General features: G+C 33.6%; 11 protein-coding genes, 4 long non-coding RNA genes, 1 other non-coding gene and 1 pseudogene across 21 annotated transcripts; 8 read left to right on the top strand and 9 right to left on the bottom strand.

The window, feature by feature from the left end:
- Nucleotides 1–15,320: 15,320 nt before the first annotated feature.
- Nucleotides 15,321–15,427, top strand: LOC112421471 (small nucleolar RNA R71). The gene has a single exon (XR_003011797.1). It is a non-coding gene; the product is annotated as a small nucleolar RNA R71 (small nucleolar RNA).
- A 7,325-nt stretch (nucleotides 15,428–22,752) lies between these two features.
- LOC11426411 (uncharacterized) lies at nucleotides 22,753–26,409 on the bottom strand. Its single transcript, XM_003606373.4, has 3 exons — nucleotides 26,270–26,409; nucleotides 26,080–26,170; nucleotides 22,753–23,197 (listed from the first exon to the last, which is right to left on the bottom strand). The coding sequence occupies exons 1-3, from the start codon at nucleotides 26,340–26,342 to the stop codon at nucleotides 22,924–22,926; spliced, it is 438 nt and encodes a 145-aa protein (XP_003606421.1). The 5' UTR covers nucleotides 26,343–26,409; the 3' UTR covers nucleotides 22,753–22,923.
- An 8,740-nt stretch (nucleotides 26,410–35,149) lies between these two features.
- LOC11408002 (zinc finger protein BALDIBIS) lies at nucleotides 35,150–37,880 on the top strand. The gene is made up of 3 exons (XM_003606371.4): nucleotides 35,150–35,691; nucleotides 35,860–36,259; nucleotides 36,764–37,880. Exons 1-3 carry the CDS (start codon nucleotides 35,550–35,552, stop codon nucleotides 37,707–37,709), a joined length of 1,488 nt encoding a protein of 495 aa, XP_003606419.2. The 5' UTR covers nucleotides 35,150–35,549; the 3' UTR covers nucleotides 37,710–37,880.
- Nucleotides 37,881–39,522: 1,642 nt separating this feature from the next.
- On the top strand, nucleotides 39,523–41,674 carry LOC120580037 (uncharacterized). The gene is made up of 2 exons (XR_005645663.1): nucleotides 39,523–40,461; nucleotides 40,713–41,674. It is a non-coding gene; the product is annotated as an uncharacterized lncRNA (long non-coding RNA).
- A 3,900-nt stretch (nucleotides 41,675–45,574) lies between these two features.
- On the top strand, nucleotides 45,575–46,828 carry LOC11408001 (fasciclin-like arabinogalactan protein 12). The gene has a single exon (XM_003606369.4). It carries the CDS (start codon nucleotides 45,658–45,660, stop codon nucleotides 46,534–46,536), a length of 879 nt encoding a protein of 292 aa, XP_003606417.1. The 5' UTR covers nucleotides 45,575–45,657; the 3' UTR covers nucleotides 46,537–46,828.
- A 7,285-nt stretch (nucleotides 46,829–54,113) lies between these two features.
- On the top strand, nucleotides 54,114–54,972 carry LOC112421187 (uncharacterized). The gene is made up of 2 exons (XR_003011331.2): nucleotides 54,114–54,229; nucleotides 54,329–54,972. It is a non-coding gene; the product is annotated as an uncharacterized lncRNA (long non-coding RNA).
- Nucleotides 54,973–61,552: 6,580 nt separating this feature from the next.
- On the bottom strand, nucleotides 61,553–62,706 carry LOC11406450 (fasciclin-like arabinogalactan protein 12). Its single transcript, XM_003606364.4, has one exon. The coding sequence runs from the start codon at nucleotides 62,661–62,663 to the stop codon at nucleotides 61,788–61,790; it is 876 nt and encodes a 291-aa protein (XP_003606412.1). The 5' UTR covers nucleotides 62,664–62,706; the 3' UTR covers nucleotides 61,553–61,787.
- Nucleotides 62,707–64,841: 2,135 nt separating this feature from the next.
- Nucleotides 64,842–65,975, bottom strand: LOC11408730 (fasciclin-like arabinogalactan protein 11). Its single transcript, XM_003606363.4, has one exon. The coding sequence runs from the start codon at nucleotides 65,863–65,865 to the stop codon at nucleotides 65,023–65,025; it is 843 nt and encodes a 280-aa protein (XP_003606411.3). The 5' UTR covers nucleotides 65,866–65,975; the 3' UTR covers nucleotides 64,842–65,022.
- A 5,658-nt stretch (nucleotides 65,976–71,633) lies between these two features.
- Nucleotides 71,634–72,594, top strand: LOC25492450 (uncharacterized). The gene is made up of 3 exons (XR_003011399.2): nucleotides 71,634–71,794; nucleotides 71,889–71,979; nucleotides 72,422–72,594. It is a non-coding gene; the product is annotated as an uncharacterized lncRNA (long non-coding RNA).
- Nucleotides 72,595–74,189: 1,595 nt separating this feature from the next.
- On the bottom strand, nucleotides 74,190–80,751 carry LOC11410043 (uncharacterized; annotated as a pseudogene).
- A 431-nt stretch (nucleotides 80,752–81,182) lies between these two features.
- On the bottom strand, nucleotides 81,183–82,229 carry LOC11416662 (probable glutathione S-transferase). Its single transcript, XM_003606359.4, has 2 exons — nucleotides 81,889–82,229; nucleotides 81,183–81,694 (listed from the first exon to the last, which is right to left on the bottom strand). The coding sequence occupies exons 1-2, from the start codon at nucleotides 82,198–82,200 to the stop codon at nucleotides 81,350–81,352; spliced, it is 657 nt and encodes a 218-aa protein (XP_003606407.1). The 5' UTR covers nucleotides 82,201–82,229; the 3' UTR covers nucleotides 81,183–81,349.
- A 3,768-nt stretch (nucleotides 82,230–85,997) lies between these two features.
- Nucleotides 85,998–87,285, bottom strand: LOC11415664 (fasciclin-like arabinogalactan protein 12). The gene has a single exon (XM_003606358.3). It carries the CDS (start codon nucleotides 87,180–87,182, stop codon nucleotides 86,370–86,372), a length of 813 nt encoding a protein of 270 aa, XP_003606406.2. The 5' UTR covers nucleotides 87,183–87,285; the 3' UTR covers nucleotides 85,998–86,369.
- A 2,099-nt stretch (nucleotides 87,286–89,384) lies between these two features.
- Nucleotides 89,385–92,603, bottom strand: LOC11416661 (DNA polymerase epsilon subunit 4). 2 transcript variants are annotated; one of them, XR_005645793.1, is made up of 5 exons: nucleotides 92,074–92,603; nucleotides 91,911–91,995; nucleotides 90,392–90,466; nucleotides 89,849–89,890; nucleotides 89,385–89,728 (listed from the first exon to the last, which is right to left on the bottom strand). XR_005645793.1 is itself a non-coding variant. In XM_003606357.4 (4 exons), exons 1-4 carry the CDS (start codon nucleotides 92,410–92,412, stop codon nucleotides 89,655–89,657), a joined length of 540 nt encoding a protein of 179 aa, XP_003606405.1. In that variant the 5' UTR covers nucleotides 92,413–92,595; the 3' UTR covers nucleotides 89,394–89,654. The 2 variants fall into 2 exon arrangements, 1 of the variants encoding a protein (XP_003606405.1); XM_003606357.4 differs by lacking the exon at nucleotides 90,392–90,466 and having other exon boundaries at nucleotides 89,394–89,728; nucleotides 92,074–92,595.
- Nucleotides 92,604–104,793: 12,190 nt separating this feature from the next.
- LOC11409535 (beta-galactosidase 8) lies at nucleotides 104,794–110,058 on the top strand. Its single transcript, XM_003606355.4, has 18 exons — nucleotides 104,794–105,147; nucleotides 105,452–105,547; nucleotides 105,805–105,917; nucleotides 106,008–106,167; nucleotides 106,291–106,434; nucleotides 106,667–106,755; nucleotides 106,874–106,979; nucleotides 107,235–107,322; nucleotides 107,439–107,557; nucleotides 107,669–107,827; nucleotides 107,907–108,109; nucleotides 108,195–108,289; nucleotides 108,397–108,506; nucleotides 108,607–108,720; nucleotides 108,811–108,912; nucleotides 108,994–109,205; nucleotides 109,319–109,655; nucleotides 109,772–110,058. Exons 1-18 carry the CDS (start codon nucleotides 104,983–104,985, stop codon nucleotides 109,877–109,879), a joined length of 2,520 nt encoding a protein of 839 aa, XP_003606403.1. The 5' UTR covers nucleotides 104,794–104,982; the 3' UTR covers nucleotides 109,880–110,058.
- Nucleotides 110,059–110,525: 467 nt separating this feature from the next.
- Nucleotides 110,526–112,548, bottom strand: LOC11413598 (uncharacterized). Its single transcript, XM_003606354.4, has 2 exons — nucleotides 111,902–112,548; nucleotides 110,526–111,440 (listed from the first exon to the last, which is right to left on the bottom strand). Exons 1-2 carry the CDS (start codon nucleotides 112,356–112,358, stop codon nucleotides 110,710–110,712), a joined length of 1,188 nt encoding a protein of 395 aa, XP_003606402.1. The 5' UTR covers nucleotides 112,359–112,548; the 3' UTR covers nucleotides 110,526–110,709.
- A 15,090-nt stretch (nucleotides 112,549–127,638) lies between these two features.
- On the bottom strand, nucleotides 127,639–129,635 carry LOC11410042 (uncharacterized). Its single transcript, XM_003606353.4, has 2 exons — nucleotides 129,135–129,635; nucleotides 127,639–128,515 (listed from the first exon to the last, which is right to left on the bottom strand). The coding sequence occupies exons 1-2, from the start codon at nucleotides 129,562–129,564 to the stop codon at nucleotides 127,785–127,787; spliced, it is 1,161 nt and encodes a 386-aa protein (XP_003606401.1). The 5' UTR covers nucleotides 129,565–129,635; the 3' UTR covers nucleotides 127,639–127,784.
- Nucleotides 129,636–133,857: 4,222 nt separating this feature from the next.
- On the top strand, nucleotides 133,858–137,353 carry LOC11412070 (uncharacterized). 5 transcript variants are annotated; one of them, XR_003011200.2, is made up of 7 exons: nucleotides 133,858–134,269; nucleotides 134,397–134,459; nucleotides 135,347–135,405; nucleotides 135,739–136,081; nucleotides 136,353–136,489; nucleotides 136,631–136,680; nucleotides 137,095–137,353. It is a non-coding gene; the product is annotated as an uncharacterized lncRNA (long non-coding RNA). The 5 variants fall into 5 exon arrangements; XR_005645624.1 differs by having other exon boundaries at nucleotides 133,859–134,234; nucleotides 137,095–137,351; XR_005645626.1 differs by lacking the exon at nucleotides 135,347–135,405 and having other exon boundaries at nucleotides 133,859–134,269; nucleotides 137,095–137,352.
- The last annotated feature ends 6,826 nt before the right edge of the window (nucleotides 137,354–144,179 follow it).

Genomic DNA, 144,179 nt, shown 5'->3' with positions numbered 1-144,179 from the left:
AATAGCATAAAATCGTATAGTACTTATGCCTACAAATACAACTATATTCAAATCTACGAACTCATGTTCTCAGATCAACAACGTTGACAACGCAAAAGTCATTGATTAAATATGCACTTGCTCAAAGCTAATATTTCAACTTGAATCAAATAAACACCACATTAAGACGTGTAATCAAAAACACATTGCACAAAGACGAGAAATCAAAACAAATAAAGTGGTGCAAAGATGATGAAATCACAAAAACAAAATAAGATTGAATATGTGAAATTCACTTATTTAACTAAGAAAAACAATTCGGATTGGCGATTTTGGATCAAAATTGATCATAAATCTCCCCTCTTTGATAGAACAAGAAGAACAATGGTGACACCTAGTGTTTGGGAAGAGAGAGAGTGTGTTATTGAGTAACGTGTACGTTTTTTCACATATTTTTTTTTTTTATGATGATCAAAGTTTGTTATTTTTTATTAAAATTTATTTTATATAATATATATTAGCCTTTCGTAATATATAGAGGAAAAAATTAAAAAGAGAAAAAACAACAATGAATGAATAGAAAACTTAGTTGTATAAGTAACGCGTAGAAGAGGTAACATTATATAATTTTTTTGATAGAACAATATATTTATTTATAAATTGAAATCTAAAATATAATGACTTTTATGCAATGTATTTTATAAAACTAATGTTGGGAATTCAAGTAATAGATGCTTGAATATTTAAATTTAATTAATTTTATCAAAGTTTAGATAATGTTTTTTTTATAGATCAAGAGATAGGGGAAGCGTCAAGTTGAGTCTGAATGACATATTCTTCCATCTTATGTCGGTTACTGATGGATTAGTTTAGGCAAGTGCGTCAAATCGTATAAGTAATGAAACAGTAAGTTATCGTCACAACAGGGATTGTCGTTAAACTCAGTAATTACTGGAATTTATTTAAAAAGCAAATAAAGTAGATGATTGAAAGGTGGTTGCAGAATTTTAACTGGCCTATCCAATGTGAGATTAGGTTTGTTGATTCAGAAGTGTAACATCGATTAAGGAATCCTTAAATCCCCTCTTCTGTCTTTATTGGAATTAACTCTGCTAAATTATTAGTTTATGACTTGTTTCTTTGGATTTAAGAAATTAGAACATAATCCCCTGATGAATCAGTGGAAGTTTATTTATTATCTCTGCAATTTAACCAGTTACAATTGCAGTGTTCCCTTAAGATGAGTTATACCCCTAAATTCATACTTTCATTTGATTACAAGAATTGAATTTAGAAACTAAACAATTCACTACTGTCTTCTTTGAATGGAATTCGGGTTGTTAATCCTACTAAACTCCATCTATAGATAAAGTATAGAAACAAACATATCCAAATTAAATTATACTTTAGATCATCAACTAAATAAAAAACTTTATTAATTGAAAACAACAAATAAGAAGGTGTTCATCGTGAAACCCTAATCAAATAGGCTTAGTTGTTCATGGAAACTGACATCATTGCAAAATAATATAAAAACATACCCTAACGATAACAAAAGGAGGATGTAGATCATATGCCTTGGAGCTATGATGCTTGACCCTTGCCTTGTACAGCTAGTATTCTGAATGAATAAATGTGTGTGCAAGGGTCTCTATTTTGGGTACATCATTACTTAGGGGTTAAGAGAAGAAAAACTAGAGTTTTCCACTGAAAACAACTTAAAAATAAAGCAACCAGCACTCCCAAGGCATGCTCATGTGCGGCGAGAATGAAGTGAGGCGCAAGGGCATATGGGACATAAAGGAATGGTATCACATGTGCCCGCGCAGGAGCGCATGACCCATGCACAGAGGCACATGAGCCAACCCCGCGTGTGCCAATTTTCAGTTTTCGTTCCTTTTTCGAGCGTTCTTCCGTCTTGCAATGACTTGGAACTTGAAATTAATTTTGTACACTTTTATTGTCCTCAAAAACCCTCTAAGAACCATTGATCTTCAATATTCATATCCTTAATCCTTCACTTGATTTCTCACTAAAAAGACTCAAAATACCTATGTAGTTGCATGATTTTGGGTAAAAGTAAATTACAATGACTCGAACGAAAACATTACAATTTGTTCCTCAAACCATTGACAACTCCTATAAATAACTTCTAATTTGCCTTCAAATGCAAAGAAAATAACTAAAAACATAGCATAAAATATCATATGATGTTCTATCATCAGCTACTTATAATACACTATTAAAAAAATAAAAATATATATGCAAGGAGGGGGGGCCAAACTAAAACCATCGAAAAGCAAGGAAAAATGAAATAAGAAAAGTAAAGAAAAATGGTCCTAGAAGAAAAGGTGTTGCTTAAGCATCATTGAGTTCGCCCTTGGATCGAATGTTGTAGGAATTGAGTTTGTTTAGTTGTTTCTTCCGATTCTTCATTAGATAACGCTTAAAAGGGACGTCGACATCTTTATCTTGAATAAGATATTTTCTAACAAGAAAAAATTCCTTCTGAAGTTGCGAACAATAATAAGTTATGCTTGTTTCTTTTGCGGCTAACACATGTTGAGATTGAATTGGAGGTACATATACATTTGAATCAATTTGTGCAACTCCCTTTGTATGTTTAGGTAAATCAGGGAATATAGGAGGCATTGGATCCAAAGATAAAACTTGTTGGTGATTTTCAAAATAATGGAATCACTTTAGAACCAAAAGTTGTAACTCTTCATCAAGAGTTGCAACTCTTCCTGAAAATCATTCATTTACATTGGAACCTTTGGCAAATGGGTGCTTAATGAACCTTAGCATTGATTCAAGTGTATATGATCGCAACCTTCGGCAAAGGGGTGCTTAATGAACCATATTATTCATTCAAGTCAAAGGGGTGTATTTTCTCTCATGTGAAGGGTCATATAATATACTATAAATGCTTGACATTTGGGCATTAATTTGACACACACAGAAAGAGGAATTTTGACTAGAATCGACATTTGTCAATAGGCTAAAACATTACTAGATGTTTGGGATATGGATCATCTGCAACACTTTTCTCTCCTGCACTTCCTAGTGCCCTTTTATGTTCTTATCTCTCACATGATTTCCTCTCTCTCTCTCATCATTACTTCTTCCTTTTTTATTTATGGTTTTTCTCTCCTCACACACAAAATCACAACAGCAGCACTATTGTCGCCGGAGGGGATATATATCCTTCTCTTTATTAAAGTTGATTCAACTTTAAAAAAAAAAACACACACACACACACACGCACAAACATCTGCATATAGATTGCTTTCAGCGAAGAGAAGTACAAATTCTCAAAAGAGAAAACAAAACAAAAAATAAAAATAAATAAATACAAACACTACGTATAATGTAAGAAACAAACCAATAATAAAAAGAAATCACCCATACAACCTACAAATTATAACAACCAAGAATATAAATGGCGTACTCTTTTTTTAGGGAATAAATGGGTGTTACACTAGGGATTACAATATTTATCTACTTACTATATTATAAAATTAAATGTCTATGATTTTACCATTTTGTCCCTAAGAAGGGCATTTTTGTAATTTTCTATTGATGGGGTGTGGTTAGTGCCACCTCATCATTTTTAGGGTGGATTTCCCATTTTGCCCCTCACCTTTTTTTTAATTATTTTATAATTTTTATATTTTTAATAACTTTTAACTATTTTTCAATTTTTTCACCCAAATTAAGTTGCTTCTACATTGTCGTTGTGGGAGATTAATGTATCATTTGACCCGGCTTTTTTTCCAACTTCTCTTCATTTTTTAGGAGAAGTTAGGTCAAACACACTATCAATTATTTTAATTTCAATATTATTTAATCATCACAACCTCACAAATATTTTTATTCACGCTGTCATTTAATGATACCAAATACTTCTATTTCCTTTCTTAAACCTTGCGAATGTATACACACACACATTGACGTTTAGAGTAATATTTTATGTCCGTCTGTTTGTGTTTTTGTTACGCTGATGCATATAATTTTTTTTAGTGTTCCTTGGTCGAGTGCTACCTCACCGATTTTTTTTAACTATTTTTCAATTTTTATATTTTTAAAAACTTTTAACTATTTTCCAATTTTTTTATTTTTAACTATTTTTCAATTTTTCTCCCAATTCAGTTGCTTCTACACTACCGTTGTGGGAGATTAAGATACCATTGACCCGACTTTTTTTTTACTTCTCTACGTTTTTAAGGAGAAGTTAGGTCAAACATAATATTAATTAAGTACTTAGGCCCCGTTTGGTTTGAGCTTATTTTGAGCTTATGAAAAATAGCTTATGTAAATAGATAAGCTTTTATTTTAATCTATAAGTTCTGACTAACGAAAATTGCATTTTCATAACCCATTTTTTCATAAACTACCTTAAAAACTTATAAATAATACATAAAAATGTATTTATTTGCATAAGTTGTTTTATATAAGCTCTAAAATAAGCTAATCCAAACGAGCTTACTAGAAAGGAACTTTTTTAATGCATAAAATTGAATGGAATGAGCTTTAGCCAAAAGTTGTTGAATGCCACTTTAAAAAACTACTTCTCAACAATATATTTCACAAGCACCTCTTTTCAACTCACGCTGGAAACCTTTTCTTTTATTTTTTAATATTATATTTCAATATGTTTTCTTTTCATATAACTTTATTTTATTTTTTTTTGAACCGTTCCATTTAATTTTATTATCTTTTTTTTAAAAGAATTTTATTATCTTTTTATCACTTATATATTTAATTTCAATATTGCTTAATCATCACAACCTCACAAATATTTTTATTCACGCTGTCATTTAGTGATACCAAATATTTTTATTTCATTTCTTCAACCTCGTGAATATACACACACGCACATTAACGTTTAAAGTAATATTTTATGTTCGTTTGTCTGATTTTGTTATGCTAATGCATATTTTTTTTTAGAGTATTGCTTGGTTGAGTGCTACCTCTCCGATTTTTTTTTAACTATTTTCCAATTTTCATATTTTTTAAAAATTTTGACTATTTTCCAATTTTTTTATTTTTAACTATTTTCTAATTTTTTTTTTCTCCCAAATTCAGTTGCTTCTACACTGCCGTTCTAGGAGATTAAGATACCGTTTAACCCGTTTTTTTTTTTCTCTTTCAATTTCTCAACATTTTTAAGGAGAAGTTGGGCCAAGTACAATATCAATTAAGTACTTACTAAAAAAAGGTATTTTTTTTAATGCATAAAATTGAATGGAATGAGCTTTGGCCAAAAGTTGTTGAATGCTACTTCAAAAAACTATTTATCGACAATTTATTTCACAAGCATCTCTCTTCAAATAACGAGTGATGGAAGAAGGTGGTAAGCTCATATTTGATCTCGAAAAGTCACAGAAGAACTTGCAAATTCGAGTTGTTCCAAAGTAGATATTTGTTGTTGAACTATTTGAACTTCTACTATTTTGACGTACCGCTTTGGACTGTAGTCACAAACTATCTTGACTTTGGGATGTCATTTGTTCTTTTCATTTTGTCTAATGTAAATATTGGCAAAAACCCCTTTTTGGTTAGTCAATGAAACTTGCAATCCCTTTTTTTTTTGAACCTAACTATTATGTAACGTTAATCTGCACATTGGTTCCAATTAGTATCATGTTAATTGTAATGTTGTTGTCCTAATCTCTTGAACAAAATAAAACATGCTCTTTTCCTACAGTAAATCTTTATAATGCTTTGGTAATTGTTTTAGAAATGTACATATATATAACTTCTAATTGACACTGCAATTTGTTTTGTACCTAGCACTTCTCAAATGAGATATCAATGACATTTCTAAAAGGAATACGGGAAACAATCACACTCATCAACAAACAAGCTCAAAAAAGGTATAAGTTTCACTTGATAACGACAAAGAGAGCAAGTTACAAAAAATACTTAGGCGGCCAATGGTTCAAATTTTGTCGTGAACATATGTTAGAGGTAGGTGATAAGTTAATTTTTGATCTAGAGAAGCCACCTAAAAATATGCACGTTCAAGTCGTTTCCAAATAAAGATTTAATGTTCATGATTCGCACTTTCAACAGATCACCTTAACTCTAATCCTAGACTAGATTATCTTCACTCTCCGATGTTACTTCTTTGTTTGATTTCATTTGATGTGAATATGGGTATCAATCATTTTTTAGTAACTCTATAACACCAACACTCTTTTTTATAATTTTGGATAATATGTAAATTCACACATCATTGGTTCCTTTATTGGTTCCAATTGTTTTCATCCTAAATATTATGTCAATTTCTAATCTCATAAACTGATTATATGCTCTCTTAATCAGCACATACATATTTTATGATGAATCACAATGTTCTGTCGTTTTAACATCTCTTCTTTCAGAGAATTTTTTTTATCGAATACGTTATTGAATCCGTGGGAAGCACGGGTTTGTAACTAGTTTCCAACTTAAAACAATGGCCTGGGTTGGATGTTACCCCATATTTTAAACAAGTTTGTTCGATTTGAGCTAAAAAGCCTTGAAATAATTAAGACTCAAATTTATGGACTAAATCGTACGTTTTTCGATTTTGGCCGACCAATACGTATGGACTATCCCATTTTGTTAGCTTTATGTTTGTAAAACAGACAACCATATATGTGTGTGAGATAATTAAAAAAATGGTTGGAATTTGTTTTTGAAACATGTAATGATAAAAAGGCCTTCGAATCGTTGTAATTTATCATCACAATGAATATTTAAAGAGTAAATAGTCAAAAACCCCCCCGAATTTGCAGGTTTCGTCAATTACCCCCCTGCAGTTCACAAAACGTCAAATACCCCCCCGAAATTGCATAATAATGGTCAATTTCGTCCAGCCGTCCATTTCTGCCGTTTGAATGGTGACGTGGCCGTTAACTGACCAAATGGCACATCCACGTGAGACACTTGATTAAGACACGTCATAGGGGGGTTTTTGCCTAGTTTTGATTTTTTTTTTCTTCAGTTTTTTTATCTGCAACGGTAACTTCTTTGTTATATACATAACCATAATTTCATCTTCATCCTCATTCTTCCTCATTCTTCTCCATCTCAATTCAGTTTCTTCCTTCTAAATCGTTTGAAAATGATGGGTGGTGGATTTGGATGTACAAATCAAAGGAAAATGAAAGAAACAAAAAGTTCTCATTCCATGGGTGAAAGCATGAACCTTATTACCCTAAAATGTCACTGTGAACGAGCATCTGTGGTTAGGGTTGCTGGAACTGAATATAATTTTGGTAGAGAATTTTTCTCATGCCCATTTCCAAAGGTAATTGAACCCTAATTTTAGTTTTTCCATTTTTTCCCAAATTCGTTCCATTTCTGTAATTTTAGGGATTTACCCCATTATTATACCCAAATTTGAGGTTTATTAAGTTGTTGGTTAATTTTGATATGTTGGGTAACTTTGATTTTGATTTTTAGGATCATAAGTACAATTGTAATTTTTTTGTATGGGTTGATGAGGCTGAGGCTTTGGGGCTGCTTAATGGGACATTTGAACAAGATGTCTGGAAGGTTGGACTGTTGAGGAAGAAGGATAATTTGAAGAAAAGAAATGCATGTAATGATTGTCAAAATGGTGGTGATGATATTTGGAAGGCACCTTTGATGGAGAAAATGCAAATTTTAAGTCAAGATAGAAACAATGAAGAGGTGTGGAAGACAAAGTTGCTGGATAGAATTGATGCATTGATGAATGAAGTCAAGTTATTGAAGTACATGATAGTATTGTTGTGTATCTTGGTAGTTTTGAATAAAATTCTTTGTTCACAATAGTTATATGAAATATGTATTGTTGTTCTAAGTATTTTCTTATAATGTGTACTGAAAACAAATGTAAGAGGCAATTGCATCTGAGTCAGTTTGGGTCAGTTTAGTCCCTAGGGGCATTTTGGTCTTTTCATGTCAAAATTTCGGCAGGGAGGTATTTTAAAATACCTCATGTCAGTAATTGGTTCGTTTTAGTCCTTTTGTTGATTTTATTTTTGGTTTCACTTTACGTTTTTTTCAAATTGCCAATTTTAGTCCAATTTTATTTTTATTACATTCTGGTCCCTCAAAAAGTTTCCAGAATTGCACTTTAGTCCAAAAATTCTTAAAATTACTTTTTAGTCCTTTTTTTTTATATTGCAGTTTAGTCCTCAATTTCACTTTTTTGCAGAAAGGTCCAAGTCCAGATAGCAGCGCCTCATTGGTCCAAAATTACACATGGCAGCCTATAAAAGGCGCATTCAATGCACAAGTAAAAAAAAAAGGTCAGAATCATCAATCACGCGCCACCACCCAAAAACACCTGAGAATTCTCTCTCTTGGCAGTTACAGATCAAAACAGAAAAATCACAAGAACAATCACAGAAACCCTAATTCTCCAGAATCACCAAATCAACACAAATTCAACAATTTTTCTGCGATTCTCAGAGATTCGTGGTGAATCTTCATCATTGAATCGGATTCCCTCGCAATTCAAAGTGCGAATTCGTCACTAGAAGTGACAAACTCCAGCACTGATCACGAAGGAACCAGTGAAGAGCAGAGAGAAAGAAGCGGATTCGGACCGGTAAGGAAGAAGAAGAGAAGAACCGATTTATTTTCGGATCCAAGCCAGAAAATCAAAACCGCACCAATATTCAAGTGTTTCCGAAGATCTTCGCTCAAAATCTCCCATTGAAACCGTAGGTAAACACATAAAACTCCACTTTCTTTCTCAAAAATATCAACAAACACGAATCAGTTATAGATCTGCAAAGTTCCAGAGATTTCATTCAACAAAACACTAAAAAGAATCAAGAAAAATCCTTTTCAAAACCGTGAACAAAAGTGTAGATCTACAACGATTCAAACCTTGCATGAAAAAACCGGTACCGGATTCGTGTTTAGAATGAAAAAGGATATCTAAAAATGTAAGAATTTTCGAAAACGGAGAAGTTTGCTCAACTCCGGCGGCGGCGCCGCCACCCTTGGGTGGCCGGCCACCGCGCCGGAGGAACAAACCTCATCGGAGAAGATGAAGATCTTCCTCCATTTCCAGAAACCGGCGCGGATGAGGGAAGAGAGAAGTGAGAGCTTCTCTCACTAGAGTGTGAGAAGAGAGAGAAGGAGAGGAAGAAAAATGAAAAAAATCGGAGTTCCCCCCTTTTTAAAGCCAGTGAACCGGACCGGTTCAAGACCGGTCCAACCCCCTTTGTTCCTGGCCGTTGGATCCAGGGTTTCCTTCCCTGGATCAATCCAACGCCTCCTGTGTAATCTGGTTTTTTGTATGTTTGGGCTTTGGGTTTGGGCTTAATTTTCTGCACGTTTCTTGCTTTTTCTTGCTACCTACACCCTATTTTTCTGCTAATTGAACCCCTGTTTGCTCATTTTTTTTTTTTCTCTAAAAATTCCAAAAAATGTTATATGTTTCTTAATACATTTTAACACTTTTGTGATATTTTCCAGTGGTTTAAAAAATGATAAAAATGTGTGTGTTTTTCTTTCTTGATTAATTTTGTGTGTGATCTAAGTTTGTGTATTTTTGTGGTATATTTTCTCATAAAATGTTGGCATGTAATGTGGATGATTGGTGTGTAATTTCATGATGAATATGTTGCTGATCATGTATATATCTTGCTGATTGTGGATGTAGATTTTCATGTCTTTCTTGCTTTGCAAGCAATGTGTGTTTTTTTATCAAGAAATAAAGTGCAAAATATCTTTGAAAATGTGTCATGATTCTTGTCTTGAATATGTCCAATTTGTTCCCACATTATAGCTCAAAATCAAACCCCTTTAACATTGCTATAATGAGGGGATTATAGGTCATGTGCATTGTCTAAGTGTCATAACCAATTTTGGGTGTATTTTGCCACTTTATTTCATTTCATTACCTTTTTCCTCTCTTGCTATTCTATTCAATTTTGTTTACCTTTCTACTATTTTTATGCTTTATGGTACTAACCATTTCATCTCACATTTCATTCATCCCATAGTTTTGGCATCACTTTTTTTCTATTCATTTCTATATCAATTGGGTTTGTAATAATTTTAGATAGATTAGTTCCTTTTAAAATTCTTCGCAAAGACCATAGCATGTATCTAGGACAATGTAAAGGACTATGGACATTATAAGGGATGTACACCGACACAAGCACCGACACGCACACACGTTGCATGATTACCGTTTAGATGTATGCTTAGATGTATGCTTAGGTTTTACAACGCTTAGACAAAAAAATCATTTTTTTCAAAAATATGAATAACCTCACTTGAAAACTTTTTCTAAAATAGGAGTCAAAACTCCTCATTTTCCTTTTGTTTTCTTAAAAAAAAAAAATCCCAATGAATTTTAATCATACTTAGACTTTATTTTGCAAAATAACTACTTCCACCTCACATTTTCCAAATCTCATGCCCTTGAGGCCTCTCATCTCCATTCTTCAAAATTCCTTTTTCAAACTTAAAATCAACCAACAAAAACAAAAACAATTTTCGAGAACGAACTACGATTGGTTTTGATCCCTTAAAAGGGTACGTAGGCAATGAGTCAAAACTCCTCCAAGCCAAGTAAAATAAAATCTCAATCATCTTCTCTCCCCTATTCTTCACTCAAATAAAACTTCCTTTTTTAAGTAGGCAATAAAACATAAAGCGTAGAAATAGACTTAGGAGAACGGTTCTTATGGAATACCATAATCGTTCCGGGTGCCTAACACCTTCCCGTAGCGAAAGCGACCCCCGAACTTAGAATCTAAGGGTTTTTTCTCAATTTTGCCCTTCCCAAGAAAAAATAGAGAATATCAAAGATTGAAAGGTTCAAGCCTAATTAATGACTTGACACCCGAAAATCGCGATAACAATAGGCATTATGAGGAAACATGGTCTAATCCTAGCACTAAACTAACCAAGAAAGATTAATTCATATAAGAGAGATGGGAGTATTTGAGAATCTTTGTTCTTTGCCATATGCACATTTTAAGTTCTTTATTTAAAGAACAACATTTTCACGTAGGAGGTCGGAGGGCCTACCCCCTTCCCCAATCTAGATTCAATGGTATCCCTTAAAACATCGTCTTCACGTAGGAAGTCGGAGGGCCTACCTCCTTCCCCAATCTAGTTTCAACGATGCTTTTTAAAGTTTTTTTCTCAAGATAACAATCACCTTCACGTAGGAAGTCGGAGGGCCTACCTCCTTCCCCAATCTAGATTCAGTGATGAGATCTTGGAATTTATTTGGCTTTTTGGCTTTTTATGATCTCCCTTATACTCACTTATACTACTGGCGCTTTGAGAGTCTTTAAAGGTTAATGCACCACTAAGATTAGAACGCGTTTCCTTAAAATACCTATTCATACATTTACTCAAGGGAAGCAACTTTGTGTTTTTCTCATTGGAGAATCTTATTCACTTTAAAACAAGACGTGGTTATATCAAGAAGGCTTAAAACACAAGAGTTTGCTTTTATGTACAAGAATCAACAAAATAAGAGGAGACAATGAAAATTTTTGTGTCATGATGTTTTCAATAAAAATTAGCTACTTAACCATGCCTTTTACAATAAAACAAAACAAAAGAATAAAGTTCAAGGGAGTTTGGAAACACTACGACTAAAGACACTTTATTAGGCTCCCCCCACACTTAGGAGAAGCATTGTCCTCAATGATTCAAGATAAAAGAAAAATAAAAGAAAAGGAGAGGTAGAAGAGTGAGATAGAGATTGAAGAGATAAGGTGAAAAAGAGGAAGAGGAAAGCTCACATTTTTATTGAGGTCCATAGGGAGGGCCCTGAAGGTGTAAGTGTTGCATCATGTTCCGAAGCATTTGGTTATTTTCTTCGGATATGCGGTTGCCCTGAAGGACATCATTTCTTAGCCCAGATAATTCAACACCTTGCCTTTGTTGCTCGGTGCTTATCCTTTGTACCTCGGTTTGCATCCATGCCCATCTTTCATTGTTGTCGTTATGGTCATGGGGCTCTTCTTCATGGTGCATGTGGGCACCTTCTTCGTCACCTTGATTATGCTCTTCATGTACCTGTAATCCATCACCAACATACAACAAATTTTCCTCCACCTCGGGGTTAGTCCGAGATGGGTTAGGAAGTAGAAATAAAAGTGGTATGCGAAGTTGAAGTGCATAAGTCATGGGTGGGTGAATCTTAATGAAGTTCATAGCAACAAGGGTTTCAATATTAAGTCTATTGTTGCCCTCAATCGGATTTATCCCATCTTCCTCACCTACTCCAAACTTTCTAGCGATGAAGGTGATGATACCACCGACTACTATCTCAGCTCTATTGTCAGGTCTAGCTCCTATGGAGGAAAGGTAGTCAAGTAGGTAGAAACAAGTATTAACGGGATTGTTACTAAGCATTGCCAAAGCATAAAAAGTTCATCCGTCCTAGTTGTTCCTACTTCTTTTCTACCCCAAATGGTACAAGCCATGACTCTCTGGAGGTATCTAAGCACGGGGTTGTGAATGTTACTAGCCTTGTTGTTGCGATGATTGTATTGCCTTAACCCGGTAATGCGTTTCCAAAAGAGAGCGGGGTCATAGTGTTCTGACTTTAAATTTGGATTCCAAGAGTCATGGATGAACCCCGCATTTGCAAAGTCCATCTCTAAGCAGAAATTTTCAAGAGACATCTCGTAATCCATATTCAAAAGTCGGAAAGAGACTCTATGATCGGGGTTGTCAAAATTCACCTTATCCTTCGTAAATTCAATAGAACTTAAGAATTCATAAGTGAAATTTTCGAAGCCCTTCATAGGTCTAAGCATATCAACCCATCCTAAATTTCCTAGTAAGCTGAACACATTATCCCTTAGTCCTAGCACACTCAAAGTATAAGGATCTGGATATCGACAAGGATGCAAAGTTTTAGAGATAAGAATTTTATACCTGTCCCTTTGCTTGGTGTCCTTGAAGATTATGCCATGATTCTTGGCTTGAGTCTTCTTCTTTTGTTGTGGTCCACCGGAAGAGCTTGCTCCACCTTTCCTGGATGCCATTTATCCGGAACCTTGGTTGACCGTTTGTGTTTTGGGTGAGGGTTGGGTGTTGGGAAATGTTTTGAGTAGAAAAGGTTGGTTGGGTGATGGGGTTGGGTTTGAGTAAGTGGTAGGAGTTGGATTGGTTGAATTGATGAAGAATTTGTGGGTTTTTAGGTAGGTGAATGGGGGCTACGAATTTGATGATATTTGGGAGGGATGGAGGGAAGTTGTTCTTGATTGATGGGTTATGATTGAAATGTGTTTGTGATTGATTGGGTGAAGAAATTATGTGAAATGGTTAGGTTTTGGGGGAGATATGGAAGCTTTGAAATTCTATGGTTATGGAGGTTTTTGAGAGAAGTGGAAATGGAGAGAGAGTTTGTGGTGGAGAATGAGGGAAGAAGAAGATGAAAAGGTGGGTTTATCCTTACCTGTGGTCGGGCACGGCCGTGCCAACCTTAGCACGGGCCGTGCCAACTTTCTGGATGTAAACTGGCATTTGGATGGTGAAGGTCTGGCACGGCCGTGCCAGAGTGAGCACGGGCCGTGCCAAGGTTCTGGACAATGGCCTCAAATTTTTTTTCGTTTTGCTTGAATCACCTTCGGACAATTACCTACAGAATAACTTAAAAACAAAAACGAAAGCAGTTAAATACGTGGGTTGCCTCCCACGAAGCGCTTCTTTATAGTCATTAGCTTGACGTTATAAGAAAGTGTCCTTAGAATGGATCAAAGAGGTCATGTTGTGTAGATGGCGCTAATAAGCGTTCTTTCACATTATGACCTTTAATCATATTACAAGAATAAAGGGCGGGACCTTTCATATAATTCTCCAACTCAAATCCTATCAACTCATTACTCACTTGGAAAACAATCCTACCGTTTTGAACATCTACTATAGCACCCGCAGTGGCGAGAAAGGGTCGTCCTAAGATTATGGGGCACGCATTGTCCTCATCTATGTCAAGCACCATGAAATCAGTTGGGATGTCTATCCCTTCTATCTTAACGGGGATGTCCTCGACATATCCGACAGGTTGGATATCAGAACGATCGGCTAACTTCAATGTTGTTTCGGTAGGCTTTAGCTTGCCCAACCTCAGCCTTGTAAAGAGGGGTAAGGGCAACAGACTAACACTAGCTCCTAAGTCACACAAGGCTCGGTTGAAGGTTTCATTCCCTATCATACAAGGGATGACAAAACTTCCTAGATCTCTAAGCTTTGTAGGTGGCTTCTTGATGATTGCACTATTGTCCTTTGTCAAAGCTATTGTTTCATTATGATCCATAGCCTTTTTCTTTGAAAAAATTTCTTTTAAAAACTTGGCGTATAGAGGCATACGAGACAAAGCTTCAGCATAGGGGATTTTAACGCAAATCTTTCGAATTATGTTAAAGAGTTTAGTGAATTGAGCCTCCAAGTTGAGCTTAGTAAGCCTTAAAGGTGTTAGGGCTTTGTTTTTATCAAGCAGTTTCTCATTTTTTATCACACCATTCTTACCTAGACACCTGACACTCTCCTTCTTGACATTTTTGGCCTTAGTAACAGTCTCTTCTATCTTACTACCCCCTAGAAAAATAGCGTTGACATGGGCTTTGGGGTTTGTTTCAGGCTGACCAGGAAAGACTCCTGGTGTTTGAGAAGAGGTGGCCACTTGTTGGGCCACTTGGGAGATTTGGGTCTCAAGCATTTTGGTGTGCGTGGCGATGGAATCAACTTTGGTATTGAGTTTGGAGAGAGAGTCGTTCAGAAATCCTGTTTGGTTTTTCAATTCTTGAAGATTTTTATTTTGATTTGCAATGCAATTTTCCAGTAAAATCTCCAAACTTGATTTCTGAGCCACTCTCTGGTTGTTTGTATAGCCAGGTGGTGCTGCTTGTCCATAGGAACCATGAGGATTTTTGTAAAAATTTTGATTTGGCCTCATTCCTTGGTTGTATTGAGCGTAATTCAGTTGCTCAATGTTGGCAGCACTACCTAACTGACAATCAACACCTATATGACCAGTTATACCACAGATTTCACAAGGAGGGGATGCAGAAGAAGGTGGGACAGCATTAACATTAAGTTTTTCAATTTTTTGTGTTAATGCCTCAACCTTAGCAGCAAGGTGGTTATATTCAGAGACTTCGTGTATACCTGCCTCTTTCTTAGAGGGAGTAGGAGTGGTGACGGCTCTTTCGTTGGTCCATTGATAGTGATTTTGAGCCATGTCCTCAATCAAAGCATAAGCCTCCGTGTAGTTTTTGTTCATTAGAGCTCCACCTGCAGCTACATCAACAGACATTTTAGTGGTATATGACAAGCCATTATAAAACGTGTGGACTATAAGCCACTTCTCTAGGCCATGGTGGGGACAAAGTCTAAGCATTTCCTTGAAACGCTCCCACGCCTCATAGAGAGACTCCCCATCTTTTTGATTGAAACGCGTAATTTGGTCTCTAAGCTTAGCTGTTTTAGATGGGGGGGAAAATCGGGCGAGGAATGCTCGCCTCATATCGTCCCATGAAGTAATGGAACCGACTTCTAGGGAATGGAACCAAGCGCCAGCTCTATCCCTTAAGGAAAAGGGAAAGAGATGAAGTCTTACGGCTTCTTGGTTCTCTTTTATGGTGCCACTGAGTCTAAGGAAGGAAGAAATATGGAGATTTGGATCCTCAGTGGGTGATCCAGAAAACTGGTTTTGCTGCACTAAATTGAGTAGTGCAGGCTTGATTTCGAAGTTATTACCCGCAACCGTTGGGTACACGATAATAGCTTGTGGCTCTTCCGTTGAAGGAGTAGCATACTCTTTGAGAGTACGTTCAGCCATAGCGGTATTATTTTGTGCCTCTCTCTTTTTCTTATGCAAAAATCTTTCGATCTCAGGAATAAATTCTCCGAGACTTTTACTTCTTCGCATAAGAAACCGAGAACCCAAGAAGTTAGTGGTAAAACAAAAGAAAGAAGTAGAAGAAAAGAGGAAGAGAAGAGAGTTCTAATCACAAGGAAAGAGTTAATCAAATTAGTTTACTCCCCGGCAGCGGCGCCAAAAACATGATGAGATAAAACCGCAAGTGCACGGTCTTACCGAAGTAGTATAAAAGAGTATCGTTCCGACAGGGAGTAGTTCAATTTAATTAACCTTTAGAGATGATTAGAAGAGAAAAGAGAATTGTAAGTTGGGGGTTTTTAAACGGTTAAAAAGCAATATAATAAAAGAGCCTTAGGATCGTTGGTTTCATCTAAATAACAAGTCCTTCTCAAACCAAAACCATAAGCTTATAATGTTATGTTAGACCTAATTTCTCAAGACAGTTTCTCTTAAGTTCCTCTAGCAACCAAGCCTATTTCGCTGACTTGATTACTATTGGATTTTGGTTCCTCTAACAACCAAGCCTATTTCGCTGACTTGATTGTTATTAGTTCCCTTGAAGATCGAAACTATATGTCTCAAAGATTGCAAAGCCTATTTCGCTGACTTTGCAATCCTTGTCTAAATTCACTTGTTCGAATATCAAAGCTCCACTTTCGTTTTATGAATTGATATTTGGAATAATGGACGAACAATTATCAAACCCTCCACTTTCGTTTCCACAGTTTGATAATGGTTAATCCATGTTAAGACGGTGAATTCAGATAAGAAACTAGGGTTACATAAGATTAAGGCTTAGGGCTTGGTTTGATTAGGATTATGTCATTTAGACTTATCCAACAATCCCAAGACAAGAAGAAGTCTACTCACTCATGTTCATCGTAGACATGGGGGAGAAGAGAGAAAGCATGAAAGTAAAAGACAGGAAAATAAAGGAAAGAACTTTATTGAAAAGCAATTGTCACTTATTGTATTCCAAGTAAAGATGAATATTTAGTGATGGCTAGCTACTCTATTTATAGTACACAATTGACTTAAAATCTAAACAAGTATATTCCTAGAATATTCCTCGGTAGATTGTGCGCCAAAATAGAATAGCTTGGAGTCAAAGCAAAAGCAGCAAAAGGCATCTGGAGGGTGGCACGGCCGTGCCAAGGCTAGCACGGGCCGTGCCAAGCTTCTGACTTGTGGGAGATATATTTTGTTTCCCAATCTTCATATTTTTGTGTCCAATCTGCTCCAAATCCCTTTCTTTTGCTCCAAGACTCTCTCCATCCAATATTCTTCCCTGAAATATAATAAATTGCATTTTAAAGTAAACTATCCTAAAAAGGAAATAATACTAATATAAAATTATATAAAATCTAATTAAAATTAAACTAAAAAGCATATTAAAATAACATATAAATGACTCATCAGAACCTCTGAAACTGGGGTGGAGAATTAGGAATAGGTATGGTATCTATCTTTAATGTTGATTCCGGGTTGCTCCTCTCTAACTCTTTGGCATAGTCCCAAACTAGACGATATTGTTCTTTTTCAGAACCTTCAACAACTTCTCTAGCTTCCCTTAATGACCTTGTTATTTTTGAGTCAGAAAGAATCACATTAAAAGCCAGCTTGAAGTAATCATATACCTCTTTATGTGAAATAGTTGGCTGAACTCTAACTTTACCCACTAGCATCTTAACCACCCATTTTCTATTTGTTGCCGATATGTAAGAATCCCTACTACAAGTATGGCGTTCATGGTATGTCTTAATTTGAAAGCTTTTTCTTCGATCATTCCTGTAGCAGTATATTTCCCACTGACATCCTTTAACATCCTGCTTGCACTTAGCCCTCGCTCTGTATGACTCATCTTTTACCCAACGTATATCTTTTCCTTTCCAGATTGTGTAGTCCCTAACAGCTTCTTTAAAAATAGCCAATGATGCAAATTCCATACCCACTTCCAAAACAACTTCACCAAATGATGCACCTTCATTGAACTGAGGGAAAATGGTCTTTTTAGTACCGTCACTATCAGAATCCGTACTTATTGGAGACTTCAGCACTTCAGAATGATATGAATCGTCACCTTCACTTTCACCTTCCCTTCTACCTTGCACAATACCACTTCCACCACCATTCTCATCAGCATCTTCATAATAACTCTCTCTATGACCTGGTGCATCTCTACACTCAACATAGCAATCCTCGTAACCACTATCTGAATCAATATCACTTGGTGGTAACACAGACCTCTTCCTTCGAACCCCTTTCACCTTTTTTTTCCCCTTCCGTTTAACCTCCTTTCTCATCTTTGAAAGCTCCTCATTCAAAGTTTGCTCTTGTTGGATTAATTCATCAGCGCATGGAAAATCATCTGGATTTTGATTTTGTTCTGGACCTTCTTGCCTTGCTTGAGACTCTTGACCAGATACATCTTTTGGCTCTAAATCAACTCTTATTTGAGTACGTGTTTGAACTTCCTTAACAAGACCTTCGACAAATTCCATGTCAACATTCTTCACCGGCTCTTTGGATACTTTACATGCACTTGTCTGAGTTTCAGCCAACATCATCGCTTCTTCAATCTCTTTCCTTTCAGCGTCAGTGATATGCTCCACCTCTACACCCTCCATAACATAATGTGTAACGTATACGTCAACACAATTTCCATTTCGCTTTGCAGCGTCAACCATGTTGATAACGTCACTATCAACGAACAATGGCCTCAACCCCAAATCATAATCTTCACCAAATTCTTTCCTCATCCACTGCATACCCTCAACATTTCCATAATTAGCACACTCCACAACCATTTTTTTAAGATCAGGTATGCAAACAAGGTCTGGGTCTACATCCCACACACGTCTTCCTTTCCCTGTATATTCACGGTTACCTCTTCCATTTCTTACAAACCTCCCTCCATGATACATGATAAGTGATATGTCCCCATTCATCCTATACATCCAGAAAAATAACATTCAATCACAATAATAACAGCTTAACCCTAAAAAAACAAACATCTAATAAACATGCAAAATCAAAGAAATTAATAACATTCAAATGCTATAATTTACATATAAACAATAATAGGATGATTAAAATGGTAAAAGAGATCATTTTCATATCAACCTTATTTGTAAAAAAAATCTAATCTTTAACATGCAAACTCATTCAAACGGTAAGATTCATATATAAAACAGTAAGATTTTCACCATTTTGGTAGGTTTTTTTAAAGCAAAAACAGAGCAACAAAGTTTAGAATTATGAGAAGTGTACCTTTCGTACGTGTTGCCTTACGGTGATAGAATGACAACGGTGACACGAGCAAGAATAAACGCGAGCAAAAGCAGTTTTACACGACGGCGACGAGCATAAAGGCGACGATTACGGTGGTGTCGGTGACTTTTGGTGTACACGGTTGAAAGGGAGAGAAAGGGACAAGGTAATTTTGGAACTTGAAGGGTTTTGTTCTTTTGGAAATGAAAGGGTGAAAGTAGGGATGTAATTGGGGGGAAAATAATAAAAAAGTATTAAAAGTAACTTTTCACATTAAGTCATTTACCCCCCTGCCAGAGAATAGTGCCACGTCAACATCAAATAGCCACATCATCACCTTTCACAGAACAACTTAACAGAAGGATGAAATTGACTGACGTTATGTAATTTCGGGGGGTAATTGACGTTTTGTGAACTGCGGAGGGGTAATTGACGAAACCTGCAATTTCGGGGGGTTTTTGACGAAACCTACAAGTTTGTTCTATTTGAGATAAAAAGCCTTGAAATAATTAAGACTCAAATTTAAGGACTAAATCGTACGTTTTTCGATTTTGGCGGACCAATACGTATGGACTATCCCATTTTGTTAGCTTTATGTTTGTAAAACACACAACCATATATGTGTGTGAGATAATTAAAAAAATGGTTGGAATTTGTTTTTGAAACATGTAATGATAAAAAGGCCTTCGAATCGTTGTAATTTATCATCACAATGAATATTTAAAATACTATTCCTTTCTTTTGCTTTTGCCATAGAAATGCAAGACTATGGATGAGATATTCTCTTTTGTATCAAAATTCTATTTCTAAGAATCAGAAAGTGTCTCACCAACATGGCTCCATATTAAGCCATTAAGCATGAATATCGTTCTTTACATCCCAAAAGATTTTAGGTTATTCTCATCACTACTACAAATTAGGGTCTTTAATAATGTTCGTTTTGGCTTTTAATATCATTTGAGAAAAGGCTATAAAAGCCCTTCGTATTTTAATACACGTATTTAATTTATTCGGAGCTATTAGACAGGGATCCATTTTTTGGCTATTTCAATAGCGGCATCCAAAATGTCTATACGAACTCAATTCAACCTAACAGAACCTATTAATTTTTGTATTGAATTACAAATTGAGAGGAAGCGTGGATATCATATAAAAACACTAAACAACATTTAAGATGGAAGTTATACTATAGATGCAGTATCTATGCCGGTTAGAAATGCAAATCATAGTATTCATTCTTATGTGAATGGTAATGAGAAACAAGAGATACATTCCCATATTCAATATTAGATATTTTATTGAATCAAAAAATAAAATAAAATAAAAACAAAAAATAGGAGCACGTTTATTATACCGAAAGTAAGGAGCAATAATCTATCGTGGGTAAAGATACTATCGTCGATATGATAACTTTGATACGCAAATGCTGACATGAATCGAAAAAGAACGGTTCAAATACCACTTACTACTCCCTCCGTCCCAAATTGTATGACGTTTTGGCTATTTCACACGTATTAAGAAATGTAATTAATATTGTGTGGGGAAGAGAAATTATGAGTTGTTTTACAAAATTATCCTTAATAAATGGTATGGAAAAGATAAATGAAATAATTGAAAGAAGAGATAGTAATTAATAGTTAAGGATATAATAGGAAAAATAACATTAATATTTCATTGGTATTGTAAAGCGACATATAATTTGGGACAACATTTTTTTCCAAAGCGACATACAATTTGGGACGGAGGGAGTAATTAATATCACCGAAAACATTGTGAAAATACTTTTACGAGAGGGTTTTGTTGAAAACGTTAGAAAACATCGAGAAAACAACAAATACTTTTTAGTTTTAACTCTACGGTATAAAAGAAATAGGAAAGAATCGTATAAAACTTTTTTAAATTTAAAAAGGATCAAGACACCTGGTCTACGAATCTATTCTAACTATCAACAAATTCCGAGAGTTTTAGGAGGAATGGGGATTGTAATTCTTTCTACTTCTAGGGGTATAATGACAGATCGAGAGGCTCGATTAGAAAGAATCGGCGGCGAAGTTTTATGTTATATATGATAATGGTAAATTTGCCCGCTATTATTGGTATGCCACATTTAATAGCGCTTTTAAAAACGCTAATGAAAGTCTATGTCTTTAATACTAACATTTTTTTGAAAACGCTATCGTAGACTATTTTAAAAAAATATAAATAAATAAATTTTAGAGATTAAAGAAGGGATTTTTTATAAAAAGTAATTGTATTGATCATAAAAAGACACAACAAGGAATTCAGCATATTTATTACAAAAGAACCAATGAATAAAATACAACTCAAATTCCATTTACAAGTAGACCCAACTAATGATTTTTTTTTTTCACATTTAGTCTATTGATCTATCATTCCAAGGTAGACCCAACTAATGAATTTTCTTTTTCACTACATAAACTAATGAAATAAAGATGCAAGCAAATAGGTAATATCAAATACTTCAGAAAACCACACAAACAATAATATTTAACGTTAATAAAAAAAAAAAAAAACCCACAATAACTATTATTCAAATCTGAAAAAACAGGGATCTAAGAAATATGGGTTCAACATGGGATTCGATGGAGACAAGGATGTTGTTAAGGTTCAGGTGAGTTCGATAGGGAGAAGAAGAAGGATGAGTCGAGGAGGAAGAATGGTGAAAAGGGTTTCTGCGTGAACATGAGTGAAGAAGATTGATTCTCAAAAGCTTACTGTTGTAAATAAATTAAGGCTAAAATATGGTTTTAGTCCCTGCAAATATGTCTCGTTTTGGTTTTAGTCTCTGTAAAAAAAAAAATTTGTTTTTGGTCCTTGCAAAATTTTTTGTTTTTTAAAATAGTCTCTGACCCCATTTTTGTGATGATTTGCATACGTGGCACATGATGACTGAACCCATTTTGTAGTTTTTGGTCTCTACAAAATATTTTTTTTTTAAAAAGGTCCCTGCAAAATTTTTTGTTTTTGAAAATAGTCCCTGGAGGGACAGGGACTATTTTCAAAAACAAAAAATTTTGCATGGACCAAAAACAAAATTTTTTTTTTACAAGGACTAAAACCAAAACGAGGCATATTTGCAGGGACTAAAACCATATTTTAGCCATAAATTAATATGCCCGTGTTTTCTTTTTATTTTCCAAAAGTCCTTACAAAGTGTTTTAACATAAACGCTAACAAAGGGAGTAGCTAGCATAGCGTTTTACAAAAAGTGCTAATAAAGGGAGCCAGTTTCATAGTGTTTTCTCAAAAAGCGCTACTAAAGGTCTCTGTGTAAACTTTTTAATAGCGTTTTTCAATAAGCGCTAATAAAAGTCACAATTGTAGTAATGCATGCTTCAAAAGTTTTATATAGCTTTATATTTCCAACAATATTACTGAAGTTGATTTGAAAGGGAGTGTGAAATTGAAAAATATTGATAATTTTTTGGTTAGATTGTTCTGAGGAAGAAGAGTAGAAGACTCGCGTGCTTCTCTCTTTTTATGATTTACTTTTTCTTTTAAATTCAAGAAATACTTGCGCGGATTTTCAAAAAAATTTAATTCAAAAAATACACAGTTGACGTTTTTTAAGTTATGTAGCATGACACATAGGATTAACCAGATCAAAATTGGTGTTTTGCAAAAGGGTCTAAACATAAAGGGGGGCATTTGCTATATTTTTTAATAGGAGGTCAAAATCTCTACATTTTAAAAGTTAGGGGGTGAAAATTGTGTTTAAGCTTTTTAATTATCTCGACATATTAGTAATGTTGTAATACATTTTTTGTTTATGTGTATTTAGTATAGTGTAATTTTGTTTTTTAATGGCAAACAACATCTGGAAGGTGGAACCACATATCAACATCGTCTTCTTCTTCTTCTTCTTCTTCATCATCATCATCATAATCGTCTTCTTCTACTTGGTCTTTGGTTGCAGGTGTAGGGACTTGGATACGATCAAATAGTAATTTCTTTGGAATTTTCACCTCTCTTGCATTGCCTTGTTCTTCAAGAACCAACTTTTGATCCATTTTCTTTAAGGCTTTGAGAAATACAAATTTTTCATCCCTTTCTCCACATTTTCCTTTGCATCTCCTGTAAATCAAAATCAAACAAAAAGTAGTAAAATAACATTACAATCACACAATAAAACTTATTTATCAAGAAAAATAAAGACATAAAATCATATAATAAACTAAGTATCATATATATCAAAATTATTTCAATTTAGATAAGCATCATAATTGAATGCTTAGATTTGTTAGATAATGCAATATAATTAATAAGCATGCAATTACAATCTGTTGATGTTTCACCAACATTTTAAATTATGTGAATTAATAAATATTCAAGTATAAATATAACACAAATACTCTTACCGAGTATTATTATATTGGGGTAAGAAGGTATCTATGATTAAATGAACTTAATCTTGTGATATGATGTGTCTATTTGTAATTTCTATTGTTGGACCTATTTGGATATTATGTAACCTTTAAGAAATTGAAAACCCATAGGAAGAACTACTAACCACAAACTTATATATAAAAGTATTGTAATTCAAATTGATTCGAACAATTCTTTTGATGTGGGAATTTTTTATAACATTTTTACATGTTTTGATCATTGTTTGATAAAATATTTCTCTACACTTATATATGTTACTAGAAATTCATCATTCGTTATATAAATTGTAAGTCCTTAACTTTTATGAATTGTTTTCCCTATCGAATACAAATTTATGCAATGTTGAATATAAGTTCTATTTTCATAGACAAGTGTTTTGACCATGTTTAAAGTGTTAGTATTAAAATTCATATTCATTTGTAATTAATTATTGTCATCCAAATATGAGACTTTTAGATTAACTATTTAATTAATAAACGTTTATGTCTTGAAAATTATAAATTATAATAAATTATGATTAATTTATAGTATATTATTATCAAAAATTGATTAATTGATGAATATGTGTTGGATTTTGTTTCTAAAAAAATTGTGACAGATTTGACCATTCTAGTAAGCCCAATATGAGGTCACTATCCTCTAATTTAATTGTTGTCCATTAAACGATTATCCTTACTTAAAACCCTAGACACTAACGGGGGTAGTTTGTCTCTCAAACCTCCTCTCTCAAATTTTAAATGGTATCTTTAATGCATTAGATAGGCCAAATATCTTATGTAATTTCTTAAGTTAGATATTTATAATAGTTTCATCCTTTAAGTATTTTTGTTATAAATTGGTCATTTAAGTTAGAAAATATTTTGATCTTACTTTTATCAAACTCAATCAAAAAGCGTTTGTGTGGAAACTTAATTTTAAGTCAGTATGTCCAAATTTATTCCTCTCAAAACTAAGGTTGATAGGTGTATCATTCAGTCTTGATTTAAAAGCGAAATTGTTCGATTACTTGATATAATATTGTTGATGAAATATTTATCTTTAAAATTAGTCTTGAATTCAAAACCAAGAAGAAAAAAATTTGCGTAAGTAATCAAGGTTGATGTCACAAGCCCTTTTGAATTTACCACCTCAACACTGACCATAAGAACTTTTTATCAACTTGGTTGAAACAATTAGTAACGCTGTAAATATTATATTCCTTAAAGGAAAAAAATTTAACAAAAAAAACATAAATGACCGACTTGTTAAAGAACTTGTTATAAACATCTAACTTAAAGTACCATTAAAGATATTTTTCCCATTAGACATGCCTTAACTTGTATCTATAATTTGGCTATACCGTTAAAATTCCATCATATTGATCATATGAATGTATAATTCATTCCAAAAAAATTAATGGACACTCTAATTGAAAACTATCGTGGTGTTGGGATTAGTGGGTGTTGTTCCTTTGTTAGAGAACTTTAAAACCAGAGTCAACAAAGAATTGTGCCATACTGATTTTGAGTGAGTTTTACAGAATCTCATTTAATGGTTTTCTTCCATGAAGCCAAACAATATTCAAGTATGATGGTTGGAGTGTGTGACCAAAAAATATTTTTGAGATAGAGAAAGTCTCTCTCTCGATTTCTCGAGGTCTCAGGTTCGATTCTCCCTAGTGCCAATTTAAGTGGGCTAATTTATTTTATTTTTTTTAAAAAAATATCTTCTATTTTTGAAAATGTATGAGATTATATCATTTATACAATTTAAAATCTTACAGATTGTCTCAATGAGTTTAATTCATTTGGTAAGGGATAATGCACAATATGTGCAGGGGCCGAGGTTCGAACTCCGGACACCCCACTTATTCATTTTTAAGGTGAATTTCTCTCGCAATTAGGTAAGTTTAGCCACTTGACCAAAAATAAATAAAATCGTACAGATTGGACTCCCTATCTCTTTTAATAAATGTAGAGAATCATAACTTGTCAATATCGTAATTTTGAAAACATTATCTACTAAGATTTAAATGATGACAAAAGAAACATTATTGCCTTGACTTTTACATATTATGACTATGTTAAAAATATAAATACACATAATAAGTTTAATCTTACGTTTAATTTTTTTTATTAAAGCAAGGTATTCTTTGAACTCCAAACTTTAATCCTTCAAGATAGCTAAGACCCGTTTAAGAGGTTCAGTTCTCCCAACAAAGGTATACGCTTTATAATGAGTATGATAAATTATTTTGTAAGAACTTATGGCGGAAAATTTTAAGTTTAGCTCTTACAAATGATTTTTTTTTAATAGATATTATTTGTAAAAACAGACTAAATAATTAATCTACATAATCATATATTACATTTATTTATTAAAGTAGCTTATTATTATTAATATCAATAATAATATTAATATTAATAATATAATTTTTTTTTTTGAGAGATTATTATTATAATTATTATTATGTATTGATGTTGTTGTTTGTGATATCTTACATTAGAAAGTGAAAGGCCGCATAAATATAAATCAAAATTTTAAGTAAATTATAAATGTAAAAACAAAAACAAAAATAGATATATACTTACAAGTTGAACTCACAAACATTATCAACACACTTCAAATCAAGAGGTGTAAATGTCTTGAGACAATCATCGTCAGAAACACAATAAATTGCAACTACATTGAGAAATAAGAAAGAAGGATGTTATAAGACACGATATAATATTGTATAAAAGATAAATAAAATTTTTAAAAATAGTGTGAAAAACAACGTACTTTTATTGGTTATAACATGAGATGGGAAGAGAAAGATGATCAAAGTATAAACAAACATGACAACTTGAGACATATTCTTCTACCTTTACATGTAATATATAGAATTTGTTTGATCACTTTATAAGTAAGAAATTTATGCTTTGTTAACTTCAATTATGAAGTTTTTATCCTTTAGGAGTTTCAAGAAGCCATTTATTAAAGTTAATTATTATTTTTTTCTCGCTAAATTAAGAGCATAACACACACAACACATTTTGGCCTTTCGTAATAGATAGAAGAAAAATTCATGAAGAGATAAACCATAATAAATTAAGAAAACAACTAGTTGTATAAATAACACATAGAAGATGTGACATTATATTTATTTATAATTTAAAAAGTACAATTGAATGATTTTTAGGCCATATTGTTAAACCAATATTGGTTAAAGAATAGAAGCGCTTTACAAACATACGAGAACAATAAAGACAATCTAATATATGTTTAAGTGTTCAAGAAATTTTAAGTAAATGAAGTTCTGCCTATGGATCAAGTCACCGCTCAGGACCTTGAAGTGAATCTTTGTGTCATGGATAAAGACAAGACTTTGTACCAAGATCAAGGCCAAGCTTTGTGGAAGTCAATGCTTTGTGGTTCAAGCCTATGGACTAAGATCCTCTGTACTAAATGCCTGACTTAAGTACACATCGTTGATGCATGCAAGGACTCTATGCTAAGAAAGAAAACTTTGTCATGTCTTTTGCAATTGAGTAAAATTCATTAAGAGCATCATTAATGAAAATGAATGGTTGATTTATCGACTACGTTTAATCAAGATTATCTCAATATTCAGCACGACATTCAAACACAAAGATTTCTTCAGCATTAATTCTCGCTTCACCTCTATATGAAGGACCAATTTTGACTAGAGAAGGTAACGAATCTGTGAATACATACAATATACTGCATTCTATCTATACAATGTTTACATTGTATACCTTGTCTTATAAACAGTCAAAGAAAACCAAATGAGATACACGTATATAGTATCGTCTCTTAAAATCACTCTTTGTAAATCTTTGGATTGTGATTATTAAGTCCTCTAGGTTGAGGCGAGAAAATCTAGGACTAGGTTGTCTTGGTGATATTTTTTCAATCAGGTGTCACTTATAGTGGAAAAATTCATTTCAAGTGCGAGGGGACCAGACATAATCCCTTATGGTGCGGTGAACCAGAATAAATTCATTGTGTCGTGTCTCATCCCTTATCTCTTTAATCCCGGCATTGATTTTACCTTTTTGAAGAGATTCAATCTCAAAAAGAGACCAACACAATTTAAACACCCTTTTCTTATGTTTTTCGCACCTAAACATATGTTTATTAAAACTATTTTCTGGAACTTAAGCTTAATTAATTTATTAATCAACTTCTTCTTTAATTTATTGGGTTAATCAACTCCTTTATATTTTTCCCTAAAAAAACTCCTTCATATTATTAACTGATGACAGTCCGTTATATCACATTTTTAGAGTCTTTTTAATTAAATCTTAATTCTATTTTTATTAATTTAGTATTTTAATTTCGAGGCATTTTAAATAAATTGTTGTTTTTAATTTATTATGTCAAGTAATGTATTATTACTATAAACATATGGTTTTATGAATTGACGTGATTAACCAAGTTGAAACACAAGAAAATGTGGCCACGGGTGCATCTTGGGGGTGCTGGAATTGATAAATAAATTTGGCTTATTACCTAAGCTGATTTTTTGTCGATCCAAGAAGAAGTAAAAGACTAGAAAGAAAGAAAAGTCAGCGCACATTATAAGAAGGAAAGGATCTCATAGTACAGGAGGGGAATTGACGTTTTGGCACAAACATAAGCTATGTTTTGGGACATCACGATTTTTGGAGAAAGAGAATCACGCACCAGTAAAAGGAAATTAGCAACACGACACTGAGAAAGAATTGAGGAACAAGATGATGACATGGTTAATTTTATTTTCCAAGATATTTATTTGTATCTCTATGTGTAGCTAAATTTCACTTTGTTCTTCAGATGATTTAATTTAAATTGTTTGAACCTTGTAATTGTTGACATTGTTTGTTGAAACTGCAATTCCAGTATTATCTAGTATGTTTGTTCTCAATGCTTTTCATGTGTTGACGAATGTATGAATTGATCTCTACTATCAATTGACTACTGACCTTAGCTGTTGGTTTAGATCTAGTATATTTTCAACCTAACTGATGAATATAGGGATAGATAATTGTTAGATTGTGATTTTAAATTAACGCTCTTTTAAACCTTTGAAGATTACGGACTCGCCTAAGGTATTAGGGGGTTTTAATCTTAGAACAGAGCTCTGAATCAAGGAATTGACCTTACCTATTTTGTTAATTGTCGCAATACTAGATGAACTACTATAGAAAATAGGTACAATTACCAAACAGTGAAAATTAATTGATTCGAAGGACTTGATCACTTTAATCTCTGATATTTTTTCAAAACAATTCTATTTTATTTTTATTTTTATTTGAACTCAAATACATGCACTACATACCCCCTTGTTAAATCCTTATTATAATTATTTTAGTTAGGATTTATTTTATTTTATGTTATAAAAAATTTGAAAAAAAAATTGTGCTTTTATGTCTTTTTCATTGTGCCTTGCTACTAAAATGTTTATTTGAGTTTTGTAGCAATATGAGGTAGAAGACTATTGATAGATTACTAAAGAGATAATTATTCCGCGATATGAAAAATTTAAACTATCTCGCCGTATAAAAGATTTGGATATAAGCTTAAAGGTGAGATGTGATTTATGTGGTAAGAATCGTCATAGTGACTATTGTAAAGAGCATTGTATAGAGAAAGAAGGGCAACAAGTGATCAATATTCATTATAACTCTGAACTTGGAAACAAGTTAGATGAATTCTTGAGGTCCAATCGAGTTTCACTTGATAAATTTGAGGTTCAGTGTGGTGATCTTGTTGAGGAAACAGATGAGTGCGAAAAGAAGTTGGTTGAGGTTGAGATGAAATGACATGCCATCATGGTCCAAGCAGAAAATTTGAAAAATAAAAGTAGCAACGTAGAAGAAAAGCCACCGGTGAGATGCGTCGATCTGTACCTTACAATGGAGACTCAATCAATGAGGATGAAAGAAAACATTCATTTGCAAGAAGAGACTCAATCTTCTCTAAGGTGGGAGGTCACAATTTCAAGAAGTTTATTGGTGGGAGCATGGGAACATCTACTTTTTGTGTCAAGTTCATGGAATTCCTACCAAAAAAGAGGAAGAAGAATGATGATGTGTTCTCCCTGTCATTCATGCCACCCTAACAATCGGTGAGGCGTCAAACTTAATGACGTAAAAGAAAGCGTTTGATGGGAGGCAACCTATCCTTTTTCTGATTTTGTTTATTTTGCAGGTATTTTTATTCAGTAAAAAAACCAAAGAAAAAGAAAGAAAGAAAGAAAAGTGAAAAGATGGACGGAAAAAAAAATCGAAGTCCACACTAGTTGTTTGTCAATAGCTCGTCTTTGTCAGATGTCAGTCGTGTTAGTTTGATTCTTTTTTTTTCAAAAACTTTTATTGTTTGCTTGTTTATTATTAACGAATTTGTTTGTTTAATTGACTTATTATAGTTTAGTAACAATTGTTTGATCAAGTGGTATCCCAAAAGTTCATAAGGAGGAAGAGGCTAGGAATTCAAATGCGACGGCATTGTGCGAATAGGTAGTCACAACTCCCAGAAGTCATAACTTGTAAGGTCATTGCCAAATTTTTATCTTTCGATTTACTTATATAGAGTGTTCCATGCAACTACATTTCTAGAACTTGCGATTTTTCTCTATTGTTGATTAGTCTTGTCATACAGACACTACCTAGATTATTTTTGTTTATATTATCATTATCCTTTTGTAAAGTGCTTGGTACCATGAGCCTTTTTGAAGCCTACCTGGATTATTTTTGTTTATAATATCATTATCCTTTTGAAAAGTCAATTTGAGCCGGTAGGTGTAGAGCCTTTTGTTCGATGACAAACTACAAATGAAGCCTAGAGACCTTAAGTTTTATGACCCAAATGTTTGTTTGGAGTTAGGTTGTAGGATGTCGCTAATACTTAAGTTTGTGGTTGCTTTTGAAATTTGCAACCAACTAAGTTTAGGGTAGGGGAAACCGAAGAGAGTCAAATACCTCTTTCAGTTTGAAAATTAAAAATGAAAATGCATAAAAGGTGTAAGAAAAAAAAAAAAAAAAAGAGACAGGAAAAATGAATTAATGAGAACATTATTGTCTCAAAGTTAAAATGGTTCTCTAGTACTTGTGTTCATCTAATGGGGTGAATGAGAATAATGTTATTTTTTTTTTCTTTTCAAGATATTATGAATGCATAACTCCAATGTTTGTTTAACCTACTTTTCCAAAAATTATCCCACCTTCACCTAAGCTCTATTATAACCCTTAAAGATCATTACGGTGTGTGTGATTACATGGATTTTGATCGATATTTAGAAAATTTTCAAGTGTATGGTAATATGTAAACCTGCATGTTGACTGTGTGAAACACTTATCAAATGTTGCATGGAGTTGTGAACTGTGGATGTAGTCAAGCCAACTAGCCCCATCAAATGGCCAGTAAGAAGATGAACTTTTGGTATTATCACTTGGTTAGATCATTGTTATTTTACTGTCATTTTTTATTAATCAAGTTTGTTTCTTGAGGACAAGCAACAATTCAAGTTTGGGATTGTGATGACAATCCGTCATATCATATTTCTAGAGTCTTTTTAATTAAGTTTTAATTCTATTTTTATTAGTTTAGTATTTTAATTTTGAGTCATTTGAAATAAAATGTTGTTTTTAATTTATTGAGTCAAGCTTAAGGAGAAACAAGGTAAGGGGGGCATGTTTGTTCTTCCTAATAATCTATAATCATGTTTTTAGCTTATGGGTCATAATTTATTTTGTTTGAATTGTGAAAATTGATGATTATATGTGTAATTTTCGTGCTTGGAATTAAGTAGTGAATTTGGGTATGTGAAAGTTGTTGAAATAATTCCACCACAAAAGTATGCCACATCTATTACCACCCAATGTTTGATCAAGAACATAAATACAAAACAAATACGAAAACAAATAGTACGATGTCACAAACAAAAAGCACAAAACAGCCCGCACATACGAACAACCACCTGATATCAAAACAAGTAGAAAAGTGACAGTGCCATCTACGACCTCAATCCCCTATCTTTTGTTGTGGAGGAGGCAGAGCTTAGAACCTGCAACATCTTGATAACAATCTGGAATCAAAACTGAAACAAGCTAGCTAGACCTAAAGACCCAGATCTAACCCAAACCAGAACTAAATCCATGCGTACCACGACAAATCTAAAGAAGGGCGATGAAACAAAGGAGAAAACTAGAGTGAGGGATCGCCGAAGAAGAAAACGGATTCATCGATGGTGCGAGGTTGAAACTGTTAGAACAAAATGTGTTTAACATTACCCTTTGAGAGTTTTGATGATAACAAGGTATTAAAAATTGTCAATTGGATATGCTATTATTTTTTCAAGTGTGCATGACCATATACAAGGTTAAGTATAGTTTGTAGGTTCTGGAAGAAAAGTGCTCTTGAAGTCAAGTGCTCCTGAAGTGATAACGTCATTCGAAGCAAGTGCATCAGAAGTACCTCATCAGAAGTTGAAGATCACCAGAAGCTAAAGATCATCAGAAGATGAAAGAATTAAGCTTCAAAGGTTGTTCAAAGGATTTAATCACGCCTAACATTTTGGTGAACTCTCCTTGGAAGTGCAAGGGGGACATGACTAATTCCGGTTTGTGGAAGGAACCTGTATAATTGCTTTGTGTCTTTCTTCTATCTATCTCCCTCTGTTTTTATCCGCTGCATTTAGCATCTGAACATCACTTCAGAAGCTGAACTCTATCTGCTTCTGATCAGTGACTTCAGTAGAATAAAACGAAGAAAAAGTTAACACAATTCAACCCCCTTCTTGTGTTTTTCTCACCTTCAGAAACTTGTCGCACCACCATAGAAAAATCCTACATCGTAATATATAATAGAGCTTGGATTTGAATGAAAATGGAGTTAGACGACGACTATAGTGAAAGTTTTATAAAGAGACGGGAGAGCGCTATTGTCTAAAGAGATACATGGAAGCTATAAATAAATGAATTAAAGAAAGAGATCCAAATGAGTGTGGAAAATGAAACCATATCTTCGATATTGCTGCAAAACAATATTTCTTCAATTTTAAAATAATTTTCATTATAGAAGAAAAAAGTTATTTTAAAATTAATGTCATTTTCGATTTTCAATAAAATATTAATTTATTCTTTTCGATTATATACATTACTTTCAAAAAATTATTTTTATTTTACAATTATGAAGTAGAAAATGCATCAATAATTAATAAAAAATAATTATTCTCTTTTTTATTTCATTTTATTTTTTAAAATCTTTAACCATATTAATTTTGACATCAACAATGATAAATAGACACATATATTTTTCTACAACATTTAACATTTTATTTTTTCTCTATTTCTTTCTTTCCATCACATTATCAAACTATCATATTTATTAAATAAATTTCCTTTTCATTTTGTTCCTCTTTATTTTAATGTGGTGTATACAATACATTTTACATTTGAAAGAGAGGAAGTATGAGAAAGTTTAACGAATTTCTTGAGAAATGTGAATTAAGCACACGATGGAGACTGACTGACTGTATGATTCATGACTCACACACTGTAGTTAGAAAAGACACTGAGAGAGAATCAGTGGCTGCAGGTTTGACACGTCATGAAGTACCAGTCATCTACGACCTTTGATCTATTATGAAATGAAAACTCTCTCTCTTTTATTCTGACAGTCTTCTTGTGGGACCACCCCCAACCAGTGAGTACTCACGGACGGCACCACCTTTCTTTCTCTCTCTATCTTTTTTGTGAGATAATTATTGCCCTAATAATACAATTATGGCATAATCATTTTCATTCCTTGCTGTAAAGCTCACTCACTTTTCCTTTGCTTTCTAGTTTTATCCTTTAAAATTTAAATACTATTTTTTCACTGCCAAACTCACATTTTTTGACGTTCCAATTTGTGTTTAATTAATTAGTCTATTGAGTAATGCCTGTTTCTAATTAGATATCTATGTATATTGTAGTAGTATATTATTATATTGTATTATGTGATGCTCTTTCAATCTATAAAGTCACTTAATTAGAATGTTGAAACCAACTCATATCTTTCACCTAGGGAGTAAGCTGTTCACATATTTTTCACCTAGGGCTAGCTAATGATATATTAATTCTTCTAATTTCATCTTTTTCTGAAAACAAATATTAGTTTTCTTTAGTGTATTATATCATAAGTCGAGATTCTAATTTCATCTTGATACATGTTTGGTATGACGATAAGTTCGATAAAATTATGATAAAACAGTAATAATATTTTTTGAAGCTATGCATAGTGCATGTTTAGAAATGTGATGCGGTTAGACAATTGTAGGATGGATATTCCCGCCACGAATCAACGACAGATACATGATTGGAATAGTCGAGGCACTATATATAAAAATTTGTAACAATAATAATTATCCTCTATGATTTTTCATATTATGAAAACTTTGAATGATTTTCGCATTTTCAATATCAATAAAAATATTTTATATAAATATTAATTAAACAGTCATTTAACCGATTATCTCCCACTCAATATCGATTTGCATTCTATTCTTGATAATATTCATATTATCAAGAAATGACTTGAGATATATAATTATAGGTGTGAGCCAAAAGAGAAATGATATGTGATAAGTGTGGGTCATGTGGTCAAAATGTCAACTATTGGTATATTGCACTACTAAAAAAAGGTTTTTAAAAATTTTGTGCAAGCACAAACGCACACATAGAACAACATGCATCCTTCCGTGCCACGAATGAAGCTAGACATTGGAGCTATTGATTTTCATGGTGAACATTAGACTTGAATCCTCTTGAAGCAATTGTACGGTGCAACAACTTTGAAAATAATTAGATCTAATGAAATAAATTTTCTCCTTTAAGATTTAAGATACCGACAACAGCTGCATCGTATAAAACTGATGTAGCATGTAGGGGATTTTTGTCTGTGAACATTGCATTAGAACATGATAATTGGTGTGCTATTGTGTTTCCAAGCATTCACATAAGAGATTGTCAGATATAAAATAAATTTATAATGATAAAAAAGAAAAATAATAAATGCAATATTTTATTAAATTTACCAAAAATAGCAAGGTCTATCTAATGACTAGATTTAAATTAGACTCATTCTATGCAAACTTTAGTTGCGAAATTACAATGACTCATTGTAATCTTGTCATACTCACGTCATAACAAACAAGCACTTAAAAAGAATAACAACCCGAATAAAAAGAATAAACACAAAAATCACAAATAGAGGAAAACACAATTAAAAATATGTTTGGTCAATTGTTCATACATCATGTGAGTAATTGCTTTTCCTTTTGTATTATCAATGAAGTAATTAGAGTTTAAAAAAAATACAATATGTATTTCTAACATTATGCCCTAGATTACAACATTACCTATACCACTTAACAATAATTATGAGTTATACTCTATAGTCAATTTAACTTTAATCAATTTTCTTTGTGTGAGAGAACAGTGTTTCACAAAACAACAGTAGTCTATCTTAATTGGGTACTTAATAGTAAGTACTGCTACTTAGCTAGTATATATAGAGAGAGAAAGTGATAACGATAGAGAGAGAAGTGGTCCAGCTGAGTCTATGGCTCTGACCGACTCCAAGAGCAGCCGTGTTAGATAAGTAGAGAAAGAAAGAGATTAACTTAGAAATAAAATTTTATATATATTATTCTCTTCTCACTTCATTCAAACTCTCATTCCAAACTATGACTTTTGCTTTCCTCGCTATTCACATGTAGAAAAACCTAGCTATATTTCATTTTCTTCTCAGATATTTGTTTTCTTTTTCAACTCTCATTTTAAATGAGAAAATCTTTTCTACCAATCCAGTGGAATTTGTTTACAATAAGATCAGATATTCATATTTTCCTGCACCAGCACAAGCATAAGCATCAAGTGTCTAATTAGGTGCTACTTTCACAACGTTTTTTTTGTTTTTTTAATTGTTTTGGAAGTACCTTCCACTTCAAGTTCAAACTTCAAACTACTTTTAGTTTTGGAATTTGCTATAGGTCTAACTAGTTTAGGACACACAATTTTTCTTCCATTCAAAAATGATGTCTAAACAACCCTTTTCAGTTTCACCTTCCAATTCCAACACCATGAGAGCTTCCTCCTCAAATCAAGTTCAACACTCAAACCCTAATCCAAATCCAGTTCCATCTAAGAAAAAAAGAAACCTACCAGGAACACCAGGCAAGTTAATTTTTAATATTCATATTAATCCTTTCTCTTCTATATATAATTATTCACAGTTATTAATAAACAAATAAGTAATTTTTTGTCTATTTTTTTTAATATTTTATAGTATTTCTTACTAATTAATTGTAATTCAAGTAATTAACTACACATGAATGAATCCAGATCCGGAATCAGAAGTGGTTGCTATGTCACCAAAGTCATTGATGGCGACGAACCGTTTCTTATGTGAAATCTGCAACAAGGGTTTCCAAAGAGACCAGAATTTGCAGCTTCATCGGCGAGGACACAACCTACCATGGAAGCTGAAGCAAAGAGCAAACAAAGATCAAATTCGAAAGAAGGTTTATGTGTGTCCTGAGAAGACTTGTGTGCACCATGAACCTTCTAGAGCTTTGGGAGATTTGACAGGAATAAAGAAACATTATAGTAGAAAACATGGTGAGAAGAAGTGGAAGTGTGAAAAGTGTTCCAAGAAATATGCAGTTCAATCTGATTGGAAAGCTCATAGCAAGATTTGTGGAACTAGAGAGTACAAATGTGATTGTGGCACAATTTTCTCCAGGTATATACTATATATTTACTATCTTTCGCCATAGCAGTCACTACTGGCACCGTTGGATTTGAGATAGAAACAATTTACATTTTCTAAACTCGGATCCAGTGACTCCGTAGTGGCTGCAATATTTGGAAGCAATAGAAAATTGAAACACTAAAAGAATATAGAAATCTTGGTGATCAATTAGTTTAAACGTTTAGTCTATATCCAACAATTAGCATTTAAATTTCAAATGTCCTTAATTTCATGATTTTAATGGCGGTTGCAGTTGCGGCCAATGCAACCGAAAAAGAAGTTTTGATATGGTTGGGTAGATCTCAAAATCTTTTATATTGCTGCAATTTAAATGCCTTCTTAAATCATTAAGTTTGATTAATTTAATGGATTGGATGCATGTGCTAGATATAATTGAAGGAATGTTTGTATGGAATAAATAATAAATGAGGAATGTTAATTGATGTTCAACTAATTCATTTATGTATTTATTTATTATGTGTGCTAACAAATCAGGAAGGACAGCTTCATAACACATAGAGCTTTTTGTGATGCATTAACTGAACAAAGTGCAAAGATAACAACGGTTCCGGCAGCTTTAAGCAACTTTCGGAATGATCATTTGACGAATACTCAAACTCCAAGAATTCCTCATATTTTTCCTGGTTTTCAGTTTCACTCGGAATTTGTTAATTCAGCAACATCATCAGAACCACCATTGGGAAATTACACTAACATTTCTCAACTTCATCAAAATTCTGATATAATGCAAACAATGGATGTGTTTGGATCACAACCACAGTGGCTGAATTATAATAATGCTAATCTATCTTTGCCAATGCTACATGGAGTAATGAAACAAGAACAAGAAGAAAACAAAGATTTGTCTGCTAGTGTAATAAGCTCTTTGTACTTGAGTAGAAGTCAGAATCAGAATCAGCAAGAAGCACCAAATCACTTGTCAGTAACAACATCACTGTTGCAGAAAGAATCTCAAATGGGATCTACAAGGACAATAATTACCAATGATAATAACACAGTCTTCAATAATTTGAACCACTTTCACATTGTTCATGAGGTTCAGAAATTTTATAACAAGCAATGTGAAAGTGAAGAGTTGAATGAGTTGGTGAATTTGGAGGGAAGCAATAGTAGCACTAATCTTGGAGGTGGGTATTTATTAAATGATTCAAACAATATGTTTGGGATTGTGAATGGTACAAAGGATTTGGATCATGTGGTATTGTCTGTGGATAAAGAGACAACAAATAGACAAATGTATGATTCAGGTTCAAGGTCAAAAGAAAAAAACCAAATGGGTTTTACAAGAGATTTTCTTGGGGTTGGAGAAGATGACTCAATGAGTAGACCTTTTTTGCAGCAAGAACTTGGTGAGTTTAATGGAATGGGATCATTAGGAAATAATCTTCAGAGCCAGTATGGTAATGGACACTACTGCTAGAGTTCTCTATTTCAATGAAAATGTAGCTCAAAGAGCTACAAAATTACTAGTGAGTGTAATGAAGTTACTATGTACTCTTATTAGCAACAGCATGTGAAATTGTAGTTTGATAGTCGTAATTGTAGTTGCAATGCAGTTGTGGAGCCCTAATCTAATTTTTTAATCTATTAATTGCACCCCCGATTTTTTTTTTTTTTTACAAAAAAACAAAACAATATTCATTCATCAAAAAATGGTGAGCTATTAATTTTTTTAAACTATGACTAAAAATACTAAGAGTAATTAATTAACTTCAATTTTTATTTTTTTTTACCAAAAAGGCTGGTGAGAAGTTAATTTTATTAATTTTTATAAAATAATTTGAAACATCTAACTATCACATATATATATATATATATATATATATATATATATATATATATATATGACAGTGGACGAGTTAAACAACAATGGATTAATTCAAATATTGTAAGAGAATTGAACACTTAAGTAAGTGATTATGAATTCAATCTCATATTTTAGTTTGAAGTGGAGAACTCAATTTATATACTCTATAAATTATTTGCGAATATTAGTCTTTATTAAACGGAAATGAAAATTTAGTAGAAATAATACTAAGTATGATTAATTAACTTCTTTTTTTACCCAAAAAACTCGTGAGATGCTAATTTTATTATTTTTTTATAAAATAATCTGAAACATGTAACGATCATATATATAATAATTAATTGATTGTAAAATCGATATCATATTTCACTTAGGAGGGAAGAGCTCACTTTATATACTTCATAAATTATCCGGCAAATATTAGTCATTATTACAAATATTAGTCATTGAGTTAAACTCACGGAGACCAATATTAATCATTATTTAACAACAATAATAATTTCTTACAAATAATATGGTCGAAAAATAAGATAGAGCGGATTTGAGAGTGAAACATGCTCATGCACAGTGAATATATGGGATCTATTAAGTTTCACGTGTGAAAGAAATGAGAAAGAGATCTCGTGAATGAGATGGGGACCATTGCATGTTAGAAGGGACAAAAACCATGCATAGGTGTGAGATGATTCCAAAACGTACAGGATGACTCTCTCAGTTATGGAAGGTCCCTACCCTACACTTACTATATAGTCTTGATCTCCTTCTTGCATGTCTCGTTTTCTTAGAGGTGTAGAAGCAGTAGAATTAGTTTAGTTAATTGAGTTTCTGTTTTTTTCACTAGGCTTTTTCTATAAACGCTGATAGAACCTTTCAGCATCGTACCATTTCAATACCTACCTGGTGGCTGTGACCTATCATCTTTCTTTTTCTTGCCCTTTCTACTGTGGAGACCGTGATGCTTTCTACCGTGAAATCAAATAAAATATTACTATATAAAGAGCTAAATGCTTTTTGTCGTACTTTCCTATATATTATGCTCTAGATTAAAGGATATATATATATATATATGCACTATTAATAAAACAATTTTACACTTAGGCCCTCTTTTGTACCCAAAATAAAAATAAAAATTACACCATCATATCCTAATAAATTAAAAGAATCTACTAAGTCAAAATATGACTGAGATCTAATTAATGACATTATGCATGCTTTGTGCTAAGCATGAATTATTTTTCTAAAATCTTAATACAAATTAAATACATAGTGTGCTTACAATTAGTACAATAAAACTTAGCATGTGAATAAGTTAAAGTTATTAAGATTTTGTATCTGATTAGGTTATGTCTTAAGAATGATCATGAGAGATTGATATGACTGTTCATTTATGTAGTCGTGTCACTTTCTCTTACCTTTCTCTGACATGTGTCCCAATCATTGCTTTTCGACTTTTAGTAACCCGAGGTTTCAAATACTTTTCCTTTTCATGTCTTCAATTCGAATTTTACTACTTCGCTTAGAGGGGACGAAAATAGTTTTGATTAGGGAGTGTGACGAATCTAGGAAGGTTGTCAGCTCGACACGTTTTAGGAAAAGTGCAAGTTGTGGAATGCGTGTATACAAAATGTGAACCGGTTCGATGGGACTACAAATTGGGTTGTTTTGGAAACGAGTTGTTATTATCATTCAATGTTGGGCGAGCTTTCAAGAGAATGGTGGTGATAGTTCTAGTCGGGTTAGTGATTATGTTTTACTTTCTTGTTCCCCTGGATTAGTTCGGAAGAAAATTGGATATCCCATTTCTTTTGATGAATCAGATGTCGAGACCTTTGTTGATGATGTCTTTACTTGGATTCTATTTACAAAACCAAATAAATAATGTCTTTTTTTATTAGTAAAGTGGATATCTCGTCTACTGGTAGGGAGAAGGATGTTATTTTAGAACCTTGTATACTTATGATAAGGTGTGTCTGAGACGTCCTCAGTGAGTGAAGGTTGAGATTTTTCAAATCTATCGTGTGTTTTGAGGATTTAGGAGTAAAGCTTCATTTCACTACTTTTGAGTTTGATGTCCTTGAGGTGCGTAATATCTCCCCCTCACAAATTAAGCCAAATAGTTGGACGTATATGTGTGGTTTCGAGATATTGTGCAAAGGTTTGGGATCTCAGCCTTCAATGAACGTGTTCTTTACCTTTTACAAAACAAAGGGAGTTGATAAAAGGTTTTGAGTTTCTATCAGCGCCAATTCTAACACGAGTCAATTTCAAATTTATGCGTCAAACTATAAGAGCTAGAAAGAGAAGTACTTTCAAGTCCGAGGCGGGAAAGATTGTCTTGAGGCTTCTTTGATTTATGTAGGCAAGTGTAAGTTTCCTTTATACTAGACTAGTGATCCCACCTCCGTCGCCGAGTATGAATTTGGAAAACTGAACGAGTAGAAGCAAGATGTGGTCTTTTTATTGGAGAGGATGTTGCCCTGTAATATCAGGGAGTTGCTAAATAAGGAAGGGGAAAACATTTAGATTGATGCTTATTTACATGCGTTTCTTCTTTATCTTTGTTCCTTTTGCTCATAATAGTTTATTTATTTGTTGTTTTGCTTTTCTTTTGAATAGTCGATGGCGCCTATGTCTATTGTGGAGGGCTTTCCTCAAGAATTCAAAGGATAAAAAGGCTAGGAAAGTTGACGATCCTATACCCAAAGTGATCCTATTGAAGAAATTCATCGGAGTAATAAAAGGAAAAATTATGTTGGTAGTTTGGTGTTTGTTGTGGAAATTGAGGCTGAGACTCGGCTCACTAAGGCATCTCCCGTAAAGAATAAAGGAAAGAGTGATAGAGGTGAGGCAAACAAAGCGAGTCCTTGATCTTAAAATTGGGGGTTCATTTTGGGATAGGAATTTTTATCGGACTGGCTTCGTGAAAGATCATTTCAACCTTCCTGAGGATTTTGAGGCAGCGAGGAAGTCTAATCATTTCAGCTTGTTTCGAGATGCCATTGTTTCTTGTCTGCGTTCTATAGTGTTGCTTGAAGTGATGGAGGAAGATTTTTAGGCTGTAAAATCGCGGGAGGATAAGCTAAAGTAAGTCAAAGGTTAAATCCTTAGAGGATTAGTTGAAGGATTCTGGCAATTCCTTAAAGACAGCGAGGTATGAGAAGAAGAAAGTTTAGGAGAATAAGCGGGATGCTGAAGCTAAGCTGTTAGAGCTTAATAACAATTATGATTAAATGGCGAGGCTTGGAAGGGCCCCCAAAGTATTACTGAGTTACAGGAGGAGGTACAAAATGCTAAGATGAATGTTGCTGAGAATATAGAAAAGGGGTTTGATCGAGCCAACGATCAAGTCTTGTTGTGATACCCATCTTTTGATCTAAGTAGTCTCTCATCGTTCAAGATTGTTTAGGGAGGGGAGCTGGTCGATGAGCCATGATTGTGCTTTTGTAATGGTCGAGTTGCTAGTTCAAGCTTTTTGTAATGGCCTTTTAAGGCGTCTTTTGTTTCCTGTTTCATGTTGTAAGAGTAGGGTGCCCTTGCTAACTATTAACATATATTTGGGTGATTTTCTTCTTGGGCTATTTTTAGTTTTGTTTTCGTTTTTGTTTTACTTGCTGGTTATTTTTTTTTCCTTCTAAATTTGTGAATGTCTTTGGGTATTTGGGCATTTTTTTTCTTTCTGGTTTGTTCTTTTTCTGATTGTAAGAAATCCTGAAATTAGTAAATAGGGTGCCTCGTTAAAACCCATTACCTTTGGAGAGGAAAATATTTCTAAGTTACCACTTTTATTAATGTCAAGAATGAAAATTAAAATATATACATCAGTTTTGGAGGGCTTTATTTCAATGTTTGTGTTCGCCTTTATTCCAAAGATAACAAAAAAAAACATGAAAATTTTCAATTGTAATAGTGACGAAGGTTGATTGAATTCCAAGTTCTGGGAACAAGATATCCATTCATTCCTTCAAACTTGTAGGCGCCGTGAGGCAACTTTCCTTTTAATTTTTAAGGTCCTTCCAAGTTAGAAAAAAAAACTTCTTAGTTCTTGTGGGTTCCACCACTTTCCAGAGGACTAAGTCTCCTTCTTTGGAGTTGTATCGCCTTGTTGCACGTTGCTTCGATGGGAATTCCAGCATGTCGAGGTTGCATCTTAAACTTGTTTCATTGTCCTTCATTAAAACGACAGTAAGTTCTGATAAACATATAATGTTTTTTTTTTTTAATTCTCTTGGATCTGATCTACAAAAAATAAGGGTTAGTAGATGATGTATATCTCACCTTCCTCTGAAAAATTCTCTTTGCGCTAGGTGGGCGTGTTGATTTCGATTAAGATCATGACATCAACATCGTATACCATGGCGAACGGAGTTTCCTTAGTGATTGAGTGGGGTATCGTATGATACGACCATATATAATACATATGCTTTCATGTCGTCATATATGTTAACCATTGCTAATAAGAGTAGTTATTGTAAAAAATTATGTATTATTTGTGTTACCTCGTACAACTGTTCGGACTAGAGTCCCTTCTTTATCTCCAGCTTCTTCTTAATACCATTTAGTATAACTTTGTTGGCTGATTTTTCTTGTCCATTTAACTCCGGATGCTAATTGATACGAACTTAGTCTAGATTCCCAGGTTTTTACATAAGTCTTTTACTGTTGAGCTGGCGAACTAAGTTCTGTTTTATTACATTATACATGTTCTAACCTTATTTTACTAAAGTAATTAAATACATCAATACTTGTACTTGGAAATCCATCATGTTAAGTCTTTTAAACTAATATCTCAGACATGAGTAATCCGAGAGATCTTGATCTTCATGTAAGATTAGTCATCGGACCACAATCAGTTTCCTTACCCTTGAATGGGACCTTCATCATCGAGCAACCCTAAATACCCACGAAAACTTTATTGTAGTTCTTTGTTGTTGTTCTTTAATGTCTAGAATAATATACCATCCACCTCATACCCAATAATACGAGAGATCTCGATCTCAATGTAAGATTAGCCCTCAAACTACAAGCGGATCGAATTTTGGTTTAGTTTTTTAATTATATAATGGCCATTTAGATGTTTTTGATTCCAATTTTCAATATAATTTCAAAATGAACTTTTCATATGCCAATTAGCTATAAAAAAAAAATAAAAAAAATTAGATGAGGGAACACCTATGATTGATCTAGTTTGTTCTTCTAAAAACATTTCCTGCGGTTTTTCCTACAGATTTTCCTATGTCATTTGCTGCGAAAATACCTGCGGATATGATTCAGTTAATGTGTTCACGGGAAGTAATCTCCTCAAATTCTGACCAAAAACTTTCCTGCGAATTCTACTGCGAGTATATGCAGTACATTTTCCTGCGGATCTTAAAATTCTAAGGAAATGATTACCCACGAAGTTATTAGTTGGAATCTCAATTCTTGGCAAAATCCGCATGCAAATCGAGAGTTTCTATTATTGACGAGTCCCCTCTATTATTGTAGAACCCTAACTACCTCATTGTCATATTTTATACTGCATTTTTTTAAATGATGGGAAACATTTCTAAATTTCCTAGAACACTACCAAAAATTTTATATTTAAAAAGGGTATTGTTTCGTCGCCAACCTTTTTTATTTATGTCCCTGTTATACGTAAAATTTGAAATTTGTCGAAGAGAATTGTTGTCAACATAAAGTCAATGTTTCTATAATCGTTTGGCAAATAGACAAATTATGAGTTTGTGGAAAGACATAAGGATTCAACGAGTAATACAAGTCTGACAAAGAGAAGCCAACAAAAGTGAGAGTTTCGTCGAACCATTCCATATCTTCCCTATAAGCACCAATAGTGGGAAACATGATGGTATATTAAAGAGATAGTTCAACGGGATATCATGTTAAGGGAACTTCTACGGTACACCTCATTTTGTGAGGTGTACCGGTACTCCTGCTTCAAAAATTTATAATTTAACGATCATTTTATGAAATAAAGAGTTATTTATCAATATTTATAGATAGAATTTAAAAGAAGTTCAACTAATCATGGAGGAGCAAGTGTCTCCCAAACGTGGGTGGTGAAGTTCTTATTAGTGTCACAACCTATTCTGATTTATTTTATGAGAATCAAAACAAAGCCATATGTTGACTTTCATGGAATAAATTGTCTATGCATATAAATGATGGAAGTATGAATTTTAACAGCATGAATATTTGGAGTATGAGTATCTTTTCGGCTATCTCAAATTGTACAACTGAGGCTTTTTTTTAGGTGCTGCAACATATTACAAGGGATGATGCCTCATTGTTTGCCTGCATCTTATGGAGTATTTGAAAGCAAAGAAACAACAAATTATGGAATAACACTACAGAAACACAAAACTCCGCGTTTACACGTGCTCAATCTATGTTACATGACGGGAAGTCAGCCCGTGTGATTTCTCATATAGCAGGTACAGAACAGCCTGTTGTTAGCATTATAAATCGGAACAAAACAATTCTAAAAAAATATCCACCTAACACCAAAAGCATGAGGACTCAATTCTAATAGGTCTAAAACCAGACAACAGAAAAGAAAAGTGGAAACCTTGGGAGTAGTGGGGTAGTATTTAGTAGCACTACTGGGCTATAATTTTTTTTTTTAGGCCCAGCTCCATTGAGCGGTTTGCACACCCCAAGGTCCGGCCCTGCCGGCAGCTGGTCCTTTGTGTGAAGTGCATATTGGTGAAGTTCTTGGCTTACTCTCTCTCTTAATTGGGTACATGAATTGAGTTTGGTACAAGTGGATCTTTAGCTTGATTCTAAGATGTTTGATAGTTTTCAGTCATCTATGCATGACGTTTCGAAATTTTGGGATATCATGAATCATTGTAAATCTATTTTCTAGCATTATTATAGAAGCTCTGGTGGTTAGTGGTAGGAGTGCGAACCTACAAACATATTTTGAATAATGAAATGTTATAAACAAAAAAAACTATGGTGCAACTAACATTTCTTACGGATAAATTGGGAAAATATTCTACATATTTATCAGAAAAAATTCAATACTTTTCTTTAATTACCAGCCCGTAAGAAAACTTAATATCTTATGGGCAAAAAATAGGCAGAACAGACAATGAAGACATCCACAATTATAACTACCTGCATCCAAATCCACTGGAAAATGAGTTTTCATGAGCTAAAAATTTAAAAGAAATGGATTTTACATTAATCCTATATATGTGAATGTTACACATTACCTAGTACACATCCAACTAATTTGGTTACATACAACTAAGCTCTCACTTTATCATTGATGCCCCACCATAATATCATTGTCAGATATGTCACCATGAGAACTTCACAACATTCAGGAATCAAACTCCTGTATCTATCTTCAATGATGTAACACCTTATTTTATAAGGTTACAAATCACAATTATAGGTTTATAACAAAACCTTTCACCAACATGTCATTCTATCAAAGCCTTTATAAAATCTTAATCCTTAGTATCATCAATGCATCAAGTGCTCATTGCAACTTCAACTCCTACCACCTTCACAACTTCAATATCACCTAAAACTTTCTTTAAAGAAAACCAAAATGATTAAAATTCAATCTCTATTGTCCTTCTCACTTGCAATAATAGTTTCCCTCTTGTTTTCCACCACCACTACTTTATCTCAACTATCACCTGCTACTGCTCCTATACAACCTACACTACCAGCTCCAACCACACCTGCTGCAGCTCCTAAACCATTGGTACCTTCATTACCAGAGTCACCTAGTGATTCCACCCCTGACACTGCAGGCACTGTTGACATCGTCGGAATCCTGAGAAAGGCGAAGGCATTCAATGTCTTCATTCGACTCATGAAAACAACTCAATTGATCAACCAACTCAATTCACAACTATTGGCTACAAAAACAGGTGGATTAACTATTCTTGCACCAGATGACAGCGCCTTTTCAGGACTCAAAGCAGGATTCCTCAACTCTCTTTCTGATGGACAGAAACTCGAGCTGTTACAATTCCATGTTATTTCAGACTATGTATCTAGCTCTAACTTCGACACATTGACAAACCCTGTGAGAACACTTGCTGGAGATAAACCCGGAAAGGTAGAACTGAATGTGGTAAGTTACGGTGGAAGTGTGAACATATCAACAGGGGAAGTGAACACGACAATCAATGGCATTGTATATACCGATAAGCGTCTTGCTATTTATAAAGTTGGTAAAGTGCTTCTTCCTATGGATTTCTTTTCCGTTGCTAAGGCACCGGGGAAGGCACCATCTTTGGCACCAGAACCTTCAACCGATTCCGCAAAGGCGCCTAAACCCGATAAAGATACATCCTCAGATTCGTCGCAGGTAATTAATCCAACTGAAGACAAGTCTAGCTCCGTGAAGATTGTGTATGGAAAGTTCGTGTCACTTGGACTTGTATTAGCTTTTGTGATGATCATGATGCAAACATGATATTGAAACAAGTGGATATGCTGATGAGCTTCATTTTCAGAAACATGCACCTTCTGTTACATTTTATTGGTTTTTCTTGTTTTTGGAGGTTTGCGTGATTATTTATCTTACAGTATTTATATTTAATTTTCTTCTACACGAGCACTGTTTTGTACAAGTTATTAAAATATGAGAGGTGCTATATGTCACGAAGACTTTCCTCGCCAATGCTCTTGTTCGACTACTACCAACATCCGTGTCTTGTAACACTTGTTTGATGTTCATCATCCTTGTGATTCTTTTTTTTTTTAAACTCTTCTTGTTTATCTCCAATCTCCATTAAAGAAATTCAACTACCATTGAAGGTAAATTGCAAATTTGTTGCAAGAGGATTAAGAATTTGTAAGAAGAATTGAGGAGTTCTGCGACTGTTGTTGGGGTTTTTTAGTAGGGAGCTTAAGAAATTGGGTACTATGTCCTTTTTAAATTATGATATGTTCATGTTTCTAAGGGTCAAGAGTAAGAAGATGAATTTTTCAGGGTTTGAAGGTGGAGATGGAGATGAAGAAAATGAAGTTAACAAATTTTCTGGGTTGCAATCACCGGTGTATATGATTCATTTATCCAATTTGATTTTTTTGTCTCTTGTAAATTTCTTCAAATCTCGTATTTATGAATAATTTCTTTTTGATTTCTGATCTGTCCGATGACCATCGATTATATGGAACGGTTGTTCACGGTGCTCAGATGTGGCGGAGGTTGAGTCTTCACGGTAGAGGGAAAAGATGCACACGTTAGCACTCCAACACTCATGTAAGTGTCCAAGAGATATGGTTATATGCGGAAATGTAGTAGAAGTGAAGTGTACCTTAAGGGTGACATGTTAACGACATTCATGAAATGTGATGTCATCTTAAAAGTCTAATGGTGATGATGTGGACGGGGAGACCGAGCTAGTGCATGATCTTGTGCGGTGGAAAATCCCATAAATTCCTAAAGTCAAAAAAATTATCTTTATATGAAATAAAAGAAAATCGGAAGAAAGTCGAAAAAATAGACTAACATACATCGTATCAATAAAATAAAGAGTAGAGCTCAAATATTTGACTAATTTAAGAGTAACTCAACTCCCTATCATTTCATAGAAACCAATTAATAATAAAGAGATGAAGAAAAAAAGTGAGGGGAAAAATGTAATTCAAAATTGAAGATGAATTATACAATTGTTGTTTGAAAGTGGTGATGAACAAAACCCAAAATTTGGTGCGCAAAATTACATTTACGCACAATATTTTTCAATGTAAGACAAATAGTCACATCAATAGAAACTAAAAATATTGAGATCAACCATCCACAATAGAGCACCCTAAATTGGATGAATTGAATTGAAATTTATGATTCATATAAACACATAAAGAATATGTGAAGTTTTTTAGATGTCCCATGTCATCGCAATTTTAACTCATAGTTTACAAAGAGAAGATATATAGATTGAAACTCATTTAGAACATACGTTTAAGATATCTTTTAAATTTCACAAATACTCTCTTATAAAAATTAATTTGTTTTAATTCAAAAATCATATTTTAAAATTTGAGCATATTACATACAATTTCCACATTGATATGTTAGAAACTGTAATATAAATTTTTGTTAACAAAAAAAGCATCCTATGATACTCTTAATTTTTAATAAATTTTTTTAATAAGATTTGTAAGAGCACCTTCACGAAGATCTCTATAAATGATTATTTTGTGGATTCTATTTTAACACATCATCTTAAAACAATTCGTTTATTTTTAGTTTTGGTGGTGAACTCTAAAGAACTTATATTAATCCCACAACTTACATAAAAAATTAACATTCTATTCATATTTAATATTGTTACAACTTAAAATAATAATTTCATTATTTTAAATTAGTATTAATATTAAAAATAAAACAAAATAGAACTTAACTTATAATGAGTAAACAATGAAGAATGAAGACAAAACTGATGAAATTAAGAGGGTAAAAATGAGTATGAAATTAAAAGTAAAAATATGAAATTGTGAATGCAAACTTTTATAAATGATCAAAAATTATAGATAAAGAAATTTTCAACTATAAAAAAATGGTAAAATAAATTAACATGTTGATTCACGACGGTAGTTTCGTCAAAATAATAACACCGGTAACATGTCATATCCAAAAATAAAGGTAACAAAAATAAAATAAAGATGTATTTTATTTGAATAACTAATGGAACAACCAAAGATAAACAAATAAAAGGAATAAATAGGCTATTATCCCCCGAAATTATGAGTTTCGTCAATTACTCTCTAATATTAACAAAACTTCAATTACCCTTCTGAATTGCACAACGTTAATCAATTTACCCCCTCTATCAAATTCTACTGTTAATCAATATGACGTTTTGCAAATCTTCCTTTGAAGTTTTGCACTTATGTGCAAAATGCCCTAAAACTTAAAAATTTATATTTTTTCTTATACTTGACTCAAAAGATATTAAAAGCAAACATTTAAAGTTAATTTTAATATTTAAGACGCATTCTTTGAATTATCATGATAAAAACTGGTACCAAACATAGAAATATAACATAAATAACTTACTTTTATTGATGATACAATAAGAATATATGATACAATGAGTTTCCTAAAAAATTGAGAGTCTTGAATCTTTCCCTCCAAGAATTCGAGAGTTTGGTCTCTCCCAAACCAATATCCAGTCCCAAATAAAATGTCTACTCACTTTTCATTTGATTTCCCTATTTATTCAACAACTTCTTAATAGTAATTGTTGTCTAATAACATAATAATTGCATCATAAGAACACTACAAAGTAGAGTCATAATATAGTTGGCTAATCCCGTTTTGTATCCATGTATGCAATCCAACTTAATGAGAGAAAGTAAAAACACAATGTGAGTATGAGAGAAAAAGTTGTAACAAAATGATTGTTCAAATATCATTTTTCAATAATAAAATTATTCTTCCCTAAAAAAAAGATGGATATATAGACTTTAAGAGTAACGAGTTAGGGAGGTTTTGGCTCTCATGTCCCCCTCCTTTCTTGTAGCATTTTTCTCATCTTTTTATTAATATATTTTGGTTATCTAGCACTTTGCTAGATACCGTTCGGTTTTAAAAAAAACAAAAAAGTTACTTCAAATTACTATTCTCCATTTTGTTTTAAGTTAATAGTACTAATGAATTATTGACAAAATTACACATTTCGTTTCTTAATTTAATTTTAGATAATACTTTCGTTCTTTTATCTTTTTTTGTCTCAATTTAGTCATTTATATTATAAAATGTCAACATAGTTTTTCTTTTTTATCGAAAAAAATCAAACTAAAAAAAAATTTCAAACTCATAAACAACCTCAAATCTTCGTCATACAAACCAAGAAACTCAAATTTCATTAAACAAATCTCATACAAAATTACAAGATATTATCATTTTAAAATATGAAGACTAAATCGAAACAAAAAAGAGATAAAACGAAAATGTTACCTAAAATTAAGTTAAAGTTTATGGTGATGTATTCCCAAAAGAGGAGTGATATTAGTACAACCATTTGGTACAACTTGTTTGACAACTTTCTTTTTCTCTCTTCTTATTGGTTAAAAACAATAGAGAGAGAGAGAAAAGATGAGGGAGAATAAAATGATAATGTGAATATGAAAGAGATAGTTGTCAAAAAGTTGTCACTAAATAATTGTACAAATATCATTTCTCATTCCCCAAATCATTCCCTCGGTTGGTGTCACCTAGAAAAAACAATTACGGTGTTTTTTAGGAGAATTACGGTGTTATTGTGGCTCTAAATCAAACGGAACCTGTAAATTATAAAAATAATAAAATTGTATTCCAACATATACGGTTTGGTGCTTTTGTCAATCAAAAAATTGTTCCCATTTTCTTAAGTAAATAGAAACATTATTTTAATCAAAGTAACTCTTTTTTTTAAGGATCTCAAAGTAACTCTTGAATTTGTGGTCACCTAGCGGGCATTACACTATGGCGGACCCAAATGGCTAAACATACAAATTTGCCCAAATTCTAATAATATAAATATTTGTTTTTATCGTTCATCCTGTTTGTTATCTTTTTAGATTTTATTTATTAGAAAAGGTTAAAAGATAAATAAAAACCTATAATAAACTTTCATGATTATCAAAAGTTTTTTTTTAGAAGATTGTCAAAGATTTTTATTTGAGATGCATGTTTGCTGAGGTTAAATTGAATGGAAGAGAAATGTTGAACAACATAGTAATTTGACTTATATACCTAATATCTTAATATTTAGGGCAAAAATATGATGTCAAACTCAGCTGTATGAGTTCTCTTATAGTGATGAACAAGTACAATGTAGGATCATGCAAAAGTCACAACATTGTGATAACAAGTTTTTTTTTAGTTTTTGATGTCATTCTCCATGTGAATATTTTAATTCAACCTCTATTATTTCAAATTCAATCAATTTTGATATTTTGTGGTAAGTAACAATGAAAAATTGCATATATATTATGTTGAATTAACAAGATACATGCGTATTAGAAATTTAAAATTAAGCTTAATTGGTCTTTTGATTCCCTAATTAATTTTCAGTTTTCATTTAAATAGTGGTCCAGCATAGACTCTATTAATTTTTTTAAATTATACCGTTTGATCTATTTTTAAAAAAAAGGATCGTTGGATCATGAATGTCCATTTTATCTTCCGGTAAATGAACAACATATAATTAACTTTTTCTTTCTTCATCTTATTCCCTCAACTTCTTCGTCATCTTCATCATCACATTCATAAACACCATCACCATCATCTTCATTAACATACCCAGAAACATCAACCACCACCAACAACTTCATTTTCCCCTCTTTTTCCCCTCATTCTTCTATATAACCAAAGAGAAAAACGTAGAAAGGAAAACCCATAACACTTTCATCTTCATCGTATTACCACCGTCCTCCTTAATCAAATTTTGCCATATATTGTTAATCATTGTCCACCCTACCTCTACAAATAACTATGAACTCATTCCTTCCAAATCCACCACAACCAATCTTTAATATCTTCAATATCAGATCCAAACTCAACCCATTTCAAACCAAAATCAACAAAATTTTAGAAGAAAATCCACATAACAAAAATCACCAAATTGCTCAATTTAATTCTAGAACAACATAAAATAACAAAAAGATCAAAACTTTAAAAAGAAAAATAGAAAAAACACACAGCAGGGAAACATGGATCGAGCTTCTTCTTCATGGTAATAGAAATTGGGAGAAAAAGTTGAGAGAGATCAGAAGTAGAAGAAGGAGAGTAATTGAAGGTGAAATCGAAAGTTTGGAAGAGAAAAATTGCTTCTAAGGCAAACGCAATGAAATCAAAGGAACCGATTTTCAGATCCAAAGGTATATAACACACTTCATCATTTCTGAGATTCGTTCAAAGCAATGTGTGAGAAAGGTTTCTGAGAGTAACATGTTGGTTACAAATGATAATGGGTGAAAAAAATAAACAAGTATGTTGTTGTTGTTCAAGTTTGTATAATTGATGTATGATTATTCTTGAAAGAAAGGGTCAAATGATGTGGGGGTTGGAGAGAAGCGAAGAAGAAGTGTTGGATTATCTGGGTTTTTTTTCTGGGTATAATTGATGAAGTTGTACGAGGATTATGAAGAAGAAGAAGGAATATGAATAAAGGGAAAATTAATTAGATGTTTTTTGTTCACCATAAGATAAAGTGGATCTTCATGATCTAACAATCCTCTTTTTTAAAATTAGATCGGGCGGTATAAATTAAAAATATTAATAGAGTCTATGGTGAACCACTTTTAAGGTTCGTCCACCATAGACATTTGAAGTTAAAGTTAACAACCATTGATTTATTTGAATAACGGAAACAAACATAAGGGACCAAAACGTTGACTTTACGAGACATATGACCAAAATAAAAACTGAAAATTAATTAGGGGACTAATGGACCAATTAAGCCTTAAAATTATGTGGTATATTTTTAATTAAATCTAATTATTTGATAAAATAATTACCCAAAAATCTTTAACTCTCTCATTAAACCCATCAAATTAGCGGACAAACTCACTATTCTGTATGCGCTTAAGAACAAAACACGGAATCTTTATTATTATTATTATTATTATTATTGTTGTTGTTGTTGTCAATGTTGTCTTATATTGAACTAAAAGGCCTCTATTTCAATTCCATAAGCTTTTTCTTTGCTGCCATATTCTACTAAAATTCAACTCTTGTTGCTTTCTAATTGTTAATATTTTGGTTTAAATGCACTTTTGATCCCCTTATTTTAACTTAATTGAAATTTTAATCCTCCTATTTTTAAGACCCTATTTTTATCACAGGGGTGATTTAGGGTCAATAAATCAATTGAGTGATGTAAAGAGATAAACTTGACTTATCGATTAGACATATTAATATTAATTTAAAAATTTATTAATGAGTTCTTACAACTTCCAAAAGCTAATTTAATTGAAGCTAAAAAAAAAATATCATATAATTATTGTGTTGAACTATAGTTTGTTTCTTTAAATTCCGCTTACAATTTTTTTTTTAAATGCTTTTGTTTTAATTGAAAAATCATATGGGTATTACTTACAATTTTCACATTGACAAGTTATAACTGCAAACTAAAATTTACTCAACAAAAACAAATACTCAATGATACTTTTATTTAGGGTTAAATATGTTTCTGGTCCCTATAAAATTGGAAACTTCTAAGTTTAGTCCTTACTTAATTTTAATAGATTTTTTAGTCCCTACAAAAAAAAAATTACTTCAAATTTTAGTCCCTTTTAAAACAAAGTTTGTTTAATTATCCTTAAACTCTTAAATTTTTGAACGATTTTTTTGAGATATGTTTAGAACACTATGAAAGGTTCATTTTCTAAAATTTAGATTTTTTTAACATGAAACGAATTAAATATGAATTTTTTAAAACGGCAAAAGTTAAAGATTAAATTAACAAAATTGGGACGTAAAAGTCAAATTTTGCGACAATTTTTTGCAGAGGAACTTTTAGTAATGTTCTTAACACGTCTGCAGAAAACTATTCAAAAACTCAAGAGTTTAAACATAAATTAAACAAATTTGAATTGAGGAGGGACTAATATTAAGTGTAGAAATTTTTTTAGGGACTAAAAGAACTATTAAAATTAAGTAAGGACTAAACTTATAAGGTATCAATTTTATAGGGACCAAAAATATATTTAACCCTTTTATTTATAATAAATTGTTTGTTACATCTTCAATGTGTTATATATAAAACTAGTTGTTTTCATCATTCATCATATTGGTTCTTCTTTAGGATTTTATCTTTTTGGATAGACTAAAACATAAATAAAAACTATAATGAACTTTTATGACTGTCAAAGATTTTTATTAGCGGTGTTTGTTAAGGTTAAGTAATCAATGGAGTGATATAAAGAGATAAACTTGACTTATTGATTAGACATATTAGCATTAATTTAAAATTTTATTAATGACTTCTTGCAACTTCCAAGAGCTAATTTAATTGAAGCTAATAAAACAAGAATTTTTTTTGTTATATATAAAGGGATCTAACTTTTTTATGTTTATATCATGCAAAGGAGGACAAATATGGCTCAAATTCTCTTTTATGTTTGTGCTTTTATCATCCTTTTTTCTCCATTAATTGCTCAACGTATAGTGGGTATGTCACTTTTCACACCATTTTTTTATTTTAATTTATATTATTCACAAAATTTTATCACCTTATAGTAAAATTCTTTTTCCTTATTTGACATTGCAGTAACAGATCCAAACTGTACTTTTGACACTGATTGTGACCATGATGTAACAGCTATTGCTACGCATTGCGATAAAGGGACCTGTGTGACGTATTTCAGTGATGACCCTGAGCCCTAAGTCTCTCTCTCTCTCTCTCTCTCTCCCCTCTCTCTGTGTGTGTGTGTGTGTCTTGCATCTGCAACCATCCATAACCCTAAGTACTCAACTTCATCTATCACCAAAGGTAGTTGGTTTAGCCGTAAATTTGATCAGAAATCACCCATTTTAATCATTTTGTTTTCTTTTTTATTTAAATATGTGATCTTTTAATATATTTAGTTATTTTTGTGATTTCTTCATCTTAGTGTGATGTTCGCCGTCTTGGTGTGGTTTTGTTTTGTTTTCTCGTCGTCTTGTTGTGGTGTTAGATTACTTCAGATTGTCAAATCAATTTCGATCAAGTGCAGATCCAATCAATGTCTATTCCTGAGATATGGCTTCAGATTAGCTTCGATCAAGTACATTTTCATTACAAATTCTGAGATATGGCTATTCCAAACAACCGAATATAGTCATATTTGTAGGCTTATGTATTTTACCATTTTAGGTTATGAACATGAATGTTATGAGTTTGTTCGCAAATTTATCATTTTTGTTTTTAGTGAATTTGTATTGTATCGACGTACTCTAACAATTTGAATAAAAAAAACGTTGTCCCTTTTTAGTAAAAAAAGTACCGCAATAAAAAAAGCCAAACAAAAATATCGTTGCATAATTATAGCTAACTTAATAGATAAAGACATTATCTGATTATGTAGATTAATTATCTATTCTATTTTTACTTTTAATATTTTTTACTAGTAAATTTAGTATGTATTTATAAAGTTATTCAAACAAACTAAACCTAAAACAATGTTATGTTTTTGTGAGTATAACTCCGTTGACAGAAACATTAAGATATAAAAGGGTCAGAGTTTGAATTTTAAATTCCCCACTTATTTAACTTAAGGGGTGAATTTTTAGCCATTAGACCAATTGATCAAAGAATAAAATAATAATCTGTTATACTCATGAAATAACGCTACAATACATATCTGATATATGCAATTTAAATATCTAATATATTTATAATACATAACATATGCCACTGGTTTTACCAAAAAAAAAATTATAATTTCACTAAAGAAAGCTAATATTATTATTTTAATTATTTTCGAAAAAAATAGTATTTTAATATAATGTATCATCTATTTTTTTTGCTTTTGATATAACTAGAAAAATACTCGTTCTTTTTTTTTTTTTTTTTAGGCAAGAAACCAAAATATAATAAATAAAAATAAAGAGATACAGAGACTGGGGGGACATTAGGCCTGATCCAGGTACAATCTAAATGGGAATAATACAATATAATACAACCCAGGTAGCCCTTCCCTAAATAATCCTAACAGAAAGAGCACTCCTCACGAACGCAACCCAGCGTGCCCGCGTACGAACACGAAACCAGATTAAAAAAAAAATAAAAAATATGAAGAGTGTACATCCATAGAATTAAATAAGGTTTAGAGGCGAATGGATCGACCGCCAACACGGTATCAAGATCCACGTACCAACAACCCCCTTAACAAAGCAGCAGGTATAATAGTTTTTTCGAGCTTAACAGTCCGATAACAATCACATTGACCGAGATGGATAACAGGTCAGAACTGGAGAGGACGTAATCCTGAAGACTTGAAGCCTGCAGATCTCAACAGACCTGGAACATCAGAGAGTCAAGCACAAGAGCACAAAATCAACGGATTGCAAAGAACCCAAACAACCCTTTCGGGTTAAAAGAACCAAACCCTTTCGGGTTTACGAAACCAAAACAAGGCCATAACAACCACCACCCGAAGTCTCTGATCTGAAACACATAAGCAAACAATACGAAAAAGCAAAAAAAAACCATACAGAAAACAGCAAGAAACCAACAACAGAGACAAGATCAACGGAGAAAACCTCCGACGAGCCAGCCAAAACAGAACAAGAGGAGACGACGCTGCCACCAGCTCACCACCGCAGCGGCGCCATCAACAAAACAAACGGAATCCTATCTATGGTGCTACACAAACAAACACTACCGGAACAACCAAGTGATAGGTGGTGAGGACCGACCCAAGCAAAACAAGCGCCGATCTGAAAGTAGGACCACCTCCAAAGCAAACGCCGCCGCTCAAAAGGAACCAGAGGAAGCTTGAAGCAACATCAAACGACCGGAAAGGGTGGTGTGGAGAAGAAAGATTCTCATCGCACCACCACACAGTTTCTACATCCTGTTGTTATGATTTGGATGAAAGGAGGTAGGCGGTGGAAAAGTTTGTTTAGAGAGATGACAGAGGAAGTAAAAGTTCAAATTTTCAGCTAAAATACTCGTTCTATTATGCGGGTTTGTTGAATATATAGTTGGTATAGTAAAATATAGAATGAATAACATGATTGACTGGTTTAACAATACGATTCACATTGCACAACATAAGTAATACAAGACATGTTTTTCATCGAACAGATATGCACTTTTAACGTAAATGAATAGAATGATTATGGTCATCGTAATTTCGTTTTGAATACGTACACTGAATTATCAGGATTAGTTTTTACAACTTTGAAGCAGATTTGATCTTATGGTTCAAATATTGTCTTTTTTTTATGAATTCATGGCAGATATTTATCCTATGTTTCTTTTTAAAAAAATTATTAAATATAAATATTTGTCTTTTGTTTTTATGTGTGTGTGTGAGTGAGTGTATGTCCGCGCACCAGAGAAAGGTATAAGAAAAAGAGCAGCCACATGAAAGGAGAAGAGTAGAAGGAGAGAGCACTAGTCAAGGAGAAGAAAACCATAAACCTCCAATCCTTGAAGAATTCGGGGCAAGGGGAGAAACCTTTCATCATTGGGTTGTATATGGTGGAAAGGGAGAATTAAGGTTCATAAAACTTTCTTATTATTATATCTATGAATTCTGCAAAGTAGTGATGAAGATAAGATTAAAAGGGAGAAAAGTGAGGAAACTAGGGTTTTGATCAATGGATTGAATCATGTAAAAAAGTTGTTAGACAAAAGGAATTGAATAGAGAATTAGTGTTGGGATGTTAGGGTAACCATAGGGTGTTAACTAGGGACGAATTGGGAGAGTTAAGGGTCAAAAACGGAGTTCGGAGAGGTCTAACATGTTAGACCGTTTTTTTAGTGTCGCAGACTCGTGCAACGGTGAGGGAAGACTGTGGGACTCTTCGGATATTTTAATTTTAAAAGTAGAATGAGTTCTATTTTTTTATCGGGTTAACTTGATTTCGTGACGAGCTACCAAAAATACGGTCCTAGTTTTTAGTGAGAGAAACTTCACCTTCTCTCTAAGTTCGCTTTCTATTTCACTCATCAAGGATGACTAATTTTAGGTCATTTTTTGACCTAGAATCACCCCTCTGCATATTTTTTCTCCTTTCTTTCAATCTAAATAAGTGTTTTCCACTCATCGAGCACAACTTCAAACAAGGCGCCCTCAAATATTCCAAGACCGCCATGCAACAACACCAAGGACAACAAACTCCGAGAACAAGTCAATTTATGTCATAAAGACAATAATGACTTGGGGGGTCAACTGTTTCAGACTGAAAAAAGCCCAATGACAAGTGGCCTTATCAGCCAAATCCCAAAAACACTCAAGGCCGAAAAGGGTATAGGTGCCTGCAAGACTCCGTGCGGATCACCGCACAAGCGCCCGTCTCAGTCTAATCCTCGTTGGCCATCACATCTCTATATAACTGCCTCTGGGGATTGCACTGCGTCTCACGGAGAAGGTTAGAGACTTTTGTGCCTAATATATGGGTGATTTAGCATCACTCACAAGGTACGTTTTCCATTCACACATTTTTCGCACATAACAACATCTCGCAAATAGTCTAAAGCGTTGGAATGCTAACATAGACTTGAGCATTGGAATGCTAATGTGTCTAAAGACACAATTCTTCTTCGTCGTGGAAGCTCAACCTCCTCCACGTCTGAGCACCGTAAACCACCACTTCATGTCTTTGATCTTCACCAAACATATCACTTTGTATTTTTTATTTTTTTATGGACAATTGACCTTCACCGAACAGATCATGCCGGAGCCCATATGTCACAATTTTGAAAATTTATCAAAGCTTTTGTTTTATTAGATGTAGTAAAGGTCATACTTCAATATTAATAATTCATATTTCATTCTTAATCTTGATGATATATGCAAAGAGAATACTTTTAAAGCAATATTTATAAGTATCAATAAACAAATCCCTTAATTATCTGACGAACTAACTCTTAACTAATTCCTAATTGACTAATTAAAACTAACATAATTACCTTAACACTCTTTCAGAAGAAAAACAAAATTATTATCTTAACATTGTAAGGATTATCATTCACCACCAACTTGAATTACAAATATCTAAGCAAAATCAATATATTTTCTTTTAACAAGAAAATGCGTGTAGTAAATCCAATAGCTAAAGTAGCTAAATAGAAAACCAGCATTGTGCAAAAACCCATTGATTTCTTTACTGGGTCCATGGATTGCAATTAGGCCACATGCAATTTCGATTCTAAGCTTGATGTACAATGTATTGCCCATTTCTTGTCTTCCTTGTCTGAAACCAGAAACATCTCCAATCTTTCCGAAAATTACGGAAAATATAGTAGAGAAGAGTGCAACATTATCAAAATCTGCCTTTTGTTTTTCTTCTACTGATTCAGAATTTGATACTGGAAGTAAGGGAAAAAAAACTTCTCCAGTTTTGATAGGTCCTCCTTTATTGGAAACATCGACGCCATTTCAATATCCGATTCACTTACGAAAGTGGCAAAAATAAAATTAGAAATCACTTAAATGATATAAGTTATTGCTGGGGCCCAATTAATAATTATAAAATGGTTGACGTGTGCGATCGAGACCCATTTAAACACTCAAATGAGGTGTTGTGGATGGTCTTAGAAGATTATGTCGTAGTTCATTGAATTTGCACTATTTCCCCCTAATTTCCAGGGTTTTAGAGTTCCAAGATCATGTTTCCAAATTTTTGTTTGATTTTGCTCCAGAATTGCGTTGGATACTGCACCTTTTTTACATGCACATCTTTTAGACTTCGCATGTTACACGGGCGGTGGGGTTTAGTATGGAAAAGGGGAATTGTTTCCCACCATGAGAATTTTTTTTTCAACCATTAGATTAAAGATGAGTATGAATTTTATCATGGACTGCCTACATCATATTTTTTTCCTTTCTCTTTTACACTCTTTTTTTTTCGTCCAGATCTTGATTTTTATTTCATTGGATGAAATTTTTGTCCATCGCCGGTGTAAATTAAATATGACCATTTCTCAATCTACCCCATGTACCTCAATCATGTGAAAAATACACTACCATGAATGTTAATCGCTGTGTTATATAAGCCTCTCATGGATGCTTCTTTCAATGCTTTTAATTCTTCAAATTATTACATTATTTTGGCTCCACCGAAATTCAGTTTTTCAGTTAGGTTCTTTTCTGCTGAATCCTCAAGTGGTGATGACAATAATGAAGACGACAGTGATGATGTTCATGATAAGAATAGTAATCAGTTACATCTAAGGGATGATCATTTTGTCAAAGATGTTAACACCATTTTGGATATAATTAACGAATAGGGTTCGCCGACAATCCAACACCGAAATCCATCGCCGGCGAGTGAACCTTTGGTATTATCGTCAGAAACAATTGGCCGGATTTAGGTGTTGGAGCGAAGAAGGAAGGAATATCGGAGTGGAGGAGTAACAGGAGCATGAATTGGAGGTTTTGCTGATAAACTGATCAGAGATGGAGATCGCTGGTGAAGATTGTATTTCCGGGGATGATGATGATGTCCGGATATTGACCTTTCCCAATTTTTTTTATTGATCAATTAAAATAAATTCCAGATTTGAACAAAAATAAAAGTGTAAAAGAGAAAGGGAAAAAAATATGGTGTGAACAGTCCATGATAAAATTCATACTCCTCTTTAATCTAATGGTTGAAAAAAACTTTCCCATGGTGGAAAACAACTTCCCCTTCCAATGCTAAACCTCACCTACACGGGCAAGTTAAACAAACAAAAACAATAGTCCTAGATTTAGGCTGCTCTTCCTTGGTCTTTACTCTCTTCGCTCGTAAATATAAGCAAGAAAAAATCAAAAAAGTCGATTTATCAAGCTCAACTTTTAAACGAGATACATCTCTTTTGGTTGACTTTTTGTTTATATTTGAGAACACAGTTGAACCATTTAATGATACTGAATAATTGTTGATTGTTCTTAAACCTTATTATTTGCAAATGTCTGGTATTATTGTTAAAATGGGATGTTCCAATAGCATTTTTCTTTGAAGATGTAGAAGAAAACCGCATGACTGTACATAATAGATTGTCAAATTCGCAACTTAAATTTCAAAATTCATAATTTTACGACTTTACTCAATACTCACCTTCATCGATCCAAATTCATGGTAGAATCTTAAAACAGGAAAAGAAAAATCCCAATAAAATCGCATAAAATCTTGAAATCCTTGCAAAATAGCAAGTCTTTAAGGATTCTAGGATTTTTTTTTTATACGAGTTGACTGTACCTTAGTTTGCATAAAATCACAGGTTTCCTGGCATTTAGGCTAAGTCATTTATGTATAAGTATTTTGTGGACTTGAAACTTTGATACATTTATGACTACATACAATTTATTACATATATTTAGCATTATTTTTTGATCGTGATTTTACGATGTTCGAATTTGATATCATATATCGATTCTATTGAGTAAATCCTTCGATTTCGATTGTGATTTTATAATTATTGATTTTGCTATTCCCTTTCAATCTAAAACAAAATCACGATTTCGACAACCATGTACTAGGAATCATTGACGTTATATACGACAGTTAATTATCTCTTCAATGAAAATGTCAAATGGGTTAAATCTTAGTGTCAGAACCTTAACAATGTAGATCTTACACTATTTCAGTGCTCACTCTTACTTCTATAAAGTGGTCCTCGCCAATTCTGTTTCACATTGTCAAGGTTCTAGTATTATTGAATTTTTAAATATTCTTGAACACCCTCTTCTTAGGAGTTAGTTTTTAGAGTGAAATCCAAGTCTATTTAACATCCAATAACTTCGGCAATGTGATACTCCAAATCCAATATAACTTCAATAAAAATGCTCCAAAATTGTTTAGGAAAGAAAGATAATAATTGGCTGAGTTTTGTATACAAGCAAATTAAATAAATAAATACCATATGATAGTATCACCACAACATAGTCACACAAACCGTTACAAAGCTCTCGCCTCTCAAAGTATACTCCCTAAGATAAGAATTCAAAAACAAGACAAAACCAAAAAATTGTAAAAGAACGTGCGTGTTCTGAAGAATGAAACTCAAAAGCATATATATTCATCTCTCAATATCAAATTTGAATCATCGCCGCGAAAGGTAATACAAGTCCAACTGACATCCACTTTCCATACACAATCTTGATAGAGCCAGACTTGTTTACAGTTGGATTAATCACCTGCGACGAATCTGATGATGTATCTTTATCGGGTTTAGGTGCCTTTGCTGTATCGGTTGAAGGTTCTGGTGCCAAAGATGGTGCCTTCCCCGGTGCCTTAGCAACGGAAAAGAAATCCATAGGAAGAAGCACTTTGCCAACTTTGTAAATAGCAAGACGTTTATCGGTATATATAATGCCATTGATTGTCGTGTTCACTTCCCCTGTCGATATGTTCACACTTCCTCCGTAACTCACAACATTAAGTTCCACCTTTCCGGGTTTATCTCCAGCAAGTGTTCTCACAGGGTTGGTTAGAGTATCGAAGTTAGAGCTAGATACATAGTCTGAAATAACATGGAACTGTAACAACTCGAGCTTTTGTCCATCGGAAAGAGAGTTTAGGAATCCCGCTTTGAGTCCTGAAAAAGCGCTGTCATCTGGTGCAAGTATTGTTAATCCACCTGTTTTTGTAGCCAGTAGTTGTGAATTGAGTTGGTTGATCAATTGAGTTGTTTTCATGAGTCGAATGAAGACATTGTATGCCTTCGCCTTTCTCAGGATTCCGACGATGTCAACAGTGCCTGCGGTGTCAGGGGTGGAATCACTAGGTGACTCTGGTAATGAAGGTACCAATGGTTTAGGAGCTGCAGCAGGTGTGGTTGGAGCTGGTAGTGTAGGTTGTATAGGAGCAGTAGCAGGTGATAGTTGAGATAAACTAGTGGTGGTTGAATACAAGAGAGAAACTAGTAGTGCAAGTGAGAAGGACAAGAGAGATTGATTTCTAATCATTTTGGTTTTTTGTTAAAGAAAGTTTTAGGTGATATTTGAAGTTGTGAATGCATTGATAATACTAAGGATTAGGCTTTTATAGAGGCTTGGAGAATATGACATTTAGGTGAAAGGCTTTGTTATGGACCCTTAATTGTGATTTATTAACTTAAATTTTGGTATCTAGCATGAAATTAAGGTGTTACATCAATTAAGGTCTCATGATATCATTTATCTGAAAAGGAGGTAATGGTGGGGCATCAATAAAGATTAAAACATTGGAAAAAGTGAAAGCTTAGTTGTAAGTAACCAAATGTGTTTCTTTTTTGGTACAATGTAATGTGTTGCTTTCAGTTGGAACTAATGCTCCATCCATTTTCAGCTCAAAATAGTGGATTTGGATATTGGAACATAAAATTGATCTTCTTGTTTTAAAACACACACTTCAAAATATTAATTGTGCTTGTTCAAAAAAATTATAATAATTGTGCATATTTCCTCTTCTCTTAAGTCGGAAGAGATCTTTTCTCATCTCATCCAAATGGATGCTATTGGGTTATTCTACTTTCTTTAAGGAAGCATGATTTATTTTTTCTTTTTCGTTTTCCATATGCTCTTTTCAATTGAAATAATCATATTCGAGACGCGTTGAATAGTATATATACCTCTTTTCTGCATATAAAACATTTAAAGAAAACAACAACTAGACTAACTAAACGGGGACAAGAACCCCTCCATCTTCTTCAATAATAATGCTAAGGTGGATAGCCATACCATGCATAATAGTTTAAGTAAATATTATCTCGTAAGCAATGTTTTGATGATACATGTGGGTCTATTTGGCAAGACACTTTTTTGAGATTATAGCTTATGTCTTTCAAACTCATTTGACTATAAAAGATTTGTTTGATAGCCGTTACTTTTTTATGAGTTTATCGCTTATTTTTACTAGTTTAGAGCTTTTTATGATAAACTAATTCAAGTAGCTTATAGCATAACGTTATAGCTTTTCATATTTTATTTCAATTTTCCTCATGTAATCTTAATTGAATTTTTTTATATTGATTAAATATATATTTTTATGTCATGTTTTTAAGTTGAATTGTTAATTTTACTAAACACTACAAATTCAATCAATTAGTTTATACGCTAACAATTATAAGTTAATCTATCGCCTATCCACTGTAAGTTATTTTATTAGCTATGAGCTATTTTTATACCAATCAGAATTATTGATGATAAATGCTATACAAACAATTGATAAGCTGAGGGCGGATTTGAGTTTGCAATTTCTCATAAGAACCATTAATAATCTCTTCAAAGAACTATTATCTCTAAACGAAAAAGGTTGATGGAGTCTAGCGGAAAGAATTAGACTTATACAACATGTCAAACTAATGATTGATTCTAACCAAAAGAGATACCCATGTTTAATACTCATAAACACCGAAAAGGGTTACCTTTTGTAAAAAGAAGTTTACAATGCCATCAAAAGTTACAGAAGCCCATAAAAAATAGGCTTAAATGTATTTTTTACCTCTTAACTTTTAAAAAGTTTGAATTTTGGCTCCCTAACCAAAAAAACAATAATTTTGCGCTCGATCCTTAAGGAAATGTGTTCTTTTGACTCTATATATATGAAAATATGTTTTTTTAACCTTCTATCTTTAGAAAAATACGCTCTTTTTCCCCTTATCTTTACAAAATGTTGCGATTCCGGCCCCCTGTTTTGGGACACGTGGCGTTTTTTAAACAGTTTTGCAACGTTTTATCAAGTTATGGGGTAAAATTGTTTTTTTTTTTTGTTAGGGTACCAAATTGCAACTTTTTAAAAGTTAAGAGGTAACAAATGCATTTAAGCAAAAAAAAAAAACGATCATATGAAACAAAAAGTATATACTCTAGACATAGTCAGTCCTTAACAAAAAGTTAAACAGAATTTAGTAGGTCATGAGTTTGTAGCTGATGAAATATTTGGAATGTTCTATTTTTACTAAAAGTTTTCCTTTTTGAAGTATTACCTCAAAGAAAAACGATAAGATGGAGAAAGAAACTTATTAATCAAACACGTCTCATTTAATTAAATAAGTTTATATGCTAATCCAATAAAATATAATCTAGTTTATTTGTGTAGCCAAATAGAGCCTAAAAGACTCCTTAGTGAACAATAGATTAATTGAAAAGAATGCAAATTTGAAGTACCATCCAAATCAAACTTTTTTTATACAATAAAAATGATTTTACAATAAAAATGACACAAGGATTCATACACAAGAAATCAAGAAACCATAGAAAATTTCAAATGAAAAGCAACAAAAAAGTGGCATGGCGAGATAGACATAAAAAAATTAAAATGCAACTTCCAAATGGAAACCATTCATCAACTCCATATCATTGCTACAGCAACAAAAGACATCAACGTTGTTCCAAGAATTCCACACAATCTCACTGCTCCGGATTTACCTTGATCCTGATCATTTTGATCTTGATCATCAGCAGAAGAATTTTCCTTATTAGCAGCTTTAGGAGCCTTAGCAGCAGCAGCAAGAGTTGGAGCCAAAGCAGGTGCCTTAGTAGCGAAGAAATCACGAGGAAGAAGCACTTTATCCAAATGATAAATCGCGAGCTTGTTATCAGTGTACACAACACCCACAACGGAAGCAGTAACAACCCCGGTTGAAAGACTGACATTGTTACCTGATGCATAAACATTAAGTGGAAGCCTTGTCGGGTCTTTACCAGCTATTGTTTGAACAGGGTTGCTTAAAGAATCGAAGTTTGAGCTCGCTACATATTGAGGTAAGATGTGGAACTGTAAAAGTTCTATTTTTTTGTTTTCGTCTAAGGAGTTAAGGAACCCGGCTTTGAGGCTTGAAAATGCTGAATCATCTGGCGCGAGGATTGTTAAGCCGCCGTTTTTTGCTGTGATGAGCTGCGAGTTTACGCTGCTCATGATTTCTGTTGTTTTTAGGAGACGGATTAGGACGGAGAATGTTTTCGCCTTTTTAAGGATTGTTGTGATGTCGTCAGGGACGGAGTCTGTTGAGTCTGGTGATTCAGGCAATGTGGGGACTAATGATTTTGGTGATGGTGCTGTTGCTTTTGGGGTAGGGGGTGTTTTTTTAGGAGATTTTGGGGATGATTCAGGTGCTTGTGAAATGGATAATGTGGATGAAAAGAGAAGAAAGAGTGAAAAGAAAAAGAAGAAAGTGACTTGTTTCATCTTCAAGTTCTTTGTTTTAAGCCTTCTTTGTAGATATAATTTTTTAGGGTTTTGATGGCTATGAAAGAGTGTGAATGATGAAATGTGTGTTTGATGATTGGGGAGTGTGGAAGAGAGGGGTTATAAAGAGGTTGATTAATGAAATGATAGGTTGGTGAAATATATTATGGTTGTGAGATTAATTTGTAGCTGTGTTATGTGAAGGTGGTATATCCCATCTATCATGGAGAATAAAGATCTTTTATCTAATTATTTTTAATATCGTTGGACAAAGGAGAATGACATTACATTGAGAGGTTACTGAGGGGACATAAAAATATCAAGGTGCAGCTGCAAATTTAATGCATACATCTATAATAAGGTGTAATGTCAAGCAAAAAAATACATTAGTAAACAGTGAGCAGCAAAACCAAAAAAAAAAAATCATACATTTAACTAGGTTTACTAAGTTCCTGATAATAATATTCAACTATAGAGGAATTATATAATAGTTATAATACGATAGTAGGTTTGGATGCAATAACAATTTTTTTTTTGTGGTCAGGATTTGAACCCCCGGATCTTGCATATAGTATGCAAGATCTTTATCAACTGAGTTAAGCTCACGAGGACATGCAATAACAAATTTAAAATTGTATCACATGAGCCTTTTTATTTTGACCAATTTAAATTATGATCTATTGAGAAAATTCAGTTTTATATCATATATCTCAAGGTTAACTATATAGCAAGCCATTCATTATTCATTGTAATACGATTTAAACACCATACTTTAATCTTAAGACTGGTTTTGAGTGTAGGTTATCGTGTATTGCATCTTGGACGTCATTTTCATCATTTTGATTTTTGTTAATGACCAGTGTGGTGTTCAGATCATATTTTGAGTTAAATATGCAATTAATTTGATTACTGTATCCTTAGAAGGCTAATTCAATTACCTACAACTAGTATGTTCAGCCCGAAGTCTAAGAGAAATGAGAGAGTTCAGAACGTTCAGATCTGTGTTAAGAATAGAGAGGATGAAGAGAGTTTTGTTTATGGTGAATTGTATTGCATAGTGGTTATGATACAAGATATTAATGTGTGATATGAATTCTATCAAATGAATACAAAACAAAGTACTTATTAGACTAAGTTGAGTTATTTGCTCTACAAGCCAACTAACTAACCACAAACATAGTTAGATTTATCCACAATAGAAAGCAGTGTCTGGTTAAGCTCTAAGTCTACCAAAAGTCAGAAATATGTTGTTGCAGAAATTTTTCTCAAACTCTTCAAAATTCAATTACTAATTATTTGGGTGTACATGCGATTTTATTAACTAGTAAGTACCTCAAGCTACCATCTTGATTAAGAGGAATAAGTCGGGAACTTTTAGCTTTATCAAAGATCGAATTTGGAAGAAAAAAAAAATTAATTTGTGTAGCAGTAAGTGTTCATCTAAGGTAGACCGAGAGGTAATGATCAATTTTGTATTGCAATCAATTCCTACTTATGTATGAGTATATTCTTCCTACCTACTTCTCTTGTGTTGACTATTGAGAGTATGATGAACTCTACTTGGTGGGGTCATGGTAGTTCAAATAACTGTGGTATTCATTTGATGTCTTGGAAAAATTTGGAATTTCTTAAATTGTACGGAGGTATGGGTTTTGAAGACCTCGATGCTTTCAATTTGGCGATGTTTGCTAAACTTGGATGGAAATTCCAAATGGAGCCAGACTCCTTGGTATCCCATTGTTCAAAGCTAGATATTTCCCTCACATGAGCTTTTTGTCTTCATATTTGGGTCATAACCCAAGTTATGTGTGGCATAGCATTTTCAATGCAAAATTTATCGTTCGACGTGGATCAGATGATATATTGGTTCATAGGACATTATCTTTATCTTAATTAGATGAACCTTGGCAGATGGAAGGTGGTTGCATTTCATGGATTTCACCGTGTGCTTCTCACTTGGTAAACGCGATAGTAAATAGTTTAATTGATCTTGCAAGCAAGACTTGGAAGTTGGAACCAAGAGGTGGTGCAATATTTGTTTAGTGAGGACATAGCAACTAAGATCCTAAAAACACCCATTCTTTCCCATGTACAAACATATAGAGTGATTTGGAAAGATGGAATAAAATGGGCACTATTCTTTAAAGAGTGCTCATCGACTGTGTATGGAGGAGCTTGTGGACTATTCCTATCTTAGGTGTTATGGTTATTAGTCTATTGTATGACGACTCAAATCCCCTCACCCCCCACCCAAAAGTAAGGAACTTGGTTTGGCGAATGTGTAGAGTAAGCTATCCAATAAGAGCATTTTTTTAAGCAAAGGAAAATTTATAAATAAAGAGAAAGTACAAAAAGATGAGGGGGCATATAGACCTTACTAAGCAACCACATAATCAGTCCTAAAAGGGTATTACAACAAATATTAGCAAAAGTGGTATAAATAAACACAAATTTCTAACAGGTAAATACACGTCAACACACCCCAGCGAAGCCAACGCCAACACATATAAATGTTCATGTACCATTAGCCCCTGCAAAACACGGTAGGCGCAATCACCCTTTCCAGCCTAAAGGCGTAATCACCCTTTCCGGCCTAAACAAACTCAGCGATCAGAACCAACAACAAAGGTATCAGAACATATCAGACTAGGTTTCGAGAAACCACACACCGCTGAACATGGTGTTTTAAATGGAGACCTTCTCCAAAAAACAAAGCCATAACGAAACCTTATTGAACCTGAATCTAGAGTAAACCAAGAGCCATAAGCACCCACAACAACAAGGTTATGTGGCAGCTTTGCCTTTGCATATGGGAAGAAACCATGAAATCTAAAGATCTCAAACATATGGGAAGAAACCAGAGATCTAAGGCCATCAACATTGAAGAGGATAGAAAATCAACCCAACACCTCCCATAAAACAAGATCCGGAACCAAACCACCTAATACCACCCAAAGGGGTGAAATGGTGGCGTGAAGGAGCGGTCTTGTCGCGTCACTACCCATGGAGCCTACATCGGAACTAGGACATTTGGATTTGGAGGGGATGTCGAGCGATGAAAAAGTTTTAGAAAGAGGTTAGAGGGTTTTTTTGTTTTAAAGAGAGGATATGAGGTGCAACAATTTTGATATATATCACTTTCCAGCAAGAGCATGGTTGCAAACCAAAGGAATTGAATGTCCTCCCAATTGTGAGTTGTGACTCATTATATGAAGACCTCACTCATGTCATTTTTTAATGTTCTTTTTTTGTCCAAGTACGGTGTGCTTCTGGATTATGGTGCAAAATCAATAAAGAAGTGCTGGAAACCACTAAACCAAACCAACAACTACAATTTTCATGTTAGTGCGGCGCCTATCACTGAATCTTTATGGTCTTTGGAAACATAGTAATCTAATGATTTGCCAAGATGTGTCGGAATCACGTTCGTAGGTGGTGGACATAGTTGTTTGGCTGCTTGAGTTGAGGATTATTGGAAGCTAGCAAACATTATGGATAATCAAGGCAAAAGTTAACCGTTCATGCAACCCTGATGTAGTTGATGCAGACGAAAACATGGCAGCAGCAGAAATTGGTTCAGTGGCAAAAACCGCATCGGGGAAGATACAAATGTAACATATATGTATCTTTTGTTGTGCAGCAATATCGGACAAGTGTTGATATGTGTCTTACAAGTTAAGATGGTATTTTTATTCTTGCAATTACACCCCAACGAATTAAAATGGATCCTTGGCTTACTTCACGCAATTAAAATGGATCCTTGATCTTTACTTTGACAATGTTGACTTATCATATGAATTACACCCAAATGAAGATGTGTCCATGAAGTATCACAAATCATTTCAGTAATACATACTTTTTAAGCAATAAAACAAATTGGATTTAATTTAAGGAAAGTAGTTAATATTATTCTTAGCTCTCTTTTAGGGAAGATCATGATTTGCTACGCGCTTGTATCCCTCCCTCTCTCTAGCTTTTTAGTTAGATAGAATTAAAAAAATGCAATTATTGGTTGATATCCTTTTTTTACCACTCTTGTACAGCCTCAATGTGGCATGGGCATATAGTAATTTCACGCACTTTATTATTTATTTTCTTGATTCATCCTTCCCCTCTCTCACATGAAACCTTTTTAAACTCCCTCTCTGTCTATGTTTGTCCCTTTTCTTCCTACCATAACCGTTCAGATTTGAAACTATCACGACGATGGTGAGACCGTGGACGAAAAAAACAAGAAAAACCATGGACGACAACAGTGAGACCATAAACGACTACAGTGATAAAGACACGACAAGTTGCGAAAGGAGGGTGACGGAAGAAGACCGATGGAGGTGGTGAGGACGAGCAAAATCGCGATTTGAAAAGTAGGTGGCCGAAGAATGGGATGGTGATAAATATGGGTGGTCCTGAAGATGATTGTCGTGGTGGGTTACAGACTTACATTGACAAGGATGATGGTGAGGATTGTGGGTGATGATGGCGTTGGATCTGGGGACGGTCAGTGGTGGTGTTCGGTGAGTGAAGAGAGGGGGAGGCCGGTGGTGAAGTCCTACAGATTTAAACAGGGTGAGGTGGAGAGAAAAATAGGTCGAAGACGATTGAGCGGCAGAGGTGTGATGGAAAAAAATTAACATGGTAGAGAGAACTGGGATAAGAGAGGAAGTGAGAGAAAACTAGTGGATGAGATGCATATGATGAGGTGTCACTTTTTAGAGTATTTTATAATAAATAGGGACATGTGGAAGAGTGTACAAGAGAGAGATGCCACGTAGGGGTGTCCATATATCATCACTCTACAAAAAATCTAGTTAATGAAAAATAATTATAGGAAATGTATGATGTATTCGAAGTGTCAAGTGTCCTAAGAGTACTCGATGAGATCTACAATACCCCTTTATGAATTGGGGGTAATTTACCCTTAATGATAAATATGATTCGATTCTGAAAGGAATGAGATGAAGATCACATGTTGAATGAAGGAGATGAAGAAACTTATTGTTTTTAAGATAAAAATGATAACTAATTGTAAGAAAAACCGAAATACATTACCCTTAATGAATTGGGGATAAATTACCCCCAATAACAAATATGATTCGATTATGAAACAAAGGTGGAGATCACATGTTAAATGAAGGAAATGAAGAAGTTTGATGTTGTTGAGATTAAAAAAAATAAAAAATATTTTAAAAACAAAGATGAAAGAAATTTTTCTTTAAAAGGGGTAAATTACCCCAAATCATCAAGGGGTAACGTAGAAAAAACAAAGAGTATTCGTGTACGTTTATAAGTACAAAATAAGTAATAAACTTTTTATGATCATCAATATTTTTTTTTAATATTTATATAGATTAATGATCAATTTAGTGAGATAAAGGGATAAACGTGAAATGTTTTTACATTTCATTATTGATCTTTGATGACCATCTAGACTTAAATTATGTGAGATATTTACTAATGTTAGGTGGTCAATTTCTTTTGAGGGAATGTTAGGTGGTCAATTGAAAGAGCCAAAGGATACAAATACATTTTTTCTATTAAGTAGTGGTTAAGAATTATTTTTTAAGGTGAATAAGTGGAGTGTTTGGAGTTCAAACTCCGACTTCTATATATATATTATGCAATATCCCTACCAATTAAGTTAAGTCACGGGGACACACATGACATATTTATTGGAGACATTTAACATTAATTCCAATATTTGTCAAAAAAATAAATAAATCATTAATTCCAATATTATAAGTGGCTTTTGACAACTCCTAAGTGCTAAAAACTATTTACTTGAACAAAGCATGATTAAGTTTTTAACTTATAAAGCGATAAAAAAAATTATTTATTACATGTAAATGAGAGAAAAATATGGCTCAAATTCTCATGTTTATTTATGATTTGATCATCTTTCTTTCCATATTTATTATTGTAACCAATGGTGGTATGTCTCTTTTCACACCACATTCCAATTTTCTAATTTATCTTATACACAATGTTATATCATCTTTTAGTAACTTTCCTATATTACAACATAGGTCTCATTCCCTGCGTTTCTGATGCTGATTGTCCAGAAGAGTTAGCCTTGGTTATGAAGTGCATTAATAAATTATGCGAGCTCGTGATGGAGTAAGAATTAAGTTTAAAAATCATTATCTTACCTCTAAACATACAATTTTATTTGTATGTCATAATGTTTGCATTTTTATAATTTACTTTAAAATTTGATTTATGTTTCTCTAGCATTTCAATTTTTATGACAAACACAAAAACTTCCTTGCATATCTCTATTTTTCTCTCTCTTCTTTCCTTCTCAAACCGTAGCGTAGCCCCTTTCTTCTTCTTGTCTACCGAACAAGGGTGATTTAGGGTTAATTTTGACCCAAAATCACCCTTTCGAATTGTTTTTCCTTCTATCCTAATTGAATAAGTGATTTCCACATATTTTCAGTTTTCTTTCATTTATTTTTATGGTTTCGTTGTCTCTGCACAACTGTGTTTGTTTTGATTTCTCGCCTTTGTCCGGTGTGTTTTTTATTTCACGTCTTAGTGCGGTGTTTATTTTATTTAGGATTGAAGATTAACTTTAAGCAAGTGCAGATCCGATCAATGACTTTGGAGTCGCCAACGTTACAGATCAGAAGACATGAGTATTCCAGATAATTGAATATAGTTGTATTTGTAGGCATAAATACTTTTCTGTTTTATGTTATTAACATGGATGTTGTGAGTTTGTTGTGTTTGTTTGCGGGTTCATTCTTTTTGTTTTTAGCGACTTTAGATTTGTATGATTACATAGAATAATTGTTTTTTTCTTATAAATTTAGCATGTATTTAAAAAAAATATTGAAAAGAGGTAAAATATATTATAAATTATGTCATATTTTTTTACAAAAAATTTATTATGCTCGTTAAATAATGTAGCATCACACATATAGGGTACTCCCTCCGGTCATAGTTATAAGTAAAAATCAACTTTTAGGTTCATTGAATAGCTAATGTATCTGGTGTATTAATGTGATCAAATACATTAATTATTCAATGAACATAAAAATTTGTTCTTTTGCTTATAAATGTGATCCGAGCAAATAGGTTGTTTAGGTGTTTACCATATGGATAATGTTAGTTGTTACGATTTCAAACAAAAAACACACGACCTCATGTTATCCGTTGATTTTCACCATTAGACGATTGTGATTTCAATGACATGCACAATTAATACTCCTTCCATCCCTTTTTATAGGAGTAGTTTACAAAAAAAAAAAAAAAAAAAAAAAAAATTATCCCTGAACATAAGGTGGCACGATTTGAAGTCAAGTTGGAGAATTGTGAGAGTTAACTTAAAATCAAGATCCGCAAGAATCGTGGCACGATTGAAGGGCAACGTGGCACGATGGAGGTTTCAGTTTTTTTGAGGCAAGTGATGAAGGATTTTTACCTCTCATAAAACTATTTACACGTAAGTATAATAGGATCGTGTCCACAGGGAGTTGCGTATTTCATAAGCATTTTCACAATATTTGTCACGTTAAGTGTTTGGGTATAAATTGTTTGTTTGTGTAAAACTATTTTCCTAATCGACATAAAAGTAAAACGAGAAGAGATAGGGCTATTCCGCTTGCGGTCAGAGACATCAACCAAGCGTAACAGTTGCAATCTCTCGATCGATTAACGGATTCTAGCTTTTTAAACTATATTATCACAATCACTCGACAATATCATTCGTGTCCAAATGATATCGTTATTTCTAAGGGATCGTTTAAACATCGATTTCCCAAACATTTAAACGATCACAAAGTCGTTTGGGTAGTTTAATCGACGATTTCCCAACCGATTAAATTACCCAAAAGCATTAAGTTCTAGATTAAAAGTGATTATCAAATATTAACATCCATGTCTAGAGTGATAACTTAAGATAGATTGTTATTCTATTTCTAGATTCAAAAGTATGTGTCCATATCATTCTGAATCTCAATAAAACAATAAAAACAAAAATAACAACAATATTGAATAAATAAGCTAGAACCATATATTAAAAGATCAAAAGATTACATAATAGCTTGTTTGAATACCTCAAAACTACAAGAGTAGATGTAGCTACATATGTCTATGATAGCTTTGCAAAGGATGAAGAAAGGGTGAAGATTCCATGACAAGATCCATAATGTCTCAACAAATCTTGGCTTGAATCTTCTCCTAACTACCTTGCTTTGTGTTTCTCTCTCTAGAAAAGCCCTAGTCTCTCTCTAAAACCAGAAAAATATGAATAAAAATGTAATAGAATAATTTAGAAAGAGAAGAGAAAACTATTTATATGGGCTGACTGCGTGCCAGTTCGCTTAAGCGAAGCAGAGTTCGCTTAAGCGAACATCCAGGAAATCTCCAGTTGACCATTGAGGTGCTGCCACGTGGTCCCTATCTTCTGAAGTTGGATGAACTTCGCTTAAGCGAAGCACAAGCGAACATGTGAGCGAACTTTCCTGGAGCTCACTGGAACTTGGTCGCTTAAGCGAACCATAGGTCGCTTAAGCGAACTGACCTTTCTTCAAGAGCGAACTGGAAGCGTGCTTGTAAGCGAACAGAACTGGAGCTTCCTTCTTTTGGTCCTTGCTTGTCATTTCCTGCATAAATTGGGTAGAATCAGGCATGTAAAGCATAAATGGTAAAATTGCACTCAAATGGTAGCTTTTCCTTAGATAACTTGCAAAACAAATCACTAATTTGCCTAAGTTAACACATGAAATATGTTACTTTTGAGCACTTATCAGCAAGGCACTGGAAAAATCTGGCACGATGGGATCGCATCGTGGCACGATGGTGTGCTGGCAGGGAAAAACAGAAACATATTTTTAGTGCAGATTTGTTCCAAATTTTAAGCGATACTTTTACTATAAATATAGGCCTTGTATCGGAGCAAACTTGGAGATAGAGGGGGCTGAAACAAGGGTTTAGAAAGGCAACAACAAAACTAGGGTTTGTATAGAGTTTGTCTTTTCGGAACAAACACTAGGGTTTGTGGGTTGATTCACCTTGGGAAACACTATTAGGATTGAGTCTCTTGGTTACGGGAAGAGGCTGGGACTTTGGGTAGAATTAGGCGGGAGACTTATTCTTGTAACCCATTGATTTCTCTTTGTAACGTTACTCATCATATAGTGGATCGGAGGGCTGCTCTCTCCCTCAGACTAGGTCAATTTGGACCGAACTGGGTCAACAAATTCTTTTGTGTTCTTCTCTTCTTTTTGTTCTTCTCGTCGTTGTTTTCTACTTTTGACTTGTATTTAATTGTTCCATACACTTTGTTTTGGTTGCTTGATTATCCCTTGCTCCACACATCAAGTTGTTATTGGTGTGATTTTTCGATCGAATTCACAACAATTGGCGCCCACCGTGGGGCAAGGGTCAAAGGATATTGAGAAGTTTACCGGAGATAACGATTTTGGGTTATGGAAGGTAAAGATGGAAGCGGTGTTAATACAGCAGAAGTGTGAGAAAGCTTTGAAGGGTGAAGGTTCGTTACCAGTCACCATGTCACAAGCGGAGAAGACCGAGATGGTGGACAAGGCCAGGTGTGCCATTGTCTTGTGCCTCGAGGATAAAGTTTTGAGAGAAGTAGCAAAGTAAGCAACCTCGGCATCGATGTGGGCAAATTTGGAATCTTTGTATATGACAAAGTCTTTGGCTCATCGGCAATTCCTAAAGCAACGACTCTACTCATTCAGGATGGTAGAGTCAAAGGCCATCATGGAGCAACTTACGGAGTTCAACAAAATCCTTGATGACTTGGAGAATATTGAGGTGCAACTTGAGGATGAGGATAAAGCTATACTCTTGTTGTCTGCTCTACCGAAATCTATTGAATCGTTTAAAGATACCATGCTCTTTGGCAAGGAAGGCATTGTTACCTTGGAAGAAGTTCAAGCGGCTTTGAGAACCAAGGAGTTGACCAAGTCCAAGGACTTGACTCATGAACACGGTGAGGGCCTAAGTGTCTCAAGAGGGAATGGTGGAGGTAGAGGTAACCGGAGAAAGAGTGGAAACAAGTCAAGGTTTGAATGCTTTAACTGTCATAAGATGGGTCACTTCAAGAAGGATTGTCCGGAGATTAATGGTAACTCCGCACAAATTATCTCAGAGGGTTATGAGGATGCGGGTGCTCTGATGGTGTGGTGTTGTTTGGAGGATGAAGAAGGTGATGTATCTCACCTTGGGATTGATGCCTAGTGGAGCGGTGGTTCGTCTGGAGACACGTTAAACACTCAACATCAGCCTGGAGAGGCGGTGGTAAGAATACTCATGATCTACCTGTTGAGGTGGAGTTTCAAGGTTGAAGACATAGTGGGATGTACGCATTTGCTAGTTGAGATAGAGTACGCTCAGCGTGAGGTGGAGTTGAACACACCGGTAATGGTACGGCTATGAAGGACCTTGGGTGCTATGCTCTATGGTGAGCAAGGGATTTCTTCATGAAGTTGAAGAATATATAGCACGGCTTGCGAGATTACTCTAAAAATTCCAAGGGTGATTGAATGCAAGGTGATCTTCAAGGAAGCGGGAGATGTTCTGCGGTGAAGATGTTATGGTGAATGCTTGTGGGACTACCTAAAACTCCTAGTGTAGTTGGACTGCAAGGACCTTCGAGAAGGCGGAAGACATTCCGAGGGCTGAAGGGGTTGAGGTGTATACTTGTGGATTACTCTAAAAGCCAAGGGTGATTGGGTACAAGTAGATCTTCAAGGAAAGCGGGAGATGTCTCGTATTGAAGAGGTTATGGTATAGTCTTGTAGAACTACCTGAAATTCCTAGCGTAGTTGGACTACAAGCATCTTCGAGAAGGCGGAAGACATTCCGATGGCTGAAGAGGTTAGGGTGTAAACTTGTGGAGCTACTTGGAGTAGTGGGAAGCAAGGGAAAGAGCAACAAGGTGGTTGATGATTGGCATCATCACTGATTTGAAGTCAAGGTGGAGAATTGTGAGAGTTAACTTAAAATCAAGATCTGCAGGAATCGTGGCACGATTGAAGGGCAACGTGGCACGATGGAGGTTTCATTTTTTTTGAGGCAAGGCACTGGAAAAATCGTGGCACGATGGGATCGCATCGTGGCACGATGGTGTGCTGGCAGGGAAAAACAGAAACATATTTTTAGTGCAGATTTGTTCCAAATTTTAAGCGATACTTTTACTATAAATATAGGCCTTGTATCAGAGCAAACTTGGAGATAGAGGGGGCTGAAACAAGGGTTTAGAAAGGCAACAACAAAACTAGGGTTTGTATAGAGTTTGTCTCTTCGGAACAAACACTAGGGTTTGTGGGTTGATTCCCCTTGGGAAACACTATTAGGATTGAGTCTCTTGGTTACGGGAAGAGGCTGGGACTTTGGGTAGAATTAGGCGGGAGACTTATTTTTGTAACCCATTGATTTCTCTTTGTAACGTTACTCATCATATAGTGGATCGGAGGGCTGCTCTCTCCCTCAGACTAGGTCAATTTGGACCGAACTGGGTCAACAAATTCTTTTGTGTTCTTCTCTTCTTTTTGTTCTTCTCGCCGTTGTTTTCTACTTTTGGCTTGTATTTAATTGTTTCATACACTTTGTTTTGGTTGCTTGATTATCCCTTGCTCCACACATCAAGTTGTTATTGGTGTTATTTTTCGATCAAATTCACAACAGGGTAGCTTTTTCTTTTTGGAACCTTTGGCCACACAAGGACCACTTGCCTACACATGCTTGTACTCTAAAGTTTGAAGGAGCACTAGAACATGTCACACACATGAACTATCATTAAAAAATGTGTATAGAACCTGGATGGGTCTAAACATGTATAGACACACACTTGAATTATCATAAAGACTATAATTCATATATCAAAAATAGAAATGCTAAACAAGAGAAGCAGTTGGAACTGCAAGATTCTACCTCAAGCACAAAACATTGACATATTGGTACAATGAATAGGTGCAGTGACAAAAGAGTGTCAATTAAATGCAGGAAGTGATGTTAAAAGTTTGAAAAATGTATATCGCATTCAGTAAAATATAACGTAGTTAGTAAATTTATTAAGAGACTAAAAAGTAGAAAATGGGATGTACCTGAAAAGTAGAACACCTTGCATTATTATAAGTTTACAAACAATATTTAATCCATATAGCAATGGCAATCAGGTTGAAACTGTGTCATGTGTCTGACACAGACGCAATATTCAATCACTTCTATATTCTTAAATAATTATTGTTGTTCACTTGCCAGTGTCAATGTCGTGTCCGGTATCCATCTATATAAATTAAAGTCTTACTTGTATATCAACAAGGAAAACTAGGCGTAAGTGCAAGTCCATTAATTTCTTGATTGGTTCTTTTTTTTTTTGAATAAATTTCTTGCTTGGTTCTGGCTCTCCTTGCCACTGCTTCCATGCATCAGAGCCTAATGAGTGAAGACTTCAGAACATAGCTGATTTGCTTTTTCAACGAGACTGTGAATGCAGTAAAAAGTGGTAGGGCTTCCGGCAGGAAGATGTCGGACCATTCCTACAACTCCAGAAGCCATTCCCTCCAGAAGCCATATGATATGATATAAAAATGTATTCGGAATTATCATTCTCACATATTAAAGACCAGGGTATTTGGCAGAATTATTATCGATAAGGATAGAAAACGAGCTTCTCCTTCAATGAGACTATCAATTTTTTCAGATTCCTTCCCCATAGAAATAAATGCAGTGAACACAGAATGAGAGGCTCGAGCTACTTTTCCATTTGGATGTTCCATATATCTAGTTTCTTTTAAACAAGGAAGCAGATTTTCTGAGGTTGATAATGTGACCAAGAATCCCCAAATTTTATTTAATGAATGCCTAGTGTATCTAGTGCTCAAAATCGATTATAAACAAAAGACTACATATATAAATTTTGGCCAAAAGCTTGAAATGAAACTAATTTGTGGAAAAACAAAACAAAACTAAATATGTACTTAGTTGATATAGGATACAAGAACATAGTTGGAGCTACCATGTCTCCGAATACAGGGCCGCGCAAACACTCAATCAAAGTTGGAATGACTCGTAGGTAAAGCAAAACACGGGCTGTTTGTACTTCATCCTTGGACCAAAAGTATTTCGTTTTCTGGTCTAGAAGAACATAGAATCTTATAAAAACACAAACAAAAGAACAAAAAGAGCAATTCACATAAAAATGCAATTGAATAAATCATACCTGGCCCATTTGTCAAGTCACCATAAGACGGTATGGAGTTCACAAAAAATGTACAAGCATTCTCATTCTTCTTAACAATTGCAGTTACCTTGCGAATGGTTTCCATATACTCTGGCAAGCGCACATGGCGAAAATATTCCACACAAGATAATGATACTAGTATCTTCAATGAGATTTCGGTTTGTATTTCTTGAGCAAATGTGGAACTCAATTTGTGCTTTGTTACAGATAGTGCAAATACTACAACCATGAGAAAAGCAGATTCCGCGGTTTTTTCAAAATTTGTAAGCAACTCATCTTCTTTTCCTTTAAGATCCATAACCACTTTCCTGTGTCCAAAGTAAATATCGCGATAGTATTCCCATATAAGATTCTCCACTATATTCTTATTTTCTTCGTCAGCTAAAACATATAGATTGCAGAAAATACCCGTTACAGCTCCTGCTTCCTTGAAGAGGATATTATCTGGATGTTCTTTTATCTCATTCACCTTCAGTCCACCAGAACTCGGTGACAATTCAAATACAGATTCATAGAGGCGAGGCAAGGGAAGTATCCTGGTTAACAATGACAAACCAAGGCAAACAAACAAAGACGAATGGCTTGAAAACGAAATGGTTCGAGTCATTCCTAATGTAACACACTGAAGCAAAACTCTATCTTGAAGATCATTGCCTAAGTTTCTAAATCTTAATGTCCTAGAAACCAAATCACTGACTAAAGCTTCCACCCGAACAATCGCAGAAGTCCTCATCCTAGTGAGGACGTCTACTTTCATACCAGTAGAAGAAGCATATCTATCAGTAACTCTTAAAACTCCAATCCCAGACATGAAAACAACAAATGGTGCATAGTTTTCCTTAAAACTCTCACAAAAACATCCACTTTGTCCAAAAATCTGAAATTGATCAAATTCGACGCAACCCAATCAAACAAATAAAGAACCATAAGTCCATGAACAACACGACCTTGAGGCCCACCATCACCCTTTCCCCAAATTCCAAACAAACAATCCAACATTCTCACAAAATGAACATTCACAGAAGATGACAAAGCATACCCAATTCCAGCAAGAACATTAGGCACAAGTTCATCAAACAAACAAACAAACCAACCTACACTTATCTACCAACAATCTAGACAGAATATCCAAGCACTAATTTTTAGTATTTTGAGATAAAGAATGAACAAAAGAAAAAGCACCCAGAAGTAAAATAGCTTCAGAGAATAATAAAACATGACTATTTCAAAATCAAATTGCGAAGTAGATGATAAAAATAACTTAGAAAGAAACTCAACTGCTGAACCAATAATATCAAAAGTTTGTTTGGTAAGTTTATTTTATTTTATTGTCCATATGTAAAGAAGTCTAAAACGAAGGGGGAAGGATTCATGGGAAAGAGAGAAATTTGAAGATGTGAGAATGGAAAGGAGAAGTTTTGCTTGTAGGTCAAGCAACATGGAGAGAGGTTTGGGAATTGAGTAGAGTTTTGAGATGTTGGTGAAGATGGTGTTGATTGAATGAAGAGGTTGATTGAAGGGTGTTTCATAGATGGGACCATGCTTGAATGATGGACTTTGCAGAGGTGGTAGCAGGGTGATCGATGAGAGGTTTTTGAGTTAAATTTGTTACCACAACTGCTCTTTAGCCATTCATCCACGAACAAAATGTTGTCGACTTTTCTTGACATCTCTTATATGTTTTGCCAATGGCGGAATCTCGGTGAGTCGTAAACTTTGGAAGAATTTGGTTCCATCAAAAGTGCTCATCTTTACGTAGAGATTGCTGCTTTATAAATTACCATCAAGAGATGCGTTAAAGATTAGGGTTTTACTTCTCCTAATGATCTTTGCGGCTCTCTTTGTGCATAATCCATGAACATGTTTAAGTGTCATCTGATTTTTTTTCATACGAAATTGTTTGTCTCGGGTTGGAATATTGCCCCTTGTACTCTTTTTTTTTTTGGTGGTGGCCGGGGTTGGGTTTGAACCCCGAACCTTGCATATATTATGCATTGTCCATATCAACTGAGCTAAACTCGCAAGGACCCCTTTGTACTCTCTTTAATTTAATTTGTCATTGCATATAAAAAAACATTAAAGTTATTTCAAAATCAAAATATAAAAGCAAATACAAACCATCTTACAATTTTATTACTTTTATGCATGAGCTTGACAAACCCAACCCTAGGTTGGTAACATAAAGAAGTACATTAGAAAGATAACACATTAACATGTGCTTTATTACCACTTCATATAAGCTACCCCTTTCTTAGGAAGATGCTATAATTACTTTTGTATGAGAGCCTTCAGAAAAGCTATCAGTTTCTCATGATCAGGAAGATTTTCACCTATGACAGGTACATTCTTGAAATTATCAAACCATGTATGCAAGTGAGGGAATTTCTCAGCTTGTAGAATCTTAAATTCAATGATATCTTCAATAGTTACAAGAAACTTGATAGTTGATCCAAGAGCTATGTCCACAATGTTAACAGTGTCTCCTCCAAAAAGTTTCTTCTCGTAGTCAATGCATTGTTCTTCAACAACTTTAAGATGTTCCCAGATTTTCGCTATGATATTCTTCCGCTCTTCATCGCCACCGCTTCTGAAGAGTGCACCTACTACAGGAATCTGTAAAAATTGATAACAGTATGTTATTATTTTCATATTTCTTTTTCTATGTCACTTTCTAATTTCTTTGGTCCCAATTTCACCTCGACCAATCAAAGGACTAAAATTGTACCTAAGTTTTGTCCTATACTCAAATTAACATTTTAATGGTATGCGAATGAAAGCTAAGAAAAATTGCATATGATTAAACTTACAATATCATCGACATATTTTACCCAGAACCGAGCTTGGGCTCTCTCAAAGGGATCGACAGGAAGCAAAGGGTATTGTGGCCATATCTCATCAATGTATTCAACAATGATCATAGACTCACATAGAGGTTTTCCATCATGAACCAACACTGGAGTTTTCTTGTGCACTGGATTGTATTGAAGAAGTTGAGGACTCTTGTTGAAACGATCTTCCTCTATGTTCTCATATGGTATACCTTTTAGCTTAAGGGTCAATACTACCCTTAAAGTAAAAGGACTGTACCAAAATCCATGTATCTTCACTTGATCTGCCATCTTAATTAATTTGTCTTATGCTAAGCTAGCATTGCTCTTGCCTTTATATAGTGATAGTTAATTCATGGATTTCATCCATAAATAATAATTTAATGAATGGGTCAATTGCCTTGTTCAACAAGCTCAAAATTTCGAAAATAAAATATTCAATGCTTATAAAGAATTAGTAATAACTTGTTGGTAAAGTTAATATCGAAGAAGCTTCCTTCAGTTCCTCACCTTCATTTTTTAATTAATCGTGGCATGTCCGCCCCACCACATCGCACTTGCGTTATTTTCTCCACCCACTACATTGAATGATAATTTTTAAAGGAGATTTCTTTGTCCCTAAAAAAAAAAACAGAGAGAGAATTCTTTGATACACTAAAATCACTTTGAGAATAGGTACCTTCATAAAATAAATTTAAAGATTATTAACAAGACACTCTAACATAGCTGAGCTAGTTATTTTTTGTGAGAGAAACTTTAACTTTTTTCAAAGTTTTCTTTCTCTTTCACTCATCGAGCAGGGGTGGTTTTAGGTCAATTTTGGATCTAGAATCACCCTTTGCATCTTTTTTCCCTTTCTTTCTATCTAAATAAGTGATTTTCACATCTATCAAGTTTTTTCTTTTGTGTTTTATTCGTGATTTTGTCGTTGAGTGTTGTGTTGTTCGTCCTTTTGTGTGGCGTTGTTTGATTTCGCGTCTTGTTGTGGTGCTCGTTTGGTTCATATTGAAAGATCTACTTCAGTCAATCACATATTCAATAAATGATTTTGACATCAATGTTGCAGATCCAGAAGCATGTGTATTTCGGTGATTTAAATTTTATCATAATATTTGTAGGCATTTTTGCCGTTTTAACTTGGATGTTGTGAGTTTGTTCGTAGATTTACCCTTTACGTTTTTAGCGATGTATATCATGTTATTGTATTTGATGTATTCTATCAATTTAAATTACGGAATATCGTTTTGTTTTTGTCTAAAAAAAACAAGACACTCTAACATACACATTGCAACACAATTGTTTTAAGGGTCTGTTTGGTTAACCCCATAAAAGAGCTTTTAGCTTTTAGCTTATAGCTTATAAGCTCGTTTGACAAAAAAAGCTCTGTTTGGTAACACTTTTTCACCATGAGCTTATAGCTTATTTCTCGAGCTTATAGGCTATTTTTCAGAAGCTATTCCAAGTAACGTTTGAGCTTATAGCTTATAGCTTCTCACTTTTTCTTCCAATTTTACCCTTATTATTTCATTTAAATTGTATTTTTATCCATTATAATTTTTATAATAAGCTACGTAATAAAGACTACTATCCCTTTATTCCAATTTTTGTATATATATCAGCTGGCCTTTTTTTTTTTTTTTTTTAAAAAATATATACCTTCGTTTTTTTTTTTACGAAACAAAATACTATTATTCTATTAGTGTTACTTTTTTTTTTTTTTTTTTTGAGGTAAGTGTTATTTTCTTTATTCTCTGTTATTAGTATTACTCTATTAGTGCTACCTTTTTTTTTGTTTTTGAGGTAAATGTTATTTTTTTTTATAAAGTGGAAACACTTAAATGATAATAAATATAAGATAAAATTTTAGTGAATAAAATTTAATTTAATTTATAATACATAGGATATATTAAATTAATAAATTTAAAGTATTTTTTTAAAGAAAAATTAGTTTACAAAATTACAAATACTTAAATTAATGATATAATTTTTATTATGAATTAAGAATATCGTTTATGTCATTTTACATTTATCAGCTAGTTGAACCGCTATTTTTATCAAACACTTCAGTTAGCTTATCAGCTAAAAGCTATCAGCTAAAAGCTATCAGCTAGCTTATCAGCTATCCGCTATTTTTACCAAACAGAGCCTATATAGGTCCCATCAAATATATATAAGATTAACATAATTTGATGAGACTTATTTGAATTTCAACAAATAAAAAAGAGTATGTGGGGATGTTTGTATTAAAAAGTGTATTTCTAACATTATTTAAAATTTAAATTTTTTCCCTAAAAAAAATTTAAATTTTTCAAAGCAAGCGTAGAATCATCATCAATTATGAATAATTACATTTAAACTGTGTTGTCACACAGTAACGCAATAATCATTTAATTTGCAGAATCCCAAAACTTTAGTGCTAAAGACATAGAGAAAACAAAAACCATATATAGTAGGACATTAACCTAACCTAGGAAACAAATGATATATAAATTATATAAATTACGGTAGGCCTAATATGTTGTGAAAAAGTTGTCCCAAATAAAGGAGAAGGTAGATAATCCCACCAAGAAAAAGTCTGAGCATGCATTCCAAATGAAGCAAGTTTTTTTTTTTTATTTTTTTTTTACAATTATGAGGCAACTTTAACAACATAGTTATTTCTATGAGAAACTGTAAAATTCATGAGTATAAGGTAAGGGTGAAAATAGGTCAAATCAATCAACAGGTGCCTACGATAGGGGTGATAATAGGTCAAATTGATCTATAGGGATCTATGACCTAACCTACGATAGGGATGATAATAGATTTTTTCTTTTTAACATTCACCCTCTTATTGGATGAAATCCATGTGGGTAACACACTTTGAAAATGAAACCCACATAAAAAAAATGATGAAAAGAAAAAGAAAAAAGAAAATAAGTCGTCAAGAATTGTTGATCAATGTTTTCATATCGCCATAGGGTTATTTTTTCAAATAAATGGGAATTATAAATATTTGTAAATAGTAGTACATATTACACATAGGTTTAAATATTGTGTACATAACTTGTACACTTGTAATTAGTAAGGAATGTTTCCCTACTATAAGGCCTTTTTGAAACATTTCTCAAGTAAATGACAATTTCTTGTAACATAGCCTCATTACAACCCTTAGAAGACTTTTGTGATCTATACTTGAAGCTTTCCGATGAGCATGCTTCGATGTATGTCTGACTTGATCATAATGTTAACACGTTGTCGGATGTGAGTCCCACTTCATATACGAGTGTAAATTTCACTTTTTATTTGTGAGGATTGTGTTGGACGTAATTCAAATTTAACCATGTTATCAACCTGAAATGATATTTCATTTAGAATTTATTTCACATTAATGTTTTGATCCTAGGATAGTTGTAAATGTGAGACATTCACAATGCAATCTAAATTGAGACATGCATGATCAACCTTTTCAATCCAATTGTTTGATTTACTAAAATCCTAATGAAAATCCTTTCTGCATTTGTTCTAAAATTGAGCCAACCTTTTGACATCTCATGTGTATTAATTAAATACTTATCTTAGATAAGAAAATAGAAAGGAGAATTAAAAATATTAGACTATTTATAGTATTCCAATTCATGTACATGTACATGTCTATGTGTACTTATATATGCAAGGTAGTCAAAATATAGATTTTACGCATGATCAGCAGGAGAAGTGAAATCGTAAATCGTAACATTAATAGTAAGATTATACAAAAACTCATATTTCTCAAATATAAGCATGTCAATTCATATGTATGCATCATTAACTTGGTCTCCCAGATCTCTCTCTAACTCGCATTGTCTCGCTCACGGATGAATTCTACAATAACAGAAATTTTCACAATATTATGTCATCAAGATTTTTTTCACAAAAATGCAAACAAATGATTTTCTGACTGAATTTTCACCCTTTTACGTAGAAAAAAATAACGAGTGCAAATTCTCATTACAATCGATATATAAATCTCCTGTCTAAATTTTTGTGGCAATGGAGTCTGTCGAAAATTTTAACAATCGAAAGATCTCGAAGGTTTGGATCATATAAAGAGGTTGTCAAGTTCTTGGTTTATTAGTTAAACAATACTATACAGAATCTAAGAAAAATGGCCTTAGAATCAATTCACCCCCACTCATATATCTAAATTTTATGATACTGTAGTAGTGATCTTGTGCAAAATCATTGAGATTTCTCCTAATAACATAAAGTTCCATGATAACTGATTTTGTCATAGGAAGCTTTCTCAATTTTACATAGATTCATTTTTCTTTTAACACCAGCTTACATATACAAACTGATTAGATTCATGTGAGAAATAAGAAATAAAGAAAAATTAACAAGACAATATAATTGAAAAAACACTATATAAGACTGCAAAATGTAGATCAATTAATCCGCCCCAGTTGCATGATCTTTAACCTTTTGGTACATGATCTTCTTCACCATGAATATATTGCTACTATGATTGTAGCAACAGCAACAGGAACCAACATCAGACGTCTTTGTTTTACATTAACAGCACCAGAATCATCGTCTCCTGCAACTCCACCATCGCTATCAGAAGATTTCTTCTTAGACGACTTAGTCTTTTCCGGTGCTGGAGCCGGAGCAGGAGGCTTAGCAACAAAGAAATCCCGAGGAAGGAGCACTTTGTCCACTTGGTAAACTGCAAGCTGGTGATCGGTGTAAACAGTGCCACCGACTGTGACATTAACAATACCTGTTGTCATGTTCACTTGGTTTCCTGAACTTGTTACATTCAGTCCCAACCTATAAGGGTCATCACCAGCCTGTGTTCTCACCGGGTTGCTCAAAGTATCAAAATTTGACATGGATACAAATGTAGGTAGCAAGTGGAATTGGATGAGCTTGTTCTTTTGTTCATCGCTAAGCGAATTGAGGAAGCCGGGTTTGAGACTTGAAAAGGAATTGTCGTTTGGTGCAAACAAGGTTAAACCACCGTTCGAGTTTAAGAGTTGAGAGTTGATTTGGGTGGACACTTGTGTGGTTTGGAGAAGACGGATTAGCGTGGTGAACCCTCCAGCCTTTTTGAGGATTCTGATAATGTCGGTTGGGGCGGTATCAGTCGAAGGGGCCGGAGCAGGTGATTTCTGGGCTAAAGTGGTGGTGGAAGAGAAAAAAACAATTAGAAGAAGTGTGAAAGAGAGGAATGGATGTTTCATCATCACCATATTTTGTAGAAAGGAGTTGAAAATGGAAGGGTGGTCCTTGAAGTGAATGCTTTGATGCATGTAGGAGTGATGGAGGGTGGGAAATATATGGAATCATGAAAGGGTTTTTTTCCTTTGAAGTTTGGTGAAATGTTTCTTTAGAAACTTAAATTGCCAGCATACATGTTTATACATCAATGAGAGGTAGTGTGTCAAATGCTACTTTAATATATTAGGAAGTTGGATTTTGCTTGGGGAAGCAGGAAAAACAGTGAGATAATGTATGTGGTTGTGTGTGTGTGTGTGTGTGTGTGTGAGTGAGAGAGGGGGCAAAATAAAAAGAAAAAGTGATTATTATTGTGTAGCATTTACTTGTAAATTGTAATTCTTTCGAAATAGCAAAACAATCAAGTAGTTGCTTCCAACTCAAGAAACAAGTCTCTTGAATTTTACTTTTAAAATACATTTTGATTTTGATCAAGTTTCATGATATTATTAGGAATGGGTGAGAAATCTGATGTTGGTTACTTGAATAAACTCTGTTGATGTTAGCCTTTGAACTACGATATTAGCTCAGTGTTTATTGCCGGTGGGACTCTGATGATTATGTTTGTTGCCATTAATGTTTGTTGTGGAAGAAGGATTGATTAACAGATGATTACTCCAAAGGTCATAAAATTTTCTTACTATCTAGTTTCTAAAAGAAGTGTTGCTATAATTTTGGGATTTTTTTAAAATCCATTCATTAATAGTGAACACTATGGCTATTTTGAGCCACACTTGAAAGTATATTTTTACTTTGATGCATAATGATTTGTTATATAGTCTTACTATATCATAAGATCAGGTATGAAATTTGTGTCCTTTTGTGTACATAGCCATCGAGCCATAAAACCAAGGAATGTTAAAGTTTGAATCTAGCATAAAATTAACAGCAGATTAATTACATTAGATTCCTAAAATAGATATGACAGGTAATAGTTCTAACAATATCTTTGGTGATATCGAACATTCTTCTGGGGTAAAATCATCCACCAGAAACCAGAATTTTATTATTATAAACATGTTATGTAAGAACTGCTGAGAGGTCTACTTCAAGTAAATAGGTATTATGCATTTAGGAAATTTGGATAGAGACAGCCATCACAATTGACATTTAACAATCTTGCAAGCTGGATCACAAGTCTATTTCATTTTCGGGTCTGGTTGAATATCAACGTTGATTGCTAGACTTGATTTGAGTCAATACTTTGGAAGAAAAAAAAAATGCAAAGATGGTTCACAAGGACCAACTTTTAGTTTAGCAGTTCAATGGAATACGTTTATGGTGGTTGACAAAAGTGTTGATTCTCAAGTTCTGGAGGAAGTGGTTATGCACACTATTACAGTTGACAAAAAACAGATTGTGTTTCAGATCTGCATCCTCTGTACTTTCAGACGGTACCAAGTGCTGTTGACAAACAACAAATAAAATTGGTTTGAAACTCAAAAAACAACATCTGAAAGAAGACCACTGCACTGAGTCCTTTCTAATGTTGTCATCCAAAGCACTGAGCAAACAATTGGGACCAAGATATGAACAAATATCAGGGAAAAGAAAGGAATGTAGCATCTAAAAAAACAACTGAAATGCTGAATTCATGTTTAAAATTAGTTGGAAAAAATAATTGATGTTTGAAAGGGAGGACTTCGGAGGAAGGGGATCTTTCACAAAAAGGATTCCTATTCTAAAGGGTGCATAACCGCATGGATAAGCTCACACTAACCCGTCAATTTTAGATCCAATTGGGGATTTTATTTAGTTTATTTAGGAGGTATTGGGAAGGAATTGGAATGTAATAAGACAACAAAGCGGGAAAGTGACCAAAATCTTTGTTGGCAAGCTGAAAGGAGGGTAAATAAAAATAAAAATAGTGAGCTGGAAGGAGTGAGTAACCAAGCAATAAAAAGGGGGAACAATGCAAACAAGGGCAGGGGTGAAGTAATTTTTTTTGGGGGTGGAGGGTGAGAACTTCTTACCCTCCTTCCATCTCAAAGCCTTAAAATCCATCCCCCTCAAACTAGAGGGAAAACAAACGAAAAGAGTTTTATCCAAATAAATAAGGGAGGAAATATCATTCCCGCTAATTTAACTTTAACATTCAAAACAAGGGGAAATACTTCCAATCCATCCCATTATTAGCTTTCTCTTTCTTTTCCCTCTATTACCCTCCACCTAAAAGCATACAAACGTAGCTTAAGCATTGTTTCCACCCTGTCGTTAGTATTTAGTAACTCTATATGTTTTCTATCTTCCCATGGGATTTTCAGCATAAAAATAAAAACGAAAATAACCGTTACAAATGTCAAGCATCAAGTTCGCATAGCCACAGCAAGAAAAGAAAAATCTAGCCATATGAGATGGAAGCTTTAAAGAAGAGTGCAACGGTAAATACACTATGGAGATGTAAAACAGTGCATTACTAAGTACTAACCATCATACATGTTTCCATTTCAGAATGTGTTTAACAAAAGAATTGACTTAGGTTCACCACTTTCTGTGTTTTACATTTCCTAACCTCCTTTATTCCCTCTTGAGTTTGTCTCTCTTAATGCATCCTCAGCTTTCACTTTCTCAGGAACAAAGTCTGAACAAGCAAAAACAATGCAGAAACCCTTTTAATTAGTGGTAAATAAATACATGGAAAGGTGAACTTCAAATATTTCAATGGTCACCAGATTAAATTTCAACAGGGATAAGAAATTACCGGACAGAAAGTCATATCTTTTTTGCTTACTAACAACACGTGCTGAAACACAAAGCAGTTGTCTTATCAGTAATTGGAAAAAAGGTCTCAATGAACAAACAGCACATAAATAAACATGCACAAGGATCAATTCCAATGGACATACAAAGTAGCATTTTTACAACCTACTTATGGCATAGGTCAAATATTAAGCCTTATGTTGGTTCATATTTTCAATTTAACACTGCTAAGTGCAGACCAAAAACAAAACAAACAAGGTTTTACGAAATTTTGTTGAACACACCCTCCTCGCTTTTGCTCTTATTGATAGAGATCAAAGTAAAAAAAACTAACAGAACAAAAGACTTACGGTGAATGATAACTCCCAGTGCCTAATTAATGGGTTAGATTAATGATTTTTCTCTTGACAACTACCAGATTTTTATTCATGATAATGATAGAGATTTCCTTCAATATTGCACAGGGAAAAAGAAAGCAATGTTTGAAATGGCTTGCAATGACAGCAATTATACAAAAGAGTAAAAGAAAATATTAAAAAAATACCTCCACCATTCCCTTTTCTAGTTTACAGCACTGAAGAAGTTTAATGATTTTACCATATCTCTGAACCATTTGACCCTAACTTAATAATAGGTTAATTTTAGTTCATGTGAATCAGAATATAGGTTTCTAGAACAAAGTAGTGGTGATATTTATAAGTGAATGGGTTGAAAACCATTCAGAAGTGAATAGAGGAAAAGGTTCAAGAGAAATAATAACTGAAAATTCATCACACTTCACATCACATGGAGAGATAATCAATCAATATGCAAAATCGTATATGAACTGAATCGTTACTAGTATCGCACAACATGTTTTCATCCATGTGTCTTATCATCCATGCCTTCTAAGTCCCCATGAACTGATAGGCTTAATATGATTGGTTGAATAGATTTTGTAACATTTTTATGCGGGGAAAAAACTTCATACTGAATTCATTCAATATTTACTATTAACTAGATTTCATTTGGGACAGCTGCTAGATTGTAAGCCTCAATGTACCAAAAAAATAAAACCAGTTTGATATTCCCTACCTTAAGGGCAAAAGCTCTTTCAAAACTCAACTTACCTATCCGTTATTCTCCTCAGAAAAGTAACCACAAATGCCTAAGAATTCTACTCAAGCAGTTCATTTTTAAAGTACAAAAGATCACTGCTAACTTGCTAAGTTATGATCACATTGTTATTTACTCAAAAAAAAATTACATTGTTATTGATGACAAATATTTTTGCATGAAAACACAACAAAACTAGTAAATGACCAATCACAAGGTAACAAATGGTCAAAAACAATAAACGGACGGATAACAGTACTTAGAGACGTACAAAATTGACAATCCACTCTCACATATTAATTTGTAACTGTTTGAGCAGAATGCATATTTCTCACTCAAAAGCACTTATATTATAATAATAATCATAGCCTAATAGATTACAAAACCTAAATGTCCAAGCCAATATTTTCCAACAAAGAAAAGCATCCCTTAAGTTCCAAGAATATAGACGCTAATTTGTATTGACTTATTTGAGCTTGTCTATTAGCATAAGTTTTGTGAGCCTATTTGGGAGAACTTATGAAAACAGCTTATGACAATTTTCAAAAGCTTTTCTCAGGTTATTTTCATAAGTTCTCTAATTTAACTTGTAAGAACAACTTATAGCATATACAAAAATAATATAACTTTATTTTATCCTTTCTATAGAAATAGCTTATGTGAGCTTATACATAAGCGCTTATCATGATAAGCTGCAAATAAGTTGTTTATCCAAATTAGCCCAAACACTGACATTAACACATAGACACCCATAAGCTACTAGATTTGGGCTATTGCTAGTGCGCTGATATGCCATGAATCCCAGACATAAGCACTTGACATTAACATAACACATAGACACCGAAAATAATTTAAACGCAACCACATTTGTCGGTGTTGGACACTGACACATACCAAACACCAAACACAAGTAGCAAGTACAAATATAACAGCTTATAGAAAAAAGTAGAGAGCAACAGGGACATTACATAGATGATTGTAGCTCAAAGATTTCTTCCGATCCTGAGCACAACAACCATAAGCATCTTCCGCTAATTGTTCAAGAAACTTCTCCTATAAAACACAAAAACCGAATCAAAAACACATAACAATAACCAATACAAACATCAACATAAAAATTCATAAAATTACCGCAGCATTGTTAATAGCCAATATAGCTTCCTGAGAAACACGCAAATCGCTAATTTCACCCTTTAACATCGTCCTAATTCGATTCATAGGAAACACATGCGTTTTCGCATCTTCTTCTTCGTCATCATCCTTTGCATGTTTCTTTTTTCTTCCACTTTCTTCCTGTTCTTTGGAATTTCCATTTGTGAAATTGAGCTTCTTCTTATTCTTGTTGTTGTTTTCTTTGGATTTTTCAATGTTTTTGTTGTCTTTCTTGATTTTGCTTGTAGGAGTTGAGGTTTGTGGTTTTTTGGTTTTCTTCTTGTTGTTTTCTGCTACTGAATTGTTGGAAGAAGCCATTGTGATTTTACTTTGATAAGTGATTATTCAGTACAAGCACTTTTCCTTTCAGCTTACACTGAGTTCACTTTCACGGTGTTTCTGACACAAGGGTTTACTTTCTGTACGAACCGGGTTTTGAAGATGAAACGTACGGGTAATTCGGTTTGAAATAATATGGCCCAGTTCGACCCGAAAAATCTGTTAATGCTATTCGGCCTAATGTATTGGGAATGCTATTAGCAGTTTAGCACCCAAATCTTATACACTTATAAAAAAAGAAAAAATATTGGGCATATCTACATGCAACAAAGGAGACACCTTTCACCTCATAATATGTTTTGATACAATGAATTGGTTCAAGTGATAACAGATCTAAACTTTATAACTAAATGGTTAGGAGTTCGATCGATGCATCCTGTGTATGAAAAAATCTTGTTGTAGGGGGGAATACACCTTGTGTGTGCTCCGCATGTTTTCTAACGAAGATTAATCGTGCCTTAAGCGTCGGTGAAAACTTCATATCAATATCATGATAACTGGAAAAAGAAAAATGGATTGTCCTAATTTGATTCTCATGGAGTAATTTTTTTTAGTTTTGAACAACTTTTTGTTTGGTTAATATTAGCACAATAAAACTTATATATAAAAGTCTTTTTATGTACAATACACTAAAAGTCTTTAAATAAATATAAATTTTGAACATGCGAAAATATAGTATCAGTCGAAGTTATGATTTTAGGCTTCAAAGTTTTTGCTCAAAAAATTTTCTAAAAAAATTAATTTTCTAAAAAATATATAATATGACTAACTAATGGTAGTGTTGTTGTGTGCAAGTGTTACTTATATGTCCTACATCGGATAAAAAAAAATAAAGGTTGAACACCTTATTAGTAAGAGGACCCATAAACTCATTGTCTTAATGTTTTGGGTAAGAGTGTGGTGTCTCTCTTGCTTGTGAGGTTGTTCTAGCCTCAATGTGGACGGTCCCCCAAAGCTCCCCTCACTGACCCAACAGTGGTATCGGAGCCCCGTTCGACGAAGGGTATGACCGAGACAGTCAGTCCGTTTGTGCATAAAGCAACAACGACGGTACAAGTAGTGTCGGTCCGTTTGCGGAGAAACCAGCAACGACGATTCAAGCAAGTAAGAGCTTTCGCTTGAAGGGGGAGCACGATGAAAAGATGGACTCACACCATGATGAAAATATGGACTCACACTTAAGGAGGGGTGTTGTTGTGTGCAAGTGTGACTTATATGTCCCACATCGGATAAAATACGAAAGGTTGAACACCTTATAAGTAAGAGGACCCATAAACATATTGCCTTAAGGTTTTGGGTAAGAATGTGGTGTCTCTCTCGCTTATGTGGTTGTTTTAGTCTCGATGTGGACAGTCCCTCAGGCTCCCCTCATGACCCAACAGGTAGATGTTCGCCAAGTTAAATTAGTGAAAATGAAAGCTTCATATATGCCTAACCTAGGTTCAAATTTAAGACTAACTCGGATTCTATATCTTTAATTTAAAAGGCATCACTATGGAAATTTATTTAAGTCTTTAAATATGTTGTTTTAGCCTCGATGTGGATGGTCCCTCAGGCTCCCCTATGACCCAACAAGTAGATGTTATCCAAGTTAAATTAGTGAAAATGAGAGCTTCATATATGCCTAACCTAAGTTCAAATTTAAGACTCTACGAAACTCGGTTTCTATATCTTTAATTTAAAAGGCATCACTATGAAAATTTATTTAAGTCTTTAAACGTGTTGAGGTTGTCCTCCAAATATATATGAGAAATGTACCTTGCTATTAGCTTAATGGGAGAGTATATTTCATCTATGTAAAAAGAGAAACGATACTTGTACAATTATTTTGTGATATTTTTTGTGACAATTTTCTCTCTCATACTCATATTATGTTTTATTTTATCTCTTTATTGTCTTGATTTTCATGTCGATATATACTTTTTCTTTATAAATTTATAGTTTTCACATAAGTTGTCAATAAAATAGTTGTTTAAAAACACAACTCATGTAGAAAATGACTCCAAAATCGTAATAGACAAGGTTACTGACAACGTATCTTAGTGGGGGTGTAGATCCTCTCCACTAAAAAATTTCTCAATTTTTTTCAAGTTGAATCACAACCATCAAACATGACAGAGAGAAAATAAAAGTTAAATTATAAAGAAAAGTAGTTGTGTGTTTTAAAACTGGAGAATGAAAATGGAGAAAAACTGAACGAATTTTCAATGGAGAGAATCAAAACCCCTAAGTGGGATGTGTCGGTTTTAGTTTGTCATATTTGCAAGCTTTCGAATTTGAATTGGCATGCATGTTCGATTTAATCAAACATGATATGAGGTTAACATATGTGTTGTTTGCGATTTTTTAACCTTGTTTGACGTGATATTGGGCTTGACCTGGTCTAATAGGTTTCTTTTGATGATATCTCTAACATTTATTGTTCTCAATACCACGTTTGTCGACCTATATGAGCACAAGACTTAAAATGTACGTGTCATTAGTTCTAACCCTAACATCTACTTCAACTTAAACGTTAGAGTGTTTTCCATCGTCAGTATATCCACCTCGGATTTTGACCTCCACATTCATTCATGAAGATTCTACAATTTACCATTGTCGTAAGATTTCGCATCTTGAACTCTTTTTTTTTTTTTTACCAAAACTTGAAACTTATCCCGTCTCGAAACATCCCTCATAAAAATAAATACAAAAGCCTAAATCTAGCTAGCATAAAGGAATATTATAGATAAGGCGTATAATCTTGAACTTAGTTATCCCAAAGCTAGGTACAAATTACACTCATTGGCATCTTGCTGAGAGAGTCCTCGTTCACACACACAAGTAACACACAATTTGAAACATAGACATGCATAGATAGGATGAGTAAATCATAAATCAAGTACACAATAAGTAAGTATGTATGAATAGATGAACACACAATTACAAACAGACACAACATTACGTAACTCAACATAGTACATCTCATTGTGTTTGTTTTCTGCTCCCATAGAAAGAAACATCCTCAAACAAAAAGACCATATAGACAACTAACTAGTACAAGTTTTCACATAAGTCTGAAAGGAATCATCATTCCCTCTCACAAGTACATGTATGTAAATCGAACACCGTCCTCACTTCTCGAGTCTCAGATTCACTCATGATCACATTGATGCTCACCACAACAAACACGACGTATTTAATTAATTACTATTAATTATTACAAGCATACTCGAAATTTGTCCCTTATATATGTTGTATTTTAGATATTTCAAAAGTAATTAATAGCAAACAATTTATAAGATAAATTTTTTTTTAAGAAATTTATAGGATAATTTTGGTTCATTTCAATTGTTTGATTTTATAAATATTTATAAAATCAAACAAGTTATCCGTATTTTGATTCACGTGCCTTTTCTAGAATAAAATTAGTCTTTTATTCACTCCATGATTATTATTTATGGTGTGTTTCATTGTGATGTCATATAAAGAAGAGAGATTGCGAGAAAAGAAAAATAAGTGAGAAATATAGTCAATTGGCTGATTGTTTGGTTTAAGATAATGAATTGAGAAATAGTATATGATGCATTGTCCCAAATTTCTTATAGATGGTGGCAAATATAGAAAACTTGCATTGAAGTAAACATGACATGCATGCAAAGAATGAGTTAAAACTTAACGTGCATCAACCATAGAACCCAACCTCCAGAAAGAAAAAATCTCAAGCATTGAAATCATTGATAAAAAAATACAAACATTAAACTTATTATTTTATATCATTAATTTTTATATTATTTTGTATTTTGGTTAAAACTACATTTTTAAGAAATACAAAATAATACAAAAATTAATCTTCAAATAGGTTTAATTTCCTTTCATGTTTTTATAGTATTAATTAGGCCAAATACAACTTTTAGTCATTTTAGTTTGACATAATTATCAAGTTAGTCCTTGAAGTTTCGAAAGTTTCAATTAGGTTCTTTTAGTTTGACAGAATTCCCAAGTTAGTCCTTTAAGTTCAAAGGTTTCAAATAGGTAATTTTAGTTTGACAGAATTCTCAAGTCAGCTAGTCCTTTTAAGTTTCAACAGTTTCAAACTAAAAGGAGCTATTTGAAACTTTTGAAACGGTTACGGTGAAATAGTTTATCAACTAAAAGAACCTATTTGAAACTTTTTAATCTTAACGGACTAACTTAAGAATTCTGTCAAACTAAAATGACCTAATTGAAACTTTCGTAACTTGGGAATTCTGTCAAACTAAAAGGACCAAAAGTGGTATTTGGCCTATTAATTATTGTCCCTTCACACTAATGCCATTTAAACTTCTTTTTTTTTTTGCACAAGTTAAAATGAAATATATTAATAATGCAGATGAAACACCCAACATAAGACTTGCAAAAAGCGAGACACCGCAAAATATTTACAGACAACCATATGCCAGAAAATGAAAGGCACCCTCAAGTAACAGTTAAGATAAATTACTGGTGCACTCCCATACAAAGGAGCGGATGTGTCCATCAATCATAATAACAGTAATTAAAAAAAAAATGTTCTTTGCTTTCAACCACAAAAAAGAGTTGCGTTTGATTTTCTCCATAAGAACGAGATAATGTGTTGCCTCGTTTTGGAAAATATGTTTGTTCCGATCTTTCCATATCACTCAAACACAAGCATACCATATACCTGTAAAATAAGAGTGTATACCCCGGGGAAGTTCCACCATAGAGCAAAACTGAAGGTAGTGCTGTCAAAGATCATTAGAATATACCAAAGACAAGTCTAACCAAGTTGATACCAACGACCATAATATAAAAGAATTACCGCAAGATAAAAATAAGTGACCTGCCGTTTCCATAACTTCACACCCAAGCACACACAATGAATTATTTGTGTGAACTAAATTCCTTCGTGACATGTTGTCTCGAGTCGGAAGTCATTGCGAAGAAGGCGCCTTACAAACAGAGACACCTTTATCGGTATGTGCCTATGCCAAATATTGTTGACGAGTCTCCTATCCGAGTGATCCACATGACTAGTAATGAAGCGGTAAGCCTCCCGCACCATTTAAACTTTTTTTTAATTTCTTTCCATCTTAATTAATATTCTCCTTTATTTACAAAGAAATAATGCATCACCGGACACCTGTTAGGAATTGTTTTCTCCCACCAAATAATATAGGACAGAAGACAAATTGATTTGTTTTCTTGATCATTGCTCACATAGTGGAGCAATTTTATATGGTGGGATCACAAGGTAGCTAACAATGAATATTTCTCTGAATTTTTATGTTTCTATATCTTGTACTTTAGGTTGAATATAATCTATGGCGGTGAATGTGACACTGAGAGCAATTAGGAATGGTTTACGAAGTACCTAATATTCAGAATGGAGTGTCCACTATCACTATGCATTTATATCAGTCAGTATCATGATTCCCCACTTTAATTTGTTTGAGATAAACTCAGTATATATTTTTTTCGCATGATGTGTCTCACTAGTGGAATTTGGTACACAAATCTACTCCATATCTATAAATAATATCAATTTTTTTTTAAGGAAATATCAAATTTTTGTTTTTCTTTTTACATTTTAGGGTTAAATATGTTTTTGGTCCCTATAAATATACCAACCTTTAATTTTTGTCCCACTAAATATATTTTTTAAAGAAATATCAACTTTTTGTGTAGAATGGATCATTTACTTAAAAGTATATTCAAATAGTAAAAAGTGGTTTTTTTTTTCTCCTTCAAATAGGTACATACTTGATAATTTGACCTTCATATTTTTAGGTAAGTTTAAATAGTTGCTTCAAATCTTGCAAGTATTGAATTATTAGATTAGTTTGGTTTATAGGATAATAGGACCATATATGTCACACGTAAATGAGTCAACCCAAAGTTCTTCATGCATGTTTATATAATTAATAAATGTATTGATTCTTTTCTTGGGTTACATGGTTAATTTTAAAAACTCTCAATTTCTTGACTTTTGGTAAAATACAAATTAGGAAGAGGCAGACATATTGTGAATGATGCACCAACCAATCAACAACTATATTTTTGAAATCTGAGTTTTGAATGACCTAACTACTGCTAATACAAATTTCATGATCACGGACGAATCCACAGATTCAATAGAATGGGGAAAAATTAAACTAATGTATTTAAATATTAAATAATTATTAAAACCACATAATATAATTATTAAATTTGGTAAATGTTGTAGAAAATGGGTTTAAGACAAAAAAAAATCGGGTTATGAAAAAAATTCCTAACCGTGTATATTATATAATATTGATAACAGAATATATGATCTGCAATTTCTAAATTCTAGCTAGCTAGTATGAATAATGCAACAATATGCGTAGTTGTCAAAAAATAAATGCAACTATGCGTACTTCACCATTGTTACATATCATGTCAAACAATATGAATAACTATGCACAAGAAGATCACAAAATACAACACTATAAAATTGAAGGGTTAATTTAATTATCATATTTTTTCATCAAATTCTCATCTTCAATCCTCTCCATGTTCACTTGAAAAAAAGGTGACCAAACCTCTCAAGAAATTTCATTTCTCAAAATTTTCAACCTTTTCCAATTCCGTTTGTTCAATATGTGAGTCTAGTATTTTGAAGTGCATAATATCAGTGTTGTTTCTCACTTATCAGAATTGCCTCCAAATTTTCAGGACATTGAAAGGATCATTCTTCCTAGCATAATCAATCTATAGAAAGACCAAAACTTGTCAAATAAGGTATTAAGGGGGGTTTGACTCTTGGATACAATGGATAGGGAGTAGGTTTATCAAATAGGGATGTCCCATGATCCTTAGGTTTTTCACGATTATCGATTTTGTTATGAGAGGTTGAAATATGGTATGTCAATTTGTGTTTAAGACCATCCCTTGTGATGTGTAACTTTTGTGTTAAATTGCATAATATAAATGTGTTGATGATATATGTTGTTTGTTGCTTGAGTCCAATTCTTATTTAGTGTGATGTTTGTTGAATTGATACATCTTCATGTATGTTAGAATGAATTGCACTTCATGTATGTTAGAATGAATTGCATATAGTATAAAATTGATTGTAAATGAATTGATTATTACTAAAAGTGATCGATCATTAAAGCTAAAATTGTTTAAGTTTAGATACATTTTTGCAAAAATTAGTTGAAGAATAAATGTAACTCTAAAAATAAATGTAAGTGTAAAAATTAATTCTAGAATCAATAGCTTCTAAGTCTATATTGAAGTTAGAATCCACTCTTGGAAAACAAATTAATTATATTCAAGAGCAACAAATAGTCAAAATCAATTGTACACCACTTAAGTCAATTTAGAATCCTTATAAAGGGAAATTAAACATACACTAAGACTAGTACGGATGCTCAGGGTAATGATAGATTAATCAATTAGTTCTTTTGTTTTTTTTTAAATAGATTAATCAATTAGTTAAATTGGATTAGTCGATTGGTCATAAAATTTGTAGATATTCTCTTTTAATAAGTCAAACTAACCCGTCAAAATTAGTATTGAAGAGAATCGAACATGGGATCTAAGAGGAGAACACTACAAGATTGAACATCCTAAACCAAAATCATATAATTTGAAGATTATATTACACATTTCTATGTTTTAAATTTTTTTTAAAAATAATTTGATTCACTTTGTAAATATTTATCATTTTTTTCTACAAAATTTGTAAATATCTACCTAATACATTTTTTTTATAACAAAATCTACCTAATACGTATACATATATCATGGAAATGTAATACAAGAGTAAACACATGAGCATAATTTAATCCGTATGGACAATGTATAGTAATTTATAGGAAGTGTGGTTTGAACTCTAAACACTTAACTTACTTATCTTAAAATGCGAATTCAAGTCATTAAGCTACTTGAAAGAAAGAAAAGAAAGAAGAAAAAAAACGTAATGTAGGAGTGTTTTCGTTGATGATTTGCATGATTGGTTACCGGAGGATATTACCAACCAAGATAAGATCTTGGGTTGAATTGGAATATGCTTTTTGGACTTTTATTAGACATGTATGGTGGTATAGGAATGATCTTGTTTTCAACCATAAAGCTTGTACTTATTTTGATATGAAAGTGAACACCAAAGACAGCTCATATCATCGATTTTCAATGAATTAATTACACTTATTTTCATAAAAAAAAATACTTAAAGCTCATATCTTCAAAAGCACTCTTTCAACATTTCCCTTAATCTAAATATTACATGTGTTAAGAATTGTGAGTATGTAAAATGGGTTCAGACCAATGCTAGTGTAGTGGGTGTGAATTCATATTGGGCAGTGATTGACGTGGGTTTGCATGCATCCTGTGGAGGTGTCCTGAGAAGTGATAAGGAATTTGTTACATTTAGGCATGAAATTAAAATCTTTAAATTTAGTCCTTCGTTTGTTTGTAATGCCTTGAGGAGAGAGATTCATCTATTGGATTTTTTGAGGTCTTTAGTTTGTTTTCTTTTGGGACAAATCCCCTTTTATTCATAAAAAAAGATACATAAATCTTTTTAAAAAAATAGATATATAACATAATAAAATATCCAATTGGAGAGATGAATTTTAGGAACTACTCCCTCGGTCCCATAACAACCGATCCATTTTTGGAAAAAAATATCGTTCAGGAAAAATTGATCAATTTTACTTTTCAATACAATATTAATTATTTTTTTTCCAATTATAACTCTAATTATTACTACTTTCACCATTCTCAATTCAATATATTCTACTTTGCATTTATGATAAGAAAAATGTACAAATAGTTGACAAAGGAACTCAAAACCATTTTCTCTCACTCTCATTTATACACTTTTTCTTAATAAGTGTGAAATGAGTCGAGGCTTAATTAAAATGGAACGGAGGGAGTAAAATGTTCAATTACAAAGACCAATATAGTGTTGAGTGTTCCACTCACTCCACGTAATCTTCCAACAATATTTTGACTTTTGACAACCACTTTCAAATATTAATGGCTTGACCGTATTCCACTTCGCCCGTACTCTGCCATTTTCGGTTTCATCAATGTGATTCATTACTATTCCCTCTCGTCATTATTATAAATAAAAATTCATTTTTTAGGTTCATTTAATAAATGATGTGTGTGATCTACATGTAAACTACATATATCATTTATTGAATGAATCTAAAAAGTGAACTTTTGCTTATAATAGTGACCAGAGGGAGTATGGTCGAGTTGACACGAGATCAAGAAAATACTTCCTCTGATCCTTATATAAGTAACAGTTGACTTTTTAGATTAATTAGATAATTAATGCATCTCGTTATAAATATAGATTAGACACATCACTTACAGAATGAATCTAAAAAGTTAATTGTTACTTATAATAAGGACCGGATGGAGTATCAATTAGTTAATAATATCAATTAGACAATGAAGTGAATAATACTATCAATTAGTGTCTTACCTATAATAATTTGGTAATATTACAAAATTGATTGGTTTCCCTCGTGAAAGTCGGGACCATAATTTTTACGGTGGGATAGACGATGCTCAAAATGACGTTAAATAAAGGGATCAAATATAAAAGAGTTTTGTTAACCAGTGTTTTTAGGATATTGGTTAAGGAATCTATAAATGAAAATTTTGTCTTTAAAATATAAGATGTTATTTTCTATTAAGTAATGATTACACAACTTTTTCTTGAAAACTTACTTGTTTTGAATGTTTATCCAATGTCCTTCAGACACTACTTAGCATTGTCCAATATAAAAATATGGGTCATGTTAACTTGTGCCCTAAGGGCACATGTTAAGAAACCCGAAAAGGGCAATTTTACATTGGAAAATATGATAGTTTCATTTTTTAGAAGTTGAATGTACGATTTTTAATGCATATATTTCTATAATGAGTTCTTTAACATGTGTCCTTGAGGGCACAAGTTAGCATTTGCCTAAAAATATTACTCCCTCCGTCCAAAATTGTATGACGTTTTGGACATTTCACACATATTAAGAAATGTAATTAATATTGTGTGGGAAAGAGATATTATGAATTGTTTTACAAAATTGTCCTCAATAAATGATATGGGAAAGATAAATGAAGGAATTGAAAAAAGAGAGAGTAATAAATAGTTAAGGATATAATAAGAAAAGTAACATTAATTTTTCATTGGTATTGTAAAGCGACATACAATTTGGGACAAATATTTTTTCTAAAGTGACATACAATTTGGGACGGAGGGAGTAACATGTTTTTATACAATTTGCATTTGACATTTTTGACTTTCGAGCAAAAGAGGTTGCTGACTTTTGAAAAAAAGTTCAAAAGATCATTTATAACAATGTTATGTGTCTTAAGAATATGGATGTTGTGTTTAATAGGATTCATTTTACCATCCAAAAAGGTTAGCAGCGCAACTTGTTCTACATTGCCTTCCATTTCTATATATATATATATATATATATATATATATATATTTCAATATTTAATTATAAATATTTTATTTCAATTGATCTTATTATATAAAATACAAAATTACTCTTGTGATAAAAATTATAATCGATTGTTTTATTCTAAAAATTATAAATAATTTTATAAAATATTATAATAATTTTTTATTTATAAAGGAAAAGAATATTAAAAAAATTATATATGGTTTTCCAAAATTAATTATTAATATTTTTATTAATTAAGCTAATTATTTTATAATTTTTACTAGATTTCAACTTTAGTTTTTAAATTATATTTAAGAACATCATTTTATTTTATGTAGTACTCCCAGTTTCCACTTTAAGATAAAATTTACTAAACAAGATATCATAAATTAAGATTTTTCCTATCCTCAAACACTAAATTATGATTGTTAGAGAAAAAACACTAAATTAAGATGGGAATGGAACATCATAATTTATAAAAATGGGGGAGTACTTACTACTTGCTAACTACCTTAACAATATTCATTTATTACACCCAATAACCAAATTAATATAAGCCAATATATAGCTACTAAAATGAGACAAAATCAGTGACCGGGTAGGCAAGAATCATAGGAAGAAGACAGCACCAGAAATGAGGAAGACGACGATGACACTGACAATATTTTTTTAGTTTTTGTTTAGATATATATGCTTATAAGCTTTAAATACTATAATAATTGGACGTGGCGTGCCCTTCAATATGGAGAATAATTATAGTAAAAGGGAGATTAGTCACTTTAGTCCCTAAATAGGAAATGAGTCGTCATTTTCGTCTCTGAATGCAGATAAATTGCAAAATAGTCCCTGAATGTAGACTATGTTAGTCTATTTAGTCTCTGAATGTATACTCCGTTAATCACTTTAGTCCTTGAAATTGACCAACAGAATATACATTCAGGGACTGTTTTGCAATTTCTCTGCATTCAGGGACTAAAGTGACTACTCCTTTCCCATTCAGGGATTAAAGTGACTGATTCCCCTATAGAAAAATGATACTTTCATTTCATGTAAAAAAAATTGGATTTGGATTAGGTGCAATCAAGATTTGATGCAAACTTCCGATCAAGATCGGACGGTTTAGATCTCACGACAGTTTTTTATTTTTTTCGGTATAAATTTTGAGTTTAAACTTCGAAGTAAACGATCTCAAATTCATGTAAATTGTAGAATATAACAAGAAATAAATATAGATGCAAACATGTATTGTCACAACTTAATGGTTTTTTTGGGTATAAATCACGTATCTTTTGTGCGCAACTGTAGAGATTAATCGCTCGATCATTGTGTGATTCAAATAGGCGGCAAGCTTTCCCTAAGGGTTTTAACACTGCTACATACTCAAGACTGGATTTGAATCCAAAATTTTGATTAAGTTAGAAGAGACTCGTATGTAAGTACAACTTATTGGTTGTGCATAGACATTTTATATGTTTAGACGTGAATTTGAATATTCTATTTTCATCGTTAAACTTTTTAAAAGAAAAAATAAAGAGATAAACATATACCTCTATCATGCTATAACACATATTGTCTGATGTCTAGTATATGCCCATTTTAACATATACTAATACTTTATAATTACTTAATTTGATTAACCTAAAAAAAGAAAATTATTCTACTATTTAATTAACATTTGTACTCTTCTCTCATTAGATTATATTTGATTTGATTCTCTTCCCACTCTCCAAGTTTATACCAATTTGAAGCTACAATTCCATTGCTATCTTTTCACAAAGCGGTTAAGCAACAACCTCCAACACTTACACGCATGTGATAATAAAAAAAGACACCACAGACTTATGAGATTAAATCCAACTACTTAGGCATTCTCATAGAAGATTTATTTATTTTTGTACTAAGAAAGCTACCATAATTTTTCCTTTTTATTTTTGTATCATGAAAGCAACCATTTAAGATTTTTGTTTTTTTCTTGTGAACTGTATTCCAAACTCAAAGTCATTGTTATTGCATTTACTTCAAGATAAGTGTGTCATAAACACATAACTTGGCCTTTAAATACAAGTACCAAGAACAAAGAAGGAATCATTCTTCATTGTATTGGTTTAGTTTGTTCCTAAACCTTAAAAAGATAATGAGAGGGACACAAATTGTTTTTGTTTTGCTTTGGTTTCTTGGTGTTTATGTTCCTGCTTCTTTTTGTTCCAATGTTACCTATGATCATAGAGCATTGGTCATTGATGGTAAACGCAGGGTTCTTATGTCTGGTTCCATTCATTATCCTCGTAGCACTCCTCAGGTTCCTTGTCTTTTCTCTCTGTTTTTTTTTTTATACACCCGTGTAGCACGTAGCACTAACACTTCAGATTGAAAATGTGTCTTGTGTTTAACATTTGTCGGTGTTATATACCATTATGACACTGATATATGGGATTACATTTAATGACATTTATTTTTTTTTCTTCTAACTATTATTACAATGTTTACGTGTCAGTGTTGTGTTTGATGTATGTGTTTGTGTCTGTGCTTCATAGATATACAGTACTTTTTCAATTTGTGTTTGATGTTTGAACTTATAACAATGGTATATTTTGTTATTGTAGATGTGGCCTGACCTTATTCAGAAATCAAAAGATGGGGGAATTGATGTGATTGAGACTTATGTTTTCTGGAACCTGCACGAGCCGGTTCGAGGCCAGGTTCTGTTCTTTTCCATCTTCATATTGTTCTTCTGTTTTCCCTTTTCTATTTCTTACATTGCATTGTGTGAGTGTTCAAACATAAAAGCTTAAAAGACTATGTAGCACCGACACTTTAGATTGAAGGTGTGTCCATGTCTGCATCCGTGCTTCATAGATAGAAGATCATTTAGATATTTATCAGATAGTGTATTTTCAGAACTTTTTCTATTGAAAGACATTAAATAAATGATTGATTACATATTTTGGCTTGTCAGTATAATTTTGAAGGCAGGGGAGATTTGGTTGGATTTGTGAAGGCAGTAGCAGCAGCAGGTTTATATGTGCATCTCCGGATCGGTCCATATGTGTGTGCTGAATGGAATTACGGGTAAAATTGAATCTTTTCAATGTATCATTTTTAAGGAAAGTTTCTTAACAATATCTAATCCTTGATTTTAATTTTTTCCGCCTTAAACAGTGGTTTCCCCCTTTGGTTGCATTTTATTGCTGGAATTAAGTTCCGAACTAATAATGAACCATTCAAGGCAGAGATGAAGCGGTTTACCGCTAAGATTGTCGATATGATGAAGCAAGAGAACCTCTATGCATCACAAGGAGGACCTATAATTTTATCTCAGGTTCTATTCTCTCAAAATCATATGAAGTACATGCCAATTTTTCCTTTTTCAGTGAAATTATTGCATCTGTGTGTGGATGCATAGTTATTTAATATGAGAATATTTACTTTTTTTTTATGCCAGATTGAAAATGAGTATGGGAACATTGATACACATGATGCTCGTGCTGCTAAATCCTACATCGATTGGGCAGCATCAATGGCTACATCTCTTGATACAGGTGTTCCCTGGATTATGTGCCAGCAGGCTAATGCACCTGATCCAATTGTATGTTTTTTCCTTTTAGCTATCCACATAGTTTTATTCAGTTAATGTTTTTCTGGATTATCATCTTTCTTTTTTTAGTAAAAGGCAAAAGAATAGTTCGATCTGTGCTTATCAGACGGTTTCGTTTTACTGGATTGTTTATCTTCATGATAGAGCTATCTTACCATGTTGATGTCTACAAATATCCTACATAACTGTTAATTTCATAATATCTTATCTTAAATGCTTGCAGATTAACACATGCAATAGTTTTTATTGCGATCAATTCACACCAAACTCTGACAACAAACCAAAAATGTGGACCGAGAATTGGAGCGGATGGTTAGTAGCGACCTTTTCTATTTAAATCATTTTGTTATTTGAATAGCATACTCAAAAAATATAATATGATTTAATTTTTTTCCCCTGTTGCAACCTTTTGAATTCTTTGAAACCATAGGTTTCTTGCATTTGGAGGTGCTGTGCCTTATAGACCAGTGGAAGATCTTGCTTTTGCCGTTGCGCGCTTTTTTCAGCGGGGTGGAACTTTTCAAAATTACTACATGGTAATTAATCTCACACGTAGTCAGTGTTGTCAAATAGCGGTGCTACAGCTTAGCGAGATTTTAACAAGTTATTTATCACAAATTATTGTAAAATAGGGTCGTTGTAGCTCATAACTGAATTTGTCCAACTGCTATTTTCCGCAATCCGTGATTGACAACATTGCATATAGTTTAAGCTCAAAGTTACTAGGCAAGAGATAGCAAACCAACTGATATCATATCACAACTTTTTTTTCCTTGCTTGCTCTAAAATAGTACCATGGAGGGACTAACTTTGGTCGAACAACGGGTGGACCTTTCATTTCAACGAGTTATGATTATGATGCACCCATTGATGAGTATGGTATGCAATCTTTCGACTTCCATATTTATTTTGAACAATATTATGTATAAGGCCATGAGGTTTTGTGATGAACCACTAAAATTTAAATATATAAAATATGTTACTGCTTGATGCAGGAGATATTAGACAGCCCAAATGGGGTCATCTTAAAGATTTGCACAAGGCCATAAAGCTTTGTGAAGAAGCATTGATAGCCAGTGATCCAACAATTACATCTCCTGGTCCAAATCTTGAGGTAATAAGAGGACCTTTTAAGTTTTTATCACAACTTCTGGTTTCAGTTTCAAGCTATTTAGTGTCATGGATAATTTTGTTATATCTCTTATGATTTACTTTTGAATCTCAGACTGCAGTTTACAAGACAGGAGCTGTATGCTCCGCCTTCCTTGCCAACATCGGCATGTCTGATGCAACGGTAACCTTTAATGGAAATTCATATCACTTGCCTGGATGGTCTGTGAGCATCTTACCGGACTGCAAAAATGTTGTACTCAATACTGCAAAGGTTTGTCGTTATCTTTTCTTCTATTTTCTTGTTCAAGAGGCAAGTAGAACATAAACTAAAGGTATTTTTCGTATGACAGGTTAATACTGCATCTATGATTTCAAGTTTCGCAACTGAATCTTTAAAAGAAAAGGTTGATTCCTTGGACAGTTCAAGTTCAGGATGGAGTTGGATTAGTGAACCTGTCGGCATTTCAACGCCGGATGCATTCACAAAATCTGGACTGCTCGAGCAAATAAACACGACGGCTGATAGAAGTGACTACTTATGGTACTCATTAAGGTATATGAGTTTCCAAGGTTGAGATAGCTTTTTTTAATTAGAATTTCTCCGTGCCCATGTTAACCTTTTTCAATTTGTTTTGAAGCATTGTTTATGAAGATAATGCCGGTGATCAACCTGTTCTTCACATTGAATCCCTTGGCCATGCCCTTCATGCTTTTGTAAATGGGAAGCTTGCTGGTAAGGAAAAAAAGAGTTAACACTTGATATTTCTTTCTTAAATGAAGTATTTCATGAATTATGTAATGAATGACATTTCGATATGTTATTTCCGAGAAATTTTTCAGGGAGTAAAGCAGGCAGCAGCGGAAATGCGAAGGTCAATGTGGATATACCTATTACACTTGTAACTGGAAAGAACACGATCGATCTCCTGAGTTTAACAGTGGGATTACAGGTTCATATTTTCTTATTATACATAAGTAAAGCATATACAACAACAAAATCATGGTTTTTAATATGCATCATCTGGTTAATGTCAATTTTACACGCCACAGAACTATGGAGCATTTTATGACACAGTGGGTGCGGGGATCACTGGTCCGGTAATATTGAAAGGCTTGAAAAATGGCAGTAGCGTCGATCTCACCTCACAGCAATGGACATATCAGGTTAGTCTCGGCTTCACTTAAGGCCTGTTTTTGTTTCTCCTTTTGAGTTTTGGTGAATTAATTACATTGGCTGTATTTTTGTGAATGCAGGTTGGCCTTCAAGGTGAATTTGTAGGTCTGTCTAGTGGAAATGTTGGACAGTGGAATTCACAATCAAACTTACCTGCAAATCAACCTTTGACTTGGTACAAGGTAATCTTATTAAAATAAAGTATTCTATTTAAATTCTTAAGTTTTTCTTCAGTTGACTAATGTTGGTACATATTGTAATAGACGAACTTTGTTGCTCCCTCCGGAAGTAACCCGGTTGCAATCGACTTCACGGGGATGGGAAAAGGCGAAGCTTGGGTGAACGGACAGAGCATTGGGCGATACTGGCCAACATACATCTCTCCGAATTCTGGCTGTACTGACTCATGCAATTATAGAGGAACATATTCTGCATCCAAATGCCTCAAGAATTGTGGAAAACCATCACAGACATTGTAATTAATTAGTGATATGATTATACCTGAAAAATAATGTGCTTTAATCGTATATATGTAATTGTTGAATAAAGCAGACCTTTTAGATACTGATTGAGACACTGATCCTGCAGATATCATGTACCGCGAGCATGGTTGAAGCCAGATAGCAACACTTTTGTATTGTTTGAGGAAAGCGGAGGCGACCCTACAAAAATATCTTTTGGTACAAAACAGATAGAAAGTGTGTGTTCACATGTAACTGAATCTCACCCTCCACCTGTAGACACATGGAATTCGAATGCAGAATCAGAAAGAAAGGTAGGTCCTGTACTGTCACTGGAATGCCCTTATCCTAATCAGGCGATCTCTTCCATTAAATTTGCAAGCTTTGGAACGCCTCGTGGGACTTGTGGAAACTACAACCACGGAAGCTGCAGCAGCAATAGGGCTCTATCCATTGTGCAAAAGGTATTATTATGAGTTTCATTTTTATACACGGCCAGTGTTAATATATTTTACATTGACCCTGTATATAAAGTTTATATTTCAATTTGACCTATACTGAATCCGATGATCATTTACAGGCCTGCATTGGATCGAGCAGTTGTAATATTGGAGTATCAATTAATACATTTGGAAATCCATGCCGAGGAGTAACAAAGAGCTTAGCTGTTGAAGCTGCTTGTACATAGGCATGATGCTTCTCTAGACTTACTACTACTTAGCTAGGACTCGGCTAATAGATCAAATGATTCTTGATTAGCCTAAGTAAAATGGTATTATAGTTGTAAACTAGATGGGAATGACAATGCAAAACAGTGCATTGTTAATTGCAATAAAATATTTGAATGAAAAAAAGTTATATCTCTAATGCACATGTGTTATGATGCTATTTTCACTCAAAAGTTTGGTTTTTAACTTACAAGACAAAAAGTTGTTTTCAATTCTCACATGTGGAATGAACAACTGGCCTATTTCTTATAAGAGAAGTCCAATTAATTTAATTATAATTGCAATTTTTCTAAAAATAAAAAGGTTTTTCATGGATATGGATCCTCTGCAACAGCGATTGTTTTGTGCAGCAAGCTAACAGGTTAGCACTAAAAACTACACTTACATATATACCTCGTCAAAATGGGATGGCTTGGAAGGTCGTGAGGGTTTGCACGCTGCAATATACTTGATCTAAGAGAAAAAATTGTATATTCACATAGATCAAAAACATATTTAAATTATAATTTTTTTCATTGAGAAATTGTGAACCTCTATGAACAAATTGAACCTCCATTTTTGTGGGATAAAAATAGATCATATAAAGATGATCAAAATAAATTATCCTTCACAATACAAAACAAATAAGAATTAATATTAATCAACATCAAATTTCGATGAAAATAACAATCATGGGCAACATTTTAGGCCCTTATTTATCCGGAAACATTACAATACAAAGAAACCAAAATAAAACATGTCACCAATTCAACCACAAAGAATCTCTTATTTTTCATGATTCAAGATATTATCAGTATTCAGCAATTAGTCCTTGGCTAGTGGAAGGCCTCTGGAACCTGCAGAGTTTGCAGGTTGTTGAAAAGAGAGATGGAGTTTGGTACTTGTCTTCTCCTCCCATCATTGGCATAGCAACACCTCTCTTAACAGGACTAACATAACTTGGCCTATAAGTTTGACCTAAAACTCCTTCAATAGAATCTGTAGGATTTTTAAACTTGAATTGTGTCTCCAAATGAGCAAAAGCATCATCAGATGGCAATTGGTAATTGTGAGCCTTGTTTTCCTTTTCTCCAATAGGTCTTACCCTTATGTCCATTTCAAGCAAACCAGAAACTGTCACTCTAACACTGTTTGCATCATCTGTTCTTTCCACAATCACTTCTCTTTGGTTGCCACTAGACTTCCATTCGGCATCTCCATCAGAAGGAATAGTTACTAATTCGCCGTCCCATTTTACTGTAAGAGAGTCAACTTTGTCATTCCATTGAGTTACTCTATTGGCTGCAATAACAAGAGTGTGTGTGTCGAACATGACAGAAAGTGCTTGCACCCATGTATAATCGCGAGTCCTTCCCTGAGGTCGAGTACCGATGAAGTGTGCATTGATTTGGAAATCATCGTCTGAAACTATGGCGAAGTTTCCTCCTTTGGCTCCATGGAAGTAGAACATCACACCGTCTCCACCAACAAATCGAGGATCGTAACACAATGAACCGTAGCCATCACAGTTTGGTCTTCTAACTGCAAAAGAATCAACCAAACTCAACATGAGTTTAAAGACTATGCAATGCTATTAAAACATTTTTACACCTTCCTCTAACCAGATTTCACACTAATGTCACTTTGTTATATTATTTTCAAAAATATCTCAACAAACATCTATATGGGTAGACTTAATAAAATTTACACTGTCAATATGTAGTTTTATATTCTAGAATATTACCTGCAATCATTATCTAATTAAATCAATGCATGTTTATATAAGAAGTATTAAATGGACTAGCTGAGAGGAGTCAATGTGAACCTTATCATAGACAAGATCTACATTGACTACAGTCAATAAATGGCTAAGATAAGATGGCTCAGATAAGTCAGGTCCAAAATATAAAGTTGGACCATGAATCGCCTGATCTTAATTGAACGGTATAGATCGAGTATTATACTAAATATCTAAATATAAATATAGATAGATGTGAACTTACACTTGCAAGTGGCTTCACATTTGTTGCAGTCAATGAAACAACCTTTATCCTTTTTGTTCTTCTTTGGCTTCCTTTGTTTACACTCTTCCGGACACACAAGTGTCTTGAAATGACAAGTATTTTGTGCTTGGCAGAACCCTCGCTCCTGTCCCGATTGAAGAGCTGGCAAGCTTTCATATTTTGAGGAGTCATCATCCTTTTTCCCCTTTCCTTTGTCTTTGTCGTCTTTGTCTTTTCCTTTGTCCTTACCGTCTTCCTTATCATTTCCCTTACCGTTTCCGTTGTTACCCTTACCATTACCATTTCCCTTACCGTTGCCATTGTTACCGTTGTTACCATTACCGTTGCCATTGTTACCGTTGCCATTACCATTTCCTTGGCCTTGAGCAATGGCAGCTTCCATAGAGATAAGTAAGATAAATAAGGCCACCAAGATGCTCCACTTTCTTCCAGCCATCTTGGTGAACTCTCTTGATTTTATCTTTTATTACTTTCCTTTGCTTATTTAGAGATTTTCAATTACTTCTATGATGTAGAGGATTTATAGATTGATGGATAGATACATGTATTGAAGAAAATATATAGAGAGAATTTGGTATATGCATGTTGGCCTAGAGCTAGAAGTTCGGCTTAAGATTTGTTTGTATCTTTTTTCTAAATACGCTTCTAAAGTTTGTGGTTGCTTGATATGATGATATATATGAGGGCTATTCAAAGCTTAATAGTGTTAAAAGTGCCAACTAATTTATGACTACGATAATGTTGAAGAACTAATTTATTTGTAGATTGTGACTTAAGATTCGCTTATTGTAACCTTTGCCGGTGAGAGTATTAGCAATGAATTTAGCTTTAGTAACGTGATTTTATGTGTAGAGTTGATAACAAGAAAGCCTGAATTGATGGCATGTGAACTTTATATTGTTCTGAACAGCTCCACCAACGACTACTTTACATACAAGTCAACCGCACATCATAGTTATTGATGCATCTTAAAAGCATCTTTTCATTCAAACTCATTTGATAAGTTGAATTGGCATGCAAGTATTAAAATTTGAAAGCATCTTTCATTCATTTGTTTTTCAATGGATTTTTCCTTTTCAATAATAGTGATCAATATATAGTTTGATTACTATAATTACATTAAAAAAAAGTCATGTTTATACAATTTTTAATGTAAAGGTACTACTTTTGAATGTTTAAACAATGACTTAAAGACATTTCTATTTATTTTATTTTATTTTATTTTTTGGTTAGATGAGACAAAACAAAACTGTCACGTATACATGGTGTTAAAAATTAAAATGGTGTACTTAAAGCGTGAGTGTACTTATATCACAGCTTTATTATAAGAGTTGTGTTATTTGAACAACCTTTTATATACAATTTTTGAGAGGGTTAAATATGTTTTTGGTCCCTATAAATATATCAACCTTTTGTTTTAGTCCCTATAAAATTTTCCTTCAACTTTTAGTCCCTCAAAAATTTTCCATCTTCACTTTTGGTCCATCCTAACTCATGTAGAATTCATATTTTTGAATAAGATTTTACAGAAAAATTCATAATATTAAAAGAATCTCTCTCAAAAAAATTTAGAATTTTTTAACAAAACATGAATTTAATATGAATTTTTATATTTTTGATGGTTAAAATTCATATTAAATTTATGTTTAGTTAAAAAATTCTAATTTGTTTTGGGAAATATTTTTACATTATTCTACACATATCTGCACAATTTCATTAAAAAATACTAAAGTAAACTTAAAAATAGGGATCAAAAGTAGTGATTGAAAATTTTATAGGGACTAAAAGTTGAAGAAATTTTTTAGAGGGACTAAAACGAAAAGTTGGTATATTTATAGGGACCAAAAATATATTTAACCCTTTTTGAGACAACTAAAATTTTATGAAGAAAATGATGTATTAACACAAACAAAATCAATAAAGAGAAAATAGAAACATGATGTGAGTATGAGAGAGAGTTGTCCAAAAATAATTGTACAAATATCATTTCTCTATTTGTAATGAACCTCAATTTTCTTGTTTTATTATTTGATAATTGTTTCGTGGACACCCCATTTTGCCCGGTTGCGGTTATGCCTTATGCACCCTGCATAAATTCAGAAATAGTTTTTGTGAATTGTGTTGGAACAAAATGTGTTTCACAATGAACCTTATTAAGTTTTGATGATAACAAGGTATTAAAAATTGTCAATTGGTTATTACTAATAATTGTTCAAGTGTACAGGACCAAAGGCTACTCAAGTTATTTCAATAGGTCTTGGAAGAACAATGGAATGTAAAAGAAATTCTGAGCATCTGAAGAAAACTGCTCCTGAAGCTGAAGTGCTTCTGAAGTAATGACGTCATCAGATGCAGAAGGTCTTCAGAAGCAAAAGTTTTCATCAGAAGCAATATCTTCACCAGAAGCTACGTTTGATCCTTTAATCAAACTGAAGATTCAAAGTAGCTGATTCGCAATTCAGTCTTATCCAAGAAGAACGAAGAATTGAAAGGGAGGTATCAACGGATATATGGATAGCACTGAGCACTTGTCTCTCGTTAATAGAGTTGACTAAGTACAAGTGTACAACCACTACCTCCACTACTCTGTTTTCTGTCTACGCTACAAGACAAAACAACAGCCATGCCTGCAGAATTTGTACACTCAAGATGGGAATGAATTTGAAGCTTATTCTTCAAAGGACTACACCCAAATCAGGCAAAGGATCACTGGTGGATAATCAAAGGATTTCAAACGACTCTTTAGACGTGCTGATTATCTCAACGTCTCTTTCACGCCTCTATATAAAGGAGTGAAGACTTGAAGATTAAAGTGAGAGATACATAAGTTCAAAAGCGCCAAAACTCTGTCAATTTGATTCTACAAAGCACACTGAATTTCTGCACTGATTTGATACATCTTATAAATTCAAAGTCTAGAGTCTTTTCTGTATTGTATTGTGAACATCACTGATTGTATATCAAGTGTTCAATTCAAACTCAATTCTCTGTATTTTTGTTTGATTAGAAGTCTCTTGCCTGCGTGCTTGAGCATTAGAAGTCTCTTGCTTAGTGCTTAAGCATTGGAAGACTCTTGCGTGTGTGCTTGAGCATTTTTGTGAAGTCTCATACTTAGAAAGTATTGAGCAGTTGTAATCTTTGTGATTATAGTGAAATCTCCTTGGAAGTGCAAGGGGGACTGGACTACTTCCGTGTTGTGGAAGGAACCAGGATAACTGCTTGTGTCTTTGTCTTTCTTTTCTCTGCTCTGTTCTTTTCCGCTGCAATCTGACTCTGATCATTTCATCAGAAGCAATCAAACTGCTTCTGAAGTTTTATCAGAAGAAGTATTTTTTAAGAGAAAAAGAAAACACAATTCAACCCCCCCTTCTTGTGTTTTTCACCTTCAATTGGTATCAGAGCCTGCTCTGTTATCCACAGCACTTGTGTGCGTGAAAACTTAATAGGATCAACTAATATGTACAGCTTTATCATGGGATTGGATGAAGAGTTATGGGACATACTGGAAGATGGAGTTGATGATCTGGATTTGGATGAAGAAGGAGCTGCTATAGACAGAAGAATACATACTCCTGCTCAGAAGAAGCTTTATAAGAAACACCACAAGATAAGAGGAATCATTGTGGCTTCTATACCTCGCACCGAATACATGAAGATGAGTGACAAATCTACTGCGAAGGCTATGTTTGCTTCTCTATGTGCAAACTTTGAAGGCAGCAAGAATGTAAAAGAGGCTAAAGCTTTGATGCTAGTTCATCAGTATGAACTTTTCAGAATGAAGGATGATGAGAGTATAGAAGAAATGTACTCAAGATTTCAAACTTTAGTTTCTGGATTGCAAATACTGAAGAAAAGCTATGTTGCTTCTGATCATGTTAGTAAGATTTTGAGAAGCTTACCTTCAAGATGGAGACCCAAAGTAACTGCTATTGAGGAAGCTAAGGATCTAAATACTTTAAGTGTTGAAGATCTTGTTAGCTCACTCAAAGTGCATGAAATGAGTTTAAATGAGCATGAAACCTCTAAGAAGAGTAAATCCATTGCTTTACCATCTAAAGGAAAGACCTCAAAATCTTCCAAAGCCTACAAAGCCAGTGAATCTGAAGAAGAATCACCTGATGGAGATTCTGATGAAGATCAATCTGTAAAGATGGCTATGCTGTCCAACAAGCTTGAGTATCTGGCAAGGAAGCAGAAGAAATTTTTGAGCAAGAGAGGTAGTTACAAGAACTCCAAGAAAGAAGATCAGAAGGGATGCTTCAATTGTAAGAAGCCTGGTCATTTCATTGCTGATTGCCCTGATCTTCAGAAGGAGAAGTTTAAAGGCAAATCCAAGAAATCAAGCTTCAACTCCAGTAAATTCAGAAAGCAAATCAAAAAGAGCTTGATGGCGACCTGGGAAGATTTGGATAGTGAATCTGGTTCTGATAAAGAAGAAGCTGATGATGATGCTAAGGCAGCCATGGGGTTAGTGGCAACAGTATCATCAGAAGCAGTATCAGAAGCTGAATCAGATTCAGAAGATGAAAATGAGGTATATTCCAAAATCCCTAGACAAGAACTTGTTGATTCTCTAAAAGAACTTTTATCACTGTTTGAACACAGAACCAATGAGTTGACAGATTTAAAAGAAAAATATGTTGATTTGATGAAACAACAAAAGTCAACTCTATTGGAACTGAAAGCTTCTGAAGAAGAACTCAAAGGGTTTAACCTCATATCAACAACATATGAAGATAGACTCAAGAGTCTTTGTCAGAAGCTACAAGAAAAATGTGATAAAGGTTCAGGCAATAAACATGAGATTGCCTTGGATGATTTTATTATGGCTGGAATAGACAGAAGCAAAGTTGCTTCTATGATCTACAGCACATACAAGAACAAAGGCAAAGGGATTGGATATTCTGAGGAGAAATCCAAAGAATACAGTCTCAAGAGCTACTGTGATTGTATCAAGGATGGATTGAAATCCACCTTTGTGCCTGAAGGTACAAATGCTGTAACTGTTGTTCAGTCAAAACCTGAAGCTTCTGGTTCACAGGCTAAGATCACATCAAAGCCAGAAAACCTTAAGATCAAGGTGATGACAAAATCTGATCCTAAAAGTCAAAAGATTAAAATTCTGAAAAGATCAGAACCTGTTCATCAGAATCTGATTAAACCAGAATCTAAAATCCCAAAACAAAAGGATCAGAAGAACAAAGCAGCTACTGCTTCTGAGAAAACAATACCAAAAGGTGTCAAACCTAAAGTATTGAATGATCAGAAGCCACTCAGCATTCACCCTAAGGTACAAGGGAGGAAAAGTAAAACCTCCAAAACTAACCCAAAAGGACCCATGAAGATATGGGTACCTAAATCTGAATTGGCCAAAAATGCAGGTGTGCTTAAGGGCAAGAGAGAAACAAAGGTCATGGTACCTAGACAGCGGATGTTCAAGGCACATGACTGGAGAGAAAGCTTTGTTCCTTACCCTTACAATGAAAGATGGAGGAGAAGTGAAGTTTGGTGGCAACCAAACTGGAAAGATCATTGGTACAGGTACTATTGGTAATTCCTCCATCTCAATTAATAATGTGTGGCTAGTAGATGGTCTGAAGCATAACCTATTGAGCATTAGTCAATTTTGTGACAATGAGTATGATGTAACGTTCAGTAAGACCAACTGCACACTAGTCAACAAGGATGACAAATCCATTACATTCAAGGGAAAGAGAGTTGAGAATGTCTATAAAATAAATTTCTCTGATCTGGCTGATCAGAAGGTAGTTTGCCTTCTGTCAATGAATGATAAAAAATGGGTATGGCATAAAAGGTTGGGACATGCTAATTGGAGATTAATTTCTAAAATTAGCAAGTTACAACTGGTCAAAGGATTGCCTAACATTGATTATCATTCAGATGCACTTTGTGGTGCATGTCAGAAAGGGAAAATTGTGAAAAGTTCTTTCAAATCTAAAGACATTGTATCAACCTCCAGACCCTTAGAATTACTCCATATTGATCTTTTTGGTCCAGTTAACACTGCATCTTTATATGGAAGTAAATATGGATTAGTCATTGTTGATGATTACAGCAGATGGACTTGGGTAAAATTCATTAAAAGTAAAGACTATGCATGTGAAGTGTTTAGCAGCTTCTGCACTCAAATACAATCTGAAAAAGAATTGAAAATTTTGAAAGTCAGAAGTGATCATGGTGGAGAATTTGAAAATGAGCCATTTGAACTTTTTTGTGAAAAACATGGGATTCTCCATGAGTTTTCTTCTCCTAGAACTCCACAACAAAATGGGGTTGTAGAGAGAAAGAACAGAACCTTACAAGAAATGGCCAGAACCATGATCCATGAAAACAACTTAGCTAAACATTTTTGGGCAGAAGCAGTCAATACTTCATGTTATATTCAAAATAGGATCTATATCAGACCTATGTTGGAGAAAACAGCATATGAACTCTTTAAAGGAAGAAGACCCAATATCTCTTACTTTCATCAGTTTGGATGTACTTGTTACATCTTAAACACTAAAGACTATCTGAAGAAATTTGATGCCAAGGCTCAAAGAGGAATCTTTTTAGGTTACTCTGAAAGGTCAAAGGCATACAGAGTGTATAATTCAGAAACACAATGTGTTGAAGAATCTATGCATGTAAAATTTGATGATAGAGAGCCTGGAAGTAAAACTTCAGAGCAAAGTGAAAGTAATGCAGGTACAACTGATTCTGAAGATGCATCAGAATCTGATCAACCTTCTGATTCTGAAAAGTATACAAAAGTTGAATCTAGTCCAGAAGCTGAAATCACTCCAGAAGCTGAGTCTAATTCAGAAGCAGAATCTAGCCCAATAGTACAGAATGAAAGTGCTTCTGAGGACTTTCAAGATAACACTCAGCAGGTTATTCAACCTAAATTCAAGCACAAATCTTCACATCCTGAGGAGCTAATCATTGGAAGCAAAGATAGTCCTAGAAGAACAAGATCACATTTTAGACAAGAAGAGTCATTAATAGGACTGCTTTCAATAATTGAGCCTAAAACTGTTGAAGAAGCTCTCTCAGATGATGGATGGATATTAGCTATGCAAGAAGAGCTAAATCAATTCCAAAGGAATGATGTGTGGGATCTGGTACCCAAACCCTTTCAGAAGAATATTATTGAAACAAAATGGGTATTCAGAAACAAGCTGAATGAACAAGGAGAAGTAACCAGAAACAAAGCCAGACTTGTTGCTCAAGGCTACAGTCAACAAGAAGGCATTAATTACACTGAAACATTTGCTCCAGTTGCAAGATTGGAAACAATCAGGTTACTTCTATCCTACGCAATTAATCATGGCATAATATTATATCAAATGGATGTCAAAAGTGTCTTTCTTAATGGTGTCATTGAAGAAGAAGTGTACGTTAAACAACCTCCTGGGTTTGAGGATCTTAAGCATCCTGACCATGTTTATAAACTTAAGAAATCACTATATGGCTTGAAACAAGCTCCCAGAGCTTGGTATGATAGACTAAGTAATTTCTTAATTAAAAATGATTTTGAAAGAGGACAAGTTGACACAACACTCTTCAGGAGGACTCTTAAGAAAGATATTTTGATTGTGCAAATATATGTTGATGATATAATATTTGGTTCTACTAATGCATCTCTTTGCAAAGAATTTTCTAAGTTAATGCAGGATGAATTTGAAATGAGTATGATGGGAGAATTGAAATTCTTTCTTGGAATTCAAATCAACCAAAGTAAAGAAGGAGTATATGTTCATCAAACAAAATATACAAAGGAGCTTCTGAAGAAGTTCAAGCTAGAAGATTGTAAAGTGATGAACACTCCAATGCATCCAACCTGCACCTTAAGCAAAGAAGATACTGGAACAGTAGTAGACCAGAAGCTATACAGAGGTATGATTGGTTCTCTGTTATACCTCACTGCATCTAGACCTGATATTTTATTCAGTGTATGCTTGTGTGCAAGATTTCAATCAGATCCTAGAGAATCTCATTTAACTGCAGTTAAGAGAATCTTCAGGTATTTGAAAGGAACAACTAATCTTGGACTCCTGTATAGGAAATCCCTAGATTATAAGTTGATTGGATTCTGTGATGCTGATTATGCTGGTGATAGGATTGAAAGAAAATCAACCAGTGGAAATTGTCAATTCCTGGGAGAGAATCTGATATCCTGGGCAAGCAAAAGACAAGCAACTATTGCTATGTCTACAGCAGAAGCAGAATACATTTCAGCTGCAAGTTGTTGCACACAACTACTTTGGATGAAACATCAGTTGGAAGACTATCAGATTAATGCTAACAGTATTCCCATTTATTGTGATAATACTGCTGCTATTTGTTTGTCAAAGAATCCAATTCTACATTCAAGAGCCAAGCATATTGAAATCAAACACCATTTTATCAGAGACTATGTTCAAAAAGGGATTTTAGATATACAATTCATTGATACTGAACATCAATGGGCTGATATATTTACAAAACCTTTATCTGTTGAAAGATTTGATTTTATTAAGAAAAATTTGAACATGCATTTTGTGTCTGATTGAAAAATTGCTTGCCTCTGAATAAGAAGTTTGGTTCTGAAGTTTATTCAGAAGCATTTGGTTCATCAGAAGCTCTTAACTGAGGTTCTGAGGAAAATGTGCTTCTGAAGATGACGTCAGCACTAAAACTTCAGAAGTGGTATTCTTTGCTTCTGAATAGCATGGTTAGTGGGAACGTTGGTAGTTACTTTATGTAACAGCTGTCCCATTACCCAAAAGGTAGTTTTCTGAAGAGTCTCTGACGTGGTCTATTTGTATTGGAGTATAACAAAAAGGGCAATGATGTTTTATTTGCTTTTTAACATACTTACACGCGCCCCCAATTTGTCATTAATGCTGTGTTTGTTTGTCCCTTCTGAATTGCAAACGTTTTAATAAAAACACTAAGTCAATTCACACACTTCTCACTTCATAACAAACACTTTCTATTTTCTTCTCAACCCTCTGCGAAAGTAAGCGCATTCACTCAACCTCTCAAAACACCTTAGAACCCTAAAACTACTTCAAATCAATGGCATCTTCAAGTTCTGCTGGTGGTTCGTCATCAAATATGGATATAGATACTCCAGCATATGAGATCAAAGGAAGAACTATGTCTATTGAGGAATGGGAGTTAATCATTCAAGCGGAAAATCCAGTGGATTTTGCTTCTCTAACTCACCATGGGTGCGACTTGGTAAAGTTCTACAAGAAGCAGAAGCTGATGAGTTACTTCAGTCTTCTCAATGGTCCTACTTACGAAGTGCTGGTCAGACAATTCTGGGTAAGAGCTTCAATTTTTGACAAAGTTGCTGCTAAACAAGAAGAAGCTCAGTTGATTCTGGTTGATCCTACTTTGGAAGGAAAAACCAGAGAAGAAATGGGTCTACTCGCCTTCACTGTAACTGAGATTAGATCAAACGTCATGGGGATTCCTGTAACAATCAATGAGCAAGTGATTGCTCAAGCCATGAGAAGGGATGCTGCTGGGACATACAATGGAGAAGAGATTCCTAACCCCAGAACAAGCCCTTGGAAGGAAATAGTAAACAACACTATCTACGGATCAAAGGATGCTAAGCCTTACAGCACCTTAAGCATGGAAAAGAAAATGCTGCTGAAGATCCAGAATGAGAACATCTTTCCCAAAGGTGGAGGAAATGATCAACCTTCACTTGGTCACAAAGTCTTTCTGCATCACACCATCTCTCAGGAAACAATAATGAACGTTCCCAAGTATATGTTTAAATACATGATCAAGGAACTCAAGAAGAGTCAGATGGAGAACAGGAAGTACGTTCCCTATGGAAGGCTGCTCTCCATAATCTTTCAAGAAGGAGGACTCCTAAGTGCCCTGAAAGACGTGGGCATTTATGATAATCAGAAGCTGGGAGCAGTCACAGGAAAAATAATCAATGGGGCAACTCTGGTCAAGATGAGGCTGATTTCAACTTGCAAGAAACTAGATACAGATATGCATGAATCTGATGTCATATCTGATCTAGTCACTCATCACATCCCCATCTGCAAGAAAGATCCCCTGGATGTGCAAAGGGCCTACATCTTGGACTTCTACAAAAGCTACAACAAGAAGATCAGCTTGAAAGATATCCCAGAAGAGATGTATGGTGGTGATCTGCCTGTGGTCAAAGGCAGAAAATCTAAGAAGAAGCAGATCACCAAGGAAGAATACCTTGCTGAAGATGCTACTGAGAAGGGTGCTCAGAAGCATCAGAAAGCCAAGAAGGAAAAATCTGCTATGTCCACCATTCTTGAGGGGGTGGAGGATTTGGATGATGTCCCTCTTATCACAAAAAGGACAAGGAATGCTCAAGAAACAGCAGAACAGCCTGCTTCTGAACAAACAGGTTCTGAGCAAGCTGCTTCTGAAGAGCCTCCAAGTCCCAAAAAGAAAAGAGAAGCTGCTCTTCAGACCATCAAAAGGAAGAGGTCTAATTTAACAAGAAATCTGAAGACAGCTGAAGGACGAAGGGCAGAAATGTTGGAAGAATTGGAAGAAAACTGGGATGAAGACTCAAGCCCCAAGAAGGCAAAAAGGACTATAACTTCTGAGACTATAGTCATGCCCAGTTTTGAAATGTCTGAAGAATTAAAGCAGTATGCTAGGGAGTATTCTGCATCCAAGATAGCAGAAAGGAAAAGGATGAAGGAATTGTATGAGAAAGAAAGGGATGAGCGTCTCAAAGCTGCAGAGTATGTGCCTACTCCTGTCGTTGCTGCTTTAGCTTCTGAGTTAGAGCAAGAAACTATTCAGCATGGAGTAACTCTGCTTTCTCAAGCCCTGAAGAATAAGCAAGCTTCAGGAGCCACATCATCAGATCCTTCTACAAAAGCTCCAGAAGCACCTCAGTCAGAACCTCTTTCTTCAGGTAATCCATCCAAAGCTCCAACTTATACTCAGTTTCCTACTCTACCCTCTTCACCCTCTTCATCATCCACAGAATCAGATGACCAACCCCTTAGCCAACACATAGACAAACTTCTAAAAACCAAACCTACCAAACTAACAGAATTTGGAACACTTGACTATGAGAGAACTCAAATAGAATTTTCCAAAAATAGGATTAAACTGTGTGAGAAATTCAATTTGCCTACTACTCATCCACTATATCCAGATATTCCAGAACCTGTTAGTATACAACAACCTGAACCTAACCAAAAACCTACCCAAACAAACTCACCAAATAACCAAACTCCACAAAAAGCCTCTGAAGTAGTTTCAGAAGCAACTACTTCAGAAACCCCCCAACAACAAGAAAACTCAACCCTTCACAACTTAGAAAAACATCTAGGTGGTGAAATGCAACCAACACCCACAAAGGCCTCTAAGACAGTCCCTGGAAAGACTGTGTTAGAAAACCAACAAACAGAAACCATCCCTGAGCAAACTGTTCCTGAGCAAACTGTTCCTGAACAAGATGCTTCTGAACAAGTTGCTTCTGAACAAGTTGCTCCTGACCAGCAAACAACTTCTGACCAACATATAGCCTCTGACCAAACAACAGAACCAGAACAACAACCAGAGCCACCAATAATAGACTTAACCTCTGACCAACCTTCCACATCAAATACAACTCAATCTGAACCTTCAACCATCCCTGACAGTATCCTTGAGACTAAGTATATAGAGGAACAGTTGATCAGACTTAGTGATGAGATTCAGGCACTGATTCTTCGCAGAACAGTTCCTGTACCTCCTATTCACTATTATGATCAGTGGATGGATCTGGAGAAGAGCTTTGTTGATCTGATGAGTCAGCTCAGAACAAAATGTGTGTCATCTCACTCTGCTATGCTGAAGAAGCTATTGGATGATATGCATGAAGCAGCTAAGGAGAAAGAGCTGAATTTTGTGCCTCTGCTGGACATCTCTCCTTACTATCCAGAAGAAGAGTACATCACAAGGGCTGCAAGAATTCATGTTGGGCATAAAAGGAAATTAAGGGAAAAGGATGAGCTACTTCAGAAGAAAGATGATCAGATCAAGTATCTCTTAGAACAGTTGTATAAGCAAGCCCAACCTTAGTTGCACACCCAACACTAGCTTGTTTTTTACTTTTGTTCTTAGTAGCTTTGTCTTTGTATCTTAACCTTTCTTTATATATATTATCATTGTTTCTGGATCTTGTGCTTTTTCACCTTCAATATGTTTTGCTCTGACATACTTTTTTTTAAGGTTTATATGTTTATATGCTCTACTACTCTTTCTTTTGTTTTTATTCTTTTTGTTGATGACAAAAGGGGGAGTAAATGTATAGTATTTTTAAGGCACTGAGCCCCACTATAACCTCTTCTAATTTTTATTTTTTTTTAAATACTTCTGATCTGATTTTTATAAGTATTTTATTGAAATTTAATTAATAAGAATAGAACTCAGGGGGAGCTTACAAACCTCACCTTAAAGATCTATTAGACTCAGGGGGAGCTTACAAACCTCTATCCCAGTGGTCAACTTATTAATTAGATCAACAACAATTGAACATTTTAAATACTATTGTTTGTCATCATCAAAAAGGGGGAGATTGTTGGAACAAAATGTGTTTCACAATGAACCTTATTAAGTTTTGATGATAACAAGGTATTAAAAATTGTCAATTGGTTATTACTAATAATTGTTCAAGTGTACAGGACCAAAGGCTACTCAAGTTATTTCAATAGGTCTTGGAAGAACAATGGAATGTAAAAGAAATTCTGAGCATCTGAAGAAAACTGCTCCTGAAGCTGAAGTGCTTCTGAAGTAATGACGTCATCAGATGCAGAAGGTCTTCAGAAGCAAAAGTTTTCATCAGAAGCAATATCTTCACCAGAAGCTACGTTTGATCCTTTAATCAAACTGAAGATTCAAAGTAGCTGATTCTCAATTCAGTCTTATCCAAGAAGAACGAAGAATTGAAAGGGAGGTATCAACGGATATATGGATAGCACTGAGCACTTGTCTCTCGTTAATAGAGTTGACTAAGTACAAGTGTACAACCACTACCTCTACTACTCTGTTTTCTGTCTACGCTACAAGACAAAACAACAGCCATGCCTGCAGAATTTGTACACTCAAGATGGGAATGAATTTGAAGCTTATTCTTCAAAGGACTACACCCAAATCAGGCAAAGGATCACTGGTGGATAATCAAAGGATTTCAAACGACTCTTTAGACGTGCTGATTATCTCAACGTCTCTTTCACGCCTCTATATAAAGGAGTGAAGACTTGAAGATTAAAGTGAGAGATACATAAGTTCAAAAGCGCCAAAACTCTGTCAATTTAATTCTACAAAGCACACTGAATTTCTGCACTGATTTGATACATCTTATAAATTCAAAGTCTAGAGTCTTTTCTGTATTGTATTGTGAACACCACTGATTGTATATCAAGTGTTCAATTCAAACTCAATTCTCTGTATTTTTGTTTGATTAGAAGTCTCTTGCCTGCGTGCTTGAGCATTAGAAGTCTCTTGCTTAGTGCTTGAGCATTGGAAGACTCTTGCGTGTGTGCTTGAGCATTTTTGTGAAGTCTCATACTTAGAAAGTATTGAGCAGTTGTAATCTTTGTGATTATAGTGAAATCTCCTTGGAAGTGCAAGGGGGACTGGACTACTTCCGTGTTGTGGAAGGAACCAGGATAACTGCTTGTGTCTTTGTCTTTCTTTTCTCTGCTCTGTTCTTTTCCGCTGCAATCTGACTCTGATCATTTCATCAGAAGCAATCAAACTGCTTCTGAAGTTTTATCAGAAGAAGTATTTTTTAAGAGAAAAAGAAAACACAATTCAACCCCCCCCCCCCCCCCCCTCTTCTTGTGTACTACAAAACCATTAGATGTACTTAATAGTTTCCAGCCCCCTGCATAAATCCCAACCCAATTATGCCAAAACCATTTTGCTGTGGAAATGGTTTCTGTGAGTTGTACTCCAAAACCATTTATGGATTTATGCAGGGTGCATAAGGATTTCCTTATGCACCATAACCGCACCCATTTTGCCCATCACCTATTTGTCACCCTCTCACTCTCACTGAAAACAACAACAACAACAACAACAACCACAAAAAGGAAAAGGAAAATAAACAACAAAAGAAAAACAAAAATAAAACTTAAAACAACCACACTATCTCTCATCCGACCTTCCTTTCTCCTCCAACCATTCTCTCATACAGCCTCCCGTTTTTTCTAAACCCAAGTTCGTCGCTCGCTCCTCACCTACATCAACCTCGATGTCAAACCCATTGTATGTGGCCTCTTTCTATTTTTCTCTCTGTTGCTCGCTTCTCCACATCTCTATTGGCCTCGACACCAAATCAATTGTACTTGTCGCACAAAATGTTGACGAAGCAAGCCTCACCATCGATTTTTATGACAAAAGAATGTAACACGAAATCTTCACTTCAACTTCATCGCATCTAATCACCATTGTATCAGTGATTGAGTTCCGGTCTCTTACAAAATTAGAACCCGCTCTATCCCTTTCCTCATTCATTTCAATTTATCATTCTTTTCTTTATCACAAAAATCAGATAAACTCTTTTCTTCTTGGCTCAGATCTGAAGAACAAAATTTGAAAATTGAAACCAGAAAAAGAGAATGAGCGCAGTAGCATCAACAACACATGAAAAATATACTGGATGCGGATGACAGGCGTACGTCAAGGACAAAAGATGAGACAATGCAGAAGTAGCGCCAAGGGTGAGCAGAGAGAAAAAGAGAACTGGTGGAGATAGTGGATTTTGTTCTTATTCAAAAAAATTAAATTTAGAAAAGATTTCAGATTTTTTTCGGGAGTTTTATTCCTGAATTTTTATGAAATCTTTTTCGAAATTTAAAAAAACAATTTTTTTACGGAATTAGGAATATTTTAAAAAAAGAAATCTGAAACTTAATTTTCAAAATAGAAAAGTTTAGATAATATTATAATTTTTGAAGTTTTTTTAATTTATATTTGGATATTTTAGAATCTTTTTCGTAATTATTTTATAATTTTTGAAATATATTAAATTTGAGATTTTTTTTTTATAATTTTTTTCTAAATTTAAAAAAAAATCCTAATTAATTTGTTTTTTATAATTTTTGAAAATTAATTTTCATATTTTTTAAATTTTTTAATTATTAATGACGTTTAAATTGTTTTTTACACGTGGCAATCAAAAAAATAAATAAAAAAGAAAAAAAAGCCACGTAATTGCACGTCAGAGATTCTGATGACTCAGGGGGCAATCCTAAAGAATCTTTATTTTACAAGGACGGAATCTAAAAAAAAAATTACAGGGGACAAAATCAAAAGTGTCCTATATTACAGGGGGTAAAGACCTATTAACCGTTAAAAAAACACTCTTCTTCTTAGCTCAGATTTGTAGAACAAAGTGTGAAAATCGAAATATAGAGAGAATAAGTGCAGTAGCAGCAAGAACACATGAACAATATAATGGATGTGGAGGAGACACCGACCTATATGAATTTCATTGGGTGTCATTGATTGATCTTTGGTGTCTTATAGTTCTTATCTCTCTTAATAAATCATTCTCTTTCAAGTGAAATTCGGAGAGATCACAAACATTAAAATTTATGATATTGCTTAAATTGTTTATATTGATATTTGACAACCATTTTTTTTTAGGTGAGAACCATAGACTTATACAATTAATTGAATCTAAATAATTAAATTTAATCAAAATATAAAAATAATAATCTAAAAAATCATGTAATATTTTTAGCTGAAACATTACAACACAAAGAAACCAAATTAAAAGACATCACCAATTCAATCACAAAGAATCTCTTATTTTCATAATACAAAGAATCTCTTATTTTTCATAATTCATGAATTATCAATATTGAGCAATGAGTCCTTGGCTAGTGGAAGGCCTCTGAAACCTGCATAGTTTGCATGTTGTTGAAAAAAGAGATGGAGTTTGGTACTTGTCTTCTCCTCCCATCATTGGCATAGCAACACCTCTCTTGACAGGACTAACATAACTTGGCCTATAAGTTTGACCTAAAACTCCTTCAATAGAATCTGTAGGATTTTTAAACTTGAATTGTGTCTCCAAATGAGCAAAAGCATCATCTGATGGTAATTGGTAATTGTGAGCCTTGTTTTCTTTTTCTCCAATAGGCCTTACCCTTATGTCCATTTCAAGCAAACCAGAAACTGTGACTCTAACACTGTTTGCATCGTCTGTTCTCTCCACAACCACTTCTCTTTCATCACCATTAGTCTTCCATTCAGCGTCGTCATCGGTAGGAATGATTACTGATTCACCATCCCATTTTACTGTAAGAGAGTCAACATTGTCATTCCATTGAGTTACTCTATTGGCTGCAATAACAAGAGTGTGTGTGTCGAACATGAGAGAAAGTGCTTGCACCCATGTGTAGTCGCGAGTCCTTCCCTGAGGCCGAGTACCGATGAAGTGTGCATTGATTTGGAATTCGTCGTCTGAAACTATGGCAAAGTTTCCTCCTTTGGCTCCGTGGAAGTAGAACATCACACCGTCTCCACCAACAAAGCGAGGATCGTAGCACAATGATCCGTAACCATCACAGTTTGCTCTTCTAACTGCAAAAGAAATAAACAAAACTCAACGTGAATTCAGTACTCATTTCTTGCTCTATATGTATATGCAATTGAGTTTGTGATGATTATTATAGATAGCCTCAACATATAATAATGCATTGTCCCTACAACCGGTCATCTTCATGGTGAGATTTAGTAAATTTTACGTTGTCAATATATAGTAAAGTCTAAATTATTACCTCCAATCATTCTCAGATAAATACTTATATGATCACAAGCTTAAATAAAACCAATTTAGGAACACACATAACAATACATTTTATTTAATTAAGTGAAAAATACACATTATTAAATTGTTTTATATTGTACCTTTTTTAAGTTGTGTGAGTGTGCCTAAATGAATTATATTTGGGGTTGTGACCGGTGTTCCTCTCATTTGAATTGACTATAGTAAGGAAGTTATGCTTTTGATACAGTCATCTAAGCCGTCAGATTAAGATCGGACGACTCAAGTAAGTCGCATCCAAAATATAAAGTTTGAGCATGAGTCGTCCGAACTTAGTCAAATAGTTCATATTAGCAATTGCGTGATTGCATGAACGCGGAGAATCTAAATTGAATATTATACTAAAAATATAGAAGAGTATAAATGTGAACTTACACTTGCAAGTGGCTTCACATTTGCTGCTGCAGTCAATGAAACAACCTTTATCCTTCTTGTTCTTCTTTGGCTTCCTGGTTTTGCACTCTGCTGGACACACAAGGGTCGCGAAATGACAGGTATTGTTTGCTTTGCAGAATGCTCGCTCCTGTCCTGAGGGCAAAGTTTGTAACTGTTGATAGTTTGAGGATTCCTCTTTTGGAGCCTTCTTCTTTTTTGGAGCTTTCTCCTTTTCTTTTCCTTTCTCCTTGCCTTCTTCCTTATCATTTCCCTTACCATTGCCATTGTTACCATTACCATTACCATTTCCCTTACCGTTGCCATTGTTACCGTTGCCATTACCATTTCCTTGGCCTTGAGCAATGGCAGCTTCCATAGAGATAAGTAAGATAAATAAGGCCACCAAGATGCTCCACTTTCCTCCTGCCATCTTAGTGAACTCTCTAATGATATTTTTTGTTACTTTAGTGATTTTCAATTGCTTCAATGATGCAGATGATATATAGTGATATATAGATTGATGGAGAGGTACATGTTGGCCTAGAAGTTCGGCTTAAGATTTGCTGGTACACTTTTTCTAAATTCTTATAAGTTATAAGTTTATAAAGTTTGCAGTTGCTTGGTTTAGTGATATGAGGGATATTCAAAGCTAAAATATTAAAAGTGCCAACCAGATATTGACCAAAATAATTAACTCTCTAACTTGATCTTTAAATAAGCTCAGGTTCTTTTTGAAGAGCTGTGTTACTCTTCTTTTTTCAAAATTTTATTTATAACCAAATCTTGCAAAAGACGATCGGAGACCGACAAAACAGAAACCAATAAAACAAAGGGCATCGTATATAGATGGAATATCCAAAAGAGAACTCATACACCTTTTACAACATAAACACCAATAAAGACACCAACGAAAACTAACCCCCAAATTACATTGCGAATGTCTCCAAAAACAAATTCCAAACTCTATTGTGAATGATCCCAAAAACTGTATTTTGAGCTGTGTTACTCTCTATATTTTAAAAAATTTGAAATTTCGTTTTGCCATTTTTATGTGTAACTAATATTTCTTCAACTATATTCTTGTTTGGATAGAGGATTTAGAAAATTACCAATATATTAACAATTTAGATTTCCTATTAGAAAATAAAATAGATGTCCTCGTGAGCTTATCTTAGTTGGTATGGACAATGCATAAAATATGCAAGGTCCGGAGTTCGAACCCCAGCGACCACAAAAAAAAAATATATATATATTTTAGTGTAAATAAATATCAGTAAAAGATTTCCTAATTTTTGTGTCTCATCTCTCAACCGAATATCAAGAGATATATGGAATGGAAGAAGTTGTAAATGAGGTTGCATGTTTTTTTTTCTTTTTTTTTTGAGGCATGTAATATTTTTAAGCATTTTTAGGCATGTGCATAAAAAATAAAATAAAATAAAAAGAATGAAATGGAAAACTTGCTTTTGAATATGGATGACAAAGCATGTGGATCCGCTCCACTTTTAACCCGTAAAAAATAGGGCAGGGTTGAACTAGACATAGAGCAACTCCAACGGTAAACTTTACATAAAGGTTATTTTGTGGGTCCTATGAACCATTTCATTTTAAAATAACTCACTCAATAAAGACACCAACAAAATAAAAATAAAAACTCCAGAACCACATAAAACATACTCGAGACGAAAACCTAAACTATATTGCGAATGACTCCAAAAACAAATTTCAAACTCTATTGTGAATGACCCCAAAATCTATATTTTGAATTGTGTTACTCTCTATATTCTAAAAAATTTGAAATTTGGTTTTTCCATTTTTATGTGTAACTAATGTTTCTTCAACCATATTCTTGTTTGGATAGAGGATTTATAAAATTACCAATATATTAACAATTTAGATTTCCTTTTTTTTTATCAAAATTTAGATTTCCTACTAGAAAATAAAATAGATATTTTAGTGTAAATAAATATCAGTAAAAGATTTTCTAATTTATGTGTCTCAACTCTCAACCGAATATCAAGAGATATATGAAACGGAAGAAGTTATAAATGAGGTTGCATGCATTTTTATTTTTTTTAAGCATGTAATATTTTTAAGCATTTTTATGCATGTACATAAAAAATAAAAAAGAATGAAATGGAAATCTTACTTTTGAATATGGATGACAAAGCGTGCTGAACCGCTCCACTTTTAACCCGTGAAAAAATGGGGCAGGGCTGAACTAGACAACTTAGAGTAACTTTAATGGTAAACTTCACGTAAATGTTATTTTGTGGGTTCTATAAATCATGTCATTTTAAAATAACTCACTCATTTTTTACTTCAATAGTATGATTATAAAAAATTCATATTAGATTTCACATATATAATAATATTTTATATGTCTTACAATAATATAAATATTTTAATCAAAGTACTGTTGTTTCAGCTGGTGATCATTATTACAAGTTGGCGGACCCCAGTCCCCAACCATAATTTTTGCAAAATAACTTTCACCCCGTCGTATGTTGTTGCCATTATTATGAAGAAAAAAACTGCATTTTGAGTTGTTATCAAAAGCTTTCCATCAGGTCTTCGTGAGCTTAAACTTGATATGAACAATGCATAATATAGAAAGGTCTGGATTCAAACCACGACCACCATAAAAAAATAAAAAAAAACTTTCCACAACATAGTTTAAAGCGGTCAACAACGTAATGATTTGGTGTTATAATTCACATAATTTTTTACTAAAATGATTAAATAAATGACAGTTTTTTTTATCAACTGACTCACGGCTTTAAATTTTTTGTTAGCCCTCGTAAATTGTATTGTTATATTTGATCTATCCTCGCACACCTTGTGTTTGAATTAGTAGTGTTTCAAAAAAAAAAATTTGGCTTCCAAAAAAATACGGTAGAGAAAAGGTGTTAATATTTTTATTTTATTTTTTTCAAAACTTAAATGATATTTGTTCATTCAAGTTTATGGAGTACATTAAATACAATCACATATTCAATTGTTGAAAACATAAAGGATGAATCTGTCAATAAAATCACAACATCCATTCAATAGTATACAACAGTAAATTGTCTATCAATAATACAATCAAATCAAAGTTATTGGAACACCAATGTCTCCCTATATGTAACTTTGATACCCAAATTATTTTTTTGAACAAATTGACACTCAAATTATTGATATTTAATATGTAAATATGGGTCAAACAAACACCGCGACAAAACTATAAATTAAATGACGTCTAAAAGACGACGAACAACACAACACTGCATTCAGAAAATAAAATCACAACAAACATAAAAAAAAAACTAGATATACTTAAAAATCACTCATTTAAATTTGAATAGGGAGAAAAAGGTGAAGAAGGTCAATAAAAATCTAGAGTAAATGAAAGAGAGAAGAGAGAGAAAATTATTTTTTTTGTAATGACTGAGATTACCAATTGAGTTAAGTCTATGAGAACAAACTAAAATGCTTTGTCCGAGAGGAAAAACCTAGAATAATTGAATAAATGGATCCAACTTGGAAAAAGGTGTAAATATAAAAACCATAAAAAGGATATTTTTTAATCTCGAAGTTGAACTCTACGATACATACTACTCGTTAACGTTATGACTACGATTATGTCGAGTAACTAAATTAATGTAGATTGTTAGATTGTGACTTAAGATTCGGTTATTGTAACGTGGTTTTATGTGTTGAGTTGAGAACAATAAACTTGAATTGATGGCACATTACAGTTGTTAATGCAGCTTCACCTTTGCAAACTGTTTAGATGAGTTGAATTGGTATATAAGGATTGAAATTTGCAAGCATCTTTTTCAATTCATATGTCTTCCAATAGATTTTTCTTTTCATTTTAATAATAATAATAATAATAATAAGGGTTTAGGGCACTCTTTAAAGATTCATAATAAAGAAATTATTCTTTAAAAAAGTCAAAAACTCCAATTTTCCAATGTATTGATTTCATAAACTTTGACAAAAACTTACTATTTAAAGTTATTAAACAATGTCCTAAGAACACTTATTAACATTTCCTTAATAATAATAGTGATCAATATGAATTTGGATTTCCTCCTGTGAAATGAATTTGGATTCTCTTTTGTGAAAATCATCATTGTTTACCGTAACCAAAATCGACAACAATAAATGCATGGTTGAGGTGGGTGATTCCTTTTGGAGATCGTCTATGTTATTCAGGTCCATATTCGTTGTCGCTACCTCTTGTTTGAGTTTTGGGTCGCTAAAGTGTTTAGATTGTCTTTGAGGGTGCGTATCCTTTGAGCTGAGCATTTTGTTCCTTTTTGATTGATGTATGAACCACCGCAGTCTTACTTTTTGTGTGCTGAATTCTGGTGGGCCGGTTACTTTTGTTTCGAGATCAGGAGTTGGTGTCTAGCTGCATTCTTGTTTGGCTGGCATTCTCTGGTGGACCGGGGGTAAGGGGTGCCCGTCTGGTTGGGTCCTGAAGTCTGATGAACCGATCGCTTTTGATTCGAGATTCACTACTAGAAAAGTCTCAAATACCGACGGAATTTAGAGACGGATTTTTTTCCATCTCTGTTAGAGACGGATATTGAGACGGATTCTAACATGTAGAGACGGAGTTTGAATTTTAACTTTAGAGACGGATTTTAGAGACAGATTTTACCATCACAAAGATATTCCGTGACTAATTCCGTTTCTAACAGATCAATTTTTTTATTAATTTATTCAGAGACGGATACTAGAGACAGATACGATTCATATGAAGGGTTATCTCTTTCCAAGATCCACAAGGCTCCAAAATCAGATTTCACATATTTCACTTGGTTCCAAAATTTCCCCCCAATCTCATTTTCACAAAAACCTCAAATTAAAGAAGAAAACAAAACACATGATTTCCCTTTCTTTCATGTTCCCCAAATCAAACTTTTGAACCCTCTTTTGTTTCGACCCTTCCTCCCTCTTTTACCCCAAATCTAAGTCTAAAAATTTCTCTCCTTAGATCTAAAACTCTTCTTCTTCTCTCTTTCGATTCTTCTTTCCTCTGAAACATACACATGCATAAATGATTGGTTTCTCAAAGTTTCAGCCATGAGTTGTTGTCTCCATCAGGTTAGACCGCAACACTGTTCTTTATCACATTTTGGGTAAGTATTTAACCTATAATTGCTTCTAAATGTGAAAATACCCAAATTTTCAAAACCCAAATTCTCAATTTCATTCCAATCTCATGTTTTGCTTCTTTTTTTGGCTTATTACATCAATTTAAATTAGGATTCGTCCATTAGTAGCAGCAGAAGAGGGAAAGGAATTGGCAGAAGAGAGATGGCTAATGTTGTATGTTCTATTTTCCATAAATTTATTTTATGAAATTTGTATGGTTAATTTATACTTTGGGTGTTGGTTTTTATTTTTATATTCTTTGAATCTGTTTTCTGATGCTTCCATTTATTTTAGTCATAGAGAAGATAATTTGTATATACACATTTTAGTATCTTTAAGTAGCTAAGAACATCATAGCAAAGCAGAAAATAGTTATCTTTTGTTTAACATGTGATTCGATAATAGAAATAAATTGTTCCGAGTGAGTAATTAAACAAATACTGCAAGTAATAAAGTTCAGTGCAGTCAGTTGGGATACTAACTAAAATTAACATATGAGGTTCTTGAATTAAACTTTTCTTATATACTAGAAGATAGCTAAGAGCCACTTTATGTAAAAGTATGTATATATATTTTTCATGTGAGGTGTTGAATTAAACCTTTCTCATGTAATTGAAGGTTGTGTCCACAAATTTGCATATTTTTAGTCCAACTTCATAGTCAAGCACTAGTGATATTTTCATGTTGACATAAAAAATAAGTTAAACTGATAGCTTAGAAGTGGACTTCTATACATGGTAATTCATTATAATACTTTGTATAAGAGACTCTGGGTTCCAACTAGTTATTCTAGTTTAATGTTCTTATCATTGTATTGATGTATGCTTTATTTACCATATAATTTGAAGAAAATCTAAACTGGTCCTGAAATCCTCACAACAAGAATATTTAAGAGAAGGGCTAAACTTGTGAAATATTTGCAGTTTACTTAGTCTATAGTAAAGGCTTATTCATTAATTATTTTAAATTTCTATACTCTAAAGTTTTCAGCTTCGACAAGTAATTAAACAAGAGTGACTAGAGCTCACTATAATTTTTACACTTGGGGCATCTTGTTGCAGGTTGTCAATCTAACTCTTCAAATTCTTAAGCAGTGTTAGCTTTCTGGCACTTAGCACTTGTAAGTTAGAGAATTTCTAAATATAATAATATTCCATTGCTACTTTAATGTGATATTGTAGTTACAATTACATGTGCAACTTTGGTCCCTGTTTTCTATATGTCTATATTGTATTGAATTTGAAATGACATGTCTTTAGTTATATATTTTTTAATTGTTGTGTTTATCTTGTTCTCTGTTAGTGTGGTTTATGATTATCTAAGTTTTAGGTGTATCCTAACTTATTTTGTTCTTTCCATGCTTGCACTTCTTGTCTTGAATGTAGTTTATTAATTTAATGTCTTTTTCCATGGCAACAAATAATTTATCTCGTTGCTTGCTATTGTTTTGCAGGTATTGGAAATGGCATTCCTTTTGGCGTTGTAGGATTGGCTGTTTTGAATGTAATAATAGACAAGAGTGGGGTCCCATTTGAAAGAGTGCCTTAACGCACTCAAAGACAAATATAAATGTAAGGTTTCTTATTCTTTTTCCATCTAAGATTAATGCATAAGAAAACATTCATGAATTCATTCTAGAGAGAGCGACAGAATGGAGAACAAAAGGTTATAACTGAGATGAATTATGTTTACCAAAGAATCAGAATTTGTACGATGGAGCTGCACTTTTCTAATGGTGTTGCTATGACAACAATGTCTCTATTCAAAGCTATTGGATCTCCTATGAGTGGTAAAATGTTAGGAGTCTTACTCTAATTTCTTCTTCATTAGTTGAAATTTTTATCAAAATGCTTTTTTTATTACAATTAATATATATGCTAAAAAGTCATTCTGATCAGTTTCTTCTTCTAGTGATCTTTTTCATACATTTATTTAAATGTTAGGACATGAGTCAAAACCATTGACTATCTAGCCACATTCTTGTTTCTTTTATTCTTTTTCTACTTTTTGGTGGGTGGCTGTTTTCTCTTGTTGTTTCATTGTTGTGCATCTATTGTCTGGTTGCAGGTTTCAGAAGTGATGTGAGTGCGTGTTGCCTGTTTGTTTGGCTGTATAATAGGTCCGCTGCTATTTTTTCTGGTGCGCAATTACGTTCTGGTGGTGCCTGGCACAACTCTGTGTTTCTGGTGTATCGTTCAGAGAGGGTAATTTTCGTGGCTTTCGGCTCATTGTGTTTATTATTGTAGGACTTGTGTTTAAGGGCAATGTTTATTATTAAATTACACAAACCCACTTCTCTCATCGTTGTGGCTAATTTTTTACATGGGAAATTTGATTCCATGTAGGTTGGAGTGATAATAGAATTGAGAAGACCAAGTCTATGATTATTGATGAGGTCAGAAAGTTAAAACTATATTTTGTTTTAGTTCAACTTTAACATTAACTGCTCGTTAGTTTCATCAATTGTTATGGTATGACTTAATGGTTCAAGAGTAGAAATCTTGTTTGAATAAATTAGTTGAACTTAAGAATATAAGATGACTAAGATATCCTTTAATCCCTCAAAAAAAAAAAAAAAAGATATCCAATAAAGGATCCTGTTTTGTCACATTTTGATTCTACAACTTTAGCCTTTATAGTTGCCAAGTAGTTTATTACTTGCTAGTGTATATCTCTGGACATATAGCTTATGTATGTGTTGTTGTTGTTGTTACACTACTAGAACAGTCCAACTGTATATGCCAAAGAATATCTCTAGACAATTATGTTCATCGTTGTTTGTTTGTTTTCTTGAATTTGCTTTTGGCAGGGTATTGAAAATGACATTCCTTTTGGTATTGTTGCAACTATTGGTGAGATTGCAAAGGTCTTGACTCACTGAAATTACTTTAACAGCTTTGCTGGAAATATTGTTTGTACAGCTACTATGGTCTATACGATATCTAGAATGTGAACTATTAAGTTTAATTAAGATGGTGTAAATAAACAACGTATTGTATGATGTTAATTTAAATTCTATTAGATTATTATCTAAACTTAAGCAAATAAAGTTTATAAATTTTATATGCAGGCTTACACCTATATATTATTATATAGGTGCCAAATTACCAACATGAAAATTAGTTTTAAGCTAAAATTATTATTTTTTTTAAAATATATTTTTATTAGAGATGGAATTTGGTCCGTCTCTACAGAGACGGAATTATTTGTGTTAAGAGACGGATGTTATTTCTTCAATTTTTAGATGGTAGCGACGGATTATAGTGGATAGAGACGGATTTCTTCCGTGGCCATTAGAGACGGAATATACAATCCGTCTCTAAATAGCTTAGAGACCGAGGAATCAACGACAGACCTTGAACCGTCTCTAATTCCGTCTCTGATCTGTTTAGTGACGGAAATTCATTGATTTAGAGACGGATTTTGCCCGTCACTGTATTCAATTTTTCTAGTAGTGATTGGGAGTCAGTTCTTTGGCTCAAGTTTAGTTATGGGCTTTTATGGTGTTCTTTCGGTGGTCCGGAGGTTGTGAGGTGGTGGAAGTTGATTGATCTTTAGAATAGTGACTCAGCTTAGGGGATGCGACTGGAGTGTTTCATTTAAAAGGGGTTATTTTGGGTTGAGTAGTGGCAATGGGTGGTTATGGATTTTGTTTTTTCCGTGGGGGTTTAGTGAGGGGGTTTGTTTTAAGTGGTGATGTTGTAGGGGTTTTTTATGGTGTTCCGCCTATATATGGCGCTTTTCATTTATATTTTCTATTTCATCGGTCTCTGTTCGTCTTGAGCAGGGATCTGATTTTTAATAAAATTTGCTGATTCAAAAAAGAAAAAAAATGCGTGGTTGAGATTTTATTGGATCTTTTAGTTGCAAAAGAGAATCTATAAATCTAGTTTCATTATTAAGAGCAGTTTTTTAAAATTTTCAATATAATGAAATGATTTTAGAATTTCTTAAAATATCATTTAGATTTTGAAATTGGTCATTCCATTTCCAATCACCAATTTATAATTAAAAATAATAACGGAAAAGTAAAGAAAAGAGAGATAATCATTTTGAGGAATGATTGATTTTCTGGAACAGACGAGGTATTAGAATTAGAACCTTCGTTCTTTCACTTTCATTCAATTAGGTATATTTCTATATCATACTAAGCCTAAAAATAAAAAATTGAGACTTTACTTCAAAAAATAAAAAATTGAGACTTAATCTGGACGGTATCAGACATAGAGTTGAATAAAAATGAGATATGACAAAGACATAGTAAACATGCGTGCGGATTCTCAGCTACAAATTATCTACGCAATTCTACTACAATATGTAAACCGTTTGATTCATATAATCACTACGGTCGAAAGCTTCTTTAATATATAAATTAATTAAAAAAATTGACATGATCTTTAATTAAAATGCGCACACGAAGTTACAGTTTTTTTCCCAATCATTTTGCTCAATATGTTGATGTGTCACTCTTTTGTTTCACCTTCACTTATTGAACATATTCTCCACACCCTTAGTATAACGGTTCGTTTTTCGTTAGAATTATTTTATTTATTTATTATGTGTGCTTATATGTGCTTGTATATGATTATTTATCTTTGTGTGTATTTTATTTAAGATTAGTGGATTTTGACTTAAGAAGAGTATTTTAGTCATTTTAAACTCATGGGTATTTGGGCATTTGGCGAGCAAGGGTGAATTATGTCATTTGGTTACGAGAGTTATTTTTAGTACTTTAAGTGGGAATAATTATTTTTACTAAGTTACTAGTGAGTTATGGTAATTACTTTAGAGACGGTAACTATTCGTTATTTTGACGGTTTAAGTGTGTAGTAACTTGGTAATTAGTTGGTAAGAATATTGAGCCCATTAAGACAACTAGAGATTGAGCTCATTTGAGTAGTGACTATATAAACACTAGTCTTGTGAGAAAATTAGGTCATTATCTTCATTCACTCATTTTTACAAAACATTTTGAGATAGAGATAGAGAGAGAAAGTGGATCTAGAGGAGAAAGGAAGAGCTAGAGAGAGAAAGCTTGAGATTGGTAGCTAGGAACTAAATTGAAGTTAGGAATTGGAATCTTGAAGAACTAGATGTAAGGGGGGTAGTCTCTTTTCACTAATTAAGCTATAATCTCTTAATTTCACTTATGGGTTTAAGTGCTTTTGTGATAATTGTGGCTTTTTGTGGTTTTGAATGATAAAATTTGTGCTCCTATTTCATGTGAAATTGTGGGTATGATAAACTTAATGAAATTGTTGTGTTTAAGAGCTTAAACTTCATAGTTGTTGTTGTTGAGTTGTTTTGATGAATTTTGATTATTTGCGTATAAATCATGAATTGATGTGGGATTGTTGTTGAAACATGTTTGAATTCACTTCATTAATGTTTGTTTATGTTCGTGTGTTGATGGGATTTGGATTGGTGTGGTTGTTTTTGAAGTTTGAATGAAAAATGAGAAAATAGTGGTTTTTGGTGAAAATGAACTAGATGATGATTTTGAGATGAATTGGTGTTATAATCTGATATTTGTTGTTGATTTAAATGCATTTTTATGTCTGTAATCAAGTGTATAAGTTTTGGGGTCGAATTTGGGGTCAAAGGGATGAAAATTGGGGGTTTGGAGTGAAAGATGGCATATTTGCGTAATGGAATAGGCAGAACAGGGGAACTGTTATGGAGAAAACTCGCTTGAAGCGAGTTGTTCAGTGACAGCACCCCTTGTTTTGGGTGTTCCAGGCTTTAGGGGATCGATCTGGACCATCAAAACTGATTATTTTGATGTAATTAAATGCATTTGAGCCTTCTAAACCTTTTGGAAACATCAATTGAGTTAGATTGAACTTGGTTTTGTGAATCGTACCATAAACTTTTTGAAAATGGTTCAAGAACATGAAATTTTCGAAAATTCGTTTTCTCAAGGAAAAAGGGTATGACTAGGATTGTATAGTATTGTTATGATTTATGAAAATGTTTTGGATGGGAATCATGAACTTTGACTTGGTTTTGCTTTGAAAACTTGAATTCTTTGAAAAACAGCGAAATTCATTTAACTTAGATGAATGAATTTTGGTATTTGTTGGAATTAGCCTATGAAACGTATATGTATATGTGTTATCATGGTTTTTGGGTGCCAAGCCATTAATTGGACTTGAACCTTTTGACCGTTGATATCTCTCTTTTTTCTTGGGAAGGGTAAAAGGAGAAAAACCCTTAAAGAGTTCTAGATTCGGGGGTCGGTTTTACTACGGGAAGGTGTTAGGCACCCGGAGTAACTATAGTCCTCTATAGGAGCCGTTTTCCTAAGTCTATATTCACGCTTATTTTTACTTACTTTTGAAAATGGGAGGTTTATTTAGTTAAGAATGGGGGGAGAGAAGTTGTAAGACTTGATTTTTATTTCGGCTTGGATGAGTTTTGACTCATTGCCTACGTACCGTTTTACGGGATCAAAACCGGCGTAGTTCTTGCTAAAAAGACTTGTTTTTGTTTTAATTGTTTGATTTTAAGTTTTGAAAAAAAAGTTTTGAAGAAGGAGATTGGGAGGCTTCATGAGCATTAGATTTAGCAAAAAAAGCGAGGTTTGATTAGTGATTAGAAAGGAAGTCTAAATGATTAAGATGGATTGAATTTTTCTTAAGAAAAAAAAGAAAGGAAAAAAATGAAGTGTTGACTTCATATTTATTATGAAAATTTTTGAAGTGAAGTTCAATTGTTTTTTTTTTGGAAAAAGGATGGATTTTCTCTAAGTGTTTAAAACCTAAACGCTTGTCTAACCATACAATCCTATGCATACATCTAAGGTGAGTGTGTGCGTGTCGGTGCGCCATAGTGTCCATAGTCCATATTACAACATTTCCTAAATACATTCTATGGCCCCTTTGCCAAGCTACAAACCAATGATAACAAATTACATTACCAAATGAATTAAAACTTGTAAAAAAAATAAAATAAATGCTAAGCTAAAGAAAGTGGAGAGAGTGGTGGAATGCTATGAAAGGTATGGCACATGAGATGAAATGGTTAGTAATCATAAAGCACACAATAGTAGGAAGTAATCAAAAGGAAATGCATAAAAATGGCAAAGAAAAGGTAATAAAGTGGCAATGAACCTAAAAACTTTGATGTGATACCTAAAGGTGCTTGCAACCCATAATCATCACATCATGGCAATTTTGCAAGAAATTTGGTTTCGAGCCATGACATGAAATTAATGGAAACATATGCAAGCAAGGTATCACACCAAATTCATAGAGAAATTTGACACTTTATTCTCTAAAACAAACATTTGTTGCTTGTAAAACAAGAAATCCATAAAATCATATTCAAAACAGCAAAAAAAAGCACATGTCCGAGGCATATTCATCATAAGATATGGTATCATTTATTCATAACACATATCAAAGTATCAAGAACAAAAACATAGCAAAAAGTATACCAAAAGTGTAAAAACACATGGAAATTTGTTCATGCCATTTTGATATTTTTTACATGCAGGAAAACACCATAAAAATGCCAAAAATGTACCAAGAAACAACTAGGATTTTTTTAGAAATTTTGTAAACAAGAATGAGCAGGCCACAGGTGCAAATAGCAAAGAAAATGGTGCAAGCAGCAAAAGAAGCAAAAAAACGTACAACAGAAGGCCCAGCCCAAAACCAGAGGAAACGGATCTCACAGGGATACTCAGGGACCGTTGGATTGATCCAAGGTCCCAAACCCTAGATCTAAGGGCTCACAACGCAGGGGATTGGACCGGTCTTGAACCGGTCCGGTCTAGCGCCCTATATAAAACCCTAACGCGCCGGTTTTTTCATTTGTCACACACCTTTCTCTCTCTAACTCTTCTCTCTTCTCTCATCTCTCTCTAAACCCTCACCGCCGGTGAGGATGAAGCCACGGCGGAGACCTTGAAGGTCCGCCGGAAGCTTCATCTTCTCCGGCGCGCCTAAACCACTCCGGTGACCTAATTTTCCAGAACTTCAAAGTTTCTACATCAAACGATTCGCCTTCTTACCCTAAACACGAATCCGGCATTTGTTTTTTTGAAAACGGCTTGGAACGACGTAGATCTTGAAAAAGCTTTTACGGTTTTGAAATGATTTTTGATTTTTTTGAATGAGATCATTTAGGTCTTTAAAGATCTACATCGTTTCGTCGTTTGATTACCTTTTGACGCCTGTTTTCGCTTTCAAAACGTTGATCCTTACGGATCTAGATTTTGATGTTTACGGTTATGGTTTTCTTTGAATTCTGGAACCTTTGGATCTGTTTTGCTTGCGTGATTTTTAGGTTTAACAGTGATATTGCTTTTGAAAAAGAGTATGAGTTTTACCTAAGGTTTTGGTTGAAACCTTTAATGGAGGAAAACCTTTGGGAAAAACTTGAATGTTCTTGACGGTTTTGATGATTTTGCTTGCTTTTGGACCGAAAATAAATCGGTTTACCGGTTCATCTTCATCTTCTCTGATTCTTTCTCTGCTTCTCTGTGATTACGTGCTTGAGCTTGCTTCAACGTTTTTTGAATCTGCGTGAAAAATCCCTATGATCAGTGCTTGAGCTTGCTTCAATGTGAGCTCGCACTTTGAATTGTAGGGGAAATCTTCAATCCGGTGATGAAGATTCACACGAATCTCTGAGGATTGATGTGAAAATCAATGAATTTGTGTATGAATTTGGTTCTGGAAATCTTAGGGTTCTTGTGTTCTTGGTGATTTCTCTGTGATTTTCTTGGTTTGATCTAACTGACAAGAAAGAGAAAAATTGAATCTGTTTTGGTGAAGTGGCGTGTAATCCATGGCTTTGATTCTGACTCAATGCTTATATAGTTGACATGTGTACACTTGAGCCAATGAAAATGTGACACCTGGATTTGTATGGAAATGGCACGGCCTGGACCTGAAAAATGAACTTTGGACTTTTCTGCAAAAAATAAAACTTCAAGGACTAAACTGCAATTTGACAAAAAAGACTGAAATGAAAATTAAAAAAAGGTGGACTGAACTGCAATTTTGGAACTCTTTGAGGACAAAAATGCAAAAATAATAAAAACACTAAAAATTAAAATAAAATTGGTAATTTGACCAAACGTAAAGCGAAACAAAAAATAAAATTGACAAAACGGACTAAAACGAACCAATGGCCCAAATGAGGTACTTCAAAGTAACCTCCCCATGCCAAAATTTTATGTGAAATGACCAAAATGCCCCTAGGGCTAAAAACGACCTAAACAGATTCAAATTGACCTGACACTGACTCAGACGCGAATTTGAAATGAATTTAAACAGGGTTTACTGATGAAATGTTAAAAATGAATCTGAAAAGACTCAGAGACAGTCACAAGGATGAAAATGGGTCCCACTGCAGGAAATGACCAAAATACCCTTCTGTATGACTTTTGCAAATTTTGAAATAAACTGTAGAAAAAGCAATGTAATGATTCAGAGACACTTTTGAATGACTTATAAGACAAGTAAAGACATTTTGAAAGGTTTTATGCAAGAAAAACATAGGTAAAATTGTGATTAAAAATACTGCGAGGCAGAGACAAATTGAACCGTGCAGTTGAAATTTGATAATTGACAAAGTTTGAAATGAAATTGGGCCCAGTATTTTTAGGTCCAAAAACAGGGTATAACAGCTGCCCCTATTTAAGTTTCTTTGTCTGGAGAGTCAAGAGACGGAGTCTTTGGCTTGACAGGACGAAGATACTTAAATATTAGCATTTGCACTGTGTTTGGACGTAAAAATACGCCTACCCATATTCAAATAATATGCATGCCATGCATCATTTGGATTATGGATGCAAGACCTCATGGGGATTGGAATTAACAAAATATGTCGTATCCATTGCGGGATTGGTAGACATTGACAAAGATAGTGAATAGCAGAGTA

The sequence above is a fragment of the Medicago truncatula genome, chromosome 4 (assembly GCF_003473485.1).
Source record: "Medicago truncatula cultivar Jemalong A17 chromosome 4, MtrunA17r5.0-ANR, whole genome shotgun sequence".
In the NCBI taxonomy this organism is placed as follows: domain Eukaryota; kingdom Viridiplantae; phylum Streptophyta; class Magnoliopsida; order Fabales; family Fabaceae; genus Medicago; species Medicago truncatula.
This window is presented reverse-complemented; position numbering and strand designations above follow the sequence as displayed.

What these genes read in the sequence shown, in the direction of transcription:
- LOC11426411 (XM_003606373.4), bottom strand. Translation starts at nt 26,342, where the DNA reads ATGTCTCAAGTTGTCATGTTTGTTTATACTTTGATCATCTTTCTCTTC. An exon ending in TCATGTTATAACCAATAAAA is followed by an intron (nt 26,171 to 26,269) that starts GTACGTTGTTTT and finishes TTCTCAATGTAG; the next exon opens with TTGCAATTTATTGTGTTTCT. An exon ending in AATGTTTGTGAGTTCAACTT is followed by an intron (nt 23,198 to 26,079) that starts GTAAGTATATAT and finishes TTTGATTTACAG; the next exon opens with GAGATGCAAAGGAAAATGTG.
- LOC11408002 (XM_003606371.4), top strand. Translation starts at nt 35,550, where the DNA reads ATGATGTCTAAACAACCCTTTTCAGTTTCACCTTCCAATTCCAACACC. An exon ending in AAACCTACCAGGAACACCAG is followed by an intron (nt 35,692 to 35,859) that starts GCAAGTTAATTT and finishes GAATGAATCCAG; the next exon opens with ATCCGGAATCAGAAGTGGTT. An exon ending in TGTGGCACAATTTTCTCCAG is followed by an intron (nt 36,260 to 36,763) that starts GTATATACTATA and finishes CTAACAAATCAG; the next exon opens with GAAGGACAGCTTCATAACAC.
- LOC11408001 (XM_003606369.4), top strand. Translation starts at nt 45,658, where the DNA reads ATGATTAAAATTCAATCTCTATTGTCCTTCTCACTTGCAATAATAGTT.
- LOC11406450 (XM_003606364.4), bottom strand. Translation starts at nt 62,663, where the DNA reads ATGATTAGAAATCAATCTCTCTTGTCCTTCTCACTTGCACTACTAGTT.
- LOC11408730 (XM_003606363.4), bottom strand. Translation starts at nt 65,865, where the DNA reads ATGAAACAAGTCACTTTCTTCTTTTTCTTTTCACTCTTTCTTCTCTTT.
- LOC11416662 (XM_003606359.4), bottom strand. Translation starts at nt 82,200, where the DNA reads ATGGCAGATCAAGTGAAGATACATGGATTTTGGTACAGTCCTTTTACT. An exon ending in TAAAATATGTCGATGATATT is followed by an intron (nt 81,695 to 81,888) that starts GTAAGTTTAATC and finishes CAATTTTTACAG; the next exon opens with ATTCCTGTAGTAGGTGCACT.
- LOC11415664 (XM_003606358.3), bottom strand. Translation starts at nt 87,182, where the DNA reads ATGCATCAAAGCATTCACTTCAAGGACCACCCTTCCATTTTCAACTCC.
- LOC11416661 (XM_003606357.4), bottom strand. Translation starts at nt 92,412, where the DNA reads ATGGCTTCTTCCAACAATTCAGTAGCAGAAAACAACAAGAAGAAAACC. An exon ending in TGGCTATTAACAATGCTGCG is followed by an intron (nt 91,996 to 92,073) that starts GTAATTTTATGA and finishes TGTGTTTTATAG; the next exon opens with GAGAAGTTTCTTGAACAATT. An exon ending in AAGATATGACTTTCTGTCCG is followed by an intron (nt 89,729 to 89,848) that starts GTAATTTCTTAT and finishes TTGCTTGTTCAG; the next exon opens with ACTTTGTTCCTGAGAAAGTG.
- LOC11409535 (XM_003606355.4), top strand. Translation starts at nt 104,983, where the DNA reads ATGAGAGGGACACAAATTGTTTTTGTTTTGCTTTGGTTTCTTGGTGTT. An exon ending in ATCCTCGTAGCACTCCTCAG is followed by an intron (nt 105,148 to 105,451) that starts GTTCCTTGTCTT and finishes TTGTTATTGTAG; the next exon opens with ATGTGGCCTGACCTTATTCA. An exon ending in ACGAGCCGGTTCGAGGCCAG is followed by an intron (nt 105,548 to 105,804) that starts GTTCTGTTCTTT and finishes TTGGCTTGTCAG; the next exon opens with TATAATTTTGAAGGCAGGGG.
- LOC11413598 (XM_003606354.4), bottom strand. Translation starts at nt 112,358, where the DNA reads ATGGCTGGAAGAAAGTGGAGCATCTTGGTGGCCTTATTTATCTTACTT. An exon ending in ATGTGAAGCCACTTGCAAGT is followed by an intron (nt 111,441 to 111,901) that starts GTAAGTTCACAT and finishes ATTCTTTTGCAG; the next exon opens with TTAGAAGACCAAACTGTGAT.
- LOC11410042 (XM_003606353.4), bottom strand. Translation starts at nt 129,564, where the DNA reads ATGGCAGGAGGAAAGTGGAGCATCTTGGTGGCCTTATTTATCTTACTT. An exon ending in ATGTGAAGCCACTTGCAAGT is followed by an intron (nt 128,516 to 129,134) that starts GTAAGTTCACAT and finishes TTTCTTTTGCAG; the next exon opens with TTAGAAGAGCAAACTGTGAT.